General features: G+C 36.4%; 3 protein-coding genes across 4 annotated transcripts in view; all 3 read right to left on the reverse strand.

The window, feature by feature from the left end:
• Positions 1-671: 671 nt before the first annotated feature.
• DNAAF4 (dynein axonemal assembly factor 4) lies at positions 672-37021 on the reverse strand. 2 transcript variants are annotated; one of them, XM_081049858.1, is made up of 9 exons: positions 36889-37021; positions 36183-36330; positions 32345-32478; positions 22239-22470; positions 18535-18683; positions 17132-17241; positions 4848-5001; positions 3733-3838; positions 672-2233 (listed from the first exon to the last, which is right to left on the reverse strand). In XM_081049858.1, exons 1-9 carry the CDS (start codon positions 37009-37011, stop codon positions 2124-2126), a joined length of 1266 nt encoding a protein of 421 aa, XP_080905984.1. In that variant the 5' UTR covers positions 37012-37021; the 3' UTR covers positions 672-2123. The 2 variants fall into 2 exon arrangements, with proteins under 2 accessions (XP_080905984.1, XP_080905985.1); XM_081049859.1 differs by lacking the exon at positions 3733-3838 and having other exon boundaries at positions 678-2233.
• An 8592-nt stretch (positions 37022-45613) lies between these two features.
• Positions 45614-73305, reverse strand: PYGO1 (pygopus family PHD finger 1). Its single transcript, XM_081049857.1, has 3 exons — positions 73068-73305; positions 52705-52790; positions 45614-51492 (listed from the first exon to the last, which is right to left on the reverse strand). The coding sequence occupies exons 1-3, from the start codon at positions 73114-73116 to the stop codon at positions 50368-50370; spliced, it is 1260 nt and encodes a 419-aa protein (XP_080905983.1). The 5' UTR covers positions 73117-73305; the 3' UTR covers positions 45614-50367.
• Positions 73306-84120: 10815 nt separating this feature from the next.
• The window catches only part of PRTG (protogenin), a gene marked incomplete at its 5' end in the record, with an annotated part of 112302 nt that continues 52243 nt past the window's right edge, over positions 84121-144179 (reverse strand). Inside the window, 12 exons of the mRNA XM_081048967.1 lie at positions 84121-84230; positions 92512-92883; positions 93370-93474; positions 95985-96150; positions 97269-97389; positions 100074-100256; positions 104461-104631; positions 105885-106012; positions 106706-106892; positions 107552-107647; positions 139649-139837; positions 140611-140916. Coding sequence (XP_080905093.1) covers positions 84129-84230; positions 92512-92883; positions 93370-93474; positions 95985-96150; positions 97269-97389; positions 100074-100256; positions 104461-104631; positions 105885-106012; positions 106706-106892; positions 107552-107647; positions 139649-139837; positions 140611-140916 — 2126 coding nt within the window. The 3' untranslated portion in view covers positions 84121-84128. The remainder of the gene's footprint in view (positions 84231-92511; positions 92884-93369; positions 93475-95984; positions 96151-97268; positions 97390-100073; positions 100257-104460; positions 104632-105884; positions 106013-106705; positions 106893-107551; positions 107648-139648; positions 139838-140610; positions 140917-144179) is intronic.

The raw sequence follows: 144179 nt of genomic DNA on the forward strand, positions 1-144179 counted from the left end.
ACTTACTAAACATCTGCTCTTATCATTCTGCCAGGACCCTTTGAAGCCCCCAAGGCACCTTACCTACAGTGTCTTATATACCTCAATTCCCCTTTCTATCTGTGAACCTCTCCTGCTTTGGGGTCTCTGACTCTCTCATGCATGTGGGGTTCTCACACTTATGTATGTATTAAATCTGGTGATTTTCTCTTGTTAATCTGTCTCATGTCGATTTGATTATTAGACCATCCAGAAGAACCTTGAAGGTTAAAGTTTGTTCCTCGCCCACACTTGCTAGGGACAAGCAGCATCTATCTCCTTGACCAAATTTTAAACAAGCTCCACTGAGCTATCCAGTCTAACAAATACTCAAATTCATTCCTATTCCTATAAAGCTTCCATTGCAAAAATGGACTAACTAGCAGTCTTTGCCTGGCATGCAATATTTTTATATAGCTTTGATATTTGTTAATAACTAAATCTGTCAAAAAGCTTTAATAAACGTGTACACTATGTATTTATGTATGGTCATCACACAGTAGTGGGGGATTAAAGACCTCTCCAGTTTACATAAAGTCTACATTTAGTTCATTATCTACTTGGTATCTTAAAATTAATTTCAATCAAATAACTGGCATATGAAAAAAAAAATCAAAGGACTACCATAACAATTTTTTCTTACTTTTTTTATTGATAGGTTTTTATGATAGCATTATTATTTGGTAAAAACTGCAGGTTTTCATCATAAAGGAAATGGGAATGTCTGTATCAATATTCTAACTATCACCACTTCAATCTAAGACAAAAGTCCATTGGAAATGATACAAGACGGCTCAAAAGAGGTCAACTATTTCATGAATGCAAATGAACACCTGCTACATTTAAACCAAGACTTCATTTAGAGAATAGGAACAAAAATATTAATAAATAAGACTCTCCCTTTATGGACAAAAAGGGGTTCTATGGAAAGTAACCTCCCAGGGTGATCTGATCAGAAATTCCTAACTGGGCAGGTCATGATGGGTGTATATACATACGTATACACATACGTATGTATATATACATATATTCCTTCACTTTGGTTACATTTATTTTTTAAAACTAAAAACAAACAAACAAACCAGGGGAGATTCTAAGAAAAAGCAATCCTACCATGTCAGAAGTTCTGATAACTGGACAGGACTGCTACAGAAGTTATCAAAAGTTGCTTTGTAGAAGTAAAAGTTTCAAGGTTGCTGAACTAGGATACACTTACACATTCAAAAAAGTCTTGCTTTAAAAAATAAAAACGGGCTTTTTTATAATCCATAGTCATCGTGAACGACATCAGATGATCAAATGCTATAAAAACTTTTTCCTGTTTTGCTTTTCTATAAAAAGGGAAGCTGTACTGTTTTTGTTTAATGCTTGCATCGTCACAGTGATCCAACACCAATGGTGGTGCAATCCAGTGCCAATAACGTAATATCCTAAGTTAACATTTTACCTTTTTTTTTTTTTTTTTTTTTTGGTGTACTTGAAGGTACTAGAAAACAACTCACTAGAAAACTTATCTTTCCCAGATAGTGTTTGAAGTTGAGGATAAAGTTTTCTAAACAGCTGTTTTGCTAGGTTGAACTAAGCTATCTTCAACCAATAGATAGTGGAAGCATATTAAAGAAAGAAAAAATGTTTTGCGCATTTGGGAACTAATTGAAAACAGTATTGATTATACCACGGTCAACTATTCAGACAATTACATACTACATTTACTACAAACAAAAATACTTTATAAACACAATCTTTTATTTAAAAATTCTACCTTGTTAAAAATAAATCAATAAGTGTCCTGGTAATCATACCAATAAATATTTTGTTAGTTACAAGGGCAAGCTGAACTCATAACAAAAAATATATAATTAAGTTATACCTAATAATCAAAAAGCAAAGAATTAAAATAGATTATTATTTTGATTTACTAATTCAGATACCATTCAAGTCAAACATATTATTTTCCATAGATTTATATTTTGCCCTCTACAGAACTAGAGTACGAAAGATAAAGTGATTCTGCACAATCAACCAAATATGTACAAATACTAATGCCTGCAGTATTTTTGAAAAACTTAATACCTATTACAATACCTAGTTGCTTCTCGTAGTCATTAACATTTCAGTTCTGTTCCTTGTATTATATTCCGAATCTTCTCAGCATCATTTTGTACAATTTTGTTAGATGGATCAATCTTAAGTGCAGCTTCATAATCCTGTAGGCCTATATTTATGTAGCAATGATGATTAGTAAAATATTTCATAAATACTTACTTTTATTATCTAGACAATATTTTTTTCTTCAAATAAAAATAACCACTAAGAACAGATTCCCATCTTCACACATATCTCTAACAGACTGAAGAAACTTTTTAGTGATTTCGGGAATAACTATAATGAGTTCATTCAGGATTCAGTAAGAAGCAGTTATTTTAAATTCAAGTACAAATCAGCTGAGAGCTTAAAGTCATTAAAGCATGAACAGACTCGATAAAACTCATATAACGAAATAACATTTTCATTACCTCAATGAAAAAGTAGTAAATGGCATCTGATTTAGAAATTCTAGATTTTTAAAATTAATTGTGGTGGACTCAATCCATACTTCACATAATTCATAGACTATAGTTTGTGCTTTTTTCCTGTAGTTATCATATCTACAGAATTCCTTTGAGGAAAATTGGTTAGGAAGGAAAGCATCGTGGATGGGTTGTTAAAAATGTGTAACTGAATCTAAATCTTTACCAATGAAGCAGTGGGAAGAATTTCTTTGGGAGTAAGGAAACCTGAGTTCTAAATACTGTTGATTTGCCATGTCACTTCAGGCAAATCACTTAACTTCTCCAACCCTCCATTTTCTCATCTTTAAAATGAAGGGTCCTTTAAGCTCTGAAAAAGTCTATGATGCTATTATAATTTCAAAAGAGTTTTCCAATATTTCATTCCTATCTAGATATTTTTTTATTCTCACGAAACTGGGTAAGACACTAAAAAGGGATGAGGCATATAAACCTAATTTAGACGCTTCGGTTAGAAAAATCTCCTAAAAATAATGGCAGGAACCAACGAACTTGGTAAGCTAGAGCCCATTCCCTGACGAGGCGTTGTCAAGGAGTAGGCTGTTAGGCTGTGAACGAAGGGATAATGAATAGGCATCTGGGTAGGGAGAGAAGGGAAGAGGAGCACTGAATACTCTGGCTACTACAAAATTCTTCATTTGGGGCAACCTGAGTAAATGCAAATAGTCCCTAAATACATTAAAAATGTAAAACAATACAAACTAAATAAACACTGTGGCTGCTATACACATGGGGCTGAGTTACAAACCTTGCTACAGTCTTACACATATAAGCAACGACCATACATTGTGGTAGGTCAGTTATTTCTGGATGTGTATGTGACCAAGGAAGCTTACTTAAAATTTTTCATTATATCTTAAATGACCCATATATACCCTTTATCATACATCTTTCCGTAGAAAAGTTGTCTGATGCTATAGCATTTTCCTAGGCCCAAACTTGCTCACATCTTGTTTTAATTCTCTTCTACAACAACAAATTTTTGAAATATTTCAAAGTCACTTTTTGTTAGGTCAGTTACAAGGAATAAATTAAATGCTAAAAACATAAAATAATGGAGTTCTGAAAAGTCATGTCTTAAGTAATCCCAATGACATTTTTTTTCAGAGTATAACTTAGAACTCAAAACATTTCTATTTCTTACCTTCTACATACAATTCTAGTTGGCAGAATGCTGTTCCACGTCGTATATGTGCCTTCATTCTTGCATTAGCATTGACTGCAACAGGTGGTGTCAATAATTCCAGTGCCTTACCAAATAATAATAATAAGGAAAAGATATAACTTTCTAATTTCAACATGAACGAAAACATGATGAAAATCTTAATTTTAAAACAAGCCCCAAACCATCACCTACCCACTTAGCTAGTACAGGAATTTATCAAATACATATATTTATGTTGAAAAATTTAAGGAATTGTTCAACAGTTCCTATATGAGATTTATACCCTCTCTCCCAAAATTATGCTTTGGTTTATCATTTGAAACTTCTATAGCTTTATCTTTGTGAGCAGGAATGATTAAATAGCATTTTTGGTCTTTTATATTCAAATTGAATGATTCGTTGTATTAATTTAGTCAATAAATATTTGTGCATGAAACTGTGCTAGTCAAAAAAAAATGGAACATAAAAATATTGTCAGATCTTCAGTAGCTTAATGAGATCAAAATATGAGGACTTGGTTGTTTCTCAATATTCTCAATCTCAAGGAGCCACATAAGAGATTTTGTATGTGATTTTCCCTTAAACAAATTACTTTGATATGACAACATGAAAAAAACTCGAAGTTTTTTTAAGATAATGACATTAGTAATAGAAATTAGGATACACTAACTTACTCTGAAAATGAGACAATGATTAGGGAGCCAGTCTTACATTGTGCATGTGGCAGTGATTATCAAGTGCTCTTCCTCTCACCCTGCATTAAGTCTGCCAAACTTCAACCAGAAAAACGGTGAGCACAAACTGACAACCACTTACTAATTTCCTTGTGAACTTCAACTGATATATGAAGGCAAACTAGTAGCAATTGGTATGGGATTTCTAATCTAATTTGAAGTCTCAAGAAACACCAGTTCTTTGTCCATTCAAAACAAATTTTTTTTTCAGTATAAAGGTGTAATAAACAAGGTCATTCTTAAAATCCTTTATTATTTAAATAATCTTCAACTATTTAAATTTAACAAAGATAAGGGTATCATTTAAACCAATAAATAAGAAAACAGCAATTTTAAAGCATCGTATATAAATATATATACCTTAGATGAATCTTCGATGGCTTTGTGTAAGTTTTTTAATTTTAGGTGGCAAGCAGCCCGATTCAAATACAAGAGTGGAATCTTATTATTTAGTCTTATGGCTAAGTTGTATGCATTAATAGCTGCCAAATAGTTTTCTGTTGCAAATAATGTGCTAATGAAACAAAAACAGAAAAGAAAAACAATATAACATTGAAACAGAAACAGAAATAGTATCTAGTGATTGGCAAAGGGGATGGCTTACCTCCTTTTCCATTCCCTATACAATGGACGTGTAGGCTGCACTGACTCCACATACATCAGCATGTAATCAGAGTGACTTCACCCCCACCTCTAAGGGTAGCCATAAGTAATTTAAGCCACTACACATATTTCCATCCTCCTTGCTACAATGATTAACTCAGGAATGGGCTTATGACCTAAATTGGTCTATTCAGAATAGCGCCTGGGCTTTGTTTTCTGAGGACAAAAAAAATTGGGAAAACTCCCCCTGCTGGATACAAATGAACAAAGCACACAGCCCAAATTGTTGGGGACCATTTTTAACACCAAGGGAGGAGCTGGCTCCAGAATAAAACTGGTAACTATGGAATTATTAAAAAGAATAAAAAGACAGAAAGAAACTGAGTCCTCAGTGAAATAGTTAAGCAGCTGAATTAAGATTTACCTGAAATGCAACACACTTTCAGCTTTTCAATTATATCAGTTAATAAATTCCTTTTAATATAAAGCCAGTTTTAATTGAATTTTTCAGCTACTTGCAAACAAAAGCATCCTAAACAGATACTCTTTCAGTTTAAAATCTTCCAAGATTCTCTTAAAATAAACAGATGTACACAATTAAAGGATTTATTTAAAATGTTTGTTTTTGTTTCTCATGTACAATTCCCAGAATTTTGAAAAATGCACAAACATAAGGAAAATTGAAAATACTTTGCCAAGTACAAAAGTGCCATGTAAATAACACTTTGTATTCATTTCCAGTTGGTTGTACTGCATACTGTACAGTTCCAGAATATTAAACGTGATGACATCAAAAGCTGACCCATAAAAGCAGCCAGTAAATCCTGAGTAAAAGGTAAAATCACACCACTGTGACATCTAACCTAAGCCTGACTTAAGTTTAAAATAACTTGCACAAACTAGAAAAGCTAATTCTATGGGAATAGTTTACATTTCTGAAATTCCTTATATCTTAGATATTTCTGACCAAAGGTAACAGAATCCCAATTCAAACTGGCTTAGACAAGTAAGGAAATAAATTATCTCATGCTAAAAAAAAAGTCCTAAGGGAAAGGCTGCATGCCCAATATGACCAGCAGTTTGAGGATGTTACCAAGGTCCTAGGTTTCTTCCCTCCATCCACTGTCCTCAGCAGGGATTTCATCCTACGGCTGGTTTTCCTCATGGGTGCAAGATGGCTGTATAGTTCAAGGTGCCATATTCAGGCACAAGATTCACAAGAAAATGGGACAGTATCTTTTGATATATGCTCCTTAAGAGCAAGAAAACCTTTCCCAGAAATCTCCCGGCTCACCTCCTTTCCCATCTTAATGACCAAAACTATTTACCTTTAAAAATATATTTTGTCTTAAAAAACCCACCAGTCTCTCAGTCCCTCCCTCCCTCAATCATTCTAACCACTCTTTTTCTCTTTCTCTCCACTTATACTCCTCAGTACTATATATTGCTGTTTGGGAATATTTTTTAAAAATTCTACAATATAACCATCTTTCCATGTTAATAAATATAGAGATACATTACTTTTTGCTGTTGAGTTGTAAAAGATATGTATGTGTATATATATATATATATTTTTCTCAATACTAACCCTTTATCAGTTATATGATTTGCAAATATTTTCTCTATTCCACTCTATTGATAGTTATTCTTGATGTACAAAAGTTTTTAATTTTGATGCATTCCAACTTACTTATTTTTTCTTTCATGGCTTGTGCTTTTGACGTCACATCAAGAAATACTGCCAAATCTAGAATCATAAAGCACCTTTTGTTTTCTTCTAAGAATTTTGTAGTTTTAGCTTTTATGTTTAGGTCTTTGATCCATTTTGAGTTAATTTTTGCATATGATGTTAGCTAAGGGTCGAATTTCCCTCTTTTGCATGTGGATATCCAGTTTTTGCAACACCATTTGTTGAAAAAAACTGTCCTTTCTCCACTGAACGGTCTTAGCACCATTGTTGAAAATCACTTGACCATATGTGTGAGAGTTACTTCTGGGCTATCTATTCCACTGGCCAGTATTTCTGTACAAACCATATATTAATATATGCGAGGTCTGACAATTAAGTTCGTGAACTTGTTGCAATTATGTTGCTAACCTTTTTTGATATTAGAGGAATTATTCATTATGAATTTGTACCAACTGCACAGTCAACCAAGTTTACTATTTGGATGTGCTGAAAAGGCTGCGTGAAAAAGTTAGATGAAAACTATCTGAACTTTTCGCCAACAATTCATGGCTCTTGCATCATGACAATGCACCAGCTCACACGGCACTGTCTGTGAGGGAGTTTGTAGCCAGTAAACAAATAACTGTATTGGAACACCCTCCCTACTCACCTTATCTGACCCCCAATGACTTCTTTCTTTACCCCGAAGGAAATATTAAAAGGAAGACATTTTGATGACATTCAGGACATCAAAGGTAATACGATGACAGCTCTGATGGCCATTCCAGAAAAAGAGTTCAAAAATTGCTTTAAAGGGTGGACTAGGCGTTGGTGTCGGTGCATAGCTTCCCAAGGGGAGCACTTCGAAGTTGCCCATAGTGATATTCAGCAATGAGGTATGGGGCACTTTTTCTAGGATGAGTTTGCGAACTTAATTGTCAGACCTTGTACATTTGGAAGACAATTCCATTTTTCATCTTTAATATATGCTTACAGTTTTATAATGCAGTAATTTTATCAGAAAAATTCTCCCAGGTTCTAAGGAAAGAAAAGCTACAATGAACAGTATTAAAAGAAACACTGTAGGAGGCATAATAGCAAGAAATTATGACATATTAAATTTTTTTTATGCTTACATATATATTAAAATATAAATCCAAGTGATATATTAAAATATAAATCCAAGTGACCATTACAGTCTTTAAAGTTCAATACAGCTATAAACAACCAAATATTTGCTTTATGACTTTTAGAATGGTTCTGAATTCAGAAATAGCCGAATTTCAAAGGAAAAGGAAAAAAAAATTAAACCTGTCTAAAGAGCAGTAACCTTTGAATACCAAATTTAAACAGAAAAACTAATAACCATTAAGTCTACCCTGATGCTCCAAATAAAGCAATGTCAGTGAAAAGAATTATGCAAAAGTATTCATTCAGTCAACACATATTGAGTGCTTATTGTACTGTGTGTTCAGAGAGAACAAAAGAGACAGGACAATCACAAATACTCCTCTCATTTTTATGGTGTCTGGTTGATTTGCCTTTGTAAAGAAACAAACATTCTGACTGGCAAGGGCCAAGAGGGCCAAACATTCTGTACAAGAGTTGAGTGTGCGAGAAGCAACATGAGGCAGAAGTAAAAAGAAAAAAGCAAATTGGAGAGAAGTAAAGAAAGGGGCAGAAATGAGTTAGGAGAAAGCAGAAGTAGTGGGGCTTAGAAATGGGATGCAGGCAGGGAGCAAGACAAATTCCAATAGAAGATAGAAAGGCTCTGTTTTAGGGGCAACAGGAACTGTAGCAGCCACCTGCCTCTCAAAGAACTTTTGAAAGTCCTTGTCTCTTTCAGCATCCTGTGTGGGTAGAAAACATTATTGGGGATCTCAAGAGCTTCTAAAGCTGCTATCAGTATGCCTTAGTGAAGGCACATCAATTACTATAATTTAGCTCTCAGGATGGAAGGAGAAAAAGGATACTGCAAACTAAACAAAACGACAAGTCAGGTACTACACTGCAACAGAATGTTATAGGCTGTGAAATGCATACAAACAAGCAACTGAACAAAATTTTAATTACATCAAAGAAGTCATCTTAGAATATGGAATCTAAGCTTCTTTAAGTCAGACAAAAGGTAGCAGCATAAGAAAAATGTCATGTCCATAAACAATTTTTAAAAATACAGCAAAGCAAGACAGATTTTGCAGATCTATACTAAAAGTAGGCAGGCACAAGGGGCTGTGGGGAGACAGTTCCCCATGGGTCTCATGTTCCTGCATGTCTTATGTCAGTTGTGCTGACAGCTGTCGTTTGGGACTATCTTTTTCAAAGATGTTTGTATGGCACACATCCTTGGAAGACAAAGATAGCGTCTCCTCTGGGCAAACAGCAGACAATATCTCCTTGCGAGGCAAAGGTTGGACAGGTTTGCTTACAATCTTATAAAACTGTGTTCCTTAAGTTCAGCCTTCTCAGCTGTGGTGCAGACCTACTGCATGTACAGCATCCCCCAGCCCACCTCTGTGGACTCGAGGGTCAAAGGGCATCAATAGTAAGCTTGCGGTGTCTTGATTTACAAAGCCCTATGTCTCGGACCCATGAGTCTCCTGTCTTCCGACAGCATCCATGAAACTAGCAGCTAACCTGTCGCATTTCTTGCCAGGGCATGAACCCAAACCGAAGTATTAGAAAGAAATTCAATTTGGCAAGTAGAACTGTATGCTGTGTTGGGAGAAGATGGTAACAGATGGTCAACCATCAGCATCAAAAATTCCAACATGAGGGAAACTAGACTTTGGGTGCTGAGGACACAATACAGTATACAGATTTTGAATTATGTTGTACACCTGAAAATTATATAATGTGATTAACCAATGTTACCTCAATAAATTTATGTTTTTTTAAAATCCAACATGAAGTACAAGGACATTGAGACAGGCAGACAGAATCCAGCTACAGGAAATCCAGAAATAGCAAGCATGCAGAAATTCAGACAAGTTAGTACTAGGTTAGTCTGTCAGCAAATAGCACGCTCCCACATACAAAGCTGGGGTTCAGAAGCAGAATTTAGCTGGGTGGCAAGAGGAAAAGCAAAAGCATAGCAGAGCTCCACTCTTACAAGGACTGAGGTATCAGTCAGGCTACAAAATCTGGCACTTACACCAAGACAATAAAAAGAAAATGCAGACAATAGAACGAGGGTAGGTGATCTCATGTAACGGCACTACTACAATGCTGTGTGCTAGATTATAGAATTACATACATATATCCTTAATTCCTATCTAATATCCTATCTAACATTAGAATTTGCTGTAGAGGGTGAGGGATGTAGGTGGGATTCAAGTGATCCTAGTGTGGAGAAGAAGGGACTTAAAGTCTGGGGTTATGATAGGGTCAGTCTAAAATAATTTGTGCTAAAAATGAACCACAGAGTAATGTCAGTGGGACAGAACAACGGTCCATCTACCTCATATGATTACAAGTGTCTGGAAGGGTAGCTATTAAAGTTATTTGCAGATTTTGAGTTATGTAAGGCTGCTAAATAACATCAGACCCTGCATACGAGGTGTGTTCAAAACATACGGTTGAATGTTTAAATTTTAAAAAAATTTCATTATGGTAAAAGACATTATCACCAGGGTGGCCAGTTAGCTCAGTTGGTTAGAGCATGGTGCTGATAGCTGATAACACCAAGGTTGCCAGTTCGATCCCCACATGGGACACTGTGAGCTGCGCCCTCATTAAAAAAAAAAAAGACACATTGCCATTAATCCCCCTCAAAATACTCCCCCTTGCTTCAAATTCACCTATCCCATCATTCTTGCCACTTTTTGAAGCAGTTCTAGAAGTCCTCTTTTGTGAGTGTCTTTAGTTGCGCTGTCGTGGCTGCCTCGATGTCCTGAATCAATTCAAAATGTTTTCCTTTCATGGTCATTTTGATTTTGTGGGAAAAGCCAGAAGTTGCAGGGTGCCAGATCCAGTAAGTAAGGTGGATGAAGACACACCATAATGTTTTTATTTGACAGAAATTACCAGAAGCGATGTGTGACACGGAACGTTGTCATGATGGAGGACAGAGTAAAGATACTCATGAAAGAGGACTTCCAGAACTCCTTCAGAAAGTGGCAAGAACAAAGAGATACGTGTGTTTGAAGTGAGGGGTATTAATGGCAATGTATCTTTTACTGCAATACTTTTTTTAAATTTAAACATTCACTATATTTTTTGGTCACACCTCATGTATCTAACTAAGAGTTCCAAGACTCTGTTTTATGTGAGATATTCTCAGTAAAAAGCCATCTGGTACATAATGTTAATTAGAAAAGGTAAAATGCTTCCATGAGCAAATCAAATTACTTAAGATTCTGTATTACCCTGAAAGGTAGATTTGGCATTTAAAACTAAGACACAGCAATAGAAGGACTGGTAATGAAAAATGAAAATATTCTGTGGCTTCTGCTATGAGCTTTTTTTTGAGTAGATATAATCCTCTAAACAGTTTTCTCACGCTATTGCTCTTTTGAAAGGCATGCCCACCTCTACCCTTTTGTGAAACAAGTGTCCCACAGGTTTAAGCACAATAAGGACAGCTGGACTGGTTTTGCCTGTGTAAATACAGAAAGTTACCATGAAACAAAGCCTCTGGAGATGAAAAGTATTTCATCCTTTGTTGTTGTTGTTTTTTAACTTTTATTTATTTTAAGTGTGTTTTTCCAGGACCCATCAGTTTCAGTCTAGTTGTAGAGAGCAGAGCTCACATTGGCCCATAAGGTATCAAACCGGCAACTCTGGTTTTACAAGCATCGCTCTCTAAGCAACTGAGCTAACCGGCCACCCCATCATCCTTTGTTTTAAATTCAACACATTGCTTCTGAATCAGTTCTATTATGTCTGTTCTATCTTTAGTACTGCATTACGTTGCTAGAGAGGATTCATTTCTCTCTATCTATCCTTACCTTTCCTTTCATCTGTTTGTACTTGGCACTATGATTAACTGTATTTTGTTCTGTTTCTCTGGATATCATTAGTTACCAAGTTTTCTTACATCTCTCCTCACTTTTAACTCCCTTCTCTTATTTTGCTTCTCTTTCTTTTTCTAATTGAAGAAAGTAAGGTAAAATGGTACAAAAACAGACTAAGGAATTACAATCTACCAGTCACGCCTGCCCGCCTGCCACAAAGTACACTTTTGCACTAGGTTGCTGCCAATTCATTGCTTTTGCCAGCAGTCAATTTTACATTTACTTACACACATACACACACACACACACACACAAACACACCTTTTGCTGTACCTGTCAGTCAAAATTCCAACCCTGGCTCAATGATCTTATCTGCCCTTTCCACTCTTAAATCCAAATCACGTCATTAGTATATCAGAAATAGGATCAGACCAACTCTGCCTGGGACCTTAGCCAGTCCCAGCACCATAACGCCTTGTGCCAAAGGACTTTCTAACCATGTCCATCAACACTGTTATCTTTGGCCGCTGATCAAAGAGCATGCTGCTCCCGTCTTCATGGTAAAGTCCCTGTTTGCTGGCCTTTCCTACTCTCATCCACCTCTACTCCTTTGCACTTTCTTACTCCTGGTTCTGCTATAATCGACTCCACCTCCCATCCCAATCCTTTCCTATACCCTGAGATTTTCCACAAAATGCTTTCTAAAGTAAACCTGGCTCTGCTCTGAGGGCAGTGCTATCTCTAACCCCCTCTCTACTGAGCCCCCACCCCCACCCTCAGTCCCCATATAGGGGGCCAGGACCACAGGAATTGGCATTCTCTACACTCACTTAACTGTAACCCCCCCTTTTACGTAAAAGTCATCACCTGTGGGACTCCTTATTACATCTTTACCCAATAGCGACAACCGACTAGTCACTGTCGTCCACCGGGCTTTTAACTTCACTCTTCTCTTCACTGAGGGCTTCGAAACCTGCCTCCCAATATCTGTCTCCAGACCAACTTCTGCCATAATTCCAGAAGATTCTAACGTTTGTGTATGACCCATTTATCAATTTATCTTTGAAATACCTGGAACTCCTTAACTCAGATTACCTTCCTTTCAACTCTACTTTTGCTACCTAATTCCAGGGCCACACCTTGGACTCTGTCATCACCTGAACTGCACTAACCTCAGGAACATCTAACTCTGGAATCTTAGCCACTGAACAGAACTTTCTGTTCTGCCAACTTTCCCTTCATACTCAGTCTTCAATCTTACAGCGCCCTCTAATTTCTTACTTGCTACATTTTTCTCTTAGTCCACTGAGCCCCATCATGACATCTCTTCCCTTCTAACCCAACCTGATCTTAAGCTATTTTTCCAGGAGCAATCTGGTCCCTTGCACTATTAGTCTTTTTATTTTCCCCCCTCTCTTTCACCCCCTCCAGTTCAAGCCATTGTTTCTCAGTCTAGTTGTGTAGGACACAGCTCCCTGGCCCATGCTGGTATTATGAGCCTTGTGCTCCCCCTCCCACCCCCCCACCCCCCTCACCCCCCACCTCCCCCCCCACCTCTCCCACCCCCCGCTGAGGCTGTCAGTTGCCAGTCGTTGGTTGGCCGCTCACAGCAGCTCATGGCAGCTGCAGGCCACTCACGTCTACCGACCACCAGCTGCTCACGGCAGCCCAGCTCCAGGGAGAGCTGTTGTTCACAATCTTAGCTGTAGAGGGCACAGCTCACTGGCCCAGGTGGGAATTGAACCAGCAACCTTGACGACTCTCCACTCTAACCATCTGAGCCACTGGGCCGGCCCCTATTAGTCTTTTGATGTACTTGTCAGTCAAAACTGCAACCCTGGCTCAATGATCTACTCTTAAATCTAAAAGACTAAACACTATAGGAGACCAATTACACAGCTCTACTGACTGTCGTCTCTGTGAATTCATGTTCCCTACCTCGCAGAGGCCCCAACAGTACCCACTAAGCAATTTTTCTTGTTAGAAACTTATCTAGCTTCACACTTGTCTTCAATAGCTGTCCATTCCAAATTAATCTGTCAACAGAGCAAAGCAACCAATCCAACAGGACAGCCCACTCAGCTGTGCACACTACAGTACTGCCAGGCTGCGAGGAGAAGCAATCCACAGCCACAGCACTTGCGCTGCCTTTGCTAAAACTAATCAGTTGGCACAAAACACAGGCAGAGGATTTTACGCATCTATGAGAGAGGTATGCAGCAGTAGCTGGAACACAGGCTTCCGTGTCATACTGACCTGGGATCGAATCCTGGTTCTATCTATTAATCACCACCTTAGCCAAGTTTTTTAACCTGTCTAGCCATATTTCCACATTTGACAAACAGGGGTAAAGATAATAATCTTCAAGTCAGATTGTTATAGGAATTAAATGACCTATTTTGTGTAAAGCTGTTAATTTCTCAATGAACTTCCGTTAAATGAATGCAAAAGCAGTGGGTTCTACTCAACTATAGTTGTGAAGATTTAATGAGACAGTATATGTGAAAGCTCTTATAAACTATCACAAACTATTTATACATTAACTGTGACAATGGCAACTTAAAGATAAGAAAATATAATTAAATAAGTGATTTACAGTGGATACAGCCAGAGGACAGGACAGCCAGAAGACTGGTAGACTGGTGAAAACCAAGGGGACTTTCATTTCATATGCACTGTGCAAATTTTTTCAAAAGATAGATCTTTATGAAAAATTTAAATGAATGTAACTTACAACAAGAGGAAAATCAAAAACAAAACCAAGATAATCCATCCACCCTTGATCTTGACCCAATTTTCTCCACTCTCCTCAGAGACATTGTAACTATCTCTTCTGTCTCATCTGTAAATCTACTCAAACCATTTCTGTTCTTAAAGAACAAAACATAACAGAGTCTTCTACCCTTAAAGTTTCTATTCCATTGGCTCCTGGGAGTATTGTTATGTACTCTTTTCTTTTGCCAGACCTTTAAATGTTGGTAGCTCACAGAGTTTTATCCTCAGGCCACTACTCTCCTGGTCTACACACTCTTCCTGGATATCTCGCCTAGTCTTATAAATTCAACTACTATATAAACGCCAATAACCTCCAAATCTACATCTACAGTGCTAGCCTCTCCCGAGTTTCAAACTTGCTGGGCACTGTCAACCAGACTGACCCAGAGACAGTTCAGACTCAACATATTCAAAACTGAACTTACCTGCATTCCCTCCTAACTGGCTCCTCTTCTAGTCTTCTCTAATTCAGTTGGTGGCATCAGGCAATCAATCATTCAAACTAGAAACATGGAAGCCACCCACAACTACTCCTCTCTCACTCCCCATTAATCAATCAAGAAGTTCTGCCTATTTTACCTCTGAAATATTTCTCAAGTTGCCCTTCTCTTCACCCCAACAACAGTGCCATAGGTCAAGGCCTTTGCCTTAGTTTCTGCAACACATTTTTTTCCCACCATAGAAAATAAAATATAAGAATCTTAATCAAGCATATGATGCCCTTGTCTACTTTTCTAGGTTCATTTGTCATTATTCCTAGTCTCGAATTTTATGTTTTAACAGAAGATAAACTGCCCAAAGTCCCTGACCTACCATCACACTACCGTGGGTGCCAAAAAAATGTATACACATTTTAAGAAATGTTATCTATGCTCTAGCAGTAGTTCACCATCAATTGAAGTGTCTAAACGCAGATGATAACCTTTGAGCACCTCTTGTAATTGCAGAAGTCAAACATGACTTGTATTCATCTTTTGTTATCTGTATATATTGAGTATTACAATTAATACAATTTTTTTCCTTTCTTAAAATGTATATACCTTTCTTTGGCACCCTGTGTATTTCCTTTCTTCCAGGTTTTTCCGATATTGTCTCCTGTGCCTGAAATGAATGCCTTTCTCTCCCTTCCTCTTGAAACTCCTACTTATCATTCAAAGGAGCTCAGGTTGCTAAGTTCTCTAGGAAGCTTTGCCGGAGCTTACTTCCTTCCATTAAGGTTAGGTGACCCTCGTCTGCACTCTCATTTTTAACTTGTTCTTTTCTAAGTATTATACTTCCACATAGTGTTGTATTCATATATATCTCTCTCCTCCACTGATCTCTGTAGCTCAGAGCCTAGCTCACAATCTGGCAAACAGTCATCAATCAATGGATGTATATTTAATGGTTCGATAAATATGGAGGGAGGAAGGGAAAAGGAGAAATAGGAGAAAGGATCATGTAAGGTTTTGTTGTTGGGAGTAAAAGGAATCAACCTGTCAGCCCCAGGCTTTTAACCTTCAGAAAAATTGCCAACTCCAGTGCTACAAATCAATCTCTGATGATGTAACAGACAGGAGAAAAGAGCAAGACAGAACAGAGAAAAGATGAGAAAAAAAAATAACACAGACATTGTGGCACACAGATAATGCCCTCCCACCAAAGATGTCCACACCCTGATCACCAGACCCTGGTGAATATGTTAACTAGCACGGTCGGTAGAAAGGACTTTGCAGATATGTTTACATTCATGATCTTGAGGTGGGAGATCATCCTTGATTATGTAAGCAGGACGAATGTCCTTAAGAAAGAAAGAAGAAGGCAAGAGAATCAAAGTCAGAGACGCAGAGGTCAGAGTGATGCAATTGCTGGCTGGGGGCCCTGAGCCCAGGAATGTGGACAGCCTCCAAGCTGGAAATGCAAGGAAATACATTTGCCCTTAGAGCCTCCAGAAAGATCACAACTGACACCTTGATTTTAGCCCAGTGAAACCCATTTTGAACTTCTGATTTCCAAAACTGTAAGACAATAAATTTGTATTGTTTTAGTCACTAAGTTTATGGTAGTTTGTTATGGCAGCAATAGGAAAATCATACAAAAGTATATATGAGATATAATAATATCTACAATTGTCTCAAAATATAAACTCAAATTACCACTCAGAATGTACCAGAACTCAGTGTTTTAGACAACTGCATAAAAATGCTCATTCACACATAGAGCTACATATATATATGTAAGTAAAAGAATTGCCTGGATGTAAAATGACAATTTATAAGATAATTTGGTAATCTTTTAAAAGATAGATATGAATAATGAAAGAAGCTCTAGTTTTTAAGAAACAGGTTTTTAAGGGAGGTATTAGGAAATACTTATGTTAAATGTGATTTAAAAAGGTATCCTAATAAGCAATCCAAAAGATGTGATGTTTTTCATTTCTATGACATTTATATATAAAAACAAATAAAAATCAGAGCCCTACTTGTTATATGATCTGACTTTTTACTATAGAGGCCCTGCCTACCCAATTTGGTCATTTGCATTATCTCTCCCCAACAGTTACACACACAAATATATATGTCAAGATATTCAGGAAATGTGATAAAAACTAAGGTCTACATAAATTTATTTTAAATCTCATGGCCAGAATTCAAATAACTTACTTTCCTTTATCCTTCAACCATTCTGGGTTCTTTTCTTCTTCTTTTAAATCACAAAGTTCAGGAATATTAGTGTTCATTGCTCTTTGTGCCTCTGCTTGTTTGTGTAGCCACTGAAAGAAGAATGAAGTCTAATAAAGGACATAAAAGTCTTATTTTATTAACAGTTACTTTTAGGTTTTCCATCTTCCCACATAATACGGACATACTATGATATGGAATAAATGACTGTGTCCCCCAAAATCTATATGTTAAACCCCTAACCACTAATGAGATGACATTTGGAGGTGGGGCCTTTGGGAGGTAATTAGGTTCAGATGAGGTCACGAGGTCATGATAGGCTCAGGGTCCTTATAGAGAAGGAAGCGACCAGAGTGCATACTTTTTCCTCTGTCCTCCATGCCAGCACTCTGATCTTGAACTTCAAGCCTCCAGAACTGTGAGAAATAAATGTCTGTTGTTTCAGCCACCCAGTCTATGATATTTTGTTACAATAGCCCAAGCAGACTAATACAGTATTTGAAGATGGTGATTTTAAACTTCCAGTTTTTATACATTTAAAATTTTTTAAAAAAACTTTACTAGCTGGTTAAGATCAAATATGTAAAAATTTCTAGTCCAAATTTCATCCAAGTTTGGGAGTACACGTATTATTTCATTTTTCTTGTTTATAATATAAATTTTTTTGTTTTATTTTTCTATATTAAAAAATAATTTTTAAATAATTAAAATTTTATAATTACAAAAGTACTTTTACAATATAACATAAAATGAAATTTAAAAATATCAAAGTAATATATTGTTTAACAATAAGAAAAATGTTTAATATTTTTAAATTGTCACTATGTCTTAAGAATCTTTATTTCCACAATTTTTCAATTGAGAGAGGTATCAGTTCACACCTTACGTAAAAAACGCAGTTCTTAGCCCTTGTATAACTAAAGATACAATATTCAAAATCCTAGAGACCAGGAATTTATAAATAAACAAAAGGTCAAACATTAGAAATACCAATATTAATAATAATTAATTGCAATAATATATTAATAATACATTTTCAAATCTGTTCTAATTATAACACATACTGATCCAAAATGTATAAATCTATTCTAGAAAATGATGTATTTGATCAAATAAATGGCACATGCAACAGTTTATCTCCTGGAATAAGCACCACTACTGTATATTAAATCAGTGTTCTCTCATCAGCATTCTGGAACACCCTCCAAAAAAAAATCCTGCAAAATATATTTTTCTCATGAGGAAATACTAAAATATACTCATTAAGTAATATTTTTAGTGTATCTTAGTAATATCTTAGAAAATTCAGACCCAGTATTTGTTTCCAATAGATGAAATAAAAGTATTTTCATTATGGTCACTGTAACTAACAGAAGTATACCTACCTCCTCTTCTTCTGCTACCTGTGATTCCCGGAGAGCAGTTGGGAATGCTCGAGGGGTAAAATTGATTTGAATACTGCCAACAGAGCGAGGAGCAGGAATACTGTCTTCCTTTAACTTCTCAAAAAATATATTTTCTGAATTTCTCCCTTCTAAAACAATATGAGTAAGTTATTTATCTCTTATTTGGTAGTTAACAATCAAACTGACTTTAATGTAATTATACATCAAAGCTACTTGTAAAATACAAATAAACCAAAGATACTTACTGCAAGAAGGAATGTAAAATCCATCATTGAAAGTATGGCACTTAATGATCTGTTCTTTAATCAATGACCCCAGCTATTTTTCTGGGGTTTCCTTCCATAAACCACACAGTGTCTAATTTATATCCACTCAAGGGGCGGGCACTCGAGCCAACTCTACATCAACTCTAGAGGAGGGCACCTAAGGAGGCAAAGCCATCCCTGCCAACAGCATCTCTATTTCCTTAAGCTCTTATAGCAATATCTTCTATAAGCTTCCTCAGGATGGTATAAAAGTTTTCAGCCACCAGAAAGAGCTAATGAGGACAGGCAAAGAGTAATAAGGAAAAGCTATATGTTTTCATAAAGGTAGTTAGATATAATGATTGCTAAGCCTATGTAAGAGAAGAAATTTATGTATTGGAATATAAATTATATGAATAAATAGAAGAAAAGGTACTAAAAAATGTAAAAGTGACAAAAACATGACGTACAGATTTAAACGGCAGGCATCAAAATGGATATAAAAAATGATTTTCCACAAATACAGAGTTAATATCTTTGATAGAAAATGAACACAAACATATTAGAAAAGAAACAAAACTACCAATTAAAAACATCTGAAAATGGCCTGAACTGACATTTGAAAGAGAGGAAAGAGGAAGTCAAAAAGGAGAAAATAGAACTCAAACAAGAAAGCAACATCAAAAAACATAAGAGCAAAAATTTTCTACAGATGCCTCTGATTGAGGCTATCTTCCTAGCCATTCTCCTTGCTTCCCTCTAGTAACAGAGTTTGAGTTCTGAGTTGGGCACATAACTATGCCAGGCTACACTCTATATACTCCAGCCTCCCTTAGGATTAGGTGTGGTTATGTGCCCAAACTGAGACAAGACAATGTGAATAGAACTGATGTATACCACGTACAGATCATCATCTTACAATAAATCTACTTGCTGTGCTCTTCCTCTTCCCCCTTCCCACTGGCTAAAAAACAATGCCAACTGCAGCATCCACCTTGGACCTGAATATGGAAGCCAAATGATATGTTAACAGAGGTGGTCCCACCAGCCTGGATGGCCTTGTGGAACAAATTCATCTAATAGGCCTAAATTGATCACTGTTACATAACAAGCATTAGATTACAGAGAACTAAATTTCTTTTATTTGAGCTGTAATTTTGAATCTCTTTATTCAACTTAGCTTGAAACTATCTAATACAATGTCCCAAGAATTTTATATCCAAGTAAACTATTGCTTACTTGTGAAGACAAAAGCTATTCCTAAATATGTAAGTAAATACACCATCTAGCTATCTTTTCTGAATAAATTACTCAAGGAAATGTTCCAGAACATGGCAAAGTAAAATTAAGAGCCCTGGAGTGGAAAACTTGAAGGTAAAAATAAAAAGAATGGGTTTTCTAAAGCAGAGTAGAACATACAAAAATATGTGATGAATAACATTTTTAAATGTTAGTACAAAAGAAGTAAAAAAGAATAAAAAGTAAAATGAAGTACGTAACTTCGGATTATTATACTAATAATTCTATCTTTTGGAAAGTAAAAATAAAAAAAAAATTTTTTTAATCTCCCTAATAATTCAAGGGTCAAAGAAAAAATCATGAAGGGCTACAAAATATTTTCAAGTAAAGGACAACAAAATACAAGATTTCAAGATTCAGCAAATATACTGTAACATAATACTTAAAAATTAATAAAAACAAGTTGGGCAAAGAACAGAAAAAAACCTAAAACATCTACAAGAAGTATTATAAAAACAAATAGGAATTAACGGAATAGAAAAAAAAGAAACAATAAAAAGGAAAAAAAACCAAAAAATGCTTTTTTGAACTGATGAAATTTGCAAAACACTGCAATAGTTGATCAAAGAAAAATAAAATAGTGCTAGGAATACAGAAATTATATAATTATAGACAGTGTAGAGATAAGCAAATAAAAGAAACTTTATGCCAATAAATTTGAAAATATAATGTGTACAATTTCCTAGAAAACAAATTGCCAAAATCAACTTTTAAAAAATAGAAAATCTAAATAACCAGTAACTATTATAGAAACGAAATGTACTTCCATGAATAGTCCATACCTAGACAGTGTTAGTAGTAGTTTTATTAAGCCTTCAAGCAACAATATTTCATATATATAGTTGAATTGTTTCAAAGAACAGAAAAAGAAAAAAGCTCTGTAACTTAAGCGGTTAGTGTAATATGGTATCAAATTTAGACAAGGACAGTATGAGGAAGGAAAAATGTAAGTGAATCTCAATATGAAGATAAACATAAAAATCATTTATAAAATATTAGCAAATTTAATTAAGCTGTATAAGAAGCAACATGATCAAGATCTTCAGGATACTTATCTACAAATGAGTGTTTCAGTTCTAATTGTATCTGAAAACATCAAATTTGTTCAGCAGTATTTGAAATATGGAAGGAAATGTTTTCATATACTCTAGCTGGTATCAAAATCTTATTGAAATAGCATTAACAAGAATGCAGTGTGGAAGTTAACTTGCATGTCAATATTAAACCACAATAAGATACATAAATTTAATAATGGTTACTGCTTAATATTCATTCTAAATGACTTTTCAATATAATAGACCTCACTGTTAAAGTAGTAAAGACATACAGTTGAGTAGAAAGAGAATAGGTTTCAATACAGACAGATCTGGGTTCAAATTCCACAGGCTTTTTTATTGGGTATTTGTTTATCCTTTCTGAATATCTATTTCCTCTAAAATAAGAATAGCAACATTTATCCCAAAGTGTTGTGAAGATTGAGTGATACAACCAATAAAATCACCTGGCATAAAGTGATCACCAATAAATGTTAATTATTATTATTATTACAGAAGCAGCTTAAATACAAAATGTTCCATTTACTAAATATACTAAATATACACAAAACAAAGTTTTAATATTCTAAAATCTGATAAAATCAATCTCTTAGCTTTCAATCAAGAAAAACGTTCTTTTAACTATTTTGAATACATCAGGATCAAAGGCCAGAACAACACTCATTCGCTTAAGACTAAGTTTGCTTATAGTACTCATTTTTCTGAGCCATGTGAAGAAAAAGTCTTTTAACAAAATTCCTAGTTTTCTTATCTCTAAAGAACTGAATGCTCCTGGCACTGCCAGTCACTCCAAGTCTTTTTGGACTCGAGTCAAACATATTTAATAATATCTGCATGAATTTCAAAAGGAAGCACACAAGCAAAAACAACATGAATCCTTGTTCATTTTATTATGAAAACTTCACTACTTCCTAGGAAAAATGAATTAAGTTTTTCACCCTATTCTTTGTACTTATTCTCGATATACCAATATAACAAACTAATGTTGTAAATAGATTACAAAAAAAAAGGTGACTTTAAAAAAATAAGTTTTTTAAGTTTACCAACAGGATTTACTTTCCCAGAAAATACCAATCATTTGTACCTTTTGTGGCAAAATTTCTAGATGCTGAATTTCTAGTATGACTTTTATGTTTTAATTTTTTTCTCTCTTCTTCAATTTGTTTTTCTTGTTGACGTGATTTCTCTTCTTTCTGAAATCTTTTTTGTTCTTCAGCTTTTCTTTGACGTTCTTTCCAGACTTCTAATTCTTTAGTTGCTTTTATCCGTTCATTTTCTTTCATATCTTCTATTTTTTTCCTCTCTTCTTCTTCAATCTGCAAAAATTGCAATTACCAAAAATTTTTAAACATAGAAAAAGCAACATTTAAAAAATAATAAACTCATTATAATGATTTTTACCTTTAAACTCTTGTCATTGTAACTGTAGCAACAACTAGTAGTGAATAAAGGATTAAATGGAAACAGTAAATGATTTAGCAGAACGCCCAATCATAAAACACAGGTTTTAGTTGCAGATTTACCATTAACTATTGATATAATCTTGGGCAATTCCTTTCTCTAGTCTCACTTTACTCTTATGTAAAATGTGGGCAGTCATTCAATTAGATGAATCTAAGGGCTTGGTAAAAAAAAACAAACAAAAAAAAACCAAATTTCTTTTTCTAAGTCAAGTCACTTCTCCCAAAACCTAAACACACACACACACACACACACACACACACACAGACACACAGACACACACACACACAAATATCTTTCTACTTATACCAGCCTTACCTTGTCTTAGGACTGAAGTTGAGCCAACCTTCACCTAAGGAATGAGGGAAGAGTTACACGAAGGATGAATTAAGGAGTTTGTCTCTGGTGGGTGGAAATGGTTGACTTTTGAATCCTGCTGCCAACTATGTTTGCAACAGCTATTATTTGACACTTCCACATGAAAAGCTAAATATCAGATAAATCTGAAAGCAGTATATGGCACGGGAGTATGTTTTTTTCCCTTTCATAAACTTCCTTCATATTGGCAAGAAAAAAGAACAAACAAACCCTGTGAAATAGAGTAACTGATTGGTGTATATTTTTGACGCTAGTTGTCTGACTTTCCTATGGTAACAAAAATATTCTCACCTCTATCTTCTAGAGAACAAAAACGCTCACTGCTATCCTTTAGGGTAGCAAAACTTTCTTCAATGATGACAATGTTCTGTGCTGTCCAATTCAGTAGCCACTACCACATGTGACTAATTAGGCACCTAAAATGTGGGCAGTGTGATGGCGGAACTGATCTTTAATTTTATTTCAGTTTCATTAATTTAAATGTGACTTAATATACACTTAAATAGTACACCTGGCACAGCTCTAGAATGCTGGGACCAAGTTTCCTAGAAGCTAAATGATTTTAGGATATAGAATTAACATTGTAGGTATGAAAACTATACTGAAAAAGTGCTCTGTAATATCTGCATGACTTAATACCCTCTTCTGCTTATTTTCCTACTGAACTGTATAACACGGATTTTAAGATAAATTTCAGATTATTGAATGGGGGTTTCCTGTAGTCCCAGAGTTGTACCTAAGGCCTAAACTAAGCACAGAAGATGCTAATTACTATGTGTTCTAAGTTCAGAGAGCTGCCAGTAGGTTGGGCCAGGAAGAATGTGCACATGGCAACGAGCCAGCATTTAATGCCTGACAACAGGGCATGATGAATAGTGAGTGTTAGCCAGAGGCAGCCACAACCTAAAAGGAGATGACAACCTCACCCAGTTTAATAATATGTTTGCCTTTCTTCCTTTCCTGCCTTGCTGCCCCCAACACACTGAAGAAGGGAAAAGTATGTGAAGAGTCAGAACACCCGCACCCCTCATATGAAATCTCTGCAAGTGGAGTGAATTTTGAAAAGTTTTAAAAAATGCATAAGATGCAGCCTTGATTACAAAAAAAATGAGACTATTCTTATAATCAAAACTAACAGGAAAGTTCTGTTGTTATAGCTAAGATGTAGTTAAGGGAAATATATATACAATGTAATTTATAATGTTATATTAGAGACAAAAAAAATAGTCTAACTCTTCAGGTAGTAATGAGGAAGAGAGGAGACCAAGAAAGTCTTCACAGAGAAGATGTGAAGTCTAGTTCCTCTAGACAAAAGGAACTAGAATGAAGAGAATAAGGAAGAAGTTAATACCACAAAGCTTATGATCAAAGAAAAACGAGACTACATATATCAAAGAGAAATAGAGACAAATGTTAAACAATACTTGAAGTTCTTTTATTAAAAAAAAAAGGATATGAGGAACATACTTAAAGGAGAAATGTGTAGTAACAGAAAAACTTAGAAGGCTAGAAAAACAATCATCGCACATAAACTGGATTTTAAATGCATTGTACTGCTCAAGAAAGGATGTCATGGAGTGTGAGATATTAGTTTAATACAGACAGTATATTTAAGTAATAGAATAATAAGCAGCTCCTAAAGAAAGGGAAATCTATGTTTCTTTTAATTTAAATGTCTGGTTTATCAAGGCATTTTTCTTTAATGACCACCCTCACTAATGAATTACATGCAAAAATCATAAATAAAATATTAGCAAGCTGAACAGAGGAAAATATTAAAATTATAATATATCTTGATCAAATAGGGTATTTCTTATTTATGATACTAGGAAATCAAAAGAGAAAAACAATCTGACCTCAGTATATGCCAAAATACTGGTTGATACTAGGAATAGAAGAAAAATTTTAGCTTGATATAAGAACCCATACACTTCATGGAGAAGTAACAGAAATACTTCTAGTAAAGTCACTAAAGCCAGTATGCCTATTATTTTACTATTTTCTTAGAGGTAACCTATACAATAGAATTCTAAAAATAAGAAATAGAAATATGGGCTATAAGGAGATAGAACTGTCCTTCTTTGCAAATAATATGGTAGACTACCTAAAAGAACCAAAATAAAACTGACAAACTATGAGAACCAAAAAGTATGTTCAGCAAGACAGTCTCACATACAAGATCAACTCATACAAACTCATAAAAACAAACTAACTTTTCTACAAACTGGCAATTAATGATTAGAAAAATACAGTGGGGAAAAAAAATCATTGCATTAGTAATTGCCAGAAAAAACTTTTAAAAAGCTAAAAATAAGCTTAAAAAAATATGAGCAAGTTCCTATATTTGCTAAGCAATTTTGCTGGGGATATAAACTAAGTCTGAAGAAATGGAGATGAATGCCATGTTCCTGAAAGGAAATTGCAATTTTGCAAATACGTTGACATTTTCCAAATTAATTTCTAAAGTCAATGTAAATCTAATCAAAGCTCCAAGAAAGTTTCTTAGAGCGCTTGATAAGTAAATGTAAAATTCATCCACAAAAGAAAATGTGCAGGTTTTATAAAGCCATGAAGAGGCTGGCCATTCCCATTCACAAATGTCAAGTGTAAAACTAAAGAAAACTATCAAAAAACAGCCATTTTATAACATGGAAATTAACCAAAGACAGCCTGCAAATTGAGAAGTGTTCGTTCTAGAAAAACTGCTAACGTTGTAGGTAAGAACAGTGGGAGGCTGTGCCCTTATGTCTGAGGTTGCTCTAGAATAATGAGACTGGCAATTTTACCTACATGAAGTTAAAAAAATAATATAGCAGTTTTGTTGGCAAAAAGGGTGGACCCATTTCAGGATGCGGTAGCAAAAATCTGTGGCTTCGGTGGATAAAAGCAGTAGGCATGGTTGGGAACGAACAGGAAAAATTTGCAGTTGAGGTCCTGGTTAAGCACTCAGAAAATTAACATAAAGATCATATAATGAGAGAGCTATCAAAAGTCTGTAATAAGCTCACCATACAACACTAGCAAAACAGAAAGCTATGCATTTGTGGGGGAGACCTGAGGAAGCCTGGCATAAAATGAAGCCAAGGTAGGCATGAGAACTGTCTCCAATTATGAAGGTATTCTCAAACCTACACATAGATAAATCAGCAAAGGTTGGTAGCCTTTACCACCTCTGTCCAAAGCAGTAGCTGACAGTGAAGCTGTGCAGACACATGGAAGCCCCTAAAGAAGGCAGTCTAAAACACAAGAATGAAAAAACTTAACAGAGACATTAGCAGCTGTATACCACAAGGGAGACTAGGCTGATTCCACAATTAAAGTCTAACCAAGTTACTAAAAAAATAAACAATCCTCAATAAATAAACAAAAAACAAGCAAAACAGAACCCAAAATTGCTATAATTTATTAACTAAATATCTTGTTTTCAAACAAAAATATTTTAAGAAATAATTGGTAAAAATTCCTCAAATTTGATGAAAACATTATAGCCCCAAGAAGTTCAACAAATCCAAAGTAAAATTAACACAAAGATGTACACCTAGATACAACTTAGTTAAACTGCAAAATTAATACAAAAGCCAAACACAAAGAGGAAAATCTTGAAAGCAGCAAGAGAAAAACTGCCATCACATACAGGGGGAAAAGCAATACAATTAAAGGCTGATTCCTCATTAGGAACAATGGAGGACAGAAGACAGTGAAATGATACGTTCAAAGCACTGACCGAAAAAAAAAAAAAACCCACAAATTCTATACCTAGCAAAACCATTCTTCATAAATGCTGATGAAATAAACACATTCTAAGACAAATAAAAATTGAGAGAATTCATTACTAGCAGACCTGCCCTATAAGATATACAAAAGAAAGCTCTTCAGGCTGAAAAGAAACTAACTCAGAACTATAAGAAGAAATGAAAAGTATGGGAAATGGTAAATACGTGCATTAAGTATAAAAGACAATACAAACAAACAAAATGTGGTATATACGTAACAATCGACCATTATTCAGCCTTAAAAGGAAAAAAATTCTCACACATGCTATAATATGGATAAAGTTGAAGACATTATGCTAAACGAAATAAGTCAGTCACAAAAGGACAAATATGGTATGATTCTACTTACGTGAGGTACCTAGAGCAATTAATTTCACAGAAACAGACAGTAAAATGGTAGTTTCCAGGGCCTTAGGGAAAGGGGGAATGGGGAGTTATCATCTAGTGGGTACACAGTTTCAGTTTTATAAGATAAAAACATTCTGGAGAAAGATGGTAGTGGTGATAGCACCATGTGAATGTAATTAATTCTGCTGAACTGTACACTTAAAAATGGTAGTGCTATTTTTAATTTCTTGAGTACCCTCCATAATATTTTTCCATAGTGCCTATAGCAATTACATTCCCATCAACAGCATGATTCCAAACAAATTTTAGAATTTTTTTCTATTTCTGTGAAAAATGCCATTGGACTCTTGATAGAAAGTGCATTGACTCTATAGACAGTTTTGGATAATACTGTGTTTCCCCGAAAATAAGACCTAGCTGGACAATCAGCTTTAATGTGTTTTTTGACGCAAAAATTAATATAAGACCGGGTCTTATATAACCTTATGTTAATTATATTATATATTATATATTAATTATATAACCTTATGTTATATAAGACCCCGTCTTATATTATGGTAAAATAAGACCAGGTCTTATATTAAGTTTTGCTCCAAAAGATTCATTAGAGCTGATTGTCCAGTTAGGTCTTATTTTTTGGGAAACACAGTATGAACATTTTAACAATACTAACTCTTCCAATTCATAAAAATTAGATATCTTTCCAATTATTTGTGTCTTTTTCAATTTCTTTCATCAATGTCTTATAGTTTTCAGTACACAGGTTTTTCACCTCCTTGGCTAAATTTATTCCTAAGTAGTTTATTGTTTTTGATACCACTGTAAATGTGATTGTTTTATTTCTTTTTTCCGATATTTCATTTTTGAGTAGAGAAATGCTACTTGTATCCTACAACTTCATTGAATTCATTAACTAGATGTTTTTTCCATGGAGTCTAGGATTTTCTATACATAAAATCATGTCATGTGCAAAACAGAGATAATTTTACTTCTTTCTTTCCAATTTGGATGTTTTTATTTTTCTTGTCTGATTGCTCTGGCTAGGACTACTAGTACTATGCTGAATAGGAGTGGCAAGGGTAGTACGCACCCTTGTGTTGTTCCTGATCTTAGAGGAAAAGCTTTCAATCTTTTACCATTGAGTATGATGTGAGCTGTGGGCTTGTCATATATGGTGTTTATTATGTTGAGGTACATTCCTTATATATCCAATTTGTTGAGTTTTTATCATGAATAAATGTTGAATTTTGTCAGATGATTTTTCTGTATCTAATAAGATTATCATATGATTTTTATTCTGCATTCTATTAATGTGATAAATCACATTTATTGATTTGCATATGTTAAGCCATCCTAGGCATCCTAGGAATGAATCCCACTTGATCATTGCACATGATCTTTTTAATGTGCTGTTGAATTAGGTTTGCTAATATTCTGTTGAGAACATTTGCATCTATATTCATGAAAGATATTGTACGTAGTGTTCTTTTTTGCAGTGTCCTTATCTACCTTTGGTAACAGGGTAGTGCTACACAGTGTGATTCAGAGGTATGGCTGCGGGCTTCAGCTCATTCCAGGGGGCTCATTCCAGGAAGTTTCAGGTTGGTAGACATCACACCTATAAGTGAAGCAGCTCTGTGATGGAGCAGCTGAGCACTCTGGGAATTTGGGAATGTTCCCTCCTCTTCAAACTCATTAGCCAGAATTAGCTTTCCAAAATACAAACCCAAATAATTTGATATTCTTGCTGAAAATCCCTAAACAGTTCCCTATTACCTTCTGGAAATTTTTCAAAATCTTAAAAGATTTTATTTCTGACCAACAAAATGTTCCTTCCTGTGCCACATTCTGTCATGGACTTATCTGTCTGTAATGTCATTTTCCCATTTACTTCCCAGGTAACTGTGACTCATTGTGTAAAATTGAGCACAAACAACTATGCCTCCCATTTCCTGACCATACTCTCAGGTTGACATAGCAATTTTTTGCCAGTGTTTTTTCTTTATCCTCCCATGACTGCTTATACATACTATGGTGTAATCTTTGCTTTTTCTTGTCTGTCACACTCTGTAGACTATGAGTAAATTGAAAATGAAGACTAGCTTGTTCAGCTCTCAGTATTCAATAAATGTTAAATGAATGAATGATAGATCAGCAGCAAAGATACTGAGAGGTTGATGCACTAAACTTATTAGCAGATATGGCATAGCAGAGGCTTTAAAAGTGCTTGTGCATTAGGGCTTTCCCTTTCTTATTATCAGAAATCTTGGCTATGAAGTAAAGAAGCCTGGGCTAGCCTCCTGGAGGATGAAATACCACATGAAGAGCAGCTCCAGATCTCCCAGTCAAGGCTCTAGACATGTGAGTGAAGCCATGCCAGCTATAACCAAGGCAGCCCCAGAACACAGATCAACACACAGAATCTTCAGCTATAACCAAGGCAACCCCAGAACTACCTGACCAACACACAGAATCTTCAGAAATAAATATCTGTGATTTTAAGCCATTGAATTTTGGGTAGTTTATTACATGGTGTTAATCACTGAATGTTTTTGTCCCCCCAAAATGTATACGAGGTCTGACAATTAAGTTCATGAACTTGTTGCAATGGTGTTGCTAACCTTTTTTGATATTAGACGGATTATTCATTATGAATTTGTACCAACTGGACAAACAGTTAACCAAGTTTACTATTTGGAAGTGCTGAAAAGGCTGCATGAAAAAGTTAGATGACCTGAACTTTTAGCCAACAATTCATGGCTTTTGCATCACGACAATGCACCAGCTCACACAGCACTGTCTGTGAGGGAGTTTGTAGCCAGTAAACAAATAACTGTATTGGAACACCTCCCCTACTCACCTGATCTAGCCCCCAATGGCTTCTTTTTCACCCAAAGATAAAGGAAATACTGAAATGAAGACATTTTGATGACATTCAGGACATCAAGAGTAATATGTCGATGGCCATTCCAGAAAAAGAGTTTCAACATTGCCTTAAAGGCTAGGTGCTGGCACTGGTGCATAACTTCCCAAAGGGAGTACTTCAAAGGTTACCGTAGTGATATTAGCAATGAGGTATGTAGCGCTTTTTCTAAGATGAGTTCGCCAACTTAATTGTCCAACATCATATGTTGAAGCCTTACCACCTGTCTCTCCCACCCAGTGACAGTGGGCCTCTGAGGAAGTAATTAAGGTTAAATGAGATCATAAGGGCAGGGCCCTGATATAACAGGATTAGTGTCATTATCAGAAGAGACACCAGATATCTATCTATCTATTAGGTTGGTGCAAAAGTCATTGCAGTTTAAAAGGTTAAAAACAATTACAAAAACCACAAATACTTTTGCACCACTTAATATACATATCTCCTGCAAGCCAGGAATAGACTTCTCATCAGAATCCAACCCTGCTGGACTTGTTCTGAGACTTTTAGACTCTAGAACTGTGAGAAAATCAATGTCTTTTTTAAGCCATCCAGTTTGTGGTATTGTATTATGTTAGGCTGAGCAGACTAATACAGAACTGTGAACTGACATGGTAAGTCTTAGCACTACTCTTACCAATTATTTTTAAAAGGTTACTACTTAACAACTATTATTTTTTTTGGTAGATGTAATTCTGACAAGTTTTAAGCTAATTTATGGTTTAAGCTAATAACAGGTTGCCTTTTGTTGTCATACCTCTTCATCTGCTCTTATTGGACCATCAAAGCTCTTTTCTGAATGGTGTTTTAAATTGGACAGAGTAAAAATAGCTTCATTTATTCACCAAAATAGAATTCTGCTATGGTTACTAGGGCAATGCATTCACATTAATTCACTCGAATATTTGAGCACCTACTATTTACTTGGCAATGGCTATAATAAGGACGAAAGAAAATAGACCCAACTCTCAAAATGACTAAAGGAAAAAGACAAACAGATAGTTTGTAGAACAGGCTAAGACTTTCACAGGTTCTCCCCACTTTGATATAATTTACAGCTTCATATTTTATACATGAATGCCCCTAACCACCTTTCCAAGTACCAAAGTCAGGCTTTCACATATCAGTAGATTAATAACCTCAAGGTACAGCATGGTGGTACTGTCTACAAAACAATTGTTTCATTTTGTTATATCTACCAATACAGCACTGTGTATGCCGTTATTTAACTGACTTATTAGTTCAGTAAATATTTATCTATTGCCACAAATTTTATATTATTTTGCTTTTATTTTCTAAATTCAGGAAAATGATAAAATCAAAAGGCTGACAGCAGTGATTAATACAATCAAGAAAAGCTGGAACTCATCAAGTATACTGAAAGCAGGAATCTTTCGTCAGCTGACCACATGTTTAATTAAGTAAAAGACAAAGTACATAACCATAGGCTACATTTAAAAGTCAAGTAAAAGTGATGAAATAAGTGGAGAAATCTTGGGAATCATGACCTGTTGATAAGAAAAACAAAACTAGTGATCCAAATGCAAAATAAGAGTCATGGGTCCACAGACCTCTTGATGAGATAATGCTTGTTATAGAATCCTTAATCATTTTAAGATGTCAAAATGAAAATTTGAGATAAGAAATTACTTATAAAAATTAATCAGAATAGGTAAATCTATATATAGAGAAAGTAGATTAGTGGTTACAAAGGGCTAGGGGATGGAAGAAATGGAGAGTGACTGCTTATGGGTATGGGGTTTCTTTTTGGAGTGATGAAAATGTTCTAAAACTGATTGTGATGATTGCTGCACAACTCTAAATATGCGTATACTAAAAACCACTGCATTATAAGCTTTAAATGGGTGAATTGTATGGTATATGAATTATATCTCAAAAAATATTGCTGACTAAAGCTTTAACTTGTAATCATCAACAGTTAAAAAGATATCAATTTGTCAATATTTCATATTTAATCCAAGCTTTTGCTTTAAATAACTTGTGTCCGTTATTCTACGATTAAGAAAGAAGTAAAGTATACCATAGAACCTTACTATTTTTGACCCCCTTGAAAATAGAAAATTCTCCCTGAAACACATAAATCTATTGTTCAACATTTATACCCTCGACTTTCATACAGATTTTCAGGAACACATGTAAGTAGTAGATAGCCTATATAAAATAGTAAGTCCTATAACCAAAATATGAACAAAAAGATGAGAAAATACAGTGGCTAGAACAAATTGTCCTTTCACAGTTTATCATCATCTCTTTAATAGAGGACTTTCCTATCAATCTGCAACTTACCTTCATCATGACGCTTAGTGTATATTTTTGGTCTTCCCGCCTTGCTGCAGCTTTTGCTTCTGTAGCTTCTTTTGCTCTTTCTTGTGCTTGTAAAATAGATTTCTCTCTTATTCTTTGCATCATCTCTTTGTCAGCTAAAACATGAGTAATGTCACTAAATTAGGATTATAATGAAATTGTTTCATTTAGGAGAAAATTGCTTAACATACAGTATGACATTTTTTTTTTGATCCAATTTCACATGGAGAAGTGAAAACATTTCTCAATATTAAACTGCCAAGAAGCTAACATTAAAAGGTAAGCAAGTAACTGTATAGTAATTAATTGCTACAGAATGAGAGAAAGAGAGAGAGAGAGAAGGCACAATGGAGAGGGGGAATAAAAGGGGAAATGAGGAGGGGGACAGGGGCAGGAGAGGGGGGAACAAAGAGGCACAAGAGGGAGAGAGAGGGTAGTGGAATGAGAGGAAGGGAGTGGGGGAGACGGAAAGGTAGAGTAAGGGGACAAGATTGGGGGGGAGAGAACATATCCTCCTCTCTGTTGAGAAAGCAGGACTATTTGCTTATAAACCTGATCACAATAAATCATCACCATGAGGTCTAGAAGAGAAAAATGGGTTGAGACTATCTCTTATGATCAATCACCTTCATAAACACAAAAGGTAACTAATACATATGAAGAGTACAGGGCCAGCCCTTGAAAAAATTATGAAGTAACATGAGATATTATATATAGAATTTTACCACTCACAATTATTTTTATATTTAGTGACTCAATACTTTACATACAGGCTGTGATCCATTGGGAGTAAATTATTTTATGGGAAGTGGGATCAGGAAGGAATCTAGACTTCGAGGGAGAAAAGAAAACAGAAGGGGAGAGAAAACTTGGGGGGAGAGGGGGAAGTGGGGGAGAGTAGGGTGGGGAGAAGGGTGGAAGGATGAATCAGGCCCCAGGCAGAGGTTCTTCACCTTTTTGGTGCAGCAGACCCCTAGACAGAATAGTTTAAGCCTTATATACCCCCTCATAATGTTTTTAAATGCATGAAATAAAACACACAGGAAATAAAACATAAAGAAAACTATTATAGTTATATTAAACAAAATATTTTTTAAAATAAACATGATATACTAATACATGCTTCCTTATTAATGCATTAAATAGTATATAGCAGCAAGTCTAATAAATACTCTAACTTCAAAGTAGTGAATATAAAAGACAAGTACCTGTGATACAAACATATTTGTGATTTTTGTTGATGCTATTGTTTGTTGTCTACATTCACAATTGGAGGAAACTTTAAATTTCAGTTAGAGGTAAGTAAAAAGTACGGAATTTTTACTCATCCTAGATCTTGGCTCGGAATTAGGACTGGAATTAGGTCTGAAGCCTCTCCCCAACTCTCTTCCTGTTTAGTAACAGGGTGGCAGACAGTTGGACCAGCTTCAGGGACAGAAATAATTAAAAGAACATCAACTTTCCAAATGAAATGTTCCACATCTAAAAGAAATGAAAAGTGTATGAAGAAGGAACTTCCAGAAAAAAATGAAGCAAATGTTTTGAATAATGAGGGAGACAGGCTTGGCGTATAGACTGGAGTTCCACAATACTGTATATGAAAAAAGATTGTTAAATAATTTCACTGAATTGAGTGCAAGACTGAATTTGATTTCTAAAGAAATCTCAAACACAGTTTCTGAAGTAAAATCAATATTCATTATTTGCTATTTAAGTTCATTTTAAGACTTCTGACTAGTTTAAGACTGTTCTGACTAGTCTAAATAGAGGTTGGCAAACTACATGGCCAAATCCAACAGCTGCCTGTTTTGCCACAGCACACAAGCAAAGAATAACTTTTACATTTTTTAAATGGTTGAAAAAAAGACTAAAAGAATAATAGTATTTTGTGACATACAAAAATTAGATTCAAATTTCAGTATCAATAAATACATGTTGGCTATGGCTGCATTTGTGCTACAATGGCAGAGCGAAGTAACTGTGACAGAGACTGTATAGCCCACAACATCCAAAATATTATCTGGTCCTTTACAGAAAAAGTTTGCCAAACCTTGGGTTAAACGGTCAAAATTTTGAACAGTTGACCACATATCCGTGAAAGAGAAGAATGAAATGTGTAATGAAAGCAGATGAGGAAGATCATGATTAGGAAAGAAAACCCCTTCTCACTCCTGGATAAGGTAGCCAACCAGGTTAAAAAGGAAATTTGACAAAGAATAAAATGTTTCATGTCAGAAATAGGGTAAAGTATGAGGTTTTCTGATATGACTCTTCTTTATATCCTGAACAGTTGGTGGACAAAACGTTTCCTGGAGAAATCTGATGGCCACCACACACACACACACACACACACACACACACCACACACCACACACACACACACCACACACCATACACACACCACACACACCACACCACACACACACACACACACACACAGACACACACACCACACACCACACACACCACACACACACACCACACACACCACACCCCCCACCCCCGCCACACACACACACACGCCCCTTTAAGTCAGTGTTTCTCAAATCTGACCAGTCATCAGAATCACCTAGGGACTCCCATCCCGCCCCCCATCTGTTTATTGTAAAATAAGCCATTATAATAGAGGATCCTTCTGGTCCCATCTAACTTCAAAATTAAGATTATCAACAATAGTTGAAATAAACGAAAGTATTTACACTTAATCTTAAGTAAGACGTCAGAACATGGATGGGTGTGTTTCACGACAAAGTCCCAGGCCCCATCTCAGATTTACTGAATCACAAAAGAAGATGGGCAGTAATGTGATTTTTTAAAACTCCTCAGTTAGTCCATGACTCACTAAAGTAACCTGGCTACGGTAATCTACTTAACCAGTATTTTCTGACCTGAATATTAGATCTTGGAGAAACATTTTACTGGTTCTTAACATTAAAAAAATTAAATTCCCCAGCAAAACACTAAGAAAGCATGAATATAAAAAATGATTGCAATCTCTTCGTTCTTAATATTCCTACTGAAGACTCAATGCCAGAGGCCTGAGAGAAATTTCAGGCAGTAGCTATAAAGCACTAGAAAACATGACAAACAGAAGAGAGAGGAAGAATATATAGGGCTAAAACAGTAGAGGGCAATTACTGACCCTCAAAATTGTCTTTGGCATAAGAATATAGATTACTGATTAAGAGTACACATAGGGAATCTCAGTTTTACACATAATTCCTGGAAAGTTTTTTAAAAACCACCAATACCTGGGTCCTACTCCTAGAAACTGATTTTAGTCAAGGGTAAGTTTCAGATATTTTTATTATTTAAAAAGTTCTATAGCTGAGTCAAGTACATAGCCAGGGTTGAGAAACATTGCTCTAGAGTCAAACTGCTATGGTTCCAGGTCCAGTCCGCCACTTAGTTGTGTGACCTTTGTCAATTACTAAACCCTCTGTGCCTCAGTAGCCTCAGCTTTAAACAAAAAAGGGGGGAAAAGGGGTACCGAAGAGATAGGTTGTTGTGAACATTAACAGATGTGTTAATGCTGAATACAAAACAAGTGCTCAATAAAGGCTTTATCAGAAGGCTTTATCCACTGAAGACACAAACCCACATCTCCTGCTTAAGAGTTATTATTAATGTGCTCTAATTTTTGAATAATTCAATCTTTAGGATATTTATTTTAAGCAGCTGCTGAAGCACTATCTCATTTAAATCATGCTCATGTGCCTGTTTTATCTAGAAAAGCAACATATTTTCTAAAGGAAACTTTTTAAAAACTATAAAATATAAAAAGCACAACCAGATCAACATCTTTTAATAAAAAACTTACCGCCTGACACAGAAAGGGTGTCCCACATGGCCGCTTCTTTTTTATGTAAAGTGAAAATAATAGTGTTATTCCCAATCTTGGCATTGCTGCTCTCATCGTCTATAGGAGCATAGAGAAACACCTCAAACAAAAATGGAGGAAAGTTGACCTATTCAGGAGGGGGAAAACAGAAGTTAACTTAGTTATACACATTAAACACACAGCCATTAAGAAGTAAATTACAGCAGCAGCCGGATGGCTCAGATGGTTAGAGCAACCACTTAGAGCTGATGGGCCCTGGAGAAACACTCTGTTCCCCAATATTCCCCAATAAAAATTTAAAAACAAATAAATAAATAAAACTATGCTGATGACATATAAAAATAAAATATTTTTTTTAAAAAAAGAAGTGATAGAGGCCAAAATCATTTTCTTAAATGCCTGCTATAAATTTATTCCAGGTCATGAAAGACTAGCAAACCATATGTAGGAAACCCTGGATTAAAAAAAAAAAAAAAATCTCTGATTTGATGACGTCTACAGATGAGGTGTTACCGGTATGGGGTTCGTTTTTGTTTTGTTTTGTTTTTAATAGGGCTAAAAAGCTTCTGCGAGTGAGCCGCTGTGCACTCGCAGGGACGCGCCCGTCGCGTGTGTACAGCCGCGCACTCGCAGCAGCTTCGGGCCACACCCCCGGGGAGCCCGCAGGCACGACTCGCGTCCCCACCTTCAGATAATTTTCCGTGCAGAACACGTCCGCATCTCTGACGCAGACGCCCCTGAGCGGCACGGAGATAAAGACCGCAGTCTTCGTCTGCTGCCAGCTGTAATCGCTAACCTGCAGAGGCATCCCGGGAGGCTGACGGAGCCGCGGGGGCGGGGGGTTAGGACTCGCGCCTGCTCGGTTGCTAGGGAAGCCGCGGTTACCATGCGCCAGCCCTTCCGGGTCAGGCCTCGGCGCGGCGCCCCCGCGGTCCTCGCGGCCTCCCATCCTGACGGCCTGGGCATCCTGGAGGGGGCCCTTGGACCGTTTCTTAGGGTTTTATTCCTTCTCCATAGTCTGAGCGAATCTGCGAGGTAGGCCCACATCCGCTCAGGCAAGAAAAGAACTTCGCACCTTAGCATGCAAAAAACAGATGTAGGGGCACAGCGTAGGAAAGTGTGGCCGCCAGAAGCAGGTGCAACGCCCATGCGCCATTGCCGTCCTGGCCTTGTGTTTGTTCTGATAGAGGCTGTTAAGAGTTAGTGCGCTTTGGAGTTCCTGTTTTGCACGTTTCCAGGCCTGGGGTCCTGCCTGTACTGCTGTAGTCCTTCACAGCCTGTCAACTGTAAGGCCACCAAATCACGTCGGTAGGGTTCACTCCGTGGTGTGAGAACTGGGGAGAAACGGTCGCACGACCCTTCTGGCAAAAGCTTGGCTGCACCTCGACTGTAGGATAAGTTGAATGTACACGGATACGTTATACTATCGCCTAAGGAGACTTAGAACTTCAGCGCTGTAAGGAAACTTGAAGATCGTGTTGTCACCCTACATACTTAAGGAATCCGAGATCTAAACACTTAACCCCTGCCATCTCGATTGGTGGCAGAGCTGTGAATGAGATCTTGATCTCCTAACTCCCATTCTCATGTCCTTTCCCCAAGCTACTTTCTGTAGACCCAGTTTATAAATTACTGGACTTTGATGTAAAAACAAACAAACAAACAAACTGAATATACATGGAAACTAAGCAGTGACGAACTACTTGCCACCTAGAGATTTGGATTTTTAACTCTTTACTTTTAGAGGTCATTAACACAAATTTCAAAGCTCCTGAAAATTCCTTCAGGGAAATTTAGGAAGAAGAAAAACCTTTTCCCCCAAACAGGCCACCACTCACTACCTTACCCAATTTTGTCAAATGTTCATCATCTCAACCGAACACTGGGGCCATCTTAGACTTCTTTTCCCTTGTTCCCCTAAGTACAGAAACTTATGAATCAATCCTATGGATTCTTTCTTTCATGTTGGTTTTTAGCATTTCCTGCCTGTTTTGGTTCTACTCCTACTTTTACCATTTTATTTAAAACTCATCCATGTCTTCAAAAGTCAGGGCTTATGCATTCCATTTATATAAAATTTTAAAGTAGATTCACACTATATAAAAACACAAACGATATAATGTGTATATGGAAGATAATTAAAGGAAGACTTTGTGATGTTTGGGAATTTCAGGAAAATCTATCAGCGATTACTTTGTCAAGTACACACACCTCTGCAGTGAAATTGTCCTCTGACTACCGTAGTCTTACTAAACATTTATACTCAGTGAATTTTATCTTTAAAAAAAACCTGGTTAGTTTTGTTAGTGAATTATTACAGCCACTGATACCAATTTAAAACAATTTTTATACATTCTTTCATAACGTATATAATTGTCTAAAAATTATTTCACAAGCCTTGAAACTAATTCAATCTTAAAGTCTTGATTGGTATTTATTAGGTCTAAAAAACAAAAAAGTTCTAATCTATCCCATGTATAGATAGAAATTTGATATGTGGCTCTGCACATAGGTGGGGAAAAGCAAAGAAAGGAATTACTATCAAATATTTGGTGATAGGAGAAATGGTTACCATAAGGGAAAAAATGAGGTTGGATCACTACATGCGTATGGTGTCACACACAAAAATGAATTTCATATGAATTAAAGACATACAAGTTTGAGACTTAAAAATATGTGTATTTGTATGATTTTGGAGTAAGATAGGATTTCTTAAATCAAAAGAACTAATCAAAAGAACTAATCATAAAAGAAAAGATTGAAAACTTGAATTAAAATTAAGAACTGGTAATCACTAAAAGTCACAATAAAGAATGTTAAGATATTTTAGCTTTCTCTTCCAGTCCTAGGCATTTTAGGAGCTGTCTGAGACCGGCGGCCTTCAATGCAGACCTGGCGAAGTCCAAGAACCACACCACGCACAACCAGTCCCCAAAATGGTACAGAAACGGCAATAGAAAACCCCAATCACAAAGATACAAATCTTAAGGGGGTGGACCCCAAGTTCCTGAGGAACATGCGCTTTGGCAAGAAGTACAAGAAGGGCCTGAAAAAGATGCCAGCCAACAATGCCAAGGTCATGAGTGCACGGGCTCAGGCTATCAAGGCCCTGGTAAAGCCCAAGGAAGTCAAGCCCAAGATTCCAAAGGGCAGCAGCTGCAAGCTCAGTCAACTTGCCTACATCACCCACCTCAAGCTGGAGAAACGTGCTCATGCCCACATTGCCAAAGGTCTCTGGCTCTGCCGGGCAAAGTTCAAGGCCAAGGCTCAAACCAAGGCCCCAGCCCCAGCTGAGGCTGTAGCAGCAGCAACGCCTCCAGCTCAGGCTCTGGCTCCCAAGGGTGCCCACCTAGGCCCCCACGAAGCCTCCAGAATACAGGCTTCTGTCTGCCTATGTGAGGACAGAGGGACTGGTAGAGGGACCCCTGGGCTGCTGTCTGCATGGGGCTGGTGTCCTCCTGTGCTATTTGTACAAATAAACCTGAGCCAGGATCTGTCAATCAAAAAAAAGATATTTTAACTTTATATTATTAATAACTAAGTATTTATATATATACATATATATCTATATAGATATATATGTATATATATAAATTTTTCAAAGCCCTTCAGCCAAAGACCACAGGGAAACCTGTAGTTGAAAAAGTTGAGTTCATTACTCGTTGAGCAAGGGAGAACACACACTATTGGGTGTCTCAGTAAGAGGGTGTTAGAATTTGAGGGAAGGTCTAAGGAACGAAGGTCAGGTCATTTCATAAAGAGATGGTAATTCTATGATTGGGTAAAGAAGTAGCTGTTTATAGCATCTTCCTAGAAAAAAACCTGAAAACAAGCCAAATGTCTATCGATAGGTATATTCACACAAGAAAATATTATACAACAGTAAAAATGAATTAATTATAGCTATACACTGGATGGATGAGTAAAAAAAAAGCAAGTCATATAATATCCTTAAGGAATAATGCCATTTTCATAAAATTTTAAAATAATGAAAACCAAATATATGGTTAAGGGTTCCTACATATATGACAAAACTATAAAGGAAAGTCAGGCGTAAGAAAGGAAAGTGGTTAATTCCTAGGTGAGGGTCCTGCAGTAGGACCCTTTGTACTAAGCATCAGAGCTGATTCTGCTCAGACACACTGCATGAATTAAGACAGAGGCTCTCAGAGTATGGCTCCCTGACTCCAATATCAGCATCATTTGAGAACTTGCTAGAAATGCAGATTTCCAGATCCCACTCCAGACCTAATGAACCAGAAATTCTGAAAGTAGAGCCCAGAAATCTGTGTTTTAATAAGCCCACCACGTAATTATGATACACACTAAAGCTTGAGAAGCGCTAGGTTAAGGGAGAGGTTTTCTTGCTGGGGAAATGGAAACTTACAAAGCCAAGAAAAAACACACAAGTTGCTCCATTCTCTCATCATCCCAAGGAGAAGCACACTGGGGCCAGAGCACCATGCTGGATGTGCAGTGTGTGTTTACATTTCAGGAAAGGAGTGCCATCTCTTGCTGTTCTTCCTTCTTATAGGGCAAACACCAAAGGAACCTTGTGGCACTACTAGGGCACTAGGCAGTCTTGGTTTAGATGTGAACTCTTTGTAAGACCTGTCTGAGAAAGTCAGCTACCTGGATACCTTGACTCATGTGGAAAGTTTTAGTTGGAAGAAACTACCAGTAGAACCATGGCAAGCTGAATTCAGGTGCAGCCCCTCCCATGGGAAGACAGGAGGTCCAGGTCCTATTGGCTGGTTCCCTAGAAAAAGCCAGAGAGAATACCCAAAGTCATTTTGTGTGATTCTGTTCATATACATATTACCTCTGTATTTTCAACACAGTTGTCAGTATGATCCTTCTCCCCTGAAAACCCTCCAATCACTTTTCATCTCACTCAGAGTAAAAACCAAGAACGTTAGCATGAACTACAAAATCCTACACAATCTGGTTTCCTGTTAATTTTCTAATCCCATCTCATTTTACTCTTCCTCTTGTTCACTCCATTCCAGCCACACTGGCCTCCTTGAAATATGTGAAATGTACCAAACATGCTTCTGCCACGTCTTTGTACCTGCTGTTACCTTTGTCTGGAATTCTCTTCCCGCTATCTGTGTACTGTCTCTTACTCCTTCACACCATTACATAAATATCTTTTCAATGAACTATTAAAAAAATAGGAATTTCTTTGCACTTCTTGCACTACCAGCACCAGCATTCCCTATTCTCATTTCTTTTTAATTTCTTCATACCATATTCCCTAACATACTTTATAGTTTACTTATTTTCTGTCTCTTTAGAATAAAAACCTCTTGAGAGTAGTGCTGTTTGTTCGATCTACTGCTATAGTCTTGGCATCTAAAACAGAGTCTGATAAACTCAATAAATATTGAATAAATGAATGAATGTCTACTTATTGGGTTTCATAGTATTTATTTTTTTATTCTTTAGTTTACCTTTCAGGATCCTGAAACATAAAGTCTTCTCCTGGCTATTCTGTTATTGTCACCTTGAGTGGATTGAAATTTCAAAAGGTGTTGGTTGGGTGTTTTTCTTATCATCAGATTTCTTCATGTATTTTGAAATCTTTATTTACCGTGAGTTTTTGTCTTTTATTTTTCTTTCCTCTAGGTTCATCCATTCCTTTCTAGAAGTTTTAAGTTGTCTCCAACTTGTCTTTGGGACCCCAATTCAGCCAAGTGTTATATGCTAATTCACTGTTTCAGTTCTTTGGTGATACTGTACACCATTTACCAACTGAGCAGACTTCAAAACTGTGCACTCTGCCACCGTAGGCCTGCATTTCCTGTGAGCTAGAGATTCAGGTATCAGTTGGAGGCAGGTTTTGCTTTGTAACCTCCTTTCACAAGTGGTGCAACAGTGGAGAGAAATCCCTTCTCAGCCCCTGACTTAGAGCCGTGCTATGTTTTTTATCCCTATTTTCATTCCTATTATTTCTACCACTTAAAAAAAAAATTAGTTTCACCAGAGGGTCATCTATTTTATTAATCTTAAATAACCTACTTGTGGCTCTACTGTTCCTCTCCAGTGTTTGTTTTCTATGTTATTTCCTTCCTTCTACTTTCCTTACGATTGTTTTATTCTTGTATCCTCATGAGATCAATACTTAGCTCATTATATTTTGGGCTTAAAAATTATATAAAGCTATACATTTGCCTTTCACTACAATGTTACTGCATCTCATAAGCTTTGCAATGCAGTAGCACTTGTAAGACCTCATTATCCTGTCACATTAGAACTTCCAACTGCGAATTTCTGCTCTGGACCCAGAGTCAGGCAGTCTGCTGCTTCAGCATGGCTTATGCTTTCTGTCTATACTTCTTGTCCTTGGACATATTTATGTTGGCTTTGAGCTCAATTTTATCTTTATATTTATCACTGCTGTATGTGTAGAATAGAGTGGGTGCCGTAGAGCATCGATTGACAGTACTATTTGATCATAAGTCTCTGTACACTATTTCTCTCTTATAGCAGGTAAGATACATGCATTTTCATTTTTTTTCCTTCCATGTTTAAATAGAACTTTTGTACCAATTTTACCTTGATGTAGTTTGCTTATTGTCATTTCTATTACCTCTAATGCCAAGCTGCATCAACTGACACGCATCACACATTATACAGCCTCTTTTCATGTCATACTCAAAGCACCTGACAGTTGCTTCAAACAAAATTTGAAGATCTTTTGCAAACCTAATCTTATCATTCCAGAAAGTTTGTTCTGAACATTGCTACAGTGGTGTCTCTGCTTCAGGGATCGTTAAGCTGTTAAGGTTGTAGAACTCCTCTCCAATTAATTTTTCATTAACAGAACTGAAGTCCTAATTTGTTAAAATCAACATGAAGATATGTTATGTTCATATTGTTATGTATAAACTTCATGGGGAAAAAAAGTATGTATATAGTAAGTCCTGTCTAAAAATATTGGTTTGCTCCTCAGTATAAAATTAAGTTCCTGGAAAATTATAGGCAATTGATCGCTTAATGTTTCCTGAGATATCGCCTACCCAAAGCCAAAACTGTCACACCTACTTGTCTGATGAAAGCACTTAAAAAACAGTAATTTTTCTCTAAAAACTAACTTTATTTAAAAGAATCTGGGAAGCATAACACTATAGTAAACAAATTTATAATACATATTGTTCAAGAAAGCCTGCCATACATAATTTCAACTAATAGTAGGTCTATATATACTGGTAAAAACATTATTTATACAATGCACAAATGACATTTAGCATGATCCCTGAAAAGAATGACCAACAATAACATGGACTGTTTTGATAGTAGAACTTCTATTTGTCCTATTATTTATCTAAAGAATAAAAAACAACAATGTGGAAGAAAAGTTAAACTCCAATTTTAAATACTAGCATGGTGTTTAAGGAAGAAGAACAGGGGATCAAAAGGAGGAAATTGTAAGAATCAAATACCTTTAAAAGAAAAAGGAGATTTGGCTTAACACTATTTATAGTAATTATTGAAAAAGAAATTCAGAATTGCGAATTTTTTGGTTTAATACTTGGAAGCCCTTAGGCAAACTATCTATTATCTACTACATTCTATCAGTTACGGAGCCAATTTTATTTCTCTGAAACCTGTAACCTGTACATTAACCATATAAAGAAAATAAACAATTTGGGGGTAACCTAGTCACTTTATACTTTAAATTTTTCCACAAAGCAATTCATGAATCAATTAATACTAATACTTCTTTAAACCTCTGATTTAAAGAGAAACCTACCCAGGTCCAAAAGATTTATGTAAAAACACCAAAAAAAAAAAATCCCTACCATGTAACACTAAATTTTAAAAAACTAGACCCATGAAAACACTGGGCATTCAAGTAAAATATAATGGGATTATGACAGTATGTTATCTGGCATTTTTTTAAATATTAAGAACTAAATCAGATTTATTGCTATGCCAATTCTATAACGTCAACAAATGTACAAAACATACCATAACAACCATGCCAAAAATGATGCTGTATAGAGATATTAACAAAGCATAGGTAGACATTTATCTTGTAATATACATCACTGCTATAGTAAGATCTTATTAATTCAGGATAGTTTCAATTGATAAAAGTCTAAAAATTTGAATAGTTTAAAAATATATGCAGTTTAAGCACTTGCACTCTTTTTTTCTTTCAAATACACAAATTTGCATTGGCCAAGTATTATCTATTACAATTCTTTTGGGTACTTGTTTTATGACAAAAGAATACTTTTAAACTATCCTTAAATTCTATTCTTAAATAAATGCCTGCCTCTAAAAAGCTTAAATTTTCCCAAGATTGAACATTTTTCTTTAAAATCTTCATTAACTTTTATTAACAAATCTTTTCATCAGATAGTACAAAGTAAACACCATTCAAGTCCTTGTATCAGTGGATACAAGTCTAAGTAAGTTAGAGAAGTTTCATGGTAGCATACAGGCATACCTCATTTTATTGTGCTTTACTTTATTGCGCTTTGCAGATACTGTATATTTTTACAAACTGAAGGTTTGTGGCAACTCTGCATCGAGCAAGTCTATCAGCACCATTTTCCCAATAGGCTCAGATGATAGCAATTTTTAGCAATAAAGTATTTTTAAATTAAGGTATGTACACTTTTTTAGACATAATGCTATTGCACATTTAATAAGACTATAGTATAGTGTAAACATAACTTTTATATGCACTGGGAAACCAAAAAATTTGTGTGACTTGCTTTATTGCGATATGCCCTTTATTGAGTGGTTTGGAACTGAACCTGCAATATCTCGGAGGTATGCCTGCAGTTTCTTAGTAAATGAAGATCAGTGTTACTATTTGTTTTCGTCATGGTGGAGTGAATGATAGCTCTTTTGGTTGAAAGATATCAGAATAAGTTCAAAGTCTATTATATAAAATTTTAATGGTATGGGCTAAAAATATCCACTGTCAGAATCTAACTCTTTAGTAAATTATATCTGTAAGAGGAAGATAAACATTTTAAGAAATATTTATTGTTTTATGAGTGTTATGAATTGCTAACACCAAATTTTACCCCTTCTCCCATTTCAAAGACATCAGGCCATCTACTAATCCATAAATATTGATGTTTCACATACTTCATAGAGTAGCTTAAACATACCAGCATAAGAAATAATTAGTATTACATAGTAATTTCCTTTGCCATAGGAATAAATGTTGGACAAAGTCTGGAAACATTTTATTTTCCAATTTGAATTACAGTAATTTTGCCACAGACCACAGCACTAGTGCATGTGTTACTTTCGACATGCTCTAAGAACAAAACAAAAAATTACTGCAAAAATACATGTCACCAATGTGGAACACACTCAGATTTGTATAAAAGTACTGAACTAATATCCCAAAAAGAGGTATATGTAAACAGTACATAAGGAAGAAAGTTTTAATATGAAACAGTCATTTAAGTCACATACATCATGATAAGAAGCAGGACTTTCTTTTATAAGATATTTTAACTAACAAGCAACATCGTCTACATCATCTACGGAACAAGAAATACAGGTATTTAGAATGTTTTAATATAATTGCAAGTAATGTATTTTGACAAAATATGACAAAGATGAAGCTTATCCATTGGGTTTCATGAAGTTTTCAATGAAATACAGGCAGCCTTTGACATATTAACATCTGGCTTATCGATAGCCACTTTCTTTCCTTCATTTCCCCTAGACCACTTGTCTCGGGAGATGTTAACGCCACCTCTAGCCTCCTCACTCCAAGAGTGCCTCTAAATTCCCACCATTGCACCAAGAGTTGGAAAAATGCAGATGTGACTTCTACACTGCTCTATTGGATAAATGGAACACCAAAAAAAGGGGAAGTTGCTAAAATTTGAAAATGAGAAGAAAACCTCTGGGTTCATAGTAGTAGAGGAAAGAAAACTGTTAAAAGTCCCAACATTCTAAAGGAAATGGTGTTCTCAAGACAATATCAGCCAATTCAATAAAAATACTGCTCCCTATGGTGCCTGAAATGTGTCATTTTGTCTGAAATTTTAGATATTAAATATTCCTTTTGAACTAGTAACACCATTTAAAAAAAAGAAATGTAATCCCACTGTCTTCATTCACATCTTGGTAGAAAACACTTTTGACTTAAAATCTAGTCAGCCACAGCCACACAAAGAAAGGGGGTTAGAGGAAAGATGAAATTCTGAAGCACAGAGCATCCAGGAAGGGAAAAGCAAGTTGGCTTATATAGCATCCCACCCGAGTTTAGGATGGTAAGAGGACACTGGAAAACACACCAAAGATTTAACCTTCCTGAATCACATGAGAAGAAAGGAAATCTGCTTCTTTCTCCCACCTAAATACATTGATTGGTTCCCTAAAAAAGCTAAGCACTCAGCATCATTCTATGGGTTAACTACATCATGGTTTAAATAAGCCTTTATGAGCTTCTCTAAGAATCTAAATCATCTTATATAGATACCAAACCACTATTTACAAATGAACTTTAGGAGCCTTATTTTTAATTAAAAAAAACTAAAGTAGCACAAATGTTCATGCATATGAAACTCTACACATTGCAAAAAAGAAATCAAAAAACTGTTCAGAGCTCCCTTTTCATTGCTTACATATATTTTTACTATTAAATACAATTACTATCGTATGTTGGATAAAAAGTACTAGCACTCTTAATTTGTTCAAGATGAAAAAGTTTGAAAGAAGACTGGATGAAAACTCCTGATACTTATTTTATTTGGATGATTATAAAGTTGGCAGATTTCATGGGGACCTACACTATTGAGTTTTATTCCTATTACTAGACAGAGTTGGGAGTCTAAACAAAAAAAAACAAAACACACACAAAAAAATCGGAGTTCTTTATATTGTGTTAATCTATGAAGAGTAAGTACTAGTACTAGAAAATCTTCAGTTTTATGTACATAATCATCTAATAAGGATAATAAGAATCCTAACGGTATTCTAAAGTATTTCACACAAAAGGAAAACACTGATCACAAATCTAAATTCTAAGCACTCTATCTGAAGAACAATTTTTCTTTCACAAGCTAAGCTGTTTCAGTATTAGTCCAGTAACATGTAGAAGCAAGTGCACCAGGAATTCTCTAGTAAAATTAACGAAGCAAGTTCTGAGAAAGGACCTAATGCTTTAAAACTTCCATCAGTAACCTAGCATTGGTGAGAGCCTAACTGCTCATAGTTTGTCAGGCTGAACTTTGGCAAAATGAGAATGTAGGAGAAACTCCAAAAATTCCTGCTCAACTGTGTGCGCGTGTGTGTATGTGTGCATGTGAGATGAGGCCTTTCAGTGAAGGAAAAGAATTACACCCCCAAAAAAGGTGCAATGCTACTGGAAGATTATTCTACCTGTGTGCATTTCTTTCCATCACTAAATATTTTTAAACGTTTAGGGAGGCTCATCACTTGTCCTAAGAAAGTCACATCCATTTGTATAACAGCCTCCTTTGGGTCAAATTAGTATCTGGTCATTTTTATAATTCATCACTTTCCTACAAAAAAGGGTTTAGATGACTTTTGACTTAGTGTTATGTAGAGACAAATGTAGAACTCGTAAAAAAATTAATTCAAATACAAGAAAACATTCATCAGCTATGACTATAGTTCATTGCCAAAATCAACCACAAGTTCTTCTTTCAAATACTTACAGATTCTTATTTAAATAAGGTGCTCTACAGAACTAAATACCTGTGAAAAATTCACTTGTTTGTAAGTTTTTAAAAACAATTACTTGGAAATGGAAAATGAAAAAATTGCATTATAAATCAAGTATCTTTTGACTAGAATGGGAGAGGTTATTTCATTTTCACAAAACAACAATTGAAACTGTAAGCAACAGAGAGCTTAAAAAAACTGCATAATCAGTTTTAACAATGAGCACAACGGAAGTACTGCATGTAAAATGTTAACTCCTGTGGCCCTTGGAAGTTTCTACTCAATACCTATCTAACTGCATTCAGTCATTAAAAAAAAAAATCATGATCTGATGCTAGGACTGGGCACATAGCATGAAATGCATTTCTTAAAAATCAGCACTCACTAGGATTTCAAGAACAACACAACTACATCCTTAAATATTTAGAAAATTATGTATCTAACAAAAGCTACAGTGTAAGCAAATTGGGATCTTCAAGTATGCTACTGAACACAACAAATGTCAGCCAGCCAAAAATACTGCATTTTAACCTGCTTCAAAGGAGTATTAGAATTTACATCATTTTATTTCCTACAACTGTATAAAGGTATATGTTTTACAACTACTGAAAATATTTTGTACTGATCTCTAACTAGTCAGAGGTAACTGGAGAAAAACTTGTATTACTTTGTACCACATGAAATTGCTGTTTTTGTAGGTCAAATTAAAGCACTATATTTAAAAAAAATAAGATTAATTCAAAATATGTATCATGAGTATTAATAATTTTCTTCTAATATTAAAAAATTCATTGTTATGAAATTCATCATTTGTTAGGCTATATAAATTGTTCAAATCCTCCAATTATTCCTTCTCAAAGAATATGTTATTTCTTAGAAAAAGCTCCAAATGACGAAAAAAATATAGTTCATTGGATAAAGGCCTGGTGACTGTGGACATGACAAAATTTAATTGCCCGATTTAATTAACTTTGCTTTAGTATTTAGTAGCTTGTGATACATGAGGTCAAGTGTTGTTATGTAAGAGTGGGTTCCTGTTGATTAACCAAAGGATGTTGTTTTTTAATCAGATTTTTCATGCATAATTTTAATTTCTTCGTAATATGCTGCTGCTGTCATTTCACCAGAATTTAAATAGTAGTAATTAATTATACCTTTCCCAGATCACCATATGGTCTTCAGAACCTTTTTGGTCACAATGATAACGATGGTGCAAGTTTGGGATCTTCACCGACATCCAACCATTTTATAAACTGCTATCAACTATCATACAGTTTTTTGTTGTTGTTGTTGTTTTTGTCACAGGTTATGATTCATTCCAAAAATGGGTTTCTGCTGTTTTGAATCTTACTGAGTACACCTCCAACTGTCTCGGTTCTTTATCATCTCTGAAAAGGATATTCTCAGATCCATTTTTACACTTTCCCCAGACACAGAAGAAACTCTTGTCTACTGCAAGGCATTGAATTGTTGTTCGTAAGTTAGCTTTCACCTTGGTTCTTAATCGATTTTTGCTTAAAATGGATTTTGATCTCTCGGAGACTCATTTTTGAATTCAGATCCCCAGAGCATGACTTTTCAAATTACCAATGAGTAGTTCAGAGACCTCTGAGGCCAAAATTGCTTCTATCTCATTTGCAATATGTCTCAGTTTTAAAAAGTATTCACAATTCTTCTGAGGATACTATATTATTTATTTCTCTGGAAAATAACAAAACAACTCAATAATCAGAGAAGTAAAGAGTGAAAAGCATAATACTGTTAAATTCTAAATAGCACAACTAGAAACATAGTTTATAGCAACTCTACTAACTGCAGTGCATTTTCAACTGATCTAAAATTAGCAATTTCATGTGATACAATCCACAGGTTAATCAACAAATACTTACTGGGTATCTACGATATGCTGACATCTTTGTCATATCTGTACAAACAGATATCCTGGAGAGACTAAGTTGAAACACAAAAGTCACTAGTTTCAAGGACCCTAGTTAGGGAGGAATCTATTATTTTTAAAAACATCCATAAAATGTATACTTTCTTCCATGTTATAGCTACACATATTTTTTCATGTTAAATGAATCCTTGAAAAAATACTTGAACTAAATGTTTAATGTGATATCGCCAAAGTTCAGCACTGAAATATACATTTTTCAATGGTTCTAACTTTCATGAGTCAAAACTTGCCTACATTTGCTATATATTATTGTGAAGCTTCAAGAGGCTTTTATGCTTATGATTAACAACAACTAACATTTATTTGTATAGTACTTTCTAAAGCACCACCATATACATTATTCTCATTTAAGATAGCAAACAAAGACAATACAAAATTTGCACTAGCAATGAGGTGGAATATAATAAAAACTAAAAGGTAAATCATCTTTTTGCATGTGCCTTTAAAAAAATAATGTAAAACATTAAAATCCTGTGTCACTGACCCTCTGTAATACATGGGGGGGGGGGAATCCACTTTAGTTAATGGCTGGGACTAAGCATCACTGCCCACCGCAGGTGGACCAAAAGTCTCTCTAGTGCGCATTAACTGGACGTCTTTGTCAGCCATACAGGTGTCACAGCCCCATACTGCAGACGCTTCTGCAGTGAGCAGGCCATAAGCTGTTTCAGTCATTCCAGTGCAGATTCGATGAAACCATTTCTGACAAGAGGCTTCACATAAGATGGCATCCTGATCGTCATTCACTTCATTTGTACAGATTCCACAAGGATACACTGGGTCAGAAGAAGAATGGCCGTGACGGCTTGGGTGGAGAGAGGATTTATTGCTTTTTTCGGTGGTGCACGTATCTGCTGCCCCTCTAGGTTGTCGTGGCTTATTCTGTGTCCCATTTGCATGGCTGTTGTTTGTACCTTCAGTGCTACTCGAACGGCTGTTCTCTTGATTGACTACATTGTTTCGATTAACATTTTTTAATTCAATATTACTCTGATTCACTGTGTCATCCATATTTAAGTGAGGTGGATGAGCAGAGGAATTTTGATTAGTGTTTTTGGTTGCTCCTTGATTAAAGTCTTGTTTTGGGGGTGGTGCTTTTGCTTGGCCAAAAGCATTTGGGGGAGGAATAAAAGAATGATTAGATTCTAATGAAGAAGTAAAATTTGAATTATTTCCAGGGACAAAGTTAGGTGCCAAGTCAGGATTAGATACCTGGCCAGCATTCTGAGGAGGAATCTGATTGAAGTTTTCAGCAGGATTTTGTCTAAAATGTTGATTAGGCATATTAACATTCTGACTTAGTGCATTATTATAAGATGGATTTCCAAAACTTGAATTATCATGTGGCCCAAAGTTAAAAGCATGAGGTCGATTAAAACCCATGCCCAGAGGATTCTGAGGAAATGGGTGTGGCTGATTCCTGAGTGAGTAAGGACCACAGTACGGGGAAGACATCCTCGGAGGAACATGAGGTGGCATTCTGAATGTGCTATAACCTCCAAAGCCAGGATAACCAGGGCCAAGATATGGGTTTGATGAAGGTAGTGGTTTGTAGGAAATAGTATTATAGTTGTCATCAAATGGATTAGCAGCCACTAGGTGATCAGAGTTGGGATTCGGTGGTGGCGCATACTCAGACAATGGAGGAAAAGAAGGCCCCTGAAATGAGAATGTAAAGTAAAATACGTGCTTTTGATCAAAGAAGTCATTAAGATTGTCCTGTTATAAAATCTTAACACTTTTGAACCTAGTTTTAGTCAAATTTCTCTTGCAGTTTTCTGAAAATGTAACTCTTCACTTCCAAATGTTTATATATAATTATATATATATATTTTTTTAATTAAATTTATTGGGGTGACAATTGTTAGTAAATTTACATAGATTTCAGGTGTACAATTCTGTATTACATCGTCTATAAATCCCATTGTGTGTTCACCACCCAGAGTCAGTTCTCCTTCCATCACCATATATTTGTATATATAATTATATTTAATGATAAATATTTGTAGGTTTCTTTTATTTAGAAAAGGAAATAAGATAACACTTTTCTGAGCTCAAATTCATTGTTACTTCAAACTCCAGAAGCATTTAACCTTCAAAAGAAGATGCATTGCCATAATTTTCATTTAATATGCTTGCCTATAACTAGAATCTTTCACTTAGAATTCTAACTAAAAATACCTTTCATACCCCCATATAACCACAAAATTATATAATAATAAACAGGATCTAAATTTTTTTCCTAGCTCAACTTCTAGGAGTAGCTATTAACTTATTCCCAAAGCACTACGCTCTAGGCCTCAGACTGGAAAAATAAACTGCCAATTTTAGTCACACTGCAAGGTTAACAGATGGTGGCCAAAATGGAAAAAAGTAATCTGTACATACAATATACTTATTTGCAGTCTTCATCATTAAGAGAGTGCTTCAAATTTATAGAGAATGAAACCATAAAGCCTGTATTTATAACTGTTTATTACAACCACAGGTTATAGACAAAAGATACCTCCATCAAGATTGCTTCATGATATGCACATACTACTGAATTACTGTAATAGTTGAACATTATTACTTCAGGTTAAACTTGTGTCCATATATATTTTTAAGTCTTTGAATAGAACCATAAGCATCTATGTCTTTTAAATTAAAGAATAAGCATTTTAATTCATCTGCAATATACACTTCAGGCCTACAGTCCAGCAATTGCCACTAGCTGCAGAGTAAAAAATAATAATAATACGATCACTGCAGGATTCACTATTAGGTTCTGAAGGAGGATAGGAAATAAATTCCATGACAAAGTTTAAATTTACCTCATCAGCCTGATTATATCACAAAGAAAAACTGCTATCAAAGAAAATGTCAATTTACCTGTGTATTTGTTTTGCGTTTTTTCTTGTCTGGGCTTCCTAGTTGTACACCTGGTCCTCCTAACCCATCCAGTCCACTATCACCACCTGAAAATAAATAAATAAAATCCAGATAATATTTCCACTTATAAATGAAACCATTTTATATCTCTCATAGCAATATTATAATTACCTATTAATACATTTTTATTTTTGTTAGATAAAAGCAATACTAAGCTTTTATTATCTTTGTTCAAAAACTCTTTCCCATAATTTCAGCCCCAAACAGTAGTTCATCTCTACTCCTATATTAATTTTTTGTTATTCTTTCAGTGAAAAAGATAGTCTCCATCCTGCCTTTAAACCTTCAGTCATCTGGATCCCTGTCTGTGAGGCAACCACTGTTGCTAGTTTCTGATCTATCTTTCCCTAAATAATCCAGATAAATTCCAGTACAATATCTTTTTGGTTACATATGGACACAAATGATGGTATGCATACTATACATAATAGTCTGTACCTTGCTTTCTTACTTGGAAATCATTTCATGTCATTACATATAAAACTGTCCCATTTTTCTAATAGCTGAGTAGTACTTCACAGTATGATTATACCATAATTCATTAAATTTTGTTAACCCCTCATACCCAATATGGATATTTAGGTTGTTTGAAAACCTTTGCTCTTCTGCAACGTAAATCCACGTATAAATATCTCTACTTACATATACAAGTCATTTCTAGAAATGGAATTATGGCATAAGATATGTGCCTTTTAATTCTTAAAGGTATTGTGAAAATACAACAATGTATGTATTGTTTTCTCAATAGTGTATGATCAAGCAAAAGCAAAACCTCACCCGTGAATGTAAGAGGTAAAAAAAAGTTTATCAATGGAATTTTTTTCCATTAAGAAAACTTTTTATTATGGAGAATTGTGAACTATACAAAAGTAGATAGAAGCATAAAATTATGTGCACAAATTATAGACACACTTGTAGGAACATATAAATACACAATTGTAATAGATTATAATTAAATCAATTCAATAAGTTGTCAGAGAATAGAGAAGACTTGCTCACATATATGGATTCTGTGAGAGGGATATATAAACTGAGACCTAAAGGATAACAAATTTCTCACATGACGAGCAGAAGGAAAAGCTCTAGGCAAAGAGAACAGCATGTGTAAAGAGTCTTAAGTTGAAAGGAGCTTGATGTGTTTGAGAAAAGAGGCCAGTGTATTAAGGGACTATGGAGAGTGCCTCTAAGAAGAGGTTGAAGAGATAGGCAAGGACCAGGTCATTTTATATTATTATGAACTGAACGTCTATATACCCGCAACCCACAAATCTATATGTTGAAGCCCTACCCTCCAATATGGTGGTATCTGGAGGTGGGGCCTTAGGGAGGTAATTAGGGTTATTACATTAGGGCATGAGGGTGGGGCTCTTATGATGGGATTAGTAGCCTTAATAAGAAGAAAAAGAGAATGATCTCTCTCCCCAGGTGCACACACTGAGGAAAGGCCATGGAGGACATGGCAAGAAGGTGGGCATCTGCAAGCCAGGAAGAGCTCTCACCCAGAACCTGGAACTGAATTGGCTGGCACCTTAATCTTGCACTTCCCAGCCTCCAGACTGTGAGAAAATTTTCTGTTGTTTAAGCCACCGAGTCTATGGTATTTGTTATGGCAGCCAAAATAGAGGAAGACATAGAGCCTTATAGTTTATGGTAAAGAATTGGATTTTACTTAAAGAACAATGGATGATTATCTAAGAGTTTTAAGCAAGAACGTGACATGATTTGTTTTTAAAAGATTAATTAGCAGTGTTGAGAATAAAACTTGTGATGGGATAAGGGCAGGAGCACGGAGACCAGTAATGATAATTTTATAATGGTAGTTCAGGAAAAGAAATGGTACTTGTCAATAAAGAGAAACTGTTGGAGATAGTTTCCCACATAACTAAATGCAAAGCAGATTTCTGTAAGAGCCATTTAGAGAAGTTGAAACACTGTGGAGGTGAAACCCTATGACAAACAGTAACAAAATTTAGTAAGGATTCTGGATGTTAAATTAATATTTAAACATCAAAAGCTTTTTTATATACAAACTACAACCAGATAAAGATAAAATAGAGGAAAAGTTTTCATTTACAGGAACAAAACTAACCTTATATAAAATAGTAATAAATTTAAGAAATGCACAAGATCAGTATGAATAAAACCTTTTTAAAAGCCCCACTGAGAGACAGAGAGGAAGACCTCTAAAAAGCAGAAAAGTACTGACTGTTTTGGCTAGCCATCTAGAACAAAATAACATTGTTTTCTACCTCATTTATTATCCCCAACAGTCTTATTGTGTCCTCCTCAGAGACACCAGCACCCGGTGTCTGAGCACCAGGCCCGCAGGCCCCATTCTCCACACCAGCCCGAAGGCATTAACAGGAGCTTAAGCAGCAGCCTCTTCTCAGAGATCTGCGTTTAAACTCCACAGGGCCCCTCCTGTGAGTATATATATTTTAATAATTCTAACCACTTTCCTTTGTCCCACAGCCTTAGGGACAAGCCACTACTGTGGGTAGCTGCTTGCCACAGTTGATACCTCTGTGAAAACTAGTATCCTATTTTACCACTTCAGTGTAATATTTGTAAACAATTTTTATATTAAATTCTTTCTGTAACTGATATGGTTTCTGTCTCCTGACTACACCCTGACTGACACATATCTCAAATCCCACTTCTACTAAGTTCACATCATTCCAGACATCTAGCTTACTACCTACCTACCTACCTACCAACATTTCCTTCTGTCTATACAGAGCAAAAGTAATACCTTTATAAACACCAGGTACTATTTTAAAAATAAAAGTATTAAATTATAACTTTATTAAAATTTAATAAAAGAAAAAGAATTAAGTTAAACTGAAGAATATGCTAAATGTTTCTTCAACAAGAAAATTTTGGGGGGATAGGATCCTCTAAGGTTAAGACAAGACATTCAGAAAATCACTAAGTTGAAGAAATTATGGTGGGTTTTTTTTTTTCCAATTTCAGATAGCATTGATTGACTTTCTGCTTTAAAGTTGAGGATATGGGCCGGCCCGGTGGTTCAGGCGGTTAGAGCTCTGTGCTCCTAACGCCGAAGGCTGCCGGTTCGATTCCCACAGGGGCCAGTGGGCTCTCAACCACAGGGTTGCTGGTTCAACTGCTCGAGTCCCACAAGGGAAGGTGGGCAGCGCCCCCTGCAACTAAGATTGAACACGGCACCTTGAGCTGAGCTGCCTCCCAGATGGCTCAGTTGGTTAGTGCACAAGCTCTCAACCACAAGGTTGCCAGTTCGGTTCCTCGAGTCCCTCAAGGGATGGTGGACAGCGCCCTGTACAACTAAGATTGAACACGGCACCTTGAGCTGAGCTGCCACTGAGCTCCCGAATGGCTCAGAATGGCTCAGTTGGTTGGAGAGAGTCCTCTCAACCACAAGGTTGCCGGTTCACCTCCCGCAAGGGATGGTGGGCTGTGCCCCCTGCAACTAGAAACGGCTACTGGACCTGGAATTGAGCTGCGCCATCCACAACTAAGACTGAAAGGACAACAACTTGACTTAGAAAAAAGGCCTGGAAGTACACACTGCTCCCCAATAAAGTCCTGTTCCTTTTCCCCAATAAAAAAATCTTAAAAAAAAAAAAAGTTGAGGATATTATAGTATCACACCTTACCCTACTTTTTCCCCTCTTTAGCAGGGTATTTTCTATATCTAGATTCAATTCTTCATTTCAGGTAAGTTTGCTTTTATCATATCTTTGAATACTTTTCTGCTCTATTTCAGGGGCACTTATCATTATGCTAGAGATTTTTAACTCCATATCTATTAGTCATCTCTTCGACTTTACTCTCCATATTTTCATTTGCATTTAATCTGATTATCTGAAGTTTTCTATTATGTAACTTAATTGTTAACCATCTCTAATCTGTTCCTTATTTCTAATATATTTTTTGTTCTATATTTTATTTGTTTCCTTAGGTCTGCAATTTACCTTTCATTGCATTTTTTTGTATCACAAGTTTTTCTTTGAGCTCTTTTTTATTATAACCACTTGAAGTCATGTGAAATATTTCCTTCTGTCTTTAGGTTATTGGTTCTTCAACTTCTGCGTGCTCTTTCTTTGTATCTTCTTTGTTTTTGTTAGTTCACTAGTGTGGTATAGTATGTCAGCATAGTTAGCATGCTTTTATTTTATCTTGCAACTTTGCCCAGACCTTTTTCCCCTCCCTCCTTTTCTTCCACCTCCTCCCCACCCCCACTGTGGTTCTAACCGTTGTTTCTCAGTCTAGTTGTGTAGGACACAGCTCCCTGGCCCATGCTGGTATTATGAGCCTTATGCTCCCGGCAGCTCTCCCTGGCAGTCCAGCTCCAGGGAGAGCTGTTGTTCACAATCTTAGCTGTAGAGGACGCAGCTCACTGGCCCATGTGGGAATCGAACCGGCAGCCTTCGGCGTTAGGAGCACCGCGATCCAATGGCCTGAGCCACCGGGCCGGGCTGCCCCCTGCCCAGACCTTTCATTTGCTCTGATTTAACATGGATGACTTTTGACTCCCTTTTACTCACATGTAAGATTGCTTGCTTGGTTTAGGTGGTATGCTTCATCTATTGAGATATGATTTTTTTATTCCTATAAAGTATTTTAATGTTTAACACAGTGTGACATTCCTGAAATAAATCCAACTTACTCATTTTTATATGACTGGATATGATAATACTCTCTTTTGGATGCTTGCCTATATTAGTAAGATTAACATCCAGGATCCTAATTCTGAGGTTTTGTTAAATGCACATTTATCTAGTTGGGGCTGCAGTAATCCATTCACAGTGGATTCCCTTGTGTCTGTCCCCTGATGCAGTGTGTATCCCTGGAGACTTCTTTTCTGTCAGAGATAGTCTTCTTCTTTTTTTTTTTTTTTACCTTTCTCTATTTCACTCATTTTTTTCTTACCCAAAGTGAGAAGATAAGAATACTCATTTGTTTCTATCCAGACTTGGGGTTATTAGTAAGAATTCTCAAAATTTCCAAGGGGCAGGGGCTGTCATAGAAGACTAAGACAGTGCATTCACCCTGTTCCAAATTTATGGTATTGGGCTGTGCCATTTCCTTCATTTGTTGCTGTTGCTGAACATTTTTGCTGTTTTTTAAAACTGTTTTGTTCACTTCACTTAGAATTCAAAGAGATTCTGCAAAGTAGCTTTGTTCTACCATCTTAACTTAGAAGTGCATATCTAAATATATCTCTGTTCTTTTCCTGAAGCTCCATAACAAACCTATGAGTTAAGAAGTCATCCCCATTTAAAAAAAAGGAATGGAAAGGGGTCATACCATCAGTCGAAAGTAGCACTGAAATCTAATACTAGCAGTATTAGATATTTGTTTTCTTTTGCTTTTACATGTACTATCCAGTGATTTTTGAGCATATTCACAAGTGTGTAACCATTACCACTATTTAATTCCAGAATATTATCATCACCCCAAAGAGAAACGCTGTACCCATTAGCAGTCATCCCCCGTCCCCCAGTCCCTGGTAATCACTCATCTACTTTCTATCTTACATGGATTTGCCTACTCTGGACATTTCACATAAATGGAATCTTACAATATGTGACTTTTGTGTCTGACTTCTTTCACTTAACATCACATCTTCAAGGTCTATCCATATTATAGTATTAGTATTTCATTCCTTTTTATGGCTGAATAATATTTCATTGTATGGATATAGCACATTATGTTAAGCCATTTGTCAGTTGGTGAACATTTGTGTTGTTTCTACTTTTTGGCTATTATAACGCTACAATAAAAATTTATGTACAAGTTTTAATATGAATGTATGTTTTCAATTCTCTTGGGTATATACTGAGGAGTGGAATTGCTGGGTTACATGGTAAGTCTATGTTTAACTTTTGGAGGAACTGCCCAACTGTTTCCCACAGTGGCTGCACCATTTTAGGTTCCTACCTGAAGAAGGTGCCAATTTCTTCACATTCTCCTTAATATTTTCTGTTTGTTATTTTTTTTTTAAGATAGCCATCCCGGTGAGAATGAAGTGGTTTCAATGAAGTATTTCACTGTGGTTTTAATTTGCATTTCCATAATGGCTAATGATATTACATATCTTTTCATGTACTTATTGACCATTTATATATCTTCACTGAAGAAATGTCTATTCAAGTTCTTTGCCTATTTTTTTAGTTAGGTTGTTGGTCTTTTTTCTGTTAAGTTGTAAGGATTCTTTATGTATTCTGGATACTAAACTCTTATGAGGTAATGATTTGCAAGTATTTTGTTCCATTCTGTGGGTTGTTTTTTCAATTTGATGGTGTCTTTTATCACAATAACGTTTTAATTTTGATGAAATCCAATTATCTATTTTCCCTTTGCTTGCTTAAGTAAAGCTAGGTGTATCTACTTCTAAGATACTAGTTTGCCTCCCTAAAATCTTATGCATATACTGTCTTCCTCAGTGACCCACAAAAGGAAAAAATGGAAACTTCTGGTTCAAACTATAGGAACTCTTATCTTTTAATTATAATTTGATGTGGTAATCCCATTTGAACAGGTGGCAAGTAAAGAACTAATAGTGAGATTCACTCCACCCCCAAGGTCATTTATTCAAAACCTGATGGTTTAGGAATGACTAAAACTATTACCAAATTATAACTATACAGTAGGCCTAAGCAAATGAACTGATGATTTCATATTAACAATTTGTATGCAGTTTTTCGTAACAGAATATACTGACATTCTCAATGGAGAAATGTGTTGTTCTTGAATCTGAATACCTAGAAACTCTGATGAGTCTGGTATGGAAAAAGAATTAGCAATGGTCTTAGAGGTCAAATAATAAAATGATTATATAAATAAACAAAAGTATCAAAGTCCTGTCTGTCCTAACATGTCATGGATATTTCATTTTAACAAAAGTATAAATATAAAAAGGTAATTCTTAAATATAAAAAATTAATAAGCTAGCTTCTAATCTCAAATGTAGAATATATAAATTACCATTCTCAGCATTAAGACTACTGAGTAACTGTAATTTTACAGTTAAAATGCAATGTGGTTTAAAATGGACAAAATGTACTCTTATTGGTTAGTATCTACCATCTCTGTTCACTTCCCCAAAATTTAATAATTGCTTGTATTTATTCTAAGGCAAAACTGGTATTTTGAATCATTTAGATAAACTCATTTTCAAGTAATCTGTGAGCAAAACCGTCTAAAATTCTTTTTTAAACAATTGAGTTTTGTGGTATTCATTTTTTATTGAGTCTAACATTTCCCTACATAAAACAATCTTCAAGTTCCCACTAATCTCTGTTCCCCCACTTATTGTTCATCTATACAGATGCTATACAGATGCTCCTTGACCTGTGATGGGGTTACCTTCTGACAAATTCATTAAAAGTTGAAAGTATCATAGGTCAAAAATGCATGTATAATACTACTCTTAACCTACCAAACTTTATAGCTTAGCCTAGCCTACCTTAGCCTTGCTCAGAACACAACACCTAAAAAACACTGGCAACACGGTACACTGTAGAGTATTGGTTGTTTACCCTCATGACCACGTGGCTGCCTGGGAGCTGTGGCTCACTGCCACTACCCAGCATCATGAGAATCTTACCACCTATCGACAGCCCAGGAAAAGATCAAAATTCAAAGAATGGTCTCTACTACATGCGCATCACTTTGACACAGTCGTAAATTTTCAAAAATCAAACCATCATTAAGTCAAGGACCGGCTGTATGACACTTCCAATGGCTCTGATTCCTGGCTTTACCTAGTCCTTCCTGCCGCTATCTGTAATAGTGGTGGTTCCTCTCCAAGAAGTAATCAGTAATGTTAGATCAGATTCATGTTCACCAGGGCTAATTCGAATATAAACTACCAAGAATTTCTTTCTTTCTCCTCCCTCCCTGTCAGCTACTTCTTCTATGATATTTCCTCACTCCAAAGGCTGTCATGTTCTGATACCTCCATGAATGAGTTGCTGCTCTTAAACTCCTCTGGAGTCACTGCCATGGCCACCTTCTTGACTGTGATCATTTCCTACGGATTCATTATTTTTGCTATCCTGAGGATCCGCTCAGCAGCAGGCAGACTACCAAGAATTTCTATGACTCTCACTCTTTAAAAATAAAGTGAAAGGTCAGAATCCAGGGGAGGAGAAAGTAGTGGTTATAGAGCTAGTTTAGGTTACCTTAATAACTTCTGGTACCAAAGCTTCTACCTGTTCTATATACCTGCTGCTAACTTTGCAAGGTAAATAATGACTACTCAGCCAGAAATAGACAGTTGTGGGGCACAGAACCAAGAAAAGGGGGATTGCCAAAGCTTATTGTAACACTGGCCACTCTGATCCTTTTATTTGTTAATACTTGAATTTCTTCACGTCATCTCTTCACTTCTACCTGCCTAGTGCCCTCTGAATGCACAAGGGAAACAGAAGTGGGAATGGGTGATGTCAACTGTGGAATAACAAGCCTCTCTCATCTTAAGAAAGCAAAGGAATTTTACCTATCTATGTATTATCACCCTGCATTATGTCAATCAATCTCAATTAAGCAAAATTATATTTCTCTTTTCACCCTTTAACTTTTATCCAGAACTGGAAGCTGGTTATCTCTCCTCACAGTCTTATAGAAGAGTCCAATCTATTAAAGGAAGCATTTTTTCCCATCTAAAGAGTCCACAAATTAAAGACTTTTTTATATGAAATCCATTTATAAGTATAAAATTATTTTTTTCTATTTGTAAATATTTTTTATTTTTGTAAGGTGTGGATTATTTACTTTAGGCCTTTTATTATTTTTTCAGGTCTAATTATAACCTCTTTATTTCTTCTGTTAAAGACTCACTCTATTTTGGCCCCACGTCCTTACAAGGGAGTGAGGACATTATTCTGTACACTAGATAGCAGCATGCCTTTTATATATTTTAATTTTCATTTTTTAACCTTACTTTATTTATAATAATGGTTTGGTTTTTGATACTGTTCTCATAAGTACTGTGATTGCATTATTTTAAACTATTTTATAATTAATATTTTCCTTCAAACAAACTTGCTTCATCATTATTCCAAATAAGTAGATATTCTAACACATGTATGCATTGGTTTAAGTATGTATCCTGTGCTGATTAAATGACACAAACCAGACTTGTGTCTCCCCCAAATTCATATAATGAAATCGTAACCCCTAAGTTATGATTAGGAGTTTTAAGGGGTTTGATGGTATTAAGATGTGGGGCCTTTGGGAAGTGATTAGGTCATAAAAGCAGAGCCCTCATGAATGGGATTAGTGTCCTTACAAAACAAACATAGGAGAGCTCCCTCACCCCTTGTCCATGTTAGGACACAGCAAGAAGACTGCTGTCTATCTGTCTATGAACCATGAAGAGGGTCCTCACCAGACACTGAATCTGCTGGTACCTTGTACTTGGACTTCTTAGCCTCCAGAATTGTAAGAAATAAAATTTGTTGTTTATAAGCCATCCAGTCTATGGTATTCTATCATAACAGCCTGGATGGCCTAAGACACGGTCTAACACATTGCCTGGCACACAGTGGGCGCTCAAATACTAATTTTCAGTTTGCTTTCCTTTAGACAAAACTATACCATTTAAGTCCACTTCACTTAGGTTTCTATAGAATTTAACATCTGATTAAAATATCTAATATTCAGCAGTGTCAACACTCTATGGACACTCAAATATCAGTTTTTCACAACAGCAGAAAAGTCTGGGATATACTGTGAGTTTATTCTATCATTTACTATGGATGTGAACATCTTAGCTAAGAGCACTGTCTTTACCTGAAACACATACTTCTATAATGCTGGTCTCTACCATGGAATGAAAATATGAATTAATATGTGAATACATTTAGTATTATATGAATTCCATCAAACATTTGGCAAAATGGCCTTACATGATTTAAATGAAAGTTCCATTATTTTCTTTTAGAATGCAGGGAAGAAAAGTGTCCACTATGTGATACCCAGCACCTATATCAATCAGAGCACGTAATAAATATTAAATTCAGAAAGCACTCAACATCAGGTATTTAAGGTTTCAAATATATGCGATTCCTGTGCCAGCTGTCTCCCTAAATTAATGATCTTTGTATCACTGAGGTGCATGAGGTTTAAGGTTTGAGCTTATGAAAGGTAAAGCTTAGGAGAGTGAGTGGATGGTATCTATGGATGAAGCTAACTCCATACAACAATACCTCTAATAATAAACTTATTTTATTAACAAAGTCAGCCAACTTTTTAAACAAAAAACTTCAGAAATTATGGAGAACAAAGGTGCAAACATTCACAAAAAATCATATAATAAACAGCTTGTATTTATCTTTCTCAGCAAAACTGAAATCTAAGAAGTTTCTGCTTTTACAATATTTGTTTTGTTCATTGTTTTCTCCCTAAAGGGAGAGAACCTTCATTGCTTTTCACTCTATACCGACTCCCAGTCAAAATAAGAAAGAATGTGCTGTAGGTCATTTACTTATTGATGAATTGATTCAATATATCTAAAAGTGAATGTTGATCACATTACTTATATTTTGGAATGTATAGACTTTCTATTTCTGATTTTAAAAGTAAACACTTACAAATAACTTACAACGTACCAGATGCTGTTTTCAATGCTTTATATATACGTATGAACCCAATTAATCCTTCAAACAGCTCCATAAGTATTATTTTCATTTTGCAGCTGAGGAAACTGATGCATAGAAAACAGTACCTGGTCAAAGACAGCACAGCTAGTATAGCTGGGATAAGAACCCTGGCAGTCCTGCTCCAGAGTCAAAATGCTATATACAGTGGTACCACGGTTTTCTAACGTAATCCTTTCCGGAAGACCATTCAAGTTCTGAAACGTTCGAAAACCGAGGCACGGTTTCCCATAGAAAGTAATGCAAAATGGATTAATCCGTTCCAGGCCTTTAAAATCAACCCCTAAAACAGCAATTTAGCATGAATTTTACTATCTAATGATACCATAGATCCATAAAATGATACACAATGAAAGCAATAAACACAATATACTTTACTGTAAATGCAATACTAAATAAACACAATGTAAAAACAGTACTGTAGATGATAAAAATGGAAATGCGATTTTTTCTTACCTGCAATGATGATAGTCATGGTTTGGATGGGGGGGTCCCCTTCAATAATCACAATAGATGACTGTTCTTCAGGTGTTCTATGGTCCTCTTCCATAATCGCAATAGATGAGTGTTGTTCAGGTGTTCTGTAGCCCTCTTCCAGAATCACAATAGGTGAGTGTTGTTCAGGTGTTCTGTAGTCCTCTTCCAGAATCACAATAGGTGAGTGTTGTTCAGGTGTTCTGTAGCCTTCTTCCAGAATCACTATAGGTGACTCCTCTCCTGCCATTCCTTCCCTTGATTTTTTTACACCACTGACACCTGGTTTAGACTCACTGGATCTTTTCCTCACTAAAAATATTTCAAGTGACATGCTTTTTCCGATGTTTTAAAATTTGTCTAAAGTGAGACAAAATTATCATTGAAAATGTTAGATGCATGACTTACAGCAGCTTATATCAGGGTGATATTTTTCAACAAAAATTTGCACTTCAACCCATTTTGCACACATTTCTTTGATCAGTGCAGTAGAAACACTTTCTCTTCCCTCCTCCTCCGAAGACAATTCCTCAGTTTCCGCCTGTTGCTGCTCCGTCAGAATGTTCTGAAGTTCTTCTGTGGTGAGTTCAGTCTTGCAGTCCTCCACTAACACCTCCATGTCATTGTCATTACTACTCACTTCCCAGCCCATGGACGTTCCCAGAGACACAATATCCTCAACAATAGGAGCATCCTCTTCAACATCCTCAAATACACATTCAGGAACAGCGTCTGGCCACAATTCTTCCGTGCTGACTTCATTGTTCTGTGAGACACATCCCTCCATGCTTTGTCTATGAGATGTAAGCGATGTAGGATATTGAAATGATTCTTCCAGCACGCTCTGAGGGTTAGCTCTATGTCCGAGATCACATCAAAGCACTTCAGGAACAGTGCTTTGATGTAAAGCTTCTTAAAATTAGATATGACCTGCTGGTCCATGGGCTGGATAAGACAAGTCGTGTTGGGGGGCAAAAACTTTACATTGACAAAACTGAACTCTTCCATCAACTCGTCCTCCAAGCCTAGGAGGTGAGCTGGAACTTTATCCATAACAAGCAGGCACTTCACTTCATTGGAAGATTTTTGTCTTGGAGGTATTTTTTTACACTTGGCCCAAACACTTATGAATCCCTCAATAAAAAACTGCCTGGTTACCCAAGCTTTGCTGTTTGCCCTCCACATCACATGCAATTTGCTTTTTATAACATTGTTTTTCTTAAATACCCTGGGGTTCTCAGAATGGTAGCCTAGCAAAGGCTTCAACTTAAAATCCCCACTTGCATTCCCACAAAATAAAAGGGTTAGCCTGTCTTTCCTGGGCTTGTGTCCTGGCAATGATTTCTCCTCCTATGTAGGTCCTCTTTGGCATTTTCTTCCAAAAGAGGCCTGTCTCATCAAGCCTGTCTCATCTTCAACAGTTGAGAACTTGTTGGGGAAGGAAACCCTCTGCCTCTACATAATCTTTAAATTCCAAAACAAATTGGTCAGCATCTTCTTTGTTGGCACCGGGAGCTTCACCATGTCTCACTACATCGTGTACGCCACTTCTCCTCTTAAACTTTTCAAACCTCCCTCTACTTGCCTTGAAAATATCACTCTCAGCACTTGTTCCAGGGGTGTTTTTGATGAGCTCAGTATGCAAATGTAAAGCTTTTTCACAATTATGCTCTCAGAAATGCTGCCACCAGCCAACTGTTTTTCATTTATCCATATGAAAAGCAATTTTTCCACTTCTTCAATTGTCTGTTCTTTGTCTTGTGTTTTAACACCTCTTGCAACATTGGCTCCTTTAATGGCTTCTTTGTTTTTTAAGATGGTACAAATTGTAGATTTGGCACTACCAGACTGCATTGCCAGATCACATACAAGGACACCACTTTCATGTTTGGAAATAATTTCCTTCTTCACCACTATTATTGTTCTGTTAATGACTCTCTTGGCTTTGCAGCTTTTATCCATTTCTCACAGCAAGGGGTGATTGGCAGAGGGCTCCTGAGATGACATGAACACAGATTTATTGCAAACAGTCACAAAACAAATTGGTTGCAAGAGAGCTCCTGAGATTAGCTGAACACAGATTTATGCACTGGGTTCCACACAGTCACAAAAACAAATTGGTTGCAAGAGTGTTCCTGAGAAGAGATGAGAAGATTGATTGCACACAGTCACCAAATAAGCCCAAATATCACCTCTTTGTTGCACGGGTGCTCAGGACTCAACAGCCAACAGCTAGGCCTCAGGATCTTGCACTCAGTGGAAGCTGTGTGACATGTTCAACTTCAGAGGCGTGTTTGAAAACCGAAGCATTTACTTCCGGGTTTACAGCATTCGTAAACCGAAATGTTAGTCAACGGAGACATTCGAAAACTGAGGTACTACTGTACCTTTCCCAACATTGCTATTAGCATGTCTCTAGAGACTAGGAACAGGGAAGGAGATCTGACCATAGTTTACAGCTAACCTTGAAAGTAAAGATGACTGAGACTCTTGGGTTGCCTGGAATAGGTGTTAAAAGAGAGAACTGTATGATCTTCCTCAAAGGTAACTCTTCCACAGCTCTGGAAAAAGCAAACTAGGAGGACTACATTACCTGAAGTTACTGAAATCTCTTTAACATTCATCAAATTAGATTTCAGAAACACTTGTTTAGCTTCTGTAGGTACAGAAATAAAAGTCATACAATGGTACCTCGGTTTTCGTAATCTGTTCCGGAAGACCATTTGAGTTCTGAAACGTTCGAAAACAGAGGCACGGTTCCCCCATAGAAAGTAATGTAAAATGGATTAATCCGCTCCAGACCTTTAAAATCAACCCCTAAAACAACAATTTAGCATGAATTTTACTATCTAATGATACCATAGATTCATAAAACTTACGGCGTTTGTAAACCGAAATGTTCGTCAAAAGAGAGGTTCGAAAACCAAGGTACTAATGTAATTCCTGCCTGCAAGCATCCCATAATCTAGAAGAAACAATTTTTTGTCTTTTTTTTTTTTAAACTCTTAAATTTAACATGATAAATATTGTGGTAAAAATGAAGAGAAGATGTAGAGGGAACTCCCATCTAATCCTGAGGGAAGACATCCCAGGAGGTTTCAACTGAGCTGATTCTTTGAGGATTCAGTATTTTACCAAAGGTGGGGAAAAAAGAGGGCATTCCTAGCAGAAGTTAACAGAATGTGCAAAGAAAGATTTAAAGGCAAGCGAGATCATGACCATGTCTAGAGAGGAAATGAGAATATTTCAGAACTGGAGCATAAGAGACCAGTGAGAACATTTCATGGAACATGAAGGATGCAGGACTAAGTGATAGGCCTGAGTCAAATTTTAAAAAGGGCCAATATGAGAAGATTGGATTTTTATCCTAAAGGCAATGGGGAACCACTGAAGAATTTTACAAAAAGGATCAACATGACTGTCATGAATTGTGTTTGTGGGGCACTATGGCAATGGAACATAGTGAGTAAGATTTTGGGCCCCAGAATTTAAGTTCTAGCTTTGCCCTTAGTAGCTGGATAAATTTTAATGTTACTTTATCACATATCACTTAACCTCTCTGAGCATCAATTCTTCAACTGTAAACAGAATGATAATAACACCTAACTCACTGGGTTATTGAGAGGATTAAACAAGATGATCCATTTAAAACCACTTAGCAAACTATTTGGTAAGTACTCAGTAGATGGTAGTTATTTGTCACCGGCAGCAGCAATGTGGAAAAGGGATTAAGAGGGACAAAAGGGATTAAGAGAGAGGCCATGAAACCAGTGAGAGAGCTATTGTAAAAAAGAGATAAGTAAAATCTGAACTAAGGAGATGGTGGTGGAAAGGTTGAGAAAATGGTAAGTTCAAAACATATTAAGGAGACAGATATTCTAGAGCTTTGGGACTGTTGAGAAGGAGTGGGGGATGGGTTTCGGTCACCAGATAAATGATGTTCACACCACTATAAGGATTAAAGGAAAAAAGAACATGGATATCTCACAGATAGATCTTTCATTCAACATGTTAAAAACAAAATTCTTTAATTTCCCCCTCATAAATCTACTCCTTTTATGTATCTGTGACACTATTCTTTTATGATTTTTCTCCTCTAACTTTCTGGCTACTCCTTCACATTCTTCTTCTCAGAATTCTCTTTTTCCTTTTGTCTCCAAAATATTAGTGTTACCAAAGTTGCTTTTTTCAGTGCTTTTCTCTTCTCACTTTTCCCTTTCTCTTGGATGAGCTCATCTATTCCCAAGACATCAATTAGTAGTCACCTGTTTACTGATATCTTCCAGATCTTTATTTTTGGCTCAGACTACCTGCTGCAGTTCCAAACCATTATACCCACTGTGTACACTGCAACATCCCAGGGGAATATTCACTGAGTCAAAAACCAAACTCACTTTCCTGATAATCTGTCTACCCCTTACGTGTACCATTTAAAAAAACAACAAAAACCAAAAAACTCTTTACTGTCACTGACTATTCCCCTTGATTCTGTGACCACATAAATTATGCTTCCTCTTCAATCTTTTTTTTTTAATTGGGGAAGGGGTACAGGACTTTATTGGGGAACAGTGTGTACTTCCAGGACTTTTTTCCAAGTCAAGCTGTTGTCCTTTCAATCTTTTCCTCTTCAATCTTAATCCAAATGCTCCACACACCTATCTGATCAGGATGGTCTATATCCGAGTATATTTTAACTTTTATTTTTTTATAGCAGTTTCAGGTTTAGAAAACAACATAATAAAAACATTTACACCCCTCACAAAGTGATAATCCCCCCGCCCCCGAGTCTATTACCCCTCTGACATCATGTAAAGCTGGAACATTTATACAATGGAGCATTACTCTGCTATAAAAAAGAACGAAATCTTATCATTTGCAACATGGATGGACCTAGAGAATATCATGCTAAGTGAAATAATCAGACTGAGAAAGACAAATTATATGTGCAATCTAAAGAACAGAATCAACAAGCAAACAAAACAGAAACAGACTAAGAGATACAGAGAAAAAAGTGAAGAATGGTCTACGTTTTTTAGTAAAGTCTACTTTTAGCACTTTTATGACATTTCTGTGTTATTATCTCATTCTAATACATCCTTACCTCTCCAGTGCCATTTCTAACTCTGGTTAAAAGAATTTAATCAGTTAATCTGAAATGAATGTCTCAACTTCCTTCTTAACCTCTAGATTTCTGTTTCTCTCTCCCTCTCCCTCTCTCTCTCTCTCTCTCTCTCTCTCTCTCTCTCTCTCTCTCTCTCTCTCTCTTTTCAAGACTAACTCTTCGTTTGCATCCTTGATGAAATTCCCTTTTTCTTATCTGCAGATACCTGATTTACAATAGGAGCCTTATCTATCTCATCCCCAGCTTCCAAACAGTGAGTGCCTAGCACATGGTAGATGTTAAAAGACAGGCATTGAATGCTTTATTAAGGAATTATTCTTTCTGTTGCCTTTTCAGTTTCTCCTCTCTACCTCTACAAATACCTTAAGTCTTTTCAAAGGACAAAAAATAAATAAAAAGACACCCATACAAACTTTCTCTTGACTCTATCTTTAAAGCTACTGGCTATGTCTTTCTACCACCAAGCTTCTTTTAAATTGTATCTGTACCACTAACTTCACAACTTTGAAATGTGGTTTTCTCTCAAAAGTGCCTCTTCAAAATCACCACTTACTTCCTAGACCTTTTTCTCCCTCATCCTCCTTGTTGTTCCTTCAACCTCATTTTACACAAAAGAACACCCACTGCTTTTTAGAACTCTTCTCCAGCAGGCCTTCCATGATTCCCGTAAAGACAGGTTATATGTACCTTTATTTCCTGTAGATGGTCACAGCACTTACCATGCTGTTTGTAAATGTGTGCTTGTTTGTCAGTATCCTGGACTACACTAAAACTTTTTTAAAGACAGGTGCAATATCTTCTTAATCAATATATTCCCACGGTCTGGCACTATGCTCAATAAATATTTGTTGAATAGTCAAATGAATAGTCATTAGATCAAAACCTAAGAGTTCTAGGAACACTGGTGAATGGGAGTGTTGGTTAAAATAAGTACAACAGAAAACACTCTAAGAGAAAAGGGCAAGTAAAAGTAGTATGGATAATCGGAAAGCAGCATAAAGATGTGAATGAGTTATTTCATGTAGTCACTCATTCATTCACTTGGTATTTACTGGGGGCAAGTAATTAGAGGAGATATTGAAAGATACTAAAGATATTGCACCTATCCTCTTGGACCTGTCTTACAATCAAGGGCTGAGAGTCTGGGAGTGGTAAGAACTGGTAAAAAATGCGAGTAAGATACTTTGCCATTAAATAGCAATTCCAAATCTAATATTAAAGTATCAGGACAAGTTTGGAAGACCACCAATCAGCTTCTTCTGATCCATTCACCTTTCCAATCTAGTATTTCTACCAGCAACAGTTCTCAAACTTTATTGTGCATGAGGAACACCTGGGGATCTTGTCAAAGATGGAGAAAAATCACCAAGATCCTTATTCTGTGGGTCCAGGAATGTGCCTTTTTAATAAGCATCCCAAAGGATTATGATGCTTTTGGTCTACAGAGTATACTAAAGTCCTTAGTTATTCACATCATGATTTTGCCATATCTGAGTTACACCCATAATACTATTTTCTTAATAATCTCTTTATATCTTAGCCTTATCCTAAGTAGAAAGTTTGTTGACTTACGTTTTTATAATACACTTGAAATAAACACATAACCATTAAAAAGTCTGTCTGTACACATCAGTGAACGGGAAACAGTTTGAGAAGCACTGCTGAAAAGTTTGTGCTCTGTAAATACTATACCCTGAATATAATCAGATGATAGATTATAACAAAAAGTTCCAGGGCACTAAAGTTCAACAGAATTGTGCTTCAGAAGACCTCATGTAGTTACTCTGGTACCTTTAATGGATTATAAAATAATCGAAAAATGTTTTTAAAAATTAATGTTGTAATTATTACAAAATGACTTATGATAAAAACCCCTCCTATTGACATTTTATTTTTAAAAGTGCTTTGTCTTTTATTCTTTTTATTCTTAAAAGACAGATTATTGGGTACTTAACTCACAATATTCTTGAGCAGACATCTGCACCAACTCCCAACAGTTAAGGCATCAAACTTAAAAGCAGCAGTTGGAACAAAATGAAGGTAGATCTGTGCTCTTGACCCACAATAAAATACACATCTATTTTATTTACAATTACATTTGATTAAGACTGATAATTGAGTTCAAAGATATAAACATGATAGCTCTCTTCCTTTTCCTTCAACCCCAAAATAATTTATAATAGGTAAAATATGACAAAAATATCAGAGGAATAACTGCATCTCAGAAAGGTCTTTTCTTAAAGGCTTTGGCAACTCATAACCACAAACAGAAAAGAAAGTTGAAATACAAAACCTTCACCAATTGAAAGATTGTGCTGATATTAAGCCTTTATAAACAATATTCTGCTTTAAATTATGTGTTTGCTTAAATGGTTAAGAAAATCGATCTCCATTTAAATATTTGAGTGGACGTTTTTTTGGGCGCCACATTGTTACTGTGTCACAAGCTAGTTCCATATGTTTAGTCTCAGGTCACACGGAACAAAAACATAGATGAATGACTGTGGTCCTTGATCTTCACATCAGCTTAAGTCAATTGGAAATTTACCTTACTACTTACTGATTTAAAAAGCACTTTATCCTGTTTGAATGAAAGGATTATTGTAATGGCCTCCTAACTAGCCTCCCTGCTTCTACCCTTGTTCCCTACACTCTATTTTCCACACAGCAGCCAGAGAACCCTGATAAAAACGTAAGTCAAATCAGTCACTCTTCTGCTCAAAATGCCCAGTCCATATCTGAGTAAAAGCCTAAGTTTTTCCAACAGCACACAGGCCCCCAATTCGCAGTCACCCTACCCTTCAGCTCAGCTCATATCACTCTCCCTATGCTCATCAGGCACCAGGTACAGCAGCTTCTTTGCTGTTGCTTGAATATACCTGGCAAATTTCAGAACTAGGGCCTTTGCACTTGCTATTCCTTTTGCCAAGACTGCTCTTTCCACACATATCAATGTGGCTCTGCTCTATCACTTCCTTTGGGTCTTTGCTCAAACATCGTATTCCAAGTGAGCTCTCTTACATATTTAAAATTGCCACCTCTCCCCCATGCATATTTCCTAACCTCTTTCCCTCCTGCTTTGTTTTTCTACATAGCACTTACCATTGATATTCGATAACTTTTCTTTATCATTTGTTTGCCTCACGAGACTGTGAACTCCTTCTGGGTAGACTGTCATTTTGCTTTGTTTACTGTTGTATCCCAGTGCCAAGAACTGTGCTTGGCACACAGTAGATGTTCAATAAATACTTGCTTAATGAACAAACAATATTACATCAATTTTGAGATTTTCATCCTTAACCCTATTAAGAGTTGGAAATTAGAGCTGGACGATGTATCCCCCAAATTTCCAGACGGCACTTGGGGTCTGTCAACTTACATGCATTATCTTTTGTCTGGTACATTGTTCCCTCGGGTTTTTCTTAGATAGTACAGGCGGCAGGAAATATTCCTAACTAGTGTGCAAGGAAGAAGCAAAGCAATCATGTACAAAACTGATTTGGGGTGATTTGATTCTGATTCATCAGCCAGTGGAGGAAATGCCTTTGGAATTTACAGTGTCTCCTCTTAAGCCTGAGGAAAACAAGCTGTATGTTTGTTGCCTTCTGGAGGGTGGGAAAGGGGGCTGGGGGAGACGCCAAGGCCCGTACACCTTCTTCAAGGACCTCAAGTCTCGTGCAGTCTAACTTACTTTTGGGGGAGGTGGGCATCGTTCGTGGTCTCTGCCAGGGGGTGTTTCTTTCTCACCCTCTGAGGTGCCTATTGTGCTGTCTCGCGAAGGAGGTAGGTGGGAGGAGAGGGGGATGAAGGGATGCTGAGTGCGGCGTCAACTGCCTCCCAGCACCAAGTCGGGGAGGCGAGGGCTCCGCGGGGGTCCAGGGGGCCACAGGGCGCCGGGGCCGCGCGCCTACCACCGCAGCGTCGGCCCCGAGGCGCGGGCGGGACGCGGGCTGCGCGGAGTTAGGCCCGGACGGAGCCCCGTGGCCTCCCACCCGCCCGGCACGCGGTCCCCGCGCACCCCAGTCCCCCGACCCCCTCAATCGGGCGCCCTTCTCGGTTACCTCGAACTCTCTTCAGCGAAATGGGATCCTTCTCCTGTTCTGCTGACATTACAGACCGCAAAGCATGACTCCCCCCCAGGCCGCGGGAATTCGGTCTCTTTGATGCGGCGGCAGCGGCTCCTCCTCCTCCTCGCGGGGCCGCTGCGGCTGCGAGGCGAGCCTCCGAGCCGAGGCGCGGCCGAGGGCGGCGGGGACGCGGGCCGACTTTGCAAAGTTTGGGAGGAGGACGAGGCCTCGGGGCGGCCGGGCGGCGTGCGGGGTCTGGCCGGGCTCAGCCGCGGCCGCGGGGAGCGCGGCCTGGGGGCGGCCCCCCGCCCGGGGCCGGCATGTGCCGAGGAGGAGTGCGCCGCCGCCGCCGCCTCCCACTCCTCCTTCTTCTTCTTCGCCGCCGCCGCCGCCTGAGGAGCCGCTGACAGGGGAGGCAGGAGCGGGCGGTCGGGCCCTGGCGGCGCACTCACAGCGCCCTCTGAGGAGGAGGTCTGCGCTCTCGCCGCTCCCGAGTCGCAGACACAAAAGCCCCCAGCGTGGAGCCGCCTGCAAAACCCGCTCTGGGGCGGGCGAGGGACGTGGCGCGGCCCCGCGGCTTCCCCGCCCTGAGCTTCCCAGCCCCGCGCGGGGACGGACTTCGGGGGGCGGGGGCCGCTGCCTGGTCCCGCCGCGCCTCCCGCCGCCGCCGCCGCCTCGCGCTCCGCCTCGGCCCAGCCCCCACGGCCCGCGCGCGCCTCTCGCTCCGCGCCGGGGCTCGCGGGCCCGCGGCCCTCGCTCCGGAGGCGGGCAGCGCGCGCCGAGGGGCCGCCCCGCCCAGCCCCGCGCCCCGCGCTCCGCGCTCCGCGCCCCCCGCGAGGCCCGAGGACGCCTGGCTCTGCGGCCGACGCGCCAGGACTCGGCTTGTGCGAGGCAGTGGCATCTCGGAACTTCGTCGGAGGCCACAGCAGGCATCTTGGCCTCGCAGCCAGGGATCTGGAAGACAAACGTGCGATCCGAGGAAACTTTGTAAGCGGGAGCTGGAGAGTTCTCGGCGGGCATGTGGACACCCACGTGCCCAGACTCCGTGTCCGTGGTCTGGACACCTGTTTGTGGAATGACCCAACTTCAAGTTTTAACAACTTGACTCTTTAAGAAAGAGCGATGCGGAATTAATACAAAAAGGGAGAGTGGGGACGAGCAATGAGACGGCTGGACCTGATTTAGACGTTACATTTTTGGAGCCCCCCCCCCCCCCCCAGTGAGCTGGTACATTGGATTTGGTCACCATCATTTGGGCTGTGTGACCTGTGGCAACTTAGGTAACCTTTCTGAGTCTCAGATTTCTGATCTTAAAAAGGCAACGAGGTCTCTTCTAGCTCTAACATCCTCCAGCTTATTTTTAACAGGGAAACTGTTCTCCCTGTTGTTAGGTTTTCCAGTTATCCTATTAAAGAGACTGTAGGTGCAGACTCCAGTCTTCAATCAGGTGAGCCACTGGGTTTATTTTGATGTCAGAATCACTGAAAAACACTCATTAATCATATCAGGATTTAGAACTAACCACAAACAGGAGTCTCATCCTTCTGGAGACCAGACCCAAAGAACTCAGTCAACTTCACATACAGTGTCAGAGAACAGATGTCAACATGAAGGAAATACATAGTCTTAACAGCTACATAGCAGACAAGCACCACAGCAGCGGAATCGGCTTTACAAGACAGGGTAGGGCATGGCCAGGGGACAAATGTTACCCTTTTCCTAATAAGTTTGGAGGAAAAAATCCTGATTGCAAGATTCAGACTAGGACAGACGGGGGAAATTTTTCTTGTAAGAGACACGTCTGGGAGAAAGCTCTCCCCAACTAGAATATAAGGTCTGTGCAGGCAGGAATTTTATCCCGTTCACTACTGTATTAGTCGCAATGTGCTGACTGGCAAGTCCTCAAAAAATTTTGTTGAATGAATATGCATGAATAAGGAGGCTGGGAGTGGCCCTTAGCAGACTGGATTGACAGGGTTTGGGTAAGTGTGATAAGCAAACAGTGAGTATGATAAAGCAAACTGGATCTTACACTCCACCTCAGGATTGGGAGATGTGAAAGCACTTTGAAAATATCGATCAATAGGGAAACGTGGAGTTTTTATTACATAAGGCTTCGTGCAAGGAGCGTGGTTGAGAAAAATCATTCTAAGAGATTTTAAATTCTTCATCGCAATTCCCTAAAACTAGAGACTCAGAAATAGTATGCAAATCAAGAGAAACAAATTGGACTCTATAGTGTTTCATAAAGAATAAAAAGACCATCTTACTTGGCCATGGGTTTTTAGATCAATTTGACTTCCAAATCCCGACTACTTACTTGCTACATATCAGAATTACAGGCAAAACATTCTAAAATTTCAGATTCCCAAGCCCCTTATGCCCCAGGTATGACAGAATTCCTAACAAAATATCCCTTCACCTTGCTCTTGTAGTCTTTATCTATGGGACTTCGTTATGAGTTCCAAGAGCTAATCTTTACTCCCTCTCATACAGAGAGAGACAGGTAAATCTATTGTTACCCCACTATTGCCTACTCTTTAAAAACACATGCTGAGTCATGCATAAAACTCAGTAGAAGGCACAGCTTAGGCTAGAGCAAGGCTCAGTAAACTTATTCTGTGGCAGGCCAGATAAATATAGGTGTTGGAGGCCACATGTTCTCTGTCACAACTACTCAAGTTTGCCACTGTGGTAGGAAAGCAACCAGAGACAATATGTAAACAAGCGGGTGTGGCTGTGTTCCAATAAAACTTTATTTATAAAAGCAGGTGGTGTGCTGAATTCAGCCCACAGGCTGAAATCAGCTGACCGCTAGACTAGAACTTGGATCACATAAAGGACATTGGAGCTCAGGGCACAGGCTCAGGCTGCAGATACAAATGAAGGAGACATTACCTAACACTGGGTAAACTCACCCAGGACCAATGAGAAATGAGAGCCAAGAACAGAATCCAGGGAAACTGCATTTTAAAGTGTGGACAGAGAGAGAGGAGCCTATAAAGGAAATTGAGAAGGAATGAAAAATTTAAAACAGGAGTGTTAGGGCAATCAAGAAAAGGGAGAGATGATCAACATTGTCACATGCTGTCGAAAGATGTTCTCATTTCCATCATCAGATATCTTTGACCCGGAATCTACTTAACATCCTTGTTTTCTTATAGTCTTAAGAATTTTATAGTCTTTGCTTTTAATAGTTTACATCTCAAATTTTACTTTTCATATTGTGGAAGGTAGCATAGTGGAGCTTTTTTAAGCATAAAGATTCTGATATAAATTGGTTTAGATTAACATGTAAACATTTTTTTCAGAAAAAAATATTGCTATAAGTTCTATTTTCAAACATGGAATATCATAGATTTGTTTTAAATTGAATAGAAGTAAAAATCAAACCCAATTCTAGGTGTTTGGACATTTTGCAACATCGGTTTGAATCCTTCATGATCGAATTGAAACTGTGATCCGCTTAGCAACCTCTATATATTCTCTATACATCCAGCAGCCCCTTGTTGACAAATATAGATGGACCATCAAAAGCTCCAAGTTGAGGGAATCACAACTGCAAACTTTGGGAGATGTCTGAGGCAGGATTCAATCCAAAGCAAAACCCACACAATTGAAACAGGGTAGGTAAATTTAACACAAAGAATTAACTACAGCAGGTGATTGCAGTAGGGAGGGATTGGATAGTAAGAAGCAGAAAGAATGCTGAAGAATATGAGAAAAGCAGATATAAGGAGGAGACACTACCCTTAAAACTGAAATTGAGCTCCCAAAGTAGAGGCTCCTTCCTCTCCAGGCTGCAACAATCCTTACCTGATTGGAGGGTGCACATCTGTGCACTCTGAGGGGAGGGCCAGAGGAAACTGTTGTCCCTGGCTGCTGCGTGCATTGCAGGTTCCTGGCACTGAGTAAGTTGCCAGCACTATAGGAGCTGGACGCAGAAGCCTTGTGTACTGTAGGAGCCTACCAATAGGAACACCTGGAACAGGAAGAAAAATCCTTCCTCTTGCAGTATCTCTTCAGCACCCTCTACAGACAAAGTATAATATCATGCCAGTTGGGAAAAGAAAACTTTTAAGGGTCCATCACCATTTTTGCAGAGCAGGCATTAAAGGGTTAATTGGGGTTGAGAGGCAATAAATTGATTATCGACACAATGATAATTTGTACTTTAGCTTAGCAAAACTCCCAAAGTGACCTCACAGAAACAGCTACTTTGGTTCTGGAATATGCTGTCATAAAATGGTGCCTTCTGATTTTTTGCTCTCTTGTCCTAAATGTGTATTTTCTAGGCTATGAAATATAGGGCAAAGTTTGACTTCAAAATACCTTTTGAAATGTTCTCTTTAACCTCTCATGTCCCATTCATCACCAGAGTCCATAAATTTTATCACCTATATATTTTTCAGATGTGTCCGTTCTTCTCTATCACCACAGCCACCAACCAAGTACAACCATGATCATGTATCTCTTTTTTCTGGACTAATACAATAATCACCCAATAGTTTCCCCACATCCACCTTAGTCAAAATGCTCTTTAAAAACAATTACAGAATCACAGGAAGTTGCAAACACATGTATAGGAAAGTCCTGTGCATTCTTCCCCCAGCTTCCTTCAGTGTTAGCATGGTGTCCAGTTAGCATGGTGTACAATATCAAAACAAAGAAATTGACTTTGGTACAATCCATAAAGCTTATTCAGGTTTTATCAGTTATACATGCACATGAATACATCTGTACCTCTATGTAATTTTATCACACATGTAACCTTGTGTAGCCATGACCACAATCAAGATATCAAGATACTCAACTGTACAATCACCACAAGATTCGCTGGTAACAGGACTCCCTTGTGTTATCCCTTTATAGCCACACCTATCCACTTCCCTGATCTCCAAGCCATCAGTGGCAGCCACTAATCTATTCTGCATCTTTACAATTATGGGATTTCATGAAGGTTACACAAATGAACTCATGCAGTATGCATCCTTTTGAGACATTTTGTCACACAATTCCCTTGAATTTCATCTAATTTATTGTGTGTCAATAACTACTTAGTAATATTCCATGGTATGGATGTACCACAACTTGTTAAACCATTCACCCACTGAAAGACAACATGGGTAGTTTCCACTTTTTGGCTATTGTGAATAAAGCCATTACTAATACTCATGTACAAGTTCCTGTGTAAAAATAAGTCCTCATTTTTCTGGGATAAATGCCCAAGAATGCAATTGCTGGGTCATGTGGTAAATCCATTTTTAGTTTGAAAGAAATTGCCAAACTATTTTCCAGAGTGCAGAGTGCTCTTTTTAAAACACAAATCTCATCCTGTCATCACTTCACGTAAAATTCCTCAATGGCTTTCCACTGCTATTATAATTAAGACTAGGATTTAAAAAAAAAAAACACGTAAGACTTTAAAGCTTATACAATATGATTTCCACTGATTTCTCCAACCTCATCCTGTACCACTCCCCTTGCTCTTTATGCTCACTGGCCTTTTAAAAATTTCCTCCAGTATTCTCTTGCTAGGGGGCTTTGCAAATACTGTTTTCTGTTCCAGGAATGCTCTTCTCTCTACACCTAGTCCAATTAGATAAACTTACCTTTCATTCTTGACTCAAGTATTTATCTCCTCATTCTCCATCTAGTCTACTTCAGATTCTGGTTTTTCATGTCCCTTTCCATCATCACTTCTCTCAGTTTGAAATATATATTAATTTCTGCAAATATCAGATTAAACTTCATCTTCAGCTCCAGACTCTCAAATTCATGAGTAAGCGTTGTGTTGCCTTTTGCTTATTACTGACTGGAACATATCAAATGCTCAATAAACATTTTTTGAATGAATGAATGAATTACATACTTGCAAAGAATTCAGTGTCAAAGCCTTGACATTCTATAACTTTATCCATTATTTAAGATATATTAACCACTCTCAAGCTGGGAAAAAAAAGATATATTAACTACTCATGTTCAAGATAGTCTGCTAAGCAATAGAGTCCTATAGCCAAACTGCAGACAAAATTCAAGTTTACATGAATACCTTTTGAAATATATACTATTTCAGACTAAGACTTATTTTATAAATATTTCTGGTGGATAACTATTATTGAAAAATAACAGAAAACGATTAATAGGGTATTTGTAATTCTTTTAAAACATTAAGGAGGCTTGCAAGTCAAGAAAGGACAAATGGTCTTCATAGCTTTCTCCATTTTGATCACTGTCATATGATTTTGACATACCCTTTGCAATCAATAACCAAAGACTTGAGTTTAACATAACCATAAAGGTCCATGGTATCTTTTCTGGTTAAAAATATTCATGGTTAAGTGAGGTGACTCCAGTGAGGCACCTGTCTTTGATCTTTGATTCTAAAGACATTGTGAGTCACACACTTCTTATGTGACAGCTGGTAAAACCAATATGGCAAAGTAGTGTGGGATATTTGCCTTGTTTTGCTCTGTTTCTTACAGCAATGGGAAAAGAGGCACATTTTTTCAGGATATAAATACTGCCAACATAGGCAGACTGCAACACTGTGAATGCTTGAAAAATTTTTGAGAGCATGTGGGAATGAACAAGATATGTGCATATTTGTGAATAAAACACAGCAGGGCAGGACCACCTAAAAAACATGACAAATCTTGGTGTTAAAACAACAAACTGTAAATATGAAACAATTGGCATTTTACTTTTAAGAGAAAATGTGCCAATTTTAAACCTTTTTGGTTTGTATGTATGTTTGGAGGACTAGAGCCAGAAAGGAGAGGCAAGACAATAATAACTTTGTGCAGTAACCTTCCTTTGAGTTCCATTATTTGTACACTCACATTTTTTAATGGAGATATAATTTACATATAAAACTCGCCATTTTAATGTATAAAATTCAGCATATAGTATATTCACTCTTTAGTAAATTTTAGTATACTCAAAGTTGTATAACAATCACCACTATCTAATTCCAGAATATTTTTATCACTTCAAAAAGAAAGTCACTTCTTATTGCCTCCAACCCCCAGCCTCGCAACCTTCCCTGGCCACTACTAATCTACTTTCTGTCTCTATGGATTTGCCTACTCTTCATAACATTTCATGTAAATGGAATCATGCATTTTGTGACTGGTTTCTTTCGCTTTGTATAATGTTTTCAAGGTTCATCCATGCTATATCATATCAGCATTCATTCCTTTTTATGGCTGAGTAATAGTCCATTGTATATGAATAGACCACATTTTGTTTATTCATTCATCTGTTTCCAACTTTTGGTTCTGTGAATAATGCTGCAAATGAACACTGCTGTACAAGTACCTGTTTTAGTCCTTGTTTACATTCTTTTGGATATGTATGGTAATTATATGTTTAGCTTTTTGAGGAACCCAAACCGTTTTCCACAGTGACTAGACCAGTTTATGTTCCCAATAGTAATATATAAGGGTTCCAATTTCTCAACATTAAGGAGGCTTGCAAGTCAAGCCTCCTTAATATTTATTTTCCTTTTAAAATGTTTTTATTTTTATTAGAGCCATCCTAGTAGGTGTAAAGTTGTATCTCATTGTGGTTTTGATTTGCATTATGCCAACAACTAAGAATGTTAAGCATCTTTTCACGTGCTCATTGGCCGTTTATATACTTCATTAGAGAAATGTCAGTTCAACTCCTTTGCCCATCTTTAAGTTGGGTTGTTGGTCTTTTTGTTGTTGAGTTTTAGAAGTTCTTTATACATTTCGGATACTAAACCATTATCAGATATATGATTTGCAAATATATTTCCCTTTCTGTAGGTTGTCTTCTCAATTTCTTGATAATGTCTTTTGATGAAATAAGTTTTTATTTCTGTTGGAAGTCCAGTTTGTTTTTTTCACTTTTGTTGTTTGTGCTTTTAATGTCATATTTAAGAATCTATTGCTACATCTAATGTCATAAAGATTTACACCCATGCTTCCTTCTAAGAGTTATGGTTTTAACTTTTATATTTAGGTCATTGAACCCATTTTGAGTTAATTTTTGTATATGGTGTGAAGTAGGAGCCTAACTTCATTCTTTTGCCTGTGGAAATCCAGTTGCGTCAGCACCATTTATTGAAGAGACTGTTCTTTCCCCCATTGAAAGGACTTTACCCCCTTGTCAAAAATCAATTGCCCATGGATATATTAATCTATTTCTGAACTTTCGATTCTCTTCCATTGGTCTATATGCCATTAGTCTTTATGCCATTACCACACAGTTTTGATCACTGACTTTGTAGTAAGTTTTGAAATTGGGATATGTGAGTCCTCTGACTTTCCAGATTGTCTTGGTCATTTGGGACTCCACGTGAATTTGAGGACTGGCTTTCCCATTTCTGTAAAAAAGGCTGTTGGAATTTTGATAGGGATTGCATTGAATTTGTAGATCACTTTGGGAAGTATATCAACACCCGTGAACATGAGATATGTTTCCATTTATTTAGATGTATAATTTCATTTAGCAATGTTTTGTAGTCTCCAGTGTACAGGTCTTTCACCTCTTTGGTTAAATTTATGCTTAGGTATTCTATTTTAGATGCTATTGTAAATTGGATTGCTTTCTTCATTTCCTTTTCAGATTGTTCATTGCAAGTGGATAGAAATACAACTGAGTTTTATGGGTTGATCTTGTACCATACAACTTTGTTGAATCCTGGGATTATTATGTTTTAAGTGGCAACAACATGTAGCAAGATTTTCTTTTTCTATCCAATCTTTAAAGTGGCAGTAATTTAGTTTTTAAAAAATTAAAGATATATTTCCTATCACATTACTGTTCTTTTTCTCAGGATTATTTTTGAATTTTATTCTGTCTCCTTCCCTGCTTTCCATTAAATTGATCATGTTTTTTCTATTTCCTTTTCCACCTAAATTAGGAGAATTAGAAATTAAATATTCTATTTGATTATTTTAGCACTCACTCTTTAATTTTAACATAAAGTTATTTAATAAAAGAAAGGTAGAATAATTTGACTCTGCTCATTTTTCTTCTGGTCTTACAGCTCATTATTGTCTAATGTCTTGGTTCTACCTTATTTTTACATAAAATTTGTTAATAGTATTTTTTTAAACAGTCAATACTGATTTAGATTTACCATTTCTCTATGTCTTTGCTCATCATGTTTTCTTTAAACAGCTTTATTGAGATATAATGGTATACAATATACCTATTTTAAGTGTACAATTCCATGATTTTTAATATTTTCAGTTTTGCAACCATCATCACAATTGATTTTAGAACATTTTCATTACTCCTGGAAAAAACCTTCAAACCCACTAGCTGTCATTTCCTATTCCCTGCAACCTTCCAGTCTTATGCAGACACTAATCTACTTTCTATCTCTATAGATTTGCCTTCTGAATGTTCCATATAAAAGATATCAAACAATATTGGAGTTTTTTTGACTGGGTTCTTTCACTTAGCATGTTTTTGAAATTCATCCTTATTGTAGCTTGTCAGTACTTCATTCCTTTTTATTGCTGAATAATATTCCATTGAGTTGATATAACACATTTCATATATCCATTCATCAGCTGGTAGACATTTGGGTTGTTTCCACTCTTTGCTGTTATGAACATGCTGCTATGAATATGTCTATACAAATTTTTGTATGAACATATGTTTTCATTTCTGTTGGGTATATACATAGAAGTGAGATGCTGGATCAAGTGGTAATTCTATATTTAACTTATTGAGGAATTACTGAACTATTTTCCACAGTGGCACCATTTTACATTTCTACCAGCAACATATAAGGGTTCTAATTTCTCCACATTCTTGCCAACATTTGTCATTATCTGTCTTTTTTATTACAGACATCTTAGTGGACAGAGAGTGATAACTTCATTGTCTTTTAGACGTGTATTTTTTGCTCATCATTGCTTGTTACTTCTCCTATCTTCCTTGTGAATTGTATCTCCTTCTTCCTAAAGTACATCCTTTGTTGTTCATTTAGCATGGGTGTACGAGGGGTAAATTCTCTCAATCTTTATCTAGAATTGTATTTATTTAACCCTAACATTTAAATGATAGTTTCTCTGGGTATAGAACCCCATATTGTAGTTATTTTCTTTTGTGATGTTTTGAAGATATTATCTCACCATCTTCTTGATTCTTTTATTGTCACTGGGAAATCTTAGTGTAATCTATATAATCTTTTTTTCCCCTCTCTAAATGTCTTTAAATTCTCCTCTTTATCTTTGATGTTCTGCAGTTTCACGGAAATGTCTTAGAGTAGATTTATTTGTATATTTCTAGATTGAGGTTTGTGCTTCCAGAATCTAAGGGTTTTATAAATTATTTTAGTCATTTTCTCTTTGAATATTGCTTATCCTTCATTCTCTTTAGTCTTTCATTTTAGAATGGCTGTCATGTATTTTGAATCTTCTCTGTTTACATTTAATTTATTTGTATTTCCTATCTATTTATTTCTCGGTGCCAAATTATTCTGAATAATTTCCTCATGTCTATCTTCCAGTTTTAGAATATTCTTTCAGTGTACATAATATGTGACTTAACAGATTTTTAAAAATTCAATTACTGTATTTTTTTATTTCTGGAAATTTTATTCATTTATTTTACTAATATACTCATTCTTTAAAAAAATATATGATTTCTTTTCTCTTATATTTCAATTCTTTCTTTTATATTCTCCACAGTCATCACAATGTCATTTCAAGAAGTTACTATTCTATTTTTCAGTTCCTCTTTCATCCCCAAAATTGGGAGTTTAAAAAAAGAACTCAGTTATCTTAAAAAGTTTGTTTGAGTCATATTTCATCTGTTATTTCTAATTTTTTGATGGGAGCATTTTCAATATTCTCTTAACCACTTTTAATAATAATATTACAAAACAAAGATTTTTACCTTAATTAGAACTGTGTCTATCTGGATAAGCCCACAGATCTTACACTACCTAGTACTTAGTTCTTGAGGTAAGTAACCATATACTGGAATGGGGAAATTGTTTTTTCCTTACTGCTATTTAGTGAATTCCAGATGAAAACAATTCTTACATACCTTAAATAGACTCTATTCTTATTGCTTGCAGTAGACTCTATAATAATCATCCCATCCCAGGATTTGAAAGCCATCATTCCATACATTGCAAGTTTTTATTCTCCATTCCCCAAAAGAAAACTGAAGAGTAAAAGAAAACATAGGTTTTTCTTTTTTAACTAAGGAAATTTTTATTTAAACTGTGCAATCAATCAGTATTTAGACAGCAGTTTCATAAACATTTTGGCATTTAAACTTTTATTCATTTTTGGCATGACCTGTAGGATAGTATATAAACTACCCTGAGGAGGGGGAAAATACTAGGCAATATTTACTATGATGCTAGAAAAAGGAAACAAACCCACATTATTAAACAAAATATGTTTTAAGAAGACATTAAAAAGGTACATTCAAAATCAAGGCAAACATTAGCTTTCTTCATGCAATGGAGTTCACAGAGCTGATCCCCTGAGTCAAGTATAAAATTAAAATAGCTCAGCTCCAGAGTCCATTAGCAAGTCTGCAAATGCTGCCCTTACAAGAATATGGTATATAGAGTGAAAGGATCCAGAACACCCATAATATGAAATAATATAGCTGGCACCCACACTTTCATTTAATTCACATCTTTGAAAAAAAAATTTTTAAATCACACATACATAGACATGAAATTCTGTCCAACAACAGCAACAAACAGACAAACTTTATATATATCCTCTACTCTACTGATAGGCTAAGACAATGTGTTTATATTTAGGCTTTTCAAATTCCTGTAACAGGCTCAAGTTGCTAATCATTGGGAATGATTTTCACTTGCAAACAAAACAGATATCTGGATTATAATAAAGAGAAGAAGAATGTTTTAGGGAAAATTTTTTAATATTTTTGTTGTTGTTTTTAAAGACAGTTCTGTAGAAAAATAAACTTCCGTAACATAAAATTTTAAAGATAAACTTTGTAAGTTAGGACTATGCCTAATGCCATGAAATACTTCCAAGATATAAACTTGAGTAAATCTGCAAAGGTGTTCAGAATCTCATGGATTATACTAATAGTGATACTGGATGGTACAAGAAAAAGTTAGGGAAAATGTTTCTTTGCTCTAAAAAAAGATGATAATCATATAATTCTTCCCAATAAATCCTAAAGGTAGATTTGAGTAAATTAGAATAAGTGCCAGTAGGTGTTGCCCTATATAAAATTCATTCCAAGTAGTTTAAAGAAATGTTAAAATGCTCCATAATCTTGAAAAAGTAGATCTGTCAGAGAAAAATCCTAAAAATGCACATTCTCTTCACCCATCTACCCTTCTGGGTATATTTGACTCTCCTTAAATCTTTAAACACCAAGATATTTTTAAAAATGAAACATTTAGCTTGTTGTGAAATGATTTCCTGTTTAGTACTTTCAAAAGTACTGTAAATGCCCGTTTCCTGTTATAGATTTACCTACATTACAGATGAGTGTTTAAATCGCATTCTATATCTTTTACCAACCACTTTCTTCTGTTAATTTTTTTGGTGCATATACAGGAAATGCAAACATTTTTCATTTTAGTACAGGTCAAATGTAATTGGAAAGGCTGAGCCGTAAAGAAAAGAAATCAGTTATGTTTCACAGCCTTGTAGAAATTACTTTTGGATATAATTATTTTCACTTGAATTTTCTTTTAGCTTTCAAAGAACTATTGCTTCATTCTGCACAACAAATTATCCTCATTTTATGGATAGAGAAACACAGAAATAGGTTGAGAACTTTCCTATCAAACAAGTCTCAAAATAGCCAATGACTGGAATTTAGGAGCTTCAATGACTCACCTTGTTCTGCTTGATCTACTGTACGATTCTCTCTCAACTCTGCTCCCTCCTAAATTAGTGCAAATAATTAATTAGGTTGCATTCATACAAAAACTGTTGACTCTTCAGATTTAGCAAGGAAGAATGATTGGTTATACACCTGGCTTTTCCAGTTAATAAATTCCTATTTGGATACAGGGACTACAGAAAAATTAGAAAAGATAAAATTCAATTCTAAACACGTAGTCTAATAAAGAAATGCTTGAATAGATAAGGACTCCCGAAACCATAGCTACCTTATTTCTCATGCAACTCTATGCATAAACATCAGTTTTCAGGCATAATTTCGGCTAAGAGTAATTGAAGGTTTTAAAGGAGGAAAGGGGGAGGGTAGGAGATGACAAGGGTGAGTTACAGCTCAGTCTCCTAAATTCCTCCTGTGAATAAACGGATGTAACTAAGACAGACTTCTCTCTGTTGGTTGGCTATTACTATGTGGCCAGGTTGTGCTGATACAGCAGAAGGCACTATGAACCTGAGCAATTAGACATCATTTCTTAGCTGAGAAAAAGCATTATAGTAGAAATCCTATAAACTTGGGAGTTGGACCAACTTGGGTTTGTATCTTGGCTAAGCCACTGACTGACCAATCTTTGCCACGTTAGATATTTTTAAGCCTCAATTTCCTGATCTCTGAAGTAGGGATAATATTTACTTTCCAGAATGTAGCAGTTTAGAGGGATGAAGCCCGTGCTGCACATGACGCATATACTCAGTAAACGGCATTATCCCTTCATAGAAACTAGAGTCAAAACGACCAGCATTCTTATCCTTACTCAGAATATCATCATGGCCTCTAACCGATAATGGAGGTAGCTTTACCTCTTTAGTTGAAAAAATGCTAAAATTAGGGTAGAATTAGAAACTATTCTTCAAAACTGAAAGACTTAACTTGAAATGATCCAGGAAGTATAACAAACTAGAGCTGTGGAAACTAAAGTTTTCTAGGAAAAGGAACAATTGGAATCAAAGAAGAATGACCCCCAAAAAAGGTACAATTTCTTAGGAGTTGTTCATGCTGATAAGGTAAGTAGAGGCTCTTGCTGAAACCGATGGGAAATTGAGAGGTTACCAAACTGAAAACCAAAGAGTCAGTAGTTAGTGAAACTGAAGAAATAAACCTAATCTAAAAAGCAGAAATGATGCCTGTTGCAAATATGCTTTTAAAAGAGAATGAAGAATGAAGTTGAACATAGTCCTGTTCGTCTAATCTGAGTCCCTATGAAAGTCCCGAGAAAGAAAAGGATAAAGTTCAACTATAATAAGAACAGTTTTCAAAAATTTCTCATGAAATTCCATCAAGTTTGAGCCAAATATTTAGGAAACTTTCTGTTAAACACACAGAACTGAGATGTTATTTTACAGAGCACATATTCAAAAAGTTTAAAGCTGAATTGGTTTTGCAAGTGATTTAGAGGGAAAGTTTAACGTAAACATTTAATAGGCCACAAGCCAAGGTCTTCAGAGTTTTGAAATTCTGAAGAAGCCCAAGGGACACATAACTTCAGTCTTCTGATCACTGTAATGCTGTAGACATTTCATAGGGATCCGAACTGTACAGAAATAATGTATCTGTGGTAGGGAAGATAATGGCCACCTAAGAAGTCCCTGCTGAAATCCCCAGACTCTGAATATGTTACCACACATGGCCAAAAGGGACTTTGCAGATATGATGAAATTAAGGACTTTGAGATGGGGAGATCATCCTGGATTCCCCAGGTAGGCTCAATCAGAGTCCTTAAAATTGAATGACCTTTCTTGGTGGGGGTCAGAAAAGAGATATGATGATGGAAGCAAGGTTTGAGAGATGCTATGTTGCTGGCTTTGAGAATAGATGGAAGGGTGCCTCTCAAAGCCAGAAAAGACAAAGAAACAGACCTTGATTTTGTCCCAGTGAGACCTGTCAGAGTACAGACCTACAGAACTGGAAGACAATACATTTGTGTTGATTTAAGGCCACAAAGTTTGTGGTAATTTGTTGCAGCAGTAATAAGAAAATAATACAGTATCTGTCTGGTAAAAATACAAAACTGTCATGTTAATCTTAAACACCTTCAAAGGCTTAAAAAGGGAAACTGCCTGAGAAGATTAAAGCCTGGAAATATACACATTGCATTAGCCAGTGATCGTATATCCTGAGCATAAATCAATTTAACACAGAATTCTATATATATGTTCTTCTAGACATCAATAAAATTCACAGACAACTGGTTGTGTATGGTGATCTCCAGAACCATCTACTCTGTGCTCAGAGCCCACAAAAATTATTTCAACTATTAATTAAACCAAAGCAATTTGACCAGAAACCCATGTGGCAGAAAACAAAGTCTACACAGTACATGTGTAGACTTAGAAAGATCATGGCTCTTTCAATAGAGTTGGAACTTTTTTTTTACATTCAGTATTCAAAATGTACATTCAATGAAATATAAACGTATATGTAAATCACTACAGCCACTGCTGAAATGGAGCCACATCTGGATATTCTTGCATTTAAAACACAACAACAACAACTTTCAATCCCATTTTTGTGACACTCGGGATTGTTTCCAAAGGTGTCTTCATATGGACTTGAACAATGATCCTGAGTTATCAACAGAAGCAAGATTCTGGCAGAAGTCCTTAACAAAGCCAAGACAAACTAATGCAAATCACTGCCATTGTTCCAATGTTGGCACTGCTCTTGTGTGAAGCAAAGGCAAACAAAAGGCATTTCACTGAGGATCTAATTTCCCAATTGTGCTAAAGCTGATTTTTTAAAGCCACTTAGTGGATAAAGCTGTATCCTTACTTTTAGGCTAATCAACATATAAAACCACAGATGTCATAAAAAAAGATTTTTGTTTTACTCAAGGTTCCACTCAAGTTTGAAATGCCAAGCTCCCTTGATGTAATTAAAATATTTCAATGTATTAAAGAGCACATCTATCAGAGCACAGCCCACTTAGACAGTGATGTGATTTGTTTGCCTGTGCCATCCTCATGCTCTCCAGAGCTGAGAACTTCCCTACTATTAAGGGACTGCTTCAAGCCTTCTAAGTTCACCAGCTAATGCTGTAGCACAAGGAGGACTGCACAGGCTAGTTCAGGGATTGCCATAATGCTCTGCAATGGAAAAGCCTGCTGATGTTTCTGTTGACATCTCACACTCAAAAGGTGCTGAGAAAAAATATCATATCATTTGGCAAAAACACCCTGTGGCTGAATCAGCAGAGTTAATGGGAAATCCCTATGTATGCTATTTGTATACAGACTGGGTTCTGGAGAAACATGTTTATTTGACATAAAAACTAGAAACAATAGTTTAATGTACAACTAAATTTGCCTATATGCGGAGGTAACCTTAAATATCTTTGGTTTTTTAAAAACAAAATTTGCTGATTAAAAAGTACTTGAATAAAAACACTGATAAATACCAATATAATTGTATTGCTTTTAATTACGTAAACTTAGCCCTTTGATATCTTTTGCTACTAAAGCTAGATTCCCTATCAGTCTCTAAATAAATTTATTTCAAATCTGCTCATCTTTAGTTACTTACAGGATAATCTATATATTTTAATGGTCTTTGGTATGAAAATATTGACGAGCAGTATCTTGTAATATTTGGCATAAAAATGACATGCACGTATCAGTACTTACAGCAAATAAGTCTTTGGAAAAGAAAATAGTTACCATTTGCATATTAGCCCCTTTGAAGTGAAATACCATGAAGTAATACCACTATGAGAGATAAAGAGAGAACCTTCACATTTTAGTTACTATTTCATACTTAAGGCTTCAAAGAAGCTAACTTTGGCCAAGTGAAAAGAAGTCTTTGTAGTACACTAAATATCTTATTCAATGAGACCAAAATATTTAATCTTTGGTGAAAAGATTTTTTTCTCTCCAACAAGTAGTTTCAACAATTTAAAAATACTTTAATACTGTATAGTTGAAGATTTCGTTGCTGAAGAAAAAAAAATCATACTTGAAATTCTTTGGAACTTTTTGCTGGTAAAGAACTTATTTTAAATGCTCTGGTAACAATAAGGTAGTTAAAATTACTAGTCTATTTAACTACAACGATCAATACAAACCCTATTATTTTGGGTTAGTAACTACTTGTATAAGCTTCATTACCTATAGATGTTTCTAGTTAATTCAATCTGAGGGGAAATTATAGTCAAATTTTCACTTTCTACTGAAAATTCTTTGGTAACAGGATTATTATGAAAAAATCTGTATAGGAATAAAATGAAAAGGTGAAAAATTTAAAAAATGTACTGGTAAATAATTAGCAAACAGTTATAGTCTAAAGATCTACAATACCTATGGGCCTATTTATCAAAAACCAAACAAACAAAATAACCTTCCTCAAGGACTTCAGATCATCTTTCTAGGTTTTTAAAACGATTCAAATTCACACAGTCCTAGACACAGCTTCCATAACCATGATGGAGGATGTTTCAACTTTAGGTTTTGTTTATCTTTTAATAAAAGTTAAAAAAAAAATAAACTCATTGTACTCCTTAAATTTAGATACTGATAAAAGTAGGCCCCACATACTTCTACTTACGAACCAAAAAAAACGCCATACCCTGTCAATTTGCCCATGCTTCCATGAGGCAGCTCAAAAGTAACAAAATGTTCCCTGAGTACAGGAAAAAAAAAAATAATAACACTAGAATAACTTTAAAAGGAGGTAGTATAAAACAGGAGCTATACAGGCAGGAGCAGCATTTTCATTTTTCCTTGCCTCAGATTATTCACCTAAAGCTCTGCTTTTCCCGTTTTGTCATGAAGCACACACGTAACGTAACTAAACGGGGATTTTGAATTTAGTTCAGAAGTGGCTGCTGGCACTTAATGTTGGTCTGCTTCTGAACATACCCAGTTTGGCACAAAACTACAGATTAAAAAAACAAAAAACTGTTGCATCATCAGACATTGGGATAGGAGATGCTACAAGCGGGATTATCATCAGTAATGTTCTTTTGATTTTAGAACACTATTTAACACAACGCCCCTCTAGAAACCAAAGGTTTCGAGAGGAAGCCCATTTAGATTCCTTTTAAAGTGAGGTTCAAAAGTCATTTCCAGATAATTTGAAAAAATACTTTTAAAAGGAGATGAGGTACCCCTCTCTATATATGCTTAATTCTTTATCCTCTCCCACTGCTGGGCATCTAGTTAGTAGGTAACTGTCTCATGACTGAGAAGGCCTGTTCCTATGTGGCTGAGTAAACAATTTGCTGATTTCAAACCAGCAAGAGGATTAACTCATTCCTGGAGTTAGCATTCCTCTTTCACAGCATTGACACTGAGGGAAGGTTAAATAGAGTACCAAATTCTCTTAAGAATTCAAGAAAATACAAGCATGGTGGTAGAGGTCTGAATACTTATCCCTAAACAAACCTGCAGGATAACAAACCAAAACCCTTTGATAAGATACTGTACATCAAATTAGTTACTGATAAAATCCAAGAACACTCTTAAGGCAACTTTCTGTACTCTTCTCCTGAACAATTAATTTCATGAATATTAAAAAGATATAAGGCAAAGAATTTCATAATATACAATGGAAGGCACTGTTACCATGATAATCTCATGTTCATTTTACTGTCTATGGTTGCATTTATCTTCATTCTTAATATTTTATGAAATTTCTTTACCCCTTTAAGCCAAGCTGGGATTAAAAAAACCAAAACAACCCTATCCTGCTCTCTTTAAAGATTTGTTTTCTGCATGGAGTTTTGCAACTAATTCTGAAAATGTTGAAGATGCTTTGCAAACTAGACAGTGCAGCCTTTGGCCAACTGTCAGGCAAATGGGAAGGCAGAAAAGGCACAGCTCTAGGCAGGCTGAGGTTTGGGATACAGCAGGTAAAGCACTCAGACTCTGATGCCCAAAACATGAAGGCCCTTGAAGCAAAGTCTTCTCTATACGCTACCAAATAGTTCTGTTCTCAAGAGAGATACTTTTTTGGTCTTGGTCATTCACTAACATCGACAGTCCCATTTTTTTCTCTTCTCAGTGTTTTAACAGCCCTCACAGCCAGAAGTGTTAAATTATACAAACCATACAGATTTTTTTTTTTTTAAATCAGAGCTTCAGGTAAACATTCTTACTCACCTACCTATATGACTCCTTTGATCACACACATTACACATACAGCAATGAAAACAAAATGCTACTAGGAAGTATCATTGGTTATGTAGCTGAGATAAACTATCACAACAAACGAGGTAACAAAGTTGTCTTCTGAGTTTGCCAAGTGGCAAACTGAGGTAGATAGTTAGCAAAGAGGCTTTCAAAAGTCCTCCCTTTGCTCCAGTGATATATTTTTATAATCCAGTCAAATACCTTGACTGTCTTTTCACATTGCTGACAATGAAACATTCAATAAACGTGAGTTTAAAAATAAAAAAGAAAACACATTCAAAAATAGGTGAAATACCCAATAAGACATTAAGATTTTCACAAAAGGCTTTGGCTCCCTGTTCATTGTCCTTCGAACAGAATTAAACATGGGAATACCTGAACGTGGCTGTCTACATTGGAAAATCATTTTTATCAAAGCGTACTATGGCAGATGGTGGCTGCAGAATTGAAGAGGAAGTTTGCTCAGCATCTGACGGTACTGCAGGATCTTCACACTTCCTCGTCAAGGGATCCCCATCTGAATCACTGCCAGTGAAGGAATCAGAGGTCAGGGGTGTGGTACTTATAACTGAGGACAGGTGTATCTCATCATTGGACTCATGGGAGAACCTTCCAGAATCTCCCGTCTCGTGGCTGCCTTCACTATTCGCTGAATGCTCAGTATCAGCTGCAACACCAAAGGGTCTTGGGAAGCTGGTTGTCTGACCAGGGGATGTGGGGGAGTCTTCATCACTAATTAACACAGTTGTGCCGGGCTGGTAAAAGCAGACTGACTGAGTAAATCTTCTTTGAGGCTAGGCAAAAATACATAAAACATCATCAGTGATGACAGAATGCTCCTGAAAAATAATAAATCTGGTTTTACATATTCTATATATTCTGAGATAGCAAACTGTTCAAGTACATGGGTGAAAGGTCATCATCATGAAGGGATTGTCTAGGTCAGTGGCTCCCCATCAAGGACTGGGAGCACATCAGAATTACTGGGGGAAATGAAGTGTCAAAGGCTTCCTCAATGATTCTGATGCAGGGTCTGCTCCATCCCTTTCTCCAGTGCCCTCCACTCCCCACTGAAAACCACAGCTCTAATTGCTACTCCAATTGTCATTTCAGTGATCACTCCCCATGGTTCTCTATAGAGTCATGCCCCAAATTAATAAAATAACATCCAGAAAGACAAGAAAATTAAAATGAAGCATTCATTTACACTTTCCTTTCTTTTTAATTACCGGTTCATATACTACGGGATGCCAAAGATTTTTCTCATTTAGGTGGATTACCTGCTCAACTTTCATCTTCTTAGAATCTTGGAAAAAACGCCATTTTTTCTTAGAGTTGTTTTTAATTATAGGACCATAGCTATTAATTATTAGGTCAGTTCCTCCCTGGAGAAAGAAAAGGGGAAATGTAAATATTATAGATTTCAGTTTATCACAAGTAGTACACAGAATTTTTTAATGTTAAAAGAGAAAAAATAAAAACAGTGATAGGCATTACTGCCGTTTCCCCAAAATTTAGACCAGCCAGACAATCAGCTCTAAAACATCTTCTGGAGCAAAAATTAATATAAAACCCAGTATTATATTATATTATATTATATCCAGTATTATATATATTATATTATACATAAAACTCCAGTCTTACAGTAAAATAAAACCAGGTCTTATATTAATTTTTGCTCCAAAAGACGCATTAGAGCTGACTGTCTGGCTAGGTCTTATTTACGGGGAAACGTGATACGTCTTCTTTTACATAAGCAGCATATAACAAATTCAGAATAGTTGTTGGTGATTAAAAAGTTGTAATAGGTTTATACTTAAGAGAGCTATATATGCTTATGTATTTGGGGTGAAGTATAATGATTCCAAAACTTATTTTCACATGGTAGAGCAAACAATAATATATAAAGAGATATAAAAGTATGACAAGATACTGACAATTATTTCTGCATTCATTACGTTTTCTTTTAATGGTTCCATATGTTTGAAAAATTTAAAAGCAGTTGAGAAAGAAAATAAATGGGCCCATATACGCTCAACAATATAGCAATAGATGGGGGATCAACTCATAGGCTGACCCAAGAGGCTGGCAAGATTTGTCCTCCAAACTGGCTTCCTGGCTTTATGTCAGGCCTCACTTGGCTCTGCCTCCTTTCCCTTTGGGTTCTCCTTCTTTTTCTCCATGTTTTCCTCCCTACTCTGCTTCCGCCCAAACCTTTCTCATGTCTAGCTCCAAGTTAGTAATAATGGAATTACAGTGTATTTTAGTACTTTTTATCCTAATTTAAAAGGTTTAGGTTCCAATGTTCTAGATTAATTTGAAATAAGTTGAATGGCTTACATTTGTTATCAGCAAATAAAAGCTGAATTAAGTTGCAAACAGAAAAGACAACAGGCATATCAAAAATCAATTCATGGGTGGCTGGATGTCTCAGTTGGTTAGAGCACGAGCTCTCAACAACAAGGTTGCCGGTTCTATTCCCACATGGCATTGTGGGCTGTGCCCCCTGCAACTAAAGATTGAAAACAGTGACCGGACTTGGAGCTGAGCTGTGCCCTCCACAACTAGATTGAAGGACAACAACTTGGAGCTGATGGGCCCTGGAGAAACACAGTGTTCCCCAATAGTCCCCAATAAAATTAAAAAAAGAGAAGTATTTCTTTAAAAAAAAAAATCAATTCATTATTATTTACTCGTAATATAGATAGTAGATAAATACCACTGTACTAAGATACAAGTAGATTGCATTTGTTAAATATAATTGTATAAAATTTAATACCAAAATTGAATGAAATTGTTATATTTTTATTATTCTAAATTTTAGGGAAGGGTTAGGGAAAAACAATTTATAGCAGAGCTTGGCAAATTTTTTCTGTAAAGAGCCAGATAGTTAATATTTTAGGCTTTGCAGGCTATATATGGCCTCTGTCACATTTTCTCCTTCATCTTTTTTTTTTTTCCCCAATATAAAAAAAGCATTCTTAGCTCAAAAGATGACCACACAAAAACAGGCCAAGAGCTGGCCCGGGCTTGACTGTAGTTTACTGACACTTGATTTATAGCACATTGGTTATGAGACTTATTATAATAATGCACACTCTCTAATGTTGCAATGTGACTAAAAATAATTTTCAGTTGGTGTTCATAATGCTTATCACTGTACTATTATTACATATAATGGAAAGGACATGAAGTAACATCCCCCAATGACATTCTTCACTATAGCCAACTTCCTCTGGCCATAAAAGGAAGGATCTTGAGACATCTGTTGAGATGCTCCGTATTTTTAAAAATGATATTCATACCTGGAAAGTTCTGATGGTCAATTCAAAACAAGCAGTCAAAGTAAGTGCAAAGTAGATTAATAAATACAGCGCGATTCACCTCATCATAAATACAGACTAATAACCCTGGTGTTTTTATTTAAGACAGTTTAGCTCCATATAATCCCATCTAATTGAATTTATACTACATTCTCTTTTTTTCCTATATCTCTTTTGTCTTTTACTCTTTTATATTTTATCTATCTTCTTGTCCCCAAATATTTTATGTAAGGAAGGATCTGAGTGAAACTATTTCACATTTTCTTAAGTGGAATATAGATATAATAGCCAACATATAATTTTTTTAACTTTTATTTATTTAGATGTGTTTTTCCAGGACCCATCAACTCCAAGTCAAGTAGTTGTTTCAATCTAGTTGTGGAGGGCGCAGCTCACAGTGGGCCATGTGGGGATAGAACCGGCAACCTTATTGTTAAGAGCACGGTGCTCTAACCAACTGAGCTAACTGGCTGCCCCAACATATAATTTTTTGGTAAGTAAATTTTACATATGAAAGTAAGATTAATGGAAGTAGGGATTATGCAGTAAATTGGTCTCGCAGCTTGGGGTACCTTTGCATCAATGAAGCTGTTGGGCATCATCATTGGCATTAAGGTGTCTTCATTTTCTACAGCCCCTTCCAGGTTCTTTCCTACTTCATTTCCACCGGCTAGGGAGGTACTGGTACGAGATAACGGTTGAGTTTCATTCTGTGCCGTCTTGGAAGCAGATGATTTTCTGATATAGTGCAAGAAAAGGAAATCTAATTGTATTGAAGATAGAGGTAAATGTACCCAATCTGTTCTATAATCACAACTTTGCACACAATAGAGTTCTTTAATACTTGCTTCTCAAATATCTTTAGAACCTCAGTATTAGGTGTTAACTCTAACTCACTGCTGGAAACATTTATGATTTGAGGAAGCGTCTTTATTTCTTTTTGCCCCAATATCTTCTTATATATAGCTACTTTTTACAAACCCTTAATAAGAACCTTAATATTTACAAAGCATTATTTTTATTAATTTTATTTGTAATTATGCATAAATTATCATTTTTAATTTACATGTTCTCCTTCAGGTATGCAGACTGTCACACTGATATCACAATTCACTTGTAAATTAACAATGGCAAATTTACAGTAGCATTTATGCAAGATTTAGGCATCACTACAACACTATGAATAAAGATTTCATTAAAAATTCTTAAAGTGAGGAATTTGGACAATGAAACTAAGCCAGTTCTATATACCAAAAGATGTTAGAACTAACTTTTCATTGTAATGTTTTCCAAGTATGTTTCTATACACAAGTATCATAAAAGAGTAAACTCGGAACAACCTAAGCTAATGGAGGGAGTTTAGTGATGTGCATTCCCTAAAAACGACATGTATTTGATTTTGCTTTTTTTTTTTAATTTAAAAAAGAACCTTAAGAAAATAAAGGAAAAGCCAAAATATATAAAAGGCTAGAAATATACCAGTTTGCTGAATGCTGAGAATTTAGCTGACGTCAAACTACAGATGAGATTGCCTGACAGAGATTAAGCATGTCATTTGTTTTTAAACTGAAGGATGTACTCTGTGTTTCTCAAAATACTAAGGAAATGAAAGCAACTAGGTCCTCATTTAACAAAATTTTATCAGCACTGTAAATTTTCACATGGCAAGAAAACAATCCTCTTCCAAAGTGAGTACACATCCCTATAGCTGTTAAGAACTCAAGAGATAATGCATTTATTTTAAAGTAGAAAATCCCAGTTACTCTTAAAGGCACTTGGTTTCAATTTGCTTCTTGTGGTCACTGCAATTTAAATGTTTTTTAACCACCTCAACATCTCTAGCAACAGAAACACACCTGGCTTTACTTCGGTATATCAGGATGAGGACACAGATGAGGATACAGGTCAAGGCTATGCCAACACCTACAGCAATGCCAGTCATTGATTTTTGGTCCAGATGGTAATAGCCTGAATAAACTAGAAGGGGAAAAACATTTACTCAGAATCAAAAAAAAAATCAATGTTTCCATTTATCATAATGATCGGACAGATATTTGCCTTTCTATAATTTTCCTTCCTCTCATAGGAAAACTTTTGACAATATCTAAGCAGAAAAGACACATATTATACTCTTATCAGTGATCTCAAAGATCAGTTTATCTTCCCATAGTGAAGATTCTAAATATGAGTTCTAGATATATTATTACATCAAACGTGAACATCAGTTTATAATTTATAATGCTAAAAGGCACAAGGCACAGTGGTTCCTTGATGGACCAAAGATTAGCTTTCATGTCATGTAACCTCAAAAGCAGAGCTACATTAGATTAGTTTTCCATTTATGTGTTTGCATTTACACAGCAGTGCTTCTCACACTCTGATGTGCATATGATTCACTAGGCGATATGTTAAAATGCAGATTCTGACTCACTAGGTCTGCTGTGGGGGCCATGATTCTGCACATCTTACAAGCTCTTGGGCGATTCTTGATACTTGTGCTGCTGGTCCCTAGACACTTTCAGTAGCAATGTATTTGAGGTGCCAATACATGCTGTGCTCTCCGTTTCCCCTACTGATATGGTAGCTACTCTGGCTATCCCCTTCCTGTGCTTAAATCTGATTGCCCTGTTTTTTATTTCCTTTCTCTCTTTCCCTGGGCATGTGTGTCCTTCTCATTCATTCTCTTTCTCTGTTTCTCTGTCTCTCTCTGTCTCTGTCTGTCTGTCTGTCTGTCTGTCTCTCTCTCTCTCTCTCTCTCTCTCTCTCACACACACACACACAGTCACACACACACACACACACACACACCACTAAATGACTATCCTCTGAAGAGCTATGAGCCTTTCCTTAATTCTGTCCTGAGTTCAGCTGGCATTTCCTCCATTTAAATCTGTTGCCCCTCCGCTCCCCACAGGCCTACTCCCTCAGACAAGAAAAAAAGGAGATGTCTAGTCCTGCACCACAGGGGGCCCTGGCTTCCTTCAGAACAGGAAAGTTGCCCTGAGTGGAGTTAGGGTGGCTCTTTAAAGATATTTTTTTTCAAATAAACAAATGGGACTAAACTAAAAAGTTTTTGCACAGCAAAGGAAACCACCAACAAAACAAAAAGACGTCTTACTGAATAGAAGAAGATATTCTCCAGTAAGACATCTAATAAGAGGTTAATATCCAAAATTCATAAAGAACTCAAACAACTCCACACCAAAAAAACAAACAATCCGATTAAAAAATAGGCAGAGGATCTGAACAGACATTTCTTCAAAGAGGACATAAAATAGCCAAAAGACATGTGAAAAAAAGTTCAACATCACTAATCAGAGAAATGCAAATTAAAATCACAATGAGTGAGATACCACCTCACTCCTGTCAGAATGGCCAGTGTCAATAAATCAACAAACAACAAGTGCTAGCAAGGATGTGGAGAAAAGGGAACCCTCATGCACTGTTGGTGGGATTGCAAATTGGTACAACCACTATGGAAAACAGTTTGGAGGTTCCTCAACAAATTAAAAATAAAACTATCTTATGACCCAGCAATTCCACTTCTGGATATTTATTTGAAGAAATCCAAAACACTAATTTGAAAAGATATATGCTCCCCTATGTTCACTGAAGCACTATTTACAATAACCAAGATATGGAAGCAACCCAAGTACCTGTAAATACATGATTGGATAAAGAAGAAGTGGTACATGTATAAAATGGAATACTACTCAGCATAACAAAGAATGAAATCTTACCATCTGTGATAATACGGATGGACCTAGAGGGTATTATGCTAAGAGAAATAAGTCAGACTAATAAAGACAAATATTGTATGATCACACTTCTGTGTGGAATCTAAAGAACAAAATGAATAAATGAAACAGAAACAGACTCATAGATACAGAGAACAAACTGATGGTTGCCAGAGGGGAGGAAGGTTGGAGAGCTGGATAAAGGTGAAGGAATTAAGAAATACAAATTGGTAGTCACAAAATAGGTATGGGGATGTCAAGTACTGCCCAGAGAATATAATCAGTAATATTGCAACAACTATGTATAGTACCAGGTGGGTACTAGACTAATTGGGGGCATCACTCTATAAATTATATAAATGTCTAACCACTATGCTGTACACCTGAAACTAATGTAAAATAATACTGAATGTCAGCTGTAATTGGAAAAAACATTTTTTTTAATTTTAAAAAGAAAAAGGTATTTTTTTCAATTGCTTTTCTGGACAGAAACAACTTTCTTTCTGGAAAGGCTATTTTTCTGTGGTGAAAACTTAATGAAAAACATGCTCTTCTGAGCTTGAACACCATAACCACCACTGCTGTTTATTTCCATGAAATCTCCTGGGACGCCTACTCCCATCACTTCAGGGCAGTGTGTGCCTCTACTGTTTTGGTGGTTGCACAGCTGAGATAAGAGAGAACTGGGACATAGTGATCTGAAAACTGCAGTTAATTCTGACGTTAGTTTGTCTCCTTCTACGAGTGCAGGGAAGAGCCATGCAGCTCTACAGCCTCAGAACCTCACTGGCAACAATTCAAGGAACTGAGTACAGGTTTCGGGATATGGTCATTGTAGGAGCAGAAATAAAGTGCAGGGGAGCTGAAAAATACATATGACTTACTTTTCTTAACAAAAATCAGTGACGGTGACAGTATACAGACCTTTAGCATCAGCAGAATCTAAACGCTTGGGTCTCTGATTTGATTCAGAAGTTTCCTTTGGAAGTACCGCCAACTCCACAGAATTTGAAAAGGGTCCTTCCCCCACTTCATTGGATGCAGATATCTTGACAATGTACACATTTCCTGCCACTAGGTTTTCTAACAAAGCCATGGTTATTGCCCCTATAAATAAATACATCAATTACAAATTAAGTAAATGTTGTCTTTTATTCAGTATTTTAATCACACAATCATGGTCCTTTATTTTTAAAATATTTTTCTGATTATAAAAGTAACACATATTCATTGTAGAACATTTGGCAAATAATGCTAAATATAAATGACAATCTCCCATTGTTAACATTTTGGTGTATCTGTGTGTCTGCACCATACATGTGTGAGTACATATTTACTACATGCATTTTTCTATCCTAGAGTTTTTACTTAATGTTATACCACGCACACTTCCCCTACATAATTCTTCTTTGTAATTTTGTTTTAGGAGTGGTTCTTAAGAGTAGCATGCATCTTTTTGTTTTTTATGTATATGTTCTTTTACTATACACACACACACACACACACACACACACACTCATATAATGTTTTTACTCTTTACATACAAAAACATTAAAAAGATTTTATTATGGAATTTTCAAACATGGGTAAAAAGCGAATGGGATAATGAACCCAGATTCAATAATATTAAAAATCCAATGTGAGAGTCTTTTTTTTCTTTTAGAAATGTTTAAACTACTATGGTACTCCCTGTGATAGATGACCTTGTCCTTACTTCTTAAATTAGAAACAACACAATTATTTTTGAAAATATGAAAATATGTTTCACCCTCCTAAACATTATCTAAGATTTCTTGAATATAAACAGGAAAGAAAATGCCAAAGTTATGTGGGAACCTCAGTGTTGAAGACTTACACCTCAGATTAACTATCAAAATACCACCACCAATCTGCTTAGCATCTGTTATACTTCTCTCCAAAATTAATCTTCATTTGAATTTATATATGCATTTGATATCAAAAAGTATTTTCTCTGTTGGCATGACTGCTAAGGAGGATTCTTATTTAGACACTGCTATTTCATGAGGGGTCTGTCTGCTCTTGTTCTGCCACTGCACTGAAGTATTTTTGTTCCAAAAGGGACTCCCATCCTAGCAATCAATCCTAATGTTAAGAAAGGTGTAACAGAAATTCAACCAGAAAATTGTTCCAGCACTGCATTTATAGGTGGATATTCACAGGGGAACTTAGCTTTTCTACTGCAATTTCATCTCATTTTTTCCTGACTCAGGGAATCGTTACAATAGCTTCAAAGAGCTTACAATAGTTTGTAGCAGTCGCCTCCAGGCCAGAGCTGGCCACTCTAGTGCACTTGTAAGAGTATATTTCATTATGCAAGTGAAATGTGGGGTGACTTAGAGCTGAGGACATGATTCAGAGGCCACCTCTGCAGATCACATGGTGTGAGGCAGCTGAACCAAGTGGCAATGTGAAGAGCCAAACACAGCTTGTTTTCATATTCTTTGGTTTCAAGTTGGCCTGAAGAGAGTGTGAGCTACTTGAGTATACAACTGTTAAATAAACAAACTGACCCCTATTTAGAATCAGGAAGAATCTTTCCACTCTTACCATGTTCTTAGGCAGGTGAATTTAAAAACTAAGATGTACTGTGACATGCTACAATTAGCTAAAAAGAAGAAAATTTCAATTTCTCCACAAATTGACATATAAAAAAATTGAGTTTCCATTTTATCATAGAATACTTTACACATAATTTTTTTAAAGTCCGTGGCAAAAACTAATCATTGCCTGAAATTAAAAGTCTTTTCACTTAATTTAAATGTTATAAGCGATGAGCTGAGTGTGCATTTGTGTGCATGCGTGCTTCCCGTCCTTCAGACAAAAAAAAAAAATAAAAAAGGAAACTATAACATTCTGGTTCCCCAATGAGCACACTCAAAGCAGTTTTCAAATATTAAAGTGAACTGTCTGTCCCCATATTCTCTCAGCAGACTATCTCACTCCCAGTGTGATTATTTCAGTCTACTGCTTTTTATATGTATCTGAATCTTTAGCTAGACTAGGATTTCACAAACCAGACAGTGGAATAGTTGTATCAATGTTGATCAAATGTTGGCATGCTACCAACTAAGTAATTTGTGACTTGGGGCGCATTACTGAACTTTGCTTTCCTCATGGGGGCAATAATTCACACCTCGGTAATTATTATAAAGACTAAATAAACTACTATTGGCCAGTGTCTGACCCAAGTGTATATACTTGATGAAAGTAAATCTTCTTCCTCATCTATGACCTCCCCCCTTCCCTTTCTGGAGGACAGGAAATTTTTTTCATATTTCAACAGCATAATTTGATTGAACTGCTAGCATAATGCTTTATACAAAAGAATTCTCAGTAAATGCCAGTTGACCTTATATTAAAATAAGCTATTTGTAACCAAAGGAGTGTTCATTTAAAATGTAAAAGCAAGGGGTAAGATTTCAAGGTTGGAGAAGCATCCCAGAATGCAGTCTCAGACCTTTCCATCTTCCATCCACACTTTCTAAGTGATTTTTTTTTCCAGTTCCACAGTCTTAAATATCATCTACACCCTGCTGACTTCTAAGTTATGCCACTAGTCCCATGAACTTAACCTTCCCACTGCTTGCTCAACCTCTTTACTTGGACATCTAAGAGGCATCTCAAATTTAACATGTTCAAAACCAAATCCTTGGTTTTCCCCACCAATTTTGCTTCTCTTTTTTTTACACCTGATATAAATTTGCAGCAAATCTAGTAGGCAGTTCACTCAAATTATGTTCTAAGAGTTTCTTACTACCTTCCTCATTATCACCCCATTAATTCTCACATGGATACCTGTGTATTAAATAGTCTCCTAACTTCTCCTCTTACCTCTTTATAATCTATTTTTCTGGTGACTGCCAGAGTAATACTTTTAAAATGTAAATCTGAACAAAAGTCTCCAATGTCTTCCATCTTTCTTAAAATAAAATCTATGGTCCAGAAAGTCTGGCCTGCAAGATCTGCCCTCAGTTACCTCCCCCCTCATTTCCCGCTGTCTGTTCTCCCCCCCACCCCAGCCTCCTTGCCCTTCTTGTTCACTAATATGCCAAGCACACTACTGTCTCAAGCCCTTTGCACTTCCCCAGATATCCACATGGCTCTGCTCAGATGTCATTTCTTCCAAAAGAACTTACCCTACTACCTCCTATCACTTGTCTTTTCCTCCTATTATAGTTTTCTTTATAGTACTTATGACACTACCTGAATATTTGTATATTTGCGTGTTACCTTGTGTGTAAGTTCCAATGAGGAAGGGACATTGTTTTGTTCACTATGATATTCCCAATGCCTAGAAAAGAGCCTGCCACATAATAATCATTCAATAAGAATTCATTTAATTAAATGTTCCTACTATTAGTAATCCAATTTATTTGGCAAATGTTGAGTTAAATGGATTCCTTTAGTAAAGGACTTTAATTTCCAATGTGACTCTCTAATGGGAGGGAAAGGTATATGATGTTTCTCAAATTTATTTAGTCATGGAACTTTTTTTTAAGAGGGGCACCTTTATGATCTTGGGAAACTCATGCTATGGAGAACAGAGTTCAGGAATTGCTGTAGGAGCATGATTTCCTTTAGTGCCTTTTAGATTTTTATAATAATTGAGTAGTTTGTGCTGATTTACTGTATATCAGGAAGTGTAAAGGCTGTAATTTCTGATCCTTTAAATTACACACAATTTCATATTACATTTCTGGTATACCATTTTAGCGTGCACATCGCTTGAAACGGTTATAGGAAAAGAAGGTTCTTGCCTTCACATAGGAAAGAATTCAAACATCTGTCTGAGTTCTGTGTCTGGCAGCACGTAGGGAGCAGGCTTGGAATCCAACCTTAGTTCCTTCTTTTGCAAAAACAGTCCTCATGTCCCTTCCCTATATTAAAACTGTGAGATGATTTACAGCCACGAGTGACAGGAGAGACCAACAGACGAACTGCCCCGCTGAGCCCAATCCAAATTGCTGACCCACAGAATTGTAAGAAAATAAAGTGATTACGTTGTAGAGTGGTTTGTTACGTAGGTAGCAATATATAAGTAATAGAGCTTTAAAATTGTATTGCTGGAAAGTACTTTAATTACTTTCACGTTTCTTCAGTGACTAGGAATCATATGCTCGTGCTTAAAATATGTTGACGGTTTCCCAATGCTATTTGAATAAAACCAAAATCTTTAATAGTTACTTCATAAATATAAATTCAAAACAAACTCTAGATCCCTCTTTCCCTTTGTTTTCCTATCATAAATAATCACCCTTCATTCTCTTTGGTAATTTACGATCATATTTACCTTCTCGGTGTAGGACCTGCCACTCTCCTGCAATCCAGGCCTTTCTCGACGCATACAAGATAGTATAACGCGTCACAACTGTCTCTGGGCCATCAGGGGGTTTCCAAGAAACCAGAGCAGTGTCATCCTCTATCAGCGTCACTTTTACTCCAACTGGTGGGCCTGTTGGTGCTGTGCACACATGTAGAAAATATGGTATTATTAGGATAAAATGGTCATAAACTCTCAAATATCTGGCTAATAGATTGACAGGCATAGAAATGAGTTTGAAAACCTAGAATCCACCATAAAAACATCTGAAAATCACAGCTTTTACAGATTATTAGTAACAATAGTAAAATACTATTTTTCTTCTTTTTCTGAAAGCTAACTTCATATTTATAATGTTCGAAACATTAAGAAATATATAAAGGAGATGATAGATGCCTAGCTGGGGAATTACTAAGTCAGAGAGTGTAGCTTTTTTAGGGCTTTTGATATCATTTTGCCAAACTGATTACTAGGTTAACAGTTCCACTAGTAGGACCTGATCATTAGATACTGAGTCTTATTAAGTACTAAATCTAAACTACATTTCTAAGAAACTGCATTTCTCACTAAAACATCTATAGAATATATGTTCAACCTGACCTAAGAAGCCACAGAAGAAAATACTTCTGAGAAGAAAATGATTCAGTTATTCTCCAAAAAGTTGTGAATCAGTGAGTTTATAGGGTAGGCTTTACACTAACAATTTATAAAAAGTAGTGAGGTCTTGAGATTTTAACTGATCCCATTTTTAACATGAGCTAAAAGTGTGAAGAGCTGGGTTTTGGCCCCACATTGCACATGGAGTGTTACTAAAACTATAGCGAAGAAGCCCTTGCTCGCTGAAATAAATGTCCTTTGCTTTCTCTCTGAATAATTAATATAGGGGCCCTTCCAGATCATCTAGGGTCTTCATCTCTGTTCTAGAGAAAAGGAAATGCAGGTCTAGAGACATGAAAGCTCTTCGCTAGAGCCACAGGTAAGCTATAGAATGGGTGCTCAATCAGGCGTCACATCTACTGCACTGCACAGCATCATGCGACCACTCATATAGACATAGGCTCTAATGTGCGCTCCTAACATTGCTAACACACGCAGCAGTCACACATTTGCATTGTGAAGGATTCTGGTTCAGCCTTGAACAACAGGACATCTGATTTAAAAAAAATTTAGTGTTCCCTACAGAGATACTAAATTTAAGCCCACTTGCCTGTGCAACACATACACAGAGAGGAAAACAATCAAATTTAATACAGGAAAAGACGTTTCAAAAGTTAAGAAACAAAACAAATACATACACATCAACTGGTAGGTGGCAACCAGGGTAGCCTTCTCTTCAAAGTGACACGTATTTTTAAAACATTTAGTTAAAACCCAACGGGAGCTGTTTTCTTTACCTTCTGGAAGTGTAGAATGGTAGACAACAGGACTCCAGGGACTGGAAAGTTGATCCACATGCAATCGAACAGCAAATTCATATTTGGTGTTTGGTTCTAGACCTTGAACCAACATGTGAGTTTCTGATCTATAATAGTGAGCAATGAATTCGTTAATGCTGGTAGCACATTGTTTCTAAAAGAGCATCAGTACTTCCAACCAATGCAGGTGGGGAGGGCATACAGTTATTACTCATTAGCTCCTATTTTCTTTAAAAAAAAGTTTTTACACTGGACGAGCAATCTGATTGCTAAGATACTATATTGAGTATTACCCCATAAAAATAAGCCTACAAATGTCCTCTCTGAGAGGAAACTAGGAAATTAACAGCATATGAATGTCCTAATATAAAGGGATTTCCTCTGAAATATTGGAAGTCAAGTTATTCTTTCAAATCATAGTGATGGGCATCTTATCTATAAACTAGAAAACATGATAACTAGCTTTATTTTTTGATGCCAGCGTGAAAATGGTCTTTTGTTTCCTTCTGTAAACATGCTTTTCATTAGCTACTTGAAAGTAAAAATAGCTTCTTGCCTAATCTTTTTGCATGAGGCTGCGGAAACAAAACAAAAAAATCATTTACAGAAGGAAATTAATTGTCAAAAATTGCAGTTTCAGAACTGAATATGGTAAAAATACAAAATCCCCAGAACATTGTATAAGTAAGGTAAGTCCTGAGACAAATGCTTATAGCTGAAGCTCAAGCTGGTCCAAGATGGTAAGTAGTATAAATGGGGAGGACAGCAAAAAAACCCAACTATTAATAGAAGCTACATACGTTTGAAGGTATAGAACCAAAGAAGCATTCTGCAGGCCGACAGGGTTACAGCGGATGGTGTAATTAATTATGTGTGCAGTGGTGAATGCAGGCCTCCTCCAGTGCAGGAAGATGGAAGATGAGGTGTTAGCCTTCGCATAGAGATGGTGGGGGGGCGGTGGAGGAGGGACCATGCGATCACGAACAGCTATTGGAAAAGATAATATTAATTTACCTCATGGCCTAACATTTAATGTAGAAAGTGGTAAAGGGTAAAATCATAATATCCCACCCTATAAGTTGACTTTAGGTCTTTCTTCCATGAGAGGTTTGTAGTGGTCTAGAGATCTATTATTCAAATCTGAACAACTCTTCCACAAGTTAGATAAGGAATCAAATATTATCAATACTTAGATTTTAAAACAGAAGCTTAGAGAAATCAAGCTACCAGCCAAAAGCATTCAGAAAGCCAGTAGCAGACTTAAAACTAGACCAACACTCACTTTAGCACCAATAAAACCAAAGAGCTCTTAGTAGCAATAAAACTGAATAACAATTGAAAGGAAATAATTAGCCTCAAGGTTAGAGCAGATAAAAAGAAAACTCAGTGTATGTATGTATTCAGGGTTATTTTGCCAGTTAAATTTCTTATGGTCTTTCTCAAGCAAGAGTAAAATAGGTTCTTTAAAAAGCTCACTTAAATGCTTCCTGAGCATGTACTTGTTCAAGATACTACGTTAGGCATCATAGAGGATATAAAATAATAAAACCACTATAGCTTCCATGTAGTAATGAGACTTAAATTTAAAGAAGGAAAAGGAGTGCGAGCCATATACAGGAAAACAAACTACCATAACTCTTACTTACACACGCATCCCGGAGTGCTGACTGTCTGATCTGCCTGATAGCCATCTTCTATGTTGTTGTAAGCCAGTAGCCTCACGTGGTATTTTCTTCTGGGATCTACCAAGAAACCAACAGGTAATAATTAGGTCCAGCCATCTAAATACAAACAAAGGTTCTAGAGCCTTTCTAGACTTTGGTTTAAATTTTTTTTTGAATGAGTAACAGTTCTAAGAGAAATAAAATTTTCTCTCTCCCTATCCTACACAATGACTCAGCAATTCACCTTAGTATGACATTCCTATTGTGAACATCTACCAATTATTTAAAATTTCACTTTACTTAACCTCACTTCAAACAATAACATTACTACTACCACACTTCCTCCTCCTCCTCAACTGACCAGAGATAGATTCTCGATTTTAAAGGACTTGGGTTGTGTGATGACTCACTTATAAGAAGTTACACTACGTAGAAGTTTTTGTTTATTCGGGGGTAGTTTATTAAAAGTGAGATGTTTTTCCCCTCAAAGTTAAGGAGAATTACAAGTGTCATCCTTTAATACCTTTGAAAATTTTTATAACCATGTGTTATTTAAGTTTATTTTTAAAGTATACCCTTCCACAAACCTACTTTGCAAGATGAGAGCTGAATTCACTGAGAAAGACGAGATGGAGCTCCCTCTAGTGGTGTTCATTAACTATCACAATCTGAAAACAAGTCTGCATGTTAAAATAAAAAAATTTTTCTGGCCTTTGAGGAAATAAATGGTTACAAAATTTCAATGACATGCTTTAGAAGCTATACAAGAAGTTTAATGCTATAAGTAAGTTTAAGTGTAACTGTTTATGACAACATTGAACTATAGAGTGCTTGCTTAGGGCAAAAATAAATGCTGTTCAGAAATATTCTCCCAGCTTTATTAAGGTATGGTCGACAAACAAAAGTTGTATATATTTAAGGTGTACAACTTTATGCTTGATATACATGCACACTGTGAAATGATCACTACAATCAAACTAATTAACATATCTACCATCTCATATAGTTACCATTTGTGTGTGTGTAGGTGTGGTGAAAGCAGACTTACATCCTTAGCAAATTTTAAGTCTACAATACAGTATTTATAACTATAGTCCCTATGCTGTACATTATTAGGTCTCAAAAACTTATTCTTGAAACTTTGTTGCCTTTGACCATCTCATCCCATATCCTCCACCTTCCCACTCCTGGCAACCATCATTCTACTCTGTTTTTCTAAGTTCAACTATTTTAGATGCCGTATGTGAGATCATACAGTCACTGTCTTTCTGTATTTGGATTACTTTACTTAGCAATGTCCTCAAGGTTCACTGATGCTATGCAAATGGCAAGATTTCATTCTTTTTTAAGGCTGAATAATACTGCATTGTGTGTGTGTCTGCACACACACATGCCACACTTTTCAATCCATTCGTCAGTCATCAGAAATTTAGGTTGTTCCCATTACCTTGCCTATTGTGAACAATGCTGCAAAACACATGGGGTGCAGGTATCTAGAGATACTGATTTCACTTCCTTTTGGTATATACCCAGAAGTGGAAAATAATCATCTTTAATAAGTATATAGAATGAGGAAAAGGACTTACAATAAAAAAATAAAGATAATTCTAGAGTGAATTCAAACATTTAAAAATCCAAAAATCAAATGTGAAGTTTATTCAACTCTCCAAAGTAATTTGAGTTTATATAAATATTTTAGAAACTGATTAATATATTCTACCATTTAATATTAAAATCCATTTAAAGATTTCTGGGGCTGGCCCGGTGGCTCAGGCGGTTAGAGCTCCATGCTCCTAACTCCAAAGGCTGCCGGTTAGATTCCCACATGGGCCAGTGGGCTCTCAACCACAAGGTTGCCGGTTTAATTCCTCGAGTCCCACAAGGGAGGGTGGGCTCTGCCCCCTGCAACTCAGATTGAACATGGCACCTTGAGCTGGCTGAGCTGCCTCCTGGATGGCTCAGTTGGTTGGAGCGCATCCTCTCAACCACAAGGTTGCAGGCTGCAACTAGTAACGGCAACTGGATGGGGAGCTGAGCTGCGCCCTCCACAACTAAGATTGAAAGGACAACAACTTGACTTGGAAAAAAGTCCTGGAAGTATACGCTGTTCCCCGATAAAGTCCTGTTCCCCTTCCCCAATAAAATCTTTAAAAAAAATCCATTTAAAGATTTCCTAAAATATAAATTTTATTTCTATTTGTTTTGATAAAATTAAAAACACAATACGAAAAATGTATATACCTTAGAAAATTTCTGTACCTTATAGATAAAAAGGTAAGAATAACTTTTGACTATCCTATGGAAATTGTTTTTTTTTTTTAATTTAGGGGTAAATATTCATGACCTCAGACTTAGCAATAGATTAATTATTTTTTGTTGTCCTTTGGTTTGTTTTTTGTGTTTTTTTTTTAATAGGGGAAGGGGAACAGGACTTTATTGTGGAACAGTGTGTACTTCCAGAACTTTTATCCAAGTCAAGTTGTTGTCCTTTCAGTCTTAGTTGTGGAGGGCACAGCTCAGCTCCAGGTTCAGTTGCAGTTGCTAGTTGAAGGGGGCGCAGCCCACCACCCCTTGCGGGAATCAAACCGGCAACCTTCTGGTTGAGAGGACGCGCTCCAACCGACAGCCATCTGGGAGCTCAGCGGCAGCTCAGCTCAAGGTGCCGTGTTCAATCTTAGTTGCAGGGGGCAGAGCCCACCATCCCTTGCAGGACTCGAGGAATTGAACCGGCAACCTTGTGGTTGAGAGCCCACTGGCCCATGTGGGAATCGAACTGGTAGCCTTCGGAGCATAGAGCTCCAAACGCCTGAGCCACCAGGCCGGTCCGGAAAATGCTTTTTAAATATATTAAGTTGAGTATCATAAAACTATAGGATATACTCATATGCTATTCCCATTTTTTTGTAAACTGTGGTAAAAAGGTATTAAGTAGCATGTCTAATGTCATAGACAGGTGATACAAGAACTTGTAGATATGACAAAGTACAGGACCTTTAAATTTAAACAAATATATGTGTTTTTGTCACAGCAAGTTAATCTATCTCCTTACAACAAATTTTAAAATAGAACTATTTTCAAATAGTTTATAAAATAATTACCAGAAAACATAAAAACACATTTGGATTTCACCACTCGAATGATTTCCAATAGTCAGCACCAAAATGCTAAGATTCAAAAGATTTTGGTTCAGATTAAGGGCTAGTTAATTTGAATCTTTTTCTTTTTTTCCTCCTACCATATTGCTGAACTGATTAGCCAACTGAATCCTGAGTTCAATATTATAAATACTCTCTCTGAATGGGTACAAATGGAATTCACTTGGCTCTTTGCAATCTGGTTCTTTATGAATTCACAGTGCAATCTTCAAAAATATTTTATTTTGTCTATACTCAGAAGAGTATCTTTGGGGAAACTTCCTGAGTGTGAGGTATTATGTCAAGAATGTAGCAGATACAGAAAAGAAAGGATGAGACTGAATTTGCCCAAAGTAGCTCACGGTCTCAGGAAGCCAGACACAAATACAGCCACCTCTTATATAAAAGAAAGCTGATTGTGATGAGGGTTACGAAGATAGGTGGAGAGTTAATCTTTTTATCTACTGTGCAATTGATCAACACTTTACGAATACTTCTCTGGAAGTTTTTTTTTTTTTTATTCTTCAAGTTTTCCCTTATTCTCCTTTAAAAAGGGAACTGCTTAAACTAAATTTGAAACCTAGAATTAACGTGGTTTTTTTTTTTTTTTTTTTTTTTTTTTTTTGCTGATCAGACAGAAGCAGCCTATATGTTCTGGGGAGATAACAGAATAGAGTTGCTCCCTTAACAGCCTCAGCACCTGGCTATTCCCCACTCAGCACTGACTCCAGCAAGCCCACATGTGGAAGCACACTCCTGATGCCCACCTGGAACTCACCCAAGTAGCCATTGCAACCATCTCCAGGGCTGGGCTCCTTCCTTCTCCTGCCAGCTTACATGAGGTCAGGAAAAGGTAAGCCACTGAACAGGCAAATGAAGTACAGGGTGGGGTTGGGAGTGGGGACACTAGATTCCTTTCTGTCCACATAAAAAGGGTAAAACAAGAATTTGGAAATTTTAGTAGAAAAATAAATAGGACATACTATGTAGAAAAAAACAATTTAAAGGAGAGGGAAAACCCATTCACAGTTGTTCACATGTGGTCTCCTCTTTATGCTGTACAAAGAATCTCGTTTTAAAAAATGAAAAGTGGCCGGCCTGGTGGCTCAGGTGGTTGGAAATCCGTGCTCCTAATGCCGAGGGCTGCTGGTTCAGTTCCCACATGGGCCAGTGGGCTCTCAACCACAAGGTTACCGGTTCAACTGCCACAAGGGATGGTGGACTGCACCCCCTGCAACTAACAACGACAACTAGACCGGGAGCTGAGCTGCACCCTCCACAACTAAGATTGAAAGGACAACAACTTGACTTGGAAAAAGTCCTGGAAATACACATTGTTCCCCAATAAAAGTCTGTTCGCCTTCCCCAATTAAAAAAAAAAAAAGAAAAGTGCCATGACTTTGGGAGCAGAGCTAAGCAGTGAGTCATGTACATTTGCCATGTGCTCATTTTAGGCTTTAAAAAATCTGACACCACTCTCAAACTCTAGTCACTTTATTATTTTGATTTGTTAATCCAAAGACCCCAGGACAACCTGGCTCATTCTTGTTCATCAGTTTGTTAGAAATTTGATTTCATGTACTCTTCGTAAATTTAAGAGGGGACCCAAGGACCAGAGCCCTCAAATAATGTTAAAATGAGGCAATAAGAGTCTCAGCTAAGAAAGAAAACAGAGAACAGCTACACAATTAACAAAATACAGAGTGAAAAAAAATAGAATTTAGGACCAATATATTAAATACAGTTAAATGCACAAATAATGTACCTGAGCTTAAGTAGGACAAGTCCTAAAACTCTACCGTTCTGCAAAGACCCTCCCTCTAATGCATAAGGGACAAAGCAAAAACCCAGATCAATGCTGAAATGCCACAGGGGACCAATTCCCATGGCCTATTACAGCCCTTCTTGAGTTGAGCATTGCCACGTATGTGGTGCCTGGTTACATGAGACTCAGCAGACTTGGGCTATGTGGTTTAGAGGAAAACAGCAGAGGCAGGAAGAGTAGCCACAAAGAATAGTGCAGGCCTCCTCAAAACCAAGTGAGGGAAGGAGGAGAAAGGGAGAAAGAGGAGAGTTGGTGCCAGTTCCTTCAAAACTCAACACAAGGGATATAAAAAAACACACTCCTCAATAGGGCTAACTTAATGGCCCCAGGGGTGATGTTTTATATAGGTAATATTTGGATTTATAGTTCAAGTTGCTTAAATATTTAGCAATATATAAAGATGAAGGGTCGGGGGGAAAGCGCCAATTAATTTAACACAAATCTGACTCCAAACACTGATTCATGACTCTGGAGTGTCAGCTTAAGTTAATGTGATCGTGGTCCAATCCACATTAATATATCTTTCTGTATTAAGGAATCAACCTTTGGCCAAAAAATGAAGACCTTCGTGACACATTGCTATGGCTATACTCTTTTCTCCACTGGCTCTAGGACTTGCCTCACTTCTTTTCTTTCTGATTCACTCTCACCACTAGCTCTTCTACTTGAGTTTGTTTCACATAAGGAAGAATCAGAACCAGAAGCCTGGTTGGTCAAGAAAGAGTTCACAGTATCAAAAAAACAATTATCAAGTGCCTCCTAAAAATTCAGGCCTTATATGAAAGACTCAAGAATTAGAAAGACTTAACTCTTGCTTTTAATTTCAATCTACCAAAGGAGACAGACTGGTAAATGAATACTCTGTATTGTTTACTAATTGTATAACCTTGAGCAAGTTTCTTTGCCTCATTTATTTTCCTTTGGAAAACAGAGATATAATCCCTTAGAGAGATTGAAAGAGTATTAAGTGACACCACGCCTATTAAGGACTTTGTACAATTCCTATAATTAGTAAACACACAATATTATTGTTGTTATAGTATTATGTGAGTAAAGTTGCCTGGGAGGACAGAAAACGTACTACAAAAAATATGGTACACTTAAGTTGGGGAATTATCTCTGTGAAGTCAAATGAATGCCAAAGACGTTTGTTCATATGAGCAAGGTCTAGAATCCAGAATATCAACAAATTAACAATCAGCAAATACCGAAGCTGGGTTCTAACTACTCTCTGTCCTCATTAATATTCCTTGGTGTATAGAACAGGCAAAAGTGTGTGTTTGACTTGTATGTATGACTGAATGAACTGTGTTTGTGGCCACAAAGAATGCTTGCTGTTTTGGCAACCATGTCACATGGTATATAATCCTCTCAGTGTTAAATCCACCTTCATCCACATCGTCCATATTAATCTAATTGTCTCTCATATGCTAACAAAGAAATAACCTGATGATGATAATACTTTAGAAAATAATAGGCTTCTTCCTTAATGAAAGAACAGTAGATTATTTCATAAACGGGAACTATGGAAGAGTTTGAGGGCTAGCATTAGAAACTGCAAGCAGATGGACACAACAAATTAGCTCATTCTATTAATTATATCCAGTTTTAACAATTAGGTTTTTATTACCCTCAGTAACTACAACTCAGAATAAGAAAAACAAAGGTCAATACAATGAGACTCCCGTAATTCCGAAATCTTTTAAAGACGCACTATTCAAAAACCTAACTCCACTTAAAAAGCCTATGATTTAACAGTAATAGTGCATTAACTGCATTTTTAACATCTTAAATAACCTACTAAAAACTTCGGTATAACATCTCCATTTTTTTATTGCAACATGTTCCTAAAGATCACAAAACAACCCCAAACCCACACAGCTTCTTCCAGTGTTTTTACTTGAATAACTTGTGTTTTCTCTTCCCCACCACTAGATGGCATCTGTGTGCCTGTAAGAAGAGTCATGACCCCACTCATTTAGCTGTTAAGGTGGGAGCTGTTCAGATACCAGCTGAAACTGATGAATTAGCAATTCAAAACAGGGAGGCACGAAATATGGCTATTGCTTAAGTTTAATCAAATGAAAGACTTTATACAATGCAAAGCAGTTAAAAGGGAGAAGGGCTCCCTTGGATCAGTGTTTGCCATACATATAAATATTTCAAATTTCAAATGAACTTTTAAAAACCCTGTGAGCTAAGTATTGTTTTTGTCACCTGTCCTCTCGCCTAACAGTCCACCTAGAATAATGAGTCAGTGCTACTTTGAAGCTGACAGACAGTCTAGTACAGTGGTTAAGGGCTGAGATGTCACACCCACGATGCCTGGATTCCAATTCCAGCTTGCTCATTACTGTGTAACTTGGGGAAATTATTCTCTCTCTCTGTACCTTGGTTAAAATCCCCTATGAAATAGGTATGATGATGATAACAGTATCTACCTCTTGAGTGTTGGGAGGGAAGAGGAAATAAATTCATTCACATCAACTGATTAAAAGAATGCCTGTGAATAATAACATCATCAATGATAACGTGCTGATAAAAAATAATATACCGATGAAAATATCAATAATAATACAAAATAATTACTATCAGCACCCCGTGACTCCTAATCCATGCTCCCTCTCATGCAGAAGGGCAGGCTGGTGTGATTGAAGGACAGACTCTGGAACCAGACTACTTGGGTTTCAATTGAGTTTCCTCATCTATAAAATGGGAATTAAATGAGTTTATGTTTGTAAAATGCTTAGAAAAATGTCTAGCAATTAGTAGGTACTTTTCAGTGCTAAATAAATACAGGTAGAGGAGAGGGTTGGTTTGAAACTCAGGGGACTTGCATTTTCATCTTGAATTTGGGAGCTGTGTAGCTGCAAAGGCAGTCTCCTGGAAATCGGTTTCCTCATCTTTAAGATTAGGAAGTTGTTCTCAAATCTGTTTAGGTAACAGTGCAGTAGGGGAATGAAGACAAAGGTACAAATAAGTACCATGCAAGACAGGAATGACAGCTGCACAGCTGTGGGTTAAAACGCCACAGGAATTCCAAAGAGGGAATGGTTACTACAGGTTTGGGGAGTGGGGAGGGCTTCATAGACGTGCAGTGGAGCAGAATGTGACCTTACAGTAAACATGGTGAAGAAGAGATCGAGGCCACGGGAAGAGTATAAGCAAAGGCTTGGGGACAGGAACACAGGGATCAGGGCTGAGAAACAGGGAAGTGTTCAGTAAAGGATGCATGAATGAATGAAGGTCACATACAAACGGTAGGCTGGGGCAGATCTCGGAGTGTTCTGACAGCCAGGCTAGGCATTGTGGATTTTATTATATACACAGAGGAGACAGCTGTCTAAATGGAATTGTTGAGAGAAGGGATTAATGAGAAGGAATAAGGAAGCTCCCACATTACCAGCCTGAGTGGGCCAACAGAAATGGAAGAGGATATGCTGGGCAGAGCCAATGACATGCTGAATCAGAGATGCCAGAGGAGCATTCAAGTGGAGCTGACCAGTGTGGTACGGAGCAAGCAGTTAGGAAGGACAACCATCTTCAGCAGACCTCTGCACAGGGGACGGGTGCCAAGGGAGAAAAAACACAGCAGGGACTAGAAATCTGAGGATGAGAAGGGAAGTGTTCTTCAAGAGTCATGAGGAGAACCAGGAAGGTAAAATGTCACGGAAGCCAAGAAGAGATTGGTTCACAATGTCCAATATCCAGAGAAGTCACCCACGGTAAGAATGACATCTGGTATCTGGGTCCTTTAACAGAGTAAATTCATCCGGAATGGGTGGGGGTAGGGATAGGGGTAGCAAAAAACACGAAGTAGCAAGGAAATGGTGGGTCATTGGAGAAAGAGCTATAAAGGGGAATGAAAATGCATTATCTTTTTATATGTACCCAAATTTTAACAATGGGTATCTATATGGTAGAATTTTTAGTTATTTGGCTTCCTGTATTTCTGTGTGTTCTACAATAAATATGAATAATAGAGTTGTTGGGGAAATGTATGATCTTTTATATGCCAACAGCTTGTGTACCTATATGCATTATTTTAAACAATCCTTACTACAACCCTGTAAAAGTTATTATTTTCATTTTATAGATAAGGACACTTCTACATAAGTAAACTAGTTTTCCTTTAAGAATTAACTATTCTTCTACATAAAATATGCAAAAATATATTTTAAACTTCCCTGATTCTTTAGTATGCTAGAAATAACTGAAACATTTGTTTGATGCTTCAAATCCAGATTTAGGAGCATGAATTATTATATCTTCCATAATGTAGAGTACTTGTTTTTTTAAAATTATTTTTCTTGTCCTTCGGCTCCAATTCTGTTTCCGGACCTGTTTTACAAAGCCAGAGGCCCTATAATCACTAATATTTGAGAAGCCAAATAGCAAAACGTGTATTAATTAACAGAACCCATTCTGTAGAATGGCATCCTCTCCTACGGAGTGGCTTTGGGAATTAAACCTCATTTTTGGCTCACTACCGCGTTTTAGGTTATCTCTGAAAGAGGCCAGGTTGTGGACCCTGAATAAGTGGGTGATATTAATGTAATTGAAAATGATCAAATACACAGTAGAGCAAAAGCAGAATAATCAAAGACATAAACATTAAAGAATACATTATTTTTTCTTTAAAGAGAAAATTTTTATGAATTCCAATCCTATCAGATTTTGATCATTGTTCTGCCCTTACAATTCCTTAAGATATAAAAGGTAAAACTAATAGGTTCACTTAGTATGAAGTTCCCACAAACCATACCTTCCCCCCAAACACTATGAAGACTAAATGTTCTCTGATTGGAGATGAATTTGGATAGTAAAACTGATGGACATCAATTCAAATTTTATGAATTTTTTTGTTGTAATACTAACATATCCAGAAGTTTGGTTTCCTGGAAAACACGTAATAGAAAACAATTATTTACAAAGTGTTTAGCTGTGGACCAACAATAAGAGATAATATAGGGGTCATGAAAATTAGGCCCTGTCTCTTCCAGCTGTTACTTGGTGAGGCTCCAGAGGTCTCGAAAAGAGCCAGGTCAGAGCGGACAGGTCAGGGGTAGATAAAATTAAGAGAAAACCGGAGGTCAGGACCATGAGAAAATTCAACCCACAGGAGACAGTCCACCTCTGACAACATTTCTAAAACTCAAATCTGGTAAAGAGTTCATGAGTTTTATTCTCCATCCCTCTATGGAAACTTCTCAGGTGGTGGGAAAAAGGATCCTCCTAGGACCAGAAGAAGACAAAGCAGTTGCATCTACTTTAGGACAATGCCCTGCCACTTGTTCAATTTAGAGACATGGAATATGCTGGAGTGGCTTAATAAAATGTCTTAAGAAAATACAAAGCATTACTTTAAAAATCACTACTACTTTGAATTATTTACTTAAAATACTGCTACAGAAAAGCTTTGCTGAGATTAGCAACACAGTGTCACAATTAAGATAGCTTCAAAACATTAAAAATACTTAAGTAAATTAGGATATATATATATATATATATGCAAAAGTAAGTAGCAGTCTGAAAATTTGCTGATATAAGGTCAGCATATGTGAAGTCCGAAAATGTTAAGAGTAGAAAATGCTCAGAATAAGTGAGAAAGGTGAAATTCTGAAGGATGTAACCTAGTGTCTGGTCAAATGTCCATTTTTAATTTAATCTTTTGTGCTACCAGGTTTTGTGTGAACCCTTTCAGGCCTATTGTTCCCCTGCAGTCCGACGGGAGAGCTCCTTGGTCTGGCTATGGCTAGCCAGGGTGACTGCACTGCCCCCAAGCCTACCCCTCCAACACAATACCCCCTATATAATTATTCAGAGATGAGGCCAGCACTGCGGACTGCTGTGACACCTGGGTCATGGCCTCTGACATAGAATCTGGGGCCAGCCCAAGTCTGGTCCAGCAGCAGAGGAGCAGGAAACATGCTAAGGGGGGATGGGTGGGAAAAGAAAGTAGGGTAAACTACTCTGTTTTAAAATGGTATGTTTAAGCACAGAAGTAAAAACACAAATCACACGGAAACAATGTGATTTACCTTCAAGTTATCCAAATATTGTAAGACCTGTAGCGTTTCTCCCCTCTAAAATGTACTGAGATTAATTAGGGAAGCAGGTCTCTTCTAAAAGGGAATTCTTTGCCTTGTTATCATCAGACTTACGTTAGGATGAAAAATGTTAATTCACATTGGTTAAAATAATGCCTTACATGAATGTGCTAGTATGCTGATTTAAAAACAGAGTTTTTTAGCTAAAGTAATGTAAATTTTACTTAAAGCCTAGAATAAAAATTCATTCTTCTTTTGTTTATAAACTTAATTTCTGTAAGGTATTGGTAATCATAAACATGTTTTACTCTGCATTATAAATTTAAAGACAGTTTTTAAAAAAGGATTACTATGCCAAGATGTTATAAATCTGTTCTGATAATATAGAATATTTGAGTGTAAAATACACAGAATGGCAGATGGAGTGGGCAATCCCCCACTCTCCCAATTTTCCCTGTGTGTTCAGTAGAACAGATCTCTGTGGAAGCTGATAGTAGAGTATTTGTCTAAACCTGAAATGACTCAGTCCCTTTTGTTCTGCCCCCCTGAAGGGCCTTAAGACAAATAACACCTCTCACTCCCAGTAAAAACATCCCCTCTCCTACTGAGTTTAGGATAATTTAGAAGAAAGCTTTGTATGTTACATTTGAGAGTCAGTTTCCTACCAAAATAAGTATGTCCTATTGATAATCTCAATTTTACCACCACCACCCCCCAAAAAAACCCTAACTGGGTAAAATCTAGAAACATAAGGCTTTTCCAATTATATCATGCTCACTAACATTTTGATCATGTTCATTTTTGATCATGTGAGTTTATTTTTATACATCTATCAGGCTTTCAAGACTTCTTTTAAAAACTTTTTCATTTTCGACAAATGCATTACTTGAGGCTATCTGGACACAAAATAATTGGGGTTGAAGATTTCTACTTGAACATGGCCACAAACGAATCTTCGATTTATATCCAAACACTGGAAAACAAATCTGAAAACAATATTGGAGACTCTCACAGTTTTTGATCTTTTATGTTCTTTTCTTACAGTACTCCTTTCCTGCTGTGAACCCGTGGAAGAAAGGCACCTATTGGTCCATTTTGAAAGATCAATCTCTCTCCCCACAGCATCAATTGATGGAATTATGCCAGGGGTTGCTATTTCCTTGGGGGTGGGGGAAAGAAAGGAAGACTCCAAAAGAGCAGCAGCCTTCACTGTCCCAAAATTTACCATAGCTTTATGTGAACAGTACTAATGTCGGTCCACCTGGGTGTTCCCGAATAACTTAAAAGTGAATAAAATGGAGCAATTGTTGATTATAAGAAATTATAACACAAAAAAGTATTAGAATGGAGGGGGAGGTATAGTCTCTTAGGACGATTAAGAGGCTATAAAATTTACAGATGAAGTTTACTTAAGAAAATGAAATAAATTCCTTTGACTATGTTGATATTTCTATCAAGAGCAATCCTTGCCCTAAAAGCATCTAAAGTACTTGACTTAGGCTACTGTACTTGGCTTAGCATTTGTTTAAGTAGCTGCTCTGTCTGCCAACACACATACACTGTCTGACATACATCATTGCCTTACAAACAATATTTTTATAGACTGACAGAGAGAGCCTATTCATGACAACCAAACTTCCCCTGAAGCCATGAAATAAATTTCCTTCCAGGACTAACATTTCTCCATTTCACTGTCATGGGCTTGCCATGCCATTTTGACCCTTTTGTGAGGCAACATGAAAATACCATCTATCATCTCCTGAACCACGGTGACTTGGTCAGAGGTGCACAGTTTCATCGCAAAAACATCTGTGGTTTGATAACCATTCCTCCAAATCTCAGCCCTCGGCAGTTAAAAGCATGCTTACAGGATGGGAAAGATGCAGGTAGACAGCTTGAACCCAATCTTAAATTTCCTCTCAAGTGGGAAATGCAAGCTGGTGAAATATCAGCTTCATCAATTATACTGATAAAACATGATTGTGTTATTTATTTATACTCCTTTTGAACTCACAAGAAGCACTGTGTTGTTATCGTAGGTTGGTGCAAAAGTAACTGCGGTTTTTGCAATCATTTTTTAACCATTAACCATTACGGTTAAAAAATGATTGCAAAAACCGCAGTTACTTTTGCACCAACTGAATACAACAATTTATTTCAACTGTACTGAATGTATCACTCTCTGAAATTGACTTCAACATTAGCAGATAAGAGAATTCTGGGAGTTCTTTGATACAAGCAAGTGCAGGTCATTACCATGTTAATTGTCTATAAATAGTCTATTCAAATTCTATATAAACCTTAAATCTTCTATACAAACTTTAAGTCTTTCTATTGAAAGACACATAAGATCTTTGGGGTACTAGAAAGTATTCAAAATATCTTAAAATGGTTTTTAACACATATGATAGAGACCTCAATTTGAGCATACCGAGTTAAACCAAAAGTATTTTCTGATAAAATACTCAACAGAAAATCTAAGGATTTTTATATTCAATATCTGTTATTTTCAAAGTGCTGTTGTTTTAACCACGTGCATAATCATTGTAAAACCATTCCTAATTTGGAGGTACGGATTAAAGACTTAAAACACAGTACAGGACATTTTTAACCTTCTGAATCATTTTTTAAGCATTTTGATGTATTTGCTTTATTTCTTGTTCTCTTCTTTATATGTGTGTGTGCAAGTATATATACACACACATTTTTTTTTCTGTTTTTGAATCATCACATTTCACATCTAAATTCTTGAACATGTTTTCCCTGAGAACAAGGATATTCTCTCCTACATAACCACAATATCATTATTACATCCAATTATATTAACAATGACATAATTTTATCTAATATACAGTCCATTTTTTGATTTCCCAAATTGTCCCAATAAAGTCCTTTATAGCTGTTCCTCTTTTTCCTCCTCCCCCCATCGCCCTAACAATTCCTCTACCCCCGCCAATTCCAACAGAGGGTCACAATGCACATCATGTCTCCTCCACCGACAATTGTTCCTTGTCCTTTCCCTATCTTTCATTGACAATGACATCTTTAAAGAATCCGGTCCAGATGTTTTGTAGGCTATCGCACAATTTGGATTTACGTGATTGTTTCCTGATTACTAGATTCAGATTAAACATTTTTGGCAAGAACAATACATAGGTTAGATTATGACTTTATTATAGGGTTTTTTATTAAGGAAAATGAAACTTAAAATCCATGTCTTTTGTAAGTGCGAATTTGTTAGATTGCTTGTTGAAGAGGCGTATTATAGTTTCAAAAGCTTTCCTAACCCAAGAACAGCCTAATTTTCCTAGTGGCCAGGTTTATCTCTATCTCTCTATTTATATATCTATATTTATCCAGATGAATGTATTGAACTCTTGCCTGACACTGAGGACAATAAAGAAAAAAAGCACCAACATGGTTTTAGGTTTCTTGTAAGATTTCTAGAAATATCTGGTACTTTTTAATGTAAATGCAGATTTCTTGTCTTTTTTTAATTCTCAATGGGTCACAGTGGAATGCCAATTGGTAATGTGTACACAGAGGACAGCATGAGGACAGAGAATACCAAGAATCAGGGCCATAAAATATGCAACTAAGTCAACATGGAACAGAGAATTATTATGATTAAAATAATCACTGTAATTTCTCAGAATGGAAATGTGCATAGAAAAATGGGCCTTTAAAAGAAGGTATCCTTACTTCTTGAAGTTTGTTCAGAGGTTTTAAATGTGGTTCCTATAGTTTTGTAGGGTCAGAATTAAGGCCCATCTGCCATGATTTCTCTTCTTAAAACAAAAGTGCACTTTATGAAAAGAGTGGGAGTGTATTCAAGAAAGGGAAACACACTGAAAATCATACTTGGCTATCCAGATGGAGAAAGGTGAAAGTTCAAAAAAATTATTTTAATTGTTTCCTCTACAAATACAGGTCATCCAAAACCTATAACTTGTTAAATGATCCTAAGAACCACAGGAACTTCTTTCCTTATTATCTTAAGTCATTGTTAAGTATAAGTTAGTAAGGTTTTCAATACATAGATTCATAGAGAATTTCCAACAATTTGAGCATGTAGGGTTTTTCTGGCAGTGCTGTATTTCAGGAATTTAATTAGAGTATTATAATCTTCTTCTAATAATTAAAATGTCCTGTGCCCATAGCTAAACAGTGTTTGTGGTTTGCTTTGGCTGCATGGAAGCACACTGCTAAATTTATAGGCATTTCTAGCAATCAGACAGGACCTGATGCAATAAAGAAGCCATAATCCCAGGTTCATTGACTTTTCTAATATTTATCTTTACTCCAATTTTTTCATCTATTTTTATTGAAAATATCCGATTTAAAAACTTTACCATTTTTCCTCATTATAAGCTAATACATGTTACAGAAAATTTATAAAAGTCGGAAAAGCAAAAAGAAGTAAAAATAAAATATCCTTAATACCAGTACCCAGAGATAAACACTGTGAACGATAGGTTGCATGATTTTTCATTTCCTCTCCTATCCATATGAACATACACTCAATATTTTTTTTTGTATTTTATAACCTGCTTTTTCAGTCAACATACTGTGAACAACTATTCATGTTATTAAATATTCTTCCAAAACATTTCTTTCAATGTCCACATTTATTCAAGTTGTACGGATTACCAAAGTTTACTGTATTCAACCTCTGTAGCTGAATTTTTCGGTTTTTCTCCAGCTTTTCACAATTATAAATGACCCTGGTACACAATGGTAAGCATCTTTGTGGTTCAATGTTCGTGCATGTTCATTATTATTTTCTTTTTTTTTTTTTTTTTTTTTTTTAAAGATTTTATTGGGGAAGGGGAACAGGACTTTACTGGGTGACAGTGTGTACTTCCAGGCCTTTTTTCCCCCAAGTCAAGTTGTTGTCCTTTCAATCTTAGTTGTGGAGGATGCCATTCAGCTTCAAGTTGTTGTCCTTTCAGTCTTAGTTATGGAGGGCGCAGCTCAGCTCCAGGTCCAGTTGCTGTTTTCTAGTTGTAGAGGGCACAGCCCATCATCCCTTGCGGGAGTCGAGGGGTTGAACTGGCAATCTTGTGGCTGAGAGCCCGTGCTCCAACCAACTGAGCCATCCCGGCAGCAGCTCAGCTCAAGGTGCCGTGTTCAATCTTAGTCGCAGGGGGCGGAGCCCACCATCCCTTGCAGGACTCGAGGAATTGAACTAGCAACCTTGTGGTTGAGAGCCCACTGGCCCATGTGGGAATCGAACCGGCAGCCTTCGGAGTTAGGAGCACAGAGCTCCAACTGCCTGAGCCACCTGGCCGGCCCTCATTATTATTTTCTTATAAGTGTCTATTAATGGAATTTCTGGGTACAAGAGTATGTAGATTATAACTTCCCTGCCACTCCCTGCCCTTTTGGTGTTGCTCAATTATCCCTAGAGAAGTCATGTATCAATTTATATTCTCACTATTGGTATGAGTGTTCTTAAGTCCCAAACCCTTACCAACACTGGGCCTTATATCCCCTATTTGTTTTTTATTGAATTTTGTGTTTCTGTATTGAGTTACTCCATATCTTTCTTAAAAGGAAGCAGGAGGTATATACATTTGAAATAATGACTCTAGCTAGATACATTTACACAGTCTACCAGGGAAGATGTATAAAATGTGATAATCATGCAAAATGTGCGGTCTACTGTTTGCACAGGTTTCGTAAGTGACTCTTAACATCCTGGCAGGTTGAGAAAGCTAAGGTTATTTTAACCTTCAGCTACAGCAACAGCTCTAGTTTGCATGATAAACCAAGGTAAGTGTCAACTGGAGTCAGCTATCTTGGCTAATGCAAGAGACATCCACTTAGGTAGCGCAGCCTACATTTTCTGGGATGATATGCCAGAAAGTCTTTCAAGACTTCAAACACCTCAAAATGGAACAGAAAAATATTTCAATAAACTCTGTCAGGATTATGTTATCACACTAGCTTATCCAAATCAACTGATAAGTCAGGTTGTTTAGATCAGAAGATATACCAGTATTTAGCCTGTTCTGATGATTAGTCTTTGACTACAATTTACACTATATCTTCTTTAATTCTTTCGTTATCCTATGGGTCCTTTGCCTACTGTGTTTTCCTGAAGATAACACCTAGCTGGACCATCAGCTCTAATGCGTCTTTTGGAGCAAAAATTAATATAAGATCCGGTCTTATATAAGACCCGATATATGTTATATTATATTATATTATACCCGGTCTTATATTATATTATATATATCACATTATATTAAAGGCCCGGTCTTACATTATATTAAAGTAAGACTGGGTCTTATATTAATTTTTGCTCCAAAAGACGCATTAGAGCTGATGGTCTAGCTAGGTCGTATTTTCAGGGAAACACAGTAGTTAACTTCTATTATCCTTCAGATCTCAGTTCAACATTAGTTTCTTGGAGAAAGCTATACTGACTGCCACTCCTAACGATACAGCGTTTCCTATAACAACACAGCCTATTGTTTTATCCTATTGTTTTCCATCACAGCCCTTACTAAAGTTTGTAATTATAATTTATGGGGTGATTTGATTAATACCCATTTCCTATTCTAGGTTGTAAAGCTTCAGAACTGCAGTAGTTACTTAGAGGTACCTGATTCTCTATTTTAAAATGGTCTCTAAATTATTTTATTTCACTTTCTATTAATAAATTTTCTAGCCTGCATACTCATAACACATATACCTTTATTTATTTATAACATATACCTGTGTGACTGTCCTAATATGTACTTTATAAACCAAACATACAAAAATATTTTTAAAGGCTAAGACAAAAAAATATTTTCCTCTGGCAATGGCCTGTCTTGTAGCTCCTTCAACCCCATGGATTAATTAGTATACAGCTTAAAATTTCATTTGTGTTAACTAAATTTTTAAAGAACAAGCTTAAAACAAACAACAAAACCCCCAGTATAATTACTGCAAAACAGCAAATGTTTTTTTTCCTATCCACCTTGAAGTTTCTTTCATGTGCTAATGTGGCATTTAAAAAAAAAATTCCTCTTCTTTAACCTACTTAGATCTTTAAGGACCTCACACATCTAAAGATTCTTTGCATTCACCAGAAACTTCCAGAGTGGCCTGAGGATTGACATGCACTATGATTAATGGACAGTATTGATTTAATTTCCTACAACAAGAGTTTTCCTTTCTGTAAGGAAAACTGTTGTTTGCAATTCATGTCAAGCATTTTACCATACTTACAGATTCCTAAAAATAGGAAAATGAAAAGCTTACTGAAGTTTTTCCTCATTCATAAAAATATCATTTGAAAGTTCTGGACTACTCAAATAACTGAGCTGATCAATAACTATGAGCATCTTCCTAATACCGAGGGAAACATTGCTTTTATTTATCATTTTAATGAGGTGTTATCAGCATATGTACAAAGAAAGCAGAAAATAAAACAGTAGAATCAATTTAATAATCTTCAAAATATAAATACAAAGTGCTGTAGAGAATACTGGGATATTTTAGGAGAGATTATTGCATAAAGTTAAAGATTTAATATAAAGCTGTTATGTTAGTCAAATAATTATTAAATAGATATGAACATTAGATGGTAAATTATTAAAGCTTTTTCAAATGTCTTAATTTGAAGTGTCATTTGGAACCAAGTTAAAAATTATTTTCCTAAAGATAAATAGTGGAGCTAATTTTATTCTCATGTACTTATTATATTTTATATCTTAAGAAAAACTTGACTTTCTAACATATAAAGAAACAACTGGTGATTCCTAGTCTCATCAATTTTTTTTTTTGAATTTTTATAAGATTTACATGAGCCAAACTGACAATACATGCCAGGGAGCAAGACCTCCAATGCTCCCTCACCAATATTTTGATAGTGCCTGCTTTTTAAAAAAAGTTTTCTGTTGTTTTGCTTTATCTAAAGAAAAGATATTTCACGTGGAAATTTAATTTGAGGGAGCCAGTAAGGAGGGATATTTGCTGAGAGCAAAGGAGACAGAGACGGAGACTGACGCTGAAGGCCCAGGGTATCCCTGACTCTTAACTATTCTAACATCAGATCCCAAACTAAGTGACAGAGACTCAACACTGGAAACACATCACAATTGGTATTTCACTTTATAGACTAGTAAAAAAACATAACTGCTTGCAATAATGGAACTTCCTTATCCTGCTTATTTTCTCCATCTCCACAGGGGCCTTACTTTCTTTGGGGTTCTTTTCAGTCAGGCATGTGAAGTGAGGCTCCACAAGTACTGTAAATCTTCACCCAGAGCGAAAGGTCAAAGGGTTATCTGTGCTATGTAGTTTTAGGGTAGATGATTTTCTTTACGCTTTTCTTTCTTCTTTTTTCTTTTTCCGCAAGAAAACAAAACGCTTGCATATGAATCACAGCAAGCTAATTCAGGTACTAAAAAAGTTCCTCTTCCACACATGAACAGCTTTCTCAAGAAAACCACTAAACATCAACTTTTCAGGCATTCTACAAAAAGAAACTAGAGGCAACGGAGCCCCCTCCCCACCACCATTGTCTGCGGGAAAACTTGCCACACAGCTGCTAAAGCAGTAAAACAACTTCAAATCTACAAAAGTGATGACCAGTTAGGCAAACGCATCCCTTTCATTCTTAGGGGAAAAAACAGCTTTGCTTTATTTTTAATAAAAAAGGAGAAGCTGTGTATCATTTTTGTTCACAAATCATACTTCATTTAATAACAAGACAGATGTTTTTCACAGAGCTTTCCATGTTTTAGAGCATTTTGAAAGGTGATGACGATTCAAGACTAAGAATATACAAGTCCTGGAAAAACCATCAAAATTCTTTTCCCAAATATTTTTGGGGGTTTGATATGGAAAGTTGAACCTTATTATTTTTTTAAAGATAGAGAAAAAGTGTTTAAGAAAATATAGGCATTTATTGCTGCCTTCCTTCTCTGTCTCCAAATGATTTTTTTAAAGTGGGACATGAAATTGTTAGGTATAGCATCCCGTAAGATGCCATTAATACAATTCTGATACAGTAGCATATACAGCATAAGAGTAAAAGACATTTACTCTTTCAGAAAGCACTGTCATTTTAATGCTCTTTGCAATCCTCTGAATTTAAGAGGCAGAAATGCAGATTATAATAGAATTGCTATTGCATTCAACGGGATTACAAAAAAAGCTACAAAAAGCCTTTCACACACTGAAGAATGCAAAATGTCTTCTGTTATTTGCTACAAAATTCAGTTAATCTGTTAATTTTAGTTCTCCCATAATATAGCAGCAATGATTTGCCTGAAGAAGAAAAATTCCTCTATCTTTTGTAGCAAGTACAAGAAACTGATAGATGTTTAGAACTGCACTAAATTAAGAATATGACCTTATCTACATGGAAAGACTTTCAGTTTCCTGAGGTCTATAAAGACACATTTTTAAAAAATGACTGCACTGCCAGTTACAACTCAGAAAAACGACAATGTTCAAAGTTTCACATAGTAAGATAAATTTGTTGGATGTGCCCCACTTTCCTGAAATTGACCCAATGTCCTTTGTTATGCTAACAGGGAGTGAGTGGTTTCTTCTGCTAAAAGTCTTTGCCAGTTTCTTTCAAGTTAGCTAAGCTGGAAAGATGCTGGGCTCCTGGGAGCAGGTTGGCACCAGTATACAGTCTTTATTTCCAGCTGCTCTGCCTTCCTTTAACGATTCACTGTCTCAGGTTTTGTGAAATCTAAGCCCGTGTAAAGTTGCCACAGACATCTCTACCAGGACACCAACCTTTCCAACCCAACATAATCAAGGCTGAGCTCGACATCTCCCACTTCCCCCAACTTGATCTGACTCCTGACAGCCCTGCTCCAGTGGAAGTAACATCCAGCCAGAGTTCTTGAGGATCATTCCAACTTCTTCCTCTACCGAATCAGGTTTACACACAGCTAATAGTTGTGAAGCTCTCACTGTGTGCCAGTGCATTGTGCTGAGGGTTCCATACGCACTAGTGCACTAGTTTAATCCTCAGCATCCTAGACATTTACAACAAGCTAGGTTCGTGAGAGGTGAAGCAGCTTGACGGAGATCACACTCCTCGTGGGTAGGGGCCTAGGATTCAAACCCTTGACATCTGATCTCAAAATCCTCAGTCTCCTATCTTAATTTTTAAATTATATGCACTAAAACGGACCTTTCTTGTCGTTCAGTTTTATTTAACAGATGCACAGATCTGTGTTACCACCTCCACAGTCAGGATACAGAACAATTCCATCACATCAGGAAACTGACGATGCTGTCCCTTTGTAGTTAAATCCTGCCCCCACCCCGATCGATGGTAATCACTGATCTGTTCTCCATCCCCATGGTTTTGACTTTTCCAGGTATCATATAAAGGAAATCATACACAATGTAACCTTTTGAGACTGGCCTCTTTCACTCAGCATAATGTCATTGTTTTTATCAACAAATTGTTACATGTAGCAATATCCTTAATTGCTTTTTATTGGTGAGGAGTATTTCAATTGTATGAATCTACTGCAGTTTGTTTATCCATTTACCCTTTAAAGGACATTTGTTGTTGCTAGTTTTGAGGGATTGTGAATAGAGCTATATACTTTGTATAGGTTTTTGTGTGAACATAAGTTTTCATTTTTCTAGAGTAAACATCTAGGAGGGATTGCAGGGTCAGATGGTACAGGCATATTTACCTTTATATGAAAGCACTAAACTGTTCTGCAGAATGGCTGCAATATTCCTACAATGTTGCATAAGCGTTTCATGTGTTCTGCATCTGTGTCAGCACTTGTTATTAGCAATATTTATATTTACATATTTTTAGTCATTCTAATAGATATGTAGTGGTTCCTTATTGTAGTTAAAAATTTTCAATTTGCATTTCCCTAATGCCTAATGATGTTGAACATCTTTTCATAGATCCTTTTGGGTGTAACCCCTGTATCTGAAGCCCTCCTATCAGACCCATATGCAATCAGTCAAGTCCTACTTATTCTAAGCCTAAAATAACTTCACATCTGTCTTCTTTCCAGTGAACTACTGTCTTAGATTACACCCTCATCATCTTACATTATTTTAATAACCATTTTATTGATTTCCTGTCTTCAGTAGCCCCCTCCCTGGCCCATACTCACTGCATTCTCTAAGCCTATCCTCTCTGTTATCATTATACTTCTAAAATAAGTCATGTCACTTTCACACTTGAAAACTTTTTTGATGGCTTTGCATTGCTCATATTATTGGACAAAGACTAAATCATTTATTAGAGTACCCAGGGCCCTTAACACATGGACCTTATTTAGCTCCAGTTTTAATCTCTAGAACTCCTACCCATGTTTTAGCCATAGCAAACTAACAAGGCTACCCCTTTCATCTTTTTGCGTTTATACATTTTAAGCTCTTATGATTGGAATGATTTTCCTCCACTCTCTAATAAGGCAAACTATTCTTCATCATGCAGTAAAATTAGTCATTTATCCTCTGTGCTTCCAAAATACTCTGGCTATACCTCAATTTAATCTATTAACACATTTTCCTATGCATGCTGCTAGGTCTTCTATGCTGCGCTTAAATACTTTGGAAGTAGGCATGCCATCTCATGTTCACATTCCTTGTGACCAATACAGGGCCTGGTACAGAATAAGTCCATTCAGTCAATACACAGTAATTGTTACATTTGAAGAATGGAAAATAAACTTAAGTTAAAATTCATAATTGGGGGGAGTAAACTTTAATATGAAAATTTTATGAAACAAGATATGACAATTAAATAGGTATAGATAGCAATCTTACATTATTAAATCAAGTAGCTTTATATATAAAGTTCTGAGAAAAATATATATTGTATCAACCCTAAAATTTAAAATTTTGCTTCTAATTGGCACTATCTCCTAGGCAATGTTTTCACAGGAGTTAAGAGAAGAAATAACAGAAGTCAAAATTGCATTGCGGGGATGGTTTCAATTTTGTGATTCATTTATTGGTAATGAATTTATATTAATTTAATGGTAACTGCAGCCTGTTATCAGTAATTTCTAAATGGAGTTCGTCTTCTGATTTACAAGGCCAAAGAGCTTCTGTCAGGTCTTCTAGTAGAGGCCCAAGACAACAACCAAGAAAGGTTAGGAGCCTCTTTATCTGAAACCTACTGAGTTCCATAAAACTCTGTACTCACTATATTCACACAGTGCTACAGAAGGCTTTGTAAATGGTATTGTAGCTCTAAGAGCCCATTGTAAAGCTCAATGGTAGCAGCCGAGTGTGCTCAACAATATTTTCCTTTTGAGTGACTGCTAAATGCTCCTAGCTTCATACTGTGGATTCAAAGAACAGTTTATGTTATGGGATTATGGAATCTATAGCTGTGTTTCTTTTATTTCCTTGTTCATTTAAAAATGCAAAATTTAATTAATTTGGTAGTATCACAGTTTTGTAAAATGAGATATACCAAATCAAGATTAATTAGACTTTTTCAGGGGACAGAACACATCGTTAGATTTGGGACTGGATGCCTTCTGGGAGCTAACTCAAGCAAAGGGAAGGATAAATTAAAACATTTTAACTAATACAGTTACAGAATTGGCTTCAAGACAGGCATAAACCAAAGTTCCAAATACCTTTCCTTTTTAAAATAGTAGTTGTTGTTTTTTCAGATATGGCATCAATATTACCTAACCCTTTGTAAATGATCTTAGAGGTGTGAAATCTCCAAATTTGCTCGATATTATTTTATACAATGATTCAAGTCCTCAAAAGTTGAGTATAAACTGACTTTAAACAACTGAATAAACTCTTTCCTGAAGGAATCTTTATTATTTGTGTACATGGAAATTGCCACGTACAGTAGGATTGTAGCAACCTTGGAGAACAGATTCGTATAACATTCCTGAACCAGAGAGTAAGTGAAAAAGAAAGTTCACAAAACCTACTCTTCAGGGAAGCAGCAGTTTGGAGCTGCTTTATGCCTTAGTCCTGCACATTATATTCTATACACTGCAACAAAAAGATATTTCTAAACATGAGTCTAATCAAGTCAGTTACTTAAAATCATTTAATGGCTTCACACTGCCCTTACCCCAAATTCCCTCACTGACTTTCCAGGTATTTATGACTTGGCCTCTTCTGGGACTATCCAGCTTCTCTCTGGTCATACTAACCCTTCAGGTCCCCCAGAACCTGGTCTCCCTCACCTCCTGGCCATCCCACATGAATTTCAGCATTCTCTGAGCACTTCCTGGGTTATGCCATTCCTTCTTTTTTTTAAACTTTTAAAATTTATTTTAAGTGTGTTTTTCCAGGACCCCATCAGCTCCAAGTCAAGTAGTTGTTTTTCAATCTAGTAGTGGAGGGCGCAGCTCACAGTGGCCCTTGTGGGCATCGAACCGGCAACCCTGGTATTCAAACATCGTGCTCTAACCAACTGAGCTAACCAGCTGGCCCCTGCCATTCCTTCTCTGTAGAGACAGATTTGCCCTTAAGCTATGAAGCTTCCGTTTCAGAGCCCTTTACTTGCAAGGGGTCTATTCAAGGCCTTGTATCTACAGGGTATTTTTTATATTTTTTATTCTATTCTTTATTTTATTACATATTATTTTATCAGGCCCCATATAACCTGTATCTGCCCCTGCCACTCCTGTCTGGCTAATCCTACTCTTCCTTTAGATCTCAGGGAAGCCATTCCCCCATTCCAGCCCTGAAATAGGTAAGAAGCTCCTGCCAAGTGCTATAACAGCTGTAACAGCTATCTGATGTCCACTATCAAAGAGTTCATCAGACCTTATTTTAATTGCTGATTTAATTATTGGTCTTCCTGCTAGACTCTAAGTTCCCCAAATGCTATGACCATGTCTACACTGAATATGGTTGTGTCCTAGTATAGGAACTACAGCATAGTAAGCTTGGTAAATATCTGAGAATGAAAGAATGAATTTGCGAATGAGCAGTCAGTGGCAAACAAAATACAGAGACAAAGGGCCCAAACTGGAAGATTATACCTGAGAGCCTGTGATTCATCCACTTCCTGTATGTTTGGGGAAGAAATGCACTGACTACATGATGATACCCAGGAAAGACCATTTCCCCCCCATTTGAAAGCTGAGAAGTATGGGAAAATATTGCTAGAAGCAAGATAAGCAATAAAATGTGCAATAAAAGTAGACTAAAGAGAGGCTTAGTAATAACAATTATGAAAAACTACAATTGGCTGGACAAGAAAGTCAGCAATACGGGAATCCAGAAGCACCAAAAACAAATTTCTGAAAAATTTCCATCATGAACAGCAAACTAAAGTGAAAAGACATTAACTTATAAAGAATTGACATTGGCTATTTAGGAAAAATATTACTAGGTTGTCTAGATTAGAGTTTCCAAAACTTTAATGTGCATATTAATCACCTAGGAATCCTAGTAAAATGGAGATTCTGATTCCATAGTTCTGGGGAAAAGACAGGGAAAGCCTGAAATTCAGCATTTCAATAAAATTCCAGATTATGCTGCTAATCCTGGGGCTGCACTTTGAAGAGCAAGAACTACTGTGTTTCCCTGAAAATAAGAGCTAGCCAGACCATCCGCTCTAATAAGTCTATGGAGCAAAAATTAACATAAGACCCGGTATTATATTATTATACTGTATTATATTATATTAATTATATTTATATCATATCACATCATATCATATCATATCATATCCGGTCTTATAATATATAAGACTCAGTCTTATATTATAGTAAAATAAGACCGGGTCTTATATTAATTTTTGCTACAAAAAATGCATTAGAGCTGATGGTCCGCCTAAGTCTTATTTTCGAGGAAACACGGTATAGAGTCTACATCTGCAATTGGCAAACTAAAGGAATACGGCTCTAACACCCACAAAGCCTAAAATATTTACTATCTGGCCCAATATAGACAAAGTTTGTCTACCCTTGCTTCACACCCTTACTCCTCAAAGTGGGCAGAAATACAAACATTTTAGGTCCTACCCTGGCCTACTGAATTAAAGTCTGCATTTTTAACAAGATCCCTAGGTAATTCATATGCATATGAAAACTCAAGATGCATTGGTTTCCAAAGTTAGTGATCATAGTAAATAACATGGAAAAAAATTTTAAACAAGATCTCCTGGTTTCACCCTGAGAGGAGAACAATTTTAAAAACAGCTACAACAGCTAACCTTTGTTGAGGACTTACAATGTAATTTGTCAGGTACTGTGCTAACCTTTATGTTCATTATTTCATTTAATCCCCCTAGCATTCTAAACTAGATATTATTATTATTATTATTATTATTATCCCTAACTAAAAGATTGGACAAACAACCAGGATTTAATTTGTTAATAAGTTGTGGAGCTTGAAATCAAACCCAGGCAGCAAACATAAAACTTATTTAACTGATATACACGAGTATATTTTTAACTGTCAGTGCCACGTGCCTCCTATACTAGAGCATTGCAAATGATGCACCATGGGAATGACTGACACTATTTGAGGTCAACAGAGGATTCCCAGAAGAGTTGAGATTTATAAGCTGGATAAGATTTTTCCAAATGTGAAGAGGAGATATCTCCCTAAGTATATCGAGAGAACTGGCAGATAACCTTTCATTCAAGAAAAAGCATGTAAGGAAAGCTAACCAGATAATGCATTGTGACTTTTGTATAGTTTTTAGTTTCATCAATCTGCAGTTTGTCTTTAAACAGCAGTAGTTGCAAATTGGCAAATGAAAATATTTTCTTTTTTTACTGTCCTAATGTAACAAGTGTTTTTTTAGGAACAGTATTTTTAGAAGTGGATGTTTCCATTTCTTTTGAGGTATTAGTCTTTCAATTTTTCAAGTACTGAGGCTCTAAAATTTGAGTTGAGTATCAACCATATTTGGCATTTTCAGACAGTATAGACAATGAAATATGCAAATAATTTTTGCCTTCTTGATAAATTAAGAAAAAAAGTTAGTATTCTCTAAAGACTGTGTTGCAGTTTCAACATGCTTTGTCTTGATAATAGATGAAACACAACATAAAAAAGGTAACTTAAAAGATATTTTATAGTGAAATAAGTGAAATAGAACACTTTAAAAAAATGTTTCCTTTATGTTATTATAATTTGTACTAACACTTTGTCAATTTTATGCACTACATAGTAAGTTGTTTCCAAAATCACTCCTTTAAGAAGTCTACTAACTTCAGTTAAACGAATGTATTTTGTAATTCTTTGAAAGGAAAGAATAAAAGAGTACAATGAGACACTGTTTGGAGGAACTATTTCTACTAAAAGTGGAAATTAACTGTGGTAAAGCACTGGAAGAATTGAAGACAGGAAAAAATTTGAGGTATGTCCCTAAAGATCTTGCCTGTGGTAAACAACAGCAATAATGTTAATGGAATTTGTACACCAATCCTGAAAATGGTCTCTTAACAAATAAATGCAATGTGATCTCTCACAAAAACCAAGATTGTTTCATAAAGTCAAAGCTAATCTGGACAGAAAGTTTAATAAGACTTTATGATGTTGATTATGTGTTATTTTGGGATAGAATAGAATAATCCTGTGTCTGTAATGATATTTGGCTAGTAGTTGATACCAAGGCACCAGATTATCTGAAAGGAATTTACAGGCTAAAAGTCAGTATGGAAAGATATACTTGAAACTATTCATGATTAGGAAGATTTTGTTACAAAATATAGTGTATTTTTGACTCTGTCTTAAGAGGTTACAGTCAGGAAGTTGCAAAACAACCACAGTATAAGAATTTTCACCTGTAAGATGTTTCCAAAGATCCTGTGAATGTTATCTAAGGCTTCCTTGTGTGAGAGAGATGAGGGAACATAGTCTCTGAAAAGATTCTGGCTTGCCTTAAAACGTGACTTCCATATTTCATATATTCAGTGATTCTAATTCTCTTCAAAACAAAATCGCTATTATAGTAAGGTTTACAATGAACCCTCTCCAATAAAAGTAGTCCTTTTGTGCCACAAAATCATGTCCTGCCTTGACTAGATTGCAACTCCCTCCAGCTATATCAATTTGATTCCCCAGTGGTAGTTCTTGATTTTCATTCTTGAGATATGTAACCACATAACCAAATCCTTTTCTACTATGGTAAAAGATAATACTCAGAAATCTGACTTAATTTTACCATGCTTCCATGCAAACTGGCTAAGGGATTGTAAAGTTACGTTATTAACCAGGGACTGTTTCTTTTGACTCCTGCTCCCAGCAGTAACTGGAAGTTCCAACTTTAGATTTCTCAAACAAACCAATGAGCTGTGAGTTTCAAACATTACTAATGATTTTAAATATTTTGAATCTTTATAACTGGTGCTAAATCTCATGCTCACTAATCATGCTTGTTGTGAAATTTAATAGCACAACTTTTAAGGCAAAATAGAAACTAAAGATTACCTAATATCAGTGTCCTAACTGCTAAACTAACAACAGTACCATCTAAATAATCTCTCCCTTTTCACTCCACTATACAAAGACTGAACAATTAAGAACAGTTTCTGACAGGCAGCTTATGAAAATACTCCCTCTGTAATTAGAAACTCTAACTTCAGGATTTGAGGCCAATTTCTGAAATAAACAGATTGTAAAAAAAGAGGAACAAATTATTTCAATCAGTCTATTACCAGGGGACACAAGTGTTATTAATTTTGCTTTCAGTTTATTGTGTGATAAATATAACAAACATTTTAAAAATTCTACTCTAACTAGGCTAAATATTGAAAGTGCTAAGAAAAAAAAACTACTCAAAAATAATCACTGTAAGGATGCAAAATCTTGCAGAAAACCTGAAACCACAATTTAAAACAAACCACATACACGTAAACATTACATTATAATCCCAATGCTTTTTTCCCAACCCCCAACAGTAAACCACTTCTAATTAAAATTAAACTGTATATTTTAAATCATTAAACTAGAACAAACTAGCAACATCAAAATACTTCCATTACTCTGCCAATATTTATATTATATTAAGACATGAGAATCTTTTTAGCTACTTTCAAAAACAAAACATTCTATCTATACTTCAGGGAACAAAGCTTCGAGGGTTTCGAGTAAAATGTTCTAAAATAACTTTCATTATTAAATGCAATTAAATTTTGTTAATCAGAAATTTGGGAGAAAAGTAAACAAGTCAGTTAATATCTTTTGGTTTAATATTTCTTGTTTTAAGCAAAGGTCATATCGGTTACATTTTTTAATCTAGTACTACAATGCCTTAGAAAAATTTAAAAATGCTTGTTAAATGAATTGAATTATATAAAATTCATAAATCTCTTACAGAAACAAAGAACAAAGGAAAACATGTCCCAATAACATACTTTTTTATTGAAAACTTAATTACCAGAAGTGGAAACAAAAGAATGTATATTAGGGCATCAAATAGAGGATTAATATGAAAATGAAATTTTGAGACATCAGTTTGCTCCTCAAACTGACATTGATTCAGCAAACAGAATTTCATTTCCTAACCCACTTATAGTAAATCTAGTTCCAGTTAGAGTTTCTTTAATGTGTAAAAGCTCAGCGAAAGCAAGTATTCACCATGCAAGACACAGATAGGGTTCCCTTAACCTACTGCCCTCTAGACACATCACTCTCTGTTAAACAGGCAGCTAACGCCAGATGCGCTCCTAAAAATGGTCACAGATGGTCAGTTGTCCAGTTCACAGAACATACTGCCCTCCTGATAGCCAAAAGTAAGAAGGAAAGGAGTGAGAGCTGTTAACACTTGCCTGCTTAGTGGGTTAAAACCACTCGCTTGTTATATAAACTTGGCTAAGCCCCAACAGTGACGTTCTAGAAAAGCAAGACTAGGCCCTAAGGCTCTCAAGATTAAAAGACATCTTAAAGGTGATCTGGTCAACCGCTATCCAAAGCTTGAATCCATACAACTACATCCCTGCACTGCTGGTCTGCACCCTGGCTGTGACTCAGTAACTCTTGGGTTGAGGAAACTATTGTCCAACAAGAAAGTCCCATAGGTGGGACAGAGTCCTCTGTTACCTTGCACTGCAGGTAGTCCCCCTAGTCAGTTTAATTCCACAGTCAGGAAATATGGAGCTGTTTTCATAGGGTACACTGACTACAACAAAATCATTTTTGAGTTTATGCAGTATAAAGTGATTTTAAGCTGAAATATTCCAAATAGTATCCACAAAGGATTTTATAACACAAAGGATGTTACAACACAGGCAGTATGTATGCACTTTATTTTTAAAACACAGGAGGAAATCGAGGTTTACAGTATTGAAAGTTATTATTTAGAGATTATTTTAAAAATGTCAACAAAGATCACTGTCTTCTTTATGTATTAGGTTGGTGCAACAGTAATTGTGGTGTTTGCAATTATTTTTAATCTTTGAAACCTCAATTACTTTTGCACCAACTATATGCATCTGTAGAAAACTTTTAAATTTTAGAGAATTGTTTTCCATCACCAAAGTTTTAATTGCTTCTTTAATCTTTCCACAAGCAGAACATTATTTTGGTTTTTTCCTCCTAATAAACTATTCCTCTATTTAGAATAAGCTACCTGTTATGTTCAAGAAGAGTGCTTGCTCTATGAAGCTATTTTTTTGTATCTTCAACATGTTTCTATTTCTTTAACAGTGAGTTTGATGTATGATTTTCCATCATCAACCCTGTCCCAAATCCTTTTTCTTACTTCATACTGAGTACAATTTTCTTGAATAAATGATACCTACCTGGAAAGGGAGAGTACACTGAGAAGCTACTGCTAGAAAAAAATGTTGCTGACTTTGGTGCAAGTAGGTTGGGCAATGTCATCTTAGTATCAACAGTTTAAGGAAGGTCACCCTGGAGCATATGTAACTTCTCGTCATTTATAAAGCCATGTGACAGAGATCAATAGTGAAACTTAGTTAACCACATGCGATTAAATTAAAATCTGACACAATAAGCTTATAAGCAAAATGCCATCTGGAAAACTACAGCAAAGAGTAGGAGAATGGGGTTCTATGTCCCTGTGTCCGAAAACAGAGTCTCCCCACTGCTTCTTACCGCACAGGGACTCACGTCTAATGCTGCTCTAACAGCCTGTGCTTCCATGAGACCACAGAATGAAATGGAGCAGCCCATGGTGGCACCCCTGTGCCTCTTTCCTTCCTACACCCCAAAAGGTAGTCTGTGACAGGGAAAGCCAGAGCGCACTGTGAAGTCCAAGATGTGCAGAAGGTGCTATAACAAGTCAGTAGGAATTTGTTTGTAGTGTAATTAAAGTTGCTGCTTTGAATTAGGTTGGTGCAACAAAAGTAGTTTAAAAGGTTAAAAATAATTGCAAAAACCGCAATTACTTTTGTACCAACCTAATACTTAAGGGTGAAAATCTACTCACAGGTAACAAATAGCTAAGTGTGCATTTTATACCTTGAGTATATATGTTTATACTCATGTATTTATTGTAGATATTAATTTCTTTACTTTCTATTAAGCCTGTTATACATCATGAAGTTCTTTCACTCAGCCAAGATATGATGAATAGGGAATAAAACAGTATCTTTCAGAACTTGGATGAACGCAAACACAAAATTAAGTGTTCTTTCTCTAGCATTTCTGGGTTAGAGCTACATAAAGTAAACGTTTACAGTTATATGGGTCATATGTAAGAATATTATTTTGTGCATCATTTACATACATTTTACAAATGTAAAATAATATACTTACATAGCACTCTCAAGCAATTTTTAAGTTAAACTTAGTTACGGTGTATTCTCTGATCCTTTGGTGATATTCTTATTTTACTTTCCTATTATATATCCACGACACGCCCACAATGATTGATCAGGATCTCACTCTACCAGAAGTAAACTTTAGATAGAAAAGCAGATGCCCAGAGGTGGGGGAGTGATGGAGCGAAACCATGGTTACCTGACATTTTGCTAGTTCACTCATAATGGTGAGTCAAAGACCAGTCATTGACTTAAGCAGCAGGATACACACAGTGATGCAGCGAAGTCAATTCTTTTCTTTTCACCATTAAGTCAGTTCTACTGGCCCATATCCAGTCACTTTTCTCCCAACTGGTTAGAGAGGAAGGGAAAAAGAAAAAGCGCAGTACAGGCTCACTCACCTAAGCCACTGAGAGTATAGAGAAGGTCACTGGTATCTAAGAAAATGGGTCCATTCTCCTGCTGCCCTTCTTCTTTGTAGTACAGCTTGTAGCCCTGAATGGCTGCGGTGTCCTCAGAATCCTGCTGCCACTTCACAGAAATGGTGGTACAATTCAGAGGCTCCAAATATAACTCTGGAGACTTAGGGGCTAGAAAAATTCACCAGAAATGTACGTATGAAAATCCCATAACTCACATGACAACACAGGAGAATGTATATCTCTGTCTTAAACCAACAGTTGCAAAAAAGTTCAATTCCAACAATTCTACTTCGACCTAAATTTCAAAATTCACAATGACATTAAAATTTGAGACAGCATTAAATATACAAAATACTACCTAAAAAGACTAAGGCATATAAATCAGAACAAAATAATATCTATATTTGTATATTTTTTCAAAGAGGCAATAAGTACTCTCTAACTTTGACCATCCCATATTCCTCTGTGATAGAATAGGCATTATTATTAATCAATTAACAACAACAAAAGCAGTCATGTGACATTCCACATTAGTAAAAGAGGAAGGTCGAGAACTTTCCAGTCTTATGAGCTTTCTATTAAACTGATGTTTTAAAAAATATATGGCAATAACATTAATTAGGTCTCTATTAATAGTACATGTGTATGTGTATATATAATGGAGATGTAACTTTTGATAATTCAGTTTGATTTGGACTAATCTGTCCATAAAGGATTTGCTAAGCAAACTAATAGAATAACCAAAAGTTTTACACACTAATGAGTCCTATGCAGAAAGGGACTACTCAATAAAAAGTTTAAAATTTTTTTCAGTTAGGTCCATGATCTATAGAATACTTTTATTCATAAAACAAAATTTAAAAATATAAATTTAAATAAGAAAAAAATAATTCAAATTATAAATATAGTGTATTCTTCCTCAGTCATCCTTAGAAATTTACCTTGCACGCTTGTAGCTTTGGGTGTCCTATGTGAAGTCCATACTGATGACTCTCCCAGTCCCACTCTGGTGGCAGCAGTAATCCGAACCAGGTAGACACTATCGGGCTTCAGGCCCTTTAAAAGGTACTCATGCGTGGTCCCCGGGAGCTCCAGAACTTGAATGGAATTCTCAGTGCTCAGGCGGAAGGACAGACGATAGAGCACCACTTGGCCCCTCCGATATTTGGCTGGGATTGGCAGCCAGGAGATGAGGATATCAGTGGGACTTCGACTTGTCAAACTAATTTCAGGAGGTCTCAGGGGAACTAGGTATGTAAGAAAACAGGTTGTTTATAAATATCTAGAATCAAAATTGTCAATCAGCAAACGAGTATTTATTGAATTCTCTTAACAGCAACACGTAATATCGGAAGAGATACTTTCAACCCTAAAAGAGATTTTCAGAGTACAAACCAGAAAAAAGAAGGAAAAATAATGAGGGAGGACCAAGCATAGACAGGGACCAAAAAAAGTAAGGCTGTCATTACTGCTGGCGTTGTTTGGTATGAATATGAGATTACTTATTACTCATCAAAATATGAGAAAACTTCTCAAATACTCCCAACAAAATGCCTTAGAAACAAAGGAGAGAGAATTATACAACAGTGGGGAAGCTTAGGACACCAGGGTTATAACCTGGCAGATAGTATTTTGAAGTATAAGAGTGGTATCGTAAAAATTGGTGTGAATTTTGTATTCTCAATTATAATATGTGGTGTTTAATATAAAAACAATGTTTTTCCTCTAAATAATTTTAATACAACTGGCACTCCAGGAAAATGAGTTAAGTATAGTGAGAGGCAGTGTCATATTGAGTTAAGATAGGTTCTAGAGTTAGCCTCTGTATGTTTGAGTCCTTGTTCTCCCACTTACTACTCCGTGTGATCATGGCCAAATTAACTTCTCCGTGTTTCTTCATATACAATATGGGGATAATAATAACAGCTCCTTCCACAGTCTTTCCTATTTCAGTTAATGGCAATTATTTGTCTAACTGCTCAAGCCAAAACTCTTGGTGTCATCCTTGACGCCTCCAAACACACTCCACATTCAATCCTGTGTGGCTGCGACTTCCACCGCTATCCCCTTGGTCCCTGTCACCATTACCGCTAGCCCGTATCTCATTGCAGTGGCCTCCTAAGAGATTTCCCTGCTTGGGCCTTGTCCCTACCATCAATTCTCAACACATTTGTTATTAAAATGCAAATCAGATACTGTCACTCTTCTACTCAAAATAGCTCCCATTTCAAAGTAAAAGCCAAAGTCCTCATTGTGGTTTTATAAACAGCCCTTTCTACTTACGAGTATGTGGTCAGCTCTCATTCATTCTCTGCGTCATCTCCTACTGCTTTCCACTTGTTCCATCCTCTCCCCCCACAGTCACACCTGTGCTTCGGCCCTTAGCAATTTCCATTTCCTCTGCCTAGAATGCACTTCCCCACCATCTGCCTAGCCAGCTCCCTCATCTTCATTTCCTTCAGGTCTTCATTCAAATGTCACCTACTCAGCGAGCCCTTCTTTGTTGACTGTCTAAAGTCTCAAACCCTCCCAACATTTTATACTCCCTTTCCCTGCTCCTTTTCTTTTCCTCCACACTTATCACCATCTAGCATGATTATCTGTCATGGTTATTGTTCCTCTGCCCCCTCTCCCACTAGAAAGTAAGCGTCGTCGTGAGGTCAGAAACAATTTTTTTGCCTCTTGTTCACTACTAAATATTGACTAACACATACATAGCAAATACTGAATAAGTATTTGTGGAATGAATGAAAATAGGTGGAAAAGGGGAAAATCAATTTATTAAGCATTTCTGAGTCCTTTATGGGTATAAACTCATAATTCTCAGGAAGAAAAAAAAACCCAATGAAAGAAGTACCATTCCCATTCCCACTTTATAGATGAGGAAACTGAAGTACAAAGAGGTCAAATCACTTGCCCAAGGTCACATAGCTTGTAAGTGAAGGAGCATATTTAAGCACACCACACACAGCCCGCATTCTTGTCCCCTATACTCTACAATCTCTTATAGAACAATAATTCTTCTATCACAGGGTTATGTAGGGATTAAATTAGACAATGGAGGGAATGTTTTGAGAATAGGCAGGGATAAGCGCTCCACAAGTATTAGTTGTATTGGCTGTTCACTGCAGTGCACCTTGGGAGACACACACCTCTCACTTTGAGAAGTATGAGCTTAGGAAATGGGGAGAAACTTGTGCAGAAATTTGAATAGCAATGTCTGAGGTCTATATGTTATTCAGAAAACAAAAAGAAATTTCATTAAATAAAAATGTTGCAGAGTAAAGAAAGGTTTAAAAAAAAACAACAACTTTCAGATCACAATTTAACTGGAATTGGAAAGTTTTAACAATTACCTTGCTATGCTTAGATTCATTTTCTTCAAGGATATGGGGGAGGTGAATATACCTTACACACACACACACACACACACACACACACACACACACACACACCAAAAAAGCAAAATCACAAAACACACTAACCCGTAACCTGTGTTTTACCTTAGGTATGCATGTCAGAGGTTATCAAATACAATGAGATAACTAGAAATGCCATATTATACTATGGCTCCCTCTAAAATGGGACAGACTCTTAAATGAAAACTGAAATTTAGAATTCCGTATCCAGATCAATGATAATTTTTTCATTTAATCAAACTATGAATTTATAAACATCTAAGAGTCATTACAGAGATATAAGTAAGAAATACAGGACCAAATGAACAAAAAAAAAAGATTTAGGAATCACTTCTATAAAAATATTTTGAAAAGTATGGGTGGATCATTTCTTGAGGACGAGAAAACATTTGTAAAGAGAGAATAATATAATTAAGCACATGTTAAATAATTCTCTTTTCACACTGCAGGGTATAAACATGGGCCTTCCAGAGCCCTTGGAGAAAGAGAGAGAGATGAGAGTCAGAATCAGTTCTCCAGGACTATCTTAATGGATTTAATTTCCCATCACTATAAGAGTATAGGGAGGTGTGCACAACTCAGTTTCCAACCCATGGTCAGGCAACAAACTGAACAAGTATTATTTTCCTCCTTAAGTAGAATAGGCATGTTGTATCTAAAAATAAACTAACTGCTATCTGATTTTATAAAAAATTTTTTAAATGACAGGTACTAAACTTCATGAACTCTCAGTTTCAGAAGTCTCAGACCTCTGATCTCCATTCATTATATATACTCAATGTGTAACTGTCATTGTATTTATTCATGCCTAGAGAATCTACTCGGTAACAACAACAACAAAAAACATAAAAACTGCAATGTATTTACAATTTAAACTAAGACCCTTGAAGAAATACGACGACAATATAAGAATTTTATTAAGATTATTTTATGAATTATAAATAAAAGTTATCTTTATCGTTATCATGTTACTGTCAAAAAGCAAGAGTCAGATTTGAAAAGCAAACTAGCCTGCTGGTTACCATAACACGTTAACTTATGGAAATGAATTAAGCATATTAATGTTTATACTTAAAGGAACTAGAATCATG

This window comes from Rhinolophus hipposideros (genome assembly GCF_964194185.1).
Source record: "Rhinolophus hipposideros genome assembly, chromosome: 5".
In the NCBI taxonomy this organism is placed as follows: Eukaryota; Metazoa; Chordata; class Mammalia; order Chiroptera; family Rhinolophidae; genus Rhinolophus; species Rhinolophus hipposideros.

Excerpts from the sequence above, each read along its gene's own strand:
- DNAAF4 (XM_081049858.1), bottom strand. The coding sequence starts at position 37,011 with ATGCCTCTGCAGGTTAGCGATTACAGCTGGCAGCAGACGAAGACTGCG. Across the intron at positions 36,331-36,888 it reads GCACGGAAAATTATCTGAAG|GTCAACTTTCCTCCATTTTT; the intron begins GTGGGGACGCGA and ends CCTCCTGAATAG. Across the intron at positions 3,839-4,847 it reads CCATCGAAGATTCATCTAAG|GCACTGGAATTATTGACACC; the intron begins GTATATATATTT and ends TTATTTGGTAAG.
- PYGO1 (XM_081049857.1), bottom strand. The coding sequence starts at position 73,116 with ATGTCAGCAGAACAGGAGAAGGATCCCATTTCGCTGAAGAGAGTTCGA. Across the intron at positions 52,791-73,067 it reads TTCGCTGAAGAGAGTTCGAG|GTGGTGATAGTGGACTGGAT; the intron begins GTAACCGAGAAG and ends ATTTATTTTCAG. Across the intron at positions 51,493-52,704 it reads AACGCAAAACAAATACACAG|GGGCCTTCTTTTCCTCCATT; the intron begins GTAAATTGACAT and ends TTCTCATTTCAG.